At 40.5% G+C, this 144179-nt stretch overlaps 2 protein-coding genes and 1 long non-coding RNA gene across 4 annotated transcripts; 2 read left to right on the top strand and 1 right to left on the bottom strand.

The window, feature by feature from the left end:
- The first annotated feature begins 10489 nt into the window (after positions 1–10489).
- Positions 10490–23430, top strand: LOC113894738. The gene is made up of 5 exons (XR_003511649.1): positions 10490–10604; positions 10783–10953; positions 11831–11880; positions 18757–18882; positions 22871–23430. It is a non-coding gene; the product is annotated as an uncharacterized LOC113894738 (long non-coding RNA).
- Positions 23431–35059: 11629 nt separating this feature from the next.
- SPARCL1 (SPARC like 1) lies at positions 35060–88061 on the top strand. Its single transcript, XM_027544986.1, has 11 exons — positions 35060–35751; positions 65576–65639; positions 69405–69572; positions 70079–71044; positions 72509–72581; positions 73880–73998; positions 74723–74843; positions 76950–77086; positions 79430–79578; positions 80695–80843; positions 87625–88061. Exons 2-11 carry the CDS (start codon positions 65586–65588, stop codon positions 87651–87653), a joined length of 1965 nt encoding a protein of 654 aa, XP_027400787.1. The 5' UTR covers positions 35060–35751; positions 65576–65585; the 3' UTR covers positions 87654–88061.
- Positions 88062–100913: 12852 nt separating this feature from the next.
- On the bottom strand, positions 100914–138280 carry NUDT9 (nudix hydrolase 9). 2 transcript variants are annotated; one of them, XM_027544985.1, is made up of 9 exons: positions 137904–138273; positions 130836–130950; positions 129000–129239; positions 119460–119555; positions 115876–115962; positions 112319–112430; positions 110461–110607; positions 108872–108956; positions 100914–103813 (listed from the first exon to the last, which is right to left on the bottom strand). In XM_027544985.1, exons 3-9 carry the CDS (start codon positions 129194–129196, stop codon positions 103638–103640), a joined length of 900 nt encoding a protein of 299 aa, XP_027400786.1. In that variant the 5' UTR covers positions 129197–129239; positions 130836–130950; positions 137904–138273; the 3' UTR covers positions 100914–103637. The 2 variants fall into 2 exon arrangements, with proteins under 2 accessions (XP_027400786.1, XP_027400785.1); XM_027544984.1 differs by lacking the exon at positions 130836–130950 and having other exon boundaries at positions 137904–138280.
- Positions 138281–144179: the final 5899 nt, after the last annotated feature.

Genomic DNA, 144179 nt, shown 5'->3' with positions numbered 1-144179 from the left:
TTAGCATCATTTCTTCCAAAGAAATCCCAGGGCTGATCTCCTTCAGAATCGACTGGTTGAATCTCCTTGCAGTCCAAGGGACTCTCAAGAGTCTTCTCCAAAGTTTAAAAGCTTCAATTCTTCAGCCTCAGCCTTCTTCACAATCCAACTCTCACATCCATACATGACCACAGGAAAAACCATAGCCTTGACTAGATGAATCTTTGTTGGCAAAGTAATGTCTCTGCTTTTGAATATGCTATTTAGGTTGGTCATAACTTTCCTTCCAAGGAGTAAGCATCTTTTAATTTCATGGCTGTGATCACCATCTGTAGTGATTTTGGAGCCCAGAAAAATAAAGTCTGACACTGTTTCCACTGTTTCCCCATCTATTTGCCATGAAGTGATGGGACCAGATGCCATGATCTTCGTTTTCTGAATGTTGAGCTTTAAGCCAACTTTTTTACTCTCCTCTTTCACTTTCATCAAGAGGCTTTTGAGTTCCTCTTCACTTTCTGCCATAAGGGTGGTGTCATCTGCATATCTGAGGTTATTGATATTTCTCCCAGCAATCTTGATTCCAGCTTGTGTTTCTTCCAGTCCAGCATTTCTCATGATGTACTCTGCATAGAAGTTAAATAAACAGGGTGACAATATACAGCCTTGACGAACTCCTTTTCCTATTTGGAACCAGTCTATTGTTCCATGTCCAATTCTAACTGTTGCTTCCTGACCTGCATACAAATTTCTCAAGAGGCAGACCAGGTGGTCTGGTATTCCCATCTCTTTCAGAATTTTCCACAGTTTATTGTGATCCACACAGTCAAAGGCTTTGGCATAGTCAATAAAGCAGAAATAGATGCGTTTCTGGAACTCTCTTCCTTTTTCTATGATCCAGCGGATGTTGGCAATTTGATCTCTGGTTCCTCTGCCTTTTCTAAAACCAGCTTGAACATCAGGAAGTTTATGGTTCACATATTGCTGAAGCCTGGCTTGGAGAATTTTGAGCATGACTTTACTAGCGTGTGAGATGAGTGCAATTGTGCGGTAGTTTGAGCATTCTTTGGCATTGCCTTTCTTTGGGATTGGAATGAAGACTGACCTTTTCCAGTCCTGTGGCCACTGCTGAGTTTTCCAAATTTGCTGGCATATTGAGTGCAGCACTTTCACAGCATCATCTTTCAGGATTTGGAATAGCTCAACTGGAATTCCATCACCTTCACTAGCTTTGTTCGTAGTGATGCTTTCTAAGGCCCACTTGACTTCACATTCCAGGATGTCTGGCTCTAGGTCAGTGATCACACCATCGTGATTATCTGGGTCATGAAGATCTTTTTTGTACAGTTCTTCTGTGTATTCTTGCCATCTCTTTGATTAGATTAACTGTAAAATCTTTTTCAGATCATACCAAAAACAACAATTAAGAAAAAGTGATAAATTTCAAATAGAAGTAGCTAGTAGGTGTTTAGATTACTTGAAAAATCTAAATAATAAAGAAAGGTGAATTATTGAAGAATGTTTTAGATTTTGTTTTTGCTGATTTGACATCTACAAAGATATACAGTAAATATAATGAGGAGGTGGACATCAAACTTATTCATGTGTCACCAATTCAGAGTATTTACAATCAATCACTGCATAGGCACATTTTTGATGAACTGAAATCTTTATGGTCATAAATGAAAGAAACATGAGAGATGTTTTCCTAGATTCGACAGTATTTTAGGTTGAAATGTGTCCTTTTAAAATTCATATAAGACTTTCCTGGTGACTCAGTGATAAAGAATCCACTTGCAACACAGGAGACATGGAGATGTGGGTTCAATCCCTGAGTCAGGAAGATCCCCTGGAGAAGGAAACGGAAACCCACTCCAGTATTCTTACCTGGAAAATCCCTTGGACAGAGAAGCCTGATAGGCTATAGTCCATGGGGTCGCAAAAGAGTCGACATGAATGAAAGACTTAATCACCACCAAAATTTACATTGGAAGGTTGTTGCTGAGCCATGAAAGACACCAGGATTCTTGGCCTCTGGTGGAGAGAAATTCAATCTGGGGCCAGTGACAAGGCTTCATCTCTCAGAGCTTTTGTGTAATAAAGTTTTATTAAAGTATAAAAGAGAGTAAGTTTCTGACATGGACATTAGAAGTGGGCAGAAAGAGTGCCCTCCTGCTAGTCTTTAGCCAGATGTTTTGTCTGTTAGAAAGTTATTAATCAGATAAGAGAGATACCTCAAGGCTGACAGAGTTTCACCAGGCCCCTCTGCCACAATATGCATTTTTGAGATAGGATGGCATGAGGTGTATCATCCCGCAGCCATAAAACATTTGATATGAATACTGATTTATTAAGCTATTATCCGCCCAAGGTTTGAGAAAATAAAAAATGTTAGTCTCAGGTGGAACGATTTTGAAGAAAGGCCAAGTCCAAGGCAAATACACAGTTTCATTAACATAGCTTAAGAAAAACAATTCCAGAAGAAAAATTGCAGTGGTTAGCTCAAGGTTTGAAAGGAGTTAAGTTCAAGTGGAAACAGGTGTCATCATGGCAACACAGACTTTCAAGAGAAATCTCCTTTTAATTTTGTATAGAGAAGGAAAAAAAAAAAAAAACCTGACACTTGGAATTTGTTTCCTCCTGCCACTTCAGGAGAGAGAAAAAATGTCTGACCCTTGCAGCCTGTTTCCTCCGTTTGGAGACCCCTGGCCTTCCTGCCTGTTACCCTCTCAATATGTTGAAATCCTAACACCCACTACTGCAGAATATGACTACATTTGGAGGTAGAGCCTTTAAAGAGGTGATTAAGTTAAAATAGGGTCACTGGGGAGAGCCCCAACTCAACCTGCCTGGTGTCCTAATAAGAAGAGGCGATTAGGACACAGACGACAAAGACCAAGGGGCCACCTTGGGAAGACGCAGCAGGAAGGCAGCCGTCTACAGGCCAAGAGGAAATGCCTCAGGAGAAGCCAAGCCTGCCAACACCTTAATCTTGGACTTACAGCCTGCAGAAATATGAGAAAATAAATTTCTGTTGTTTAAGCTACCCCATCTGTGATGTTTTGTTATGGCAGCCCTGGAAAACTAACACAGACAGCAATTTAAAAGTTTCATTTCAGTTTCAGACAGCCACACTAGGGAATTAATAAACATATTTTATGGCATTTTTCATGTTTGTGAGATTGTCAACTTTTAAAAATTTGTTATGCTTTTCTGATTCTGTGGAGAAAAACTTCTTACCTAATTTTGTATTATTTTTCTTAAAAAGAAGTCTAAAATTTTACAAGCTTCAGGCTCCACACCACCTGGCCTTCACTGGAGGCTCAGTGGTAAAGAATCTGCCTGCAATGCAGGACACGCAGAAGGCATGGGTTCAACCCCTGGGTTGGGAAGATCCCCTGGAGAAAGAAATGGTAACTAGCGCCAGTGTTCTTGCCTTGAGAATCCCATGGACAGAGGAGCCTGGAGAGCTACAGTCCCTGGGGTCACAAGAGTCGGACATGACTGAGCAACTAAACAACAACAAGAGGTAACTCAGCCCAGGTTGAGAGTTGCCGTCCTGTGAGGCTAGGGGTGTCATGCTTTGGGCGCTTTACAAAGGGTGGGTCATCGCTGATTATGGGCTATGGTATCAGTTTAGTGAATCCCAATCAGCACTGGCTTTTTTTTCCTCAACATTTTTTAACAGCTTTATTTCAGCATGATTGATTAGGTCAATTTAGAGTGCTTATTCAGAATATTCTCAACAGATGGAAACTGGCTGATTATCAACATTATACTGTTTTGCTTGCTTTATTGAAGTATAGTTGATTTACAATGTTGTGTTAATTTCTTCTGTATGCCTAAGTGATTCAGTTATGCATATATGTACATCCTTTTTTATATGCTTTTCCATATGGCTTATCACAGAATATTAAATATAGCTCCCTGTGCTATACAGTAGACCTTATTGTTTATCCACTTTATTTATAATAGTATGCATCTGCTCACCCCAAACTCCCGTTCTATTCCTTTCCCACCCCCTTGGCAACCACAGGTCCCAATCAGCATTGTTTTAATAGGATGGAATGTGTGAGCCTGCACCACCAGGTTAATGGTTTCAGTTACTTCTATTTCGTTTCGTAGTTACAGGATCTACACTGCCCCCACAGGACCCATTTCTTATGTGTTTAACTATTTATAAATAGCCTACCTTACTTATATCTTAGGGATAACTTTATTATTGGACCTGTGGGGGAAAATTCAAGATATAGAAATTATGAGCTCCCCAAATTTTTTTTCCCAAGGGATGGTGATTGTGGGGTGTGTGTGTGTGTGTGTGTGTGTGTATGTGTGTTTTCAAATCCTGGAAATACTAAAATAGCTGTAGAAAGAGGAAAGGAAACTTGAGACTAAAAAAAAATTATTGTTTTACTATGCAAAGTGGTAAGGAAAGGAAATAGGAGTTTGGAAAGGTTTCCTTCCATGTAAGCAACAGTTTCCATCTGTGTGCTTGAGAAGGAAGTAATAACCGCAGACGAAAGAACGTGGTAGGAAAGGGAACGGTGTGACATTTGTAAGGCACAAAGACCGAGTTCTTTCTACTCAAAATAAAATGCTTAAGTGATGCTGTCTGGCAAAGCCCACTGATGCTTATAATGTGCTTATACCTGGATGTCTTTGTTTCCTGGAGGCTCTAAAAATAAAAGGACATATTCTACGCGGCATTTAGACTTAGTCATCAACTCACCCGGACTGTTTTCACTAAGAACCTGCTGCCCTTTAGTTTGGACAGCAGTGAATCATCTTTTCTTCCAGCATTCGTGAGCTGATTATCATGAGCTTAGAAGACCTTCAAAATTTAATTCTGCATGCCTCAACAAAGATCCCATGTGTAGTAAATAAGACCTAATGCAGCCAATTTTTTAAAAAATCACCCCATAGCCAGCTCTCCTTCTTCTTCACTTCATTTATATCCTAGAATTTATCATCAGCTTAAAAATTATATACAGTGGCTTCATGAAGACAGAGACTTGGTTTGTTTGCTGCTATATCCCTATGCTATATGCCAGGCAGTAGGAACTCAATAAATGTGTGTGTAATGAATAAGTGAGTGAATGAGGACTTTTACTGTTGTTATGTATCATGTCTATATAGCAGATTTTATTGTGGACTTGAGCTAATGGAGGTTATCTACACCAGAGCTCAGAACAGGAAACCACTTAAAAGGGACCTCTTAACATCTCTATTTTCCAAGCTCCTGGGAAATCCCCCACAGGGGAATTTCTCACAAGACTTTCTCTTCAGACCATGTTTGTGACTTTCTTGGAACTTCTTTCCCCTTCTCTTTCAGACTCCATCTTGTTCCAGGTGCCAGGCTCTTGTTGCTCCCGAAACTGATCAACCAGGACTATTTCTGCACACTCAAAAGCCCAGTTGTTGTGTCTCCAACAGTAGGTGCATGACACTTGTTAAATCGTGATCCTTGATCCATGGCACAGGACATGACCTTGGACCAGGCATGGCCTTTTTTTTTTAACTTACTTACATGTTTGCTTGTCAAACAATAAATGCCTGTATACGTATTAATGGGCTTCCCTAGTAGCTCAGCTGGTGAAGAATCTGCCTGCAATGCAGGAGACCCAGATTCAATTCCTGGGTCGGGAAAATCCCCTGGAGAAGGGATAGGCTACTCATTCCAGTATTCCTGGGCTTCCCTGGTGGCTCAGATGGTAAAGAATCCACCTGTAATGTGGGAGATCTGTGTTTGATTCCAGGGTTGGGAAGATCCCCTGGAGGAGGGCATGGCAACCCACTCCAGTATTCTTGCCTGGAGAATCCCCATGGACAAAGGAGCCTGGCAGGCTATAGTCCATGGGGTCACAAAGAATCAGACACAACTGAGCAGCTAAGCACTAAGCACACATATGTATTAATACTACTAACATGAAAATGAGAGCATTCAGCATTTCTAACAGACACTTACGTTCTCTTTCCTTTCCTGTACCCTGCCTCTCTGCACTGCAGGTCACAATCTGGCAACTTCTATTATTCCCCTAGCCTTTTAGAAGGACAGTTTCACCACAACACAGATATTTCTTAAAATAACTTTGGGTAGTTCTAGTCATAACTTTAAAAAAAAATACCAGATATTGTGGTTATATCTAATCTTCAGTGGTTTACTTTTTACTCAAATTATATTCCTCGGATACATTTACATTCACTTTCTTTTGGAGTAAAATATTTCACTGTCTGAACATACCACTAATTATCAGTTCTATCGCTGGGTGTAGGGATTTTCCTTAGTTTTTGCTATTTCAAATAGAACGCTTCTGTGAACACTCTTGTGAGTGTGTCTCCTAATATATGTGCAAGAATTTCTTTGGGGTATATATCCTGGAGTAAAGTTATTCATCATTGGTTATATGAATCTCCAACTTTAAAAGATAATGCCAAAAATAAATAAATAAATAAAAGATAATGCCGAATTATTTTCTGAAGTAGTCGAACCAATTTACACTACTGACCAGCAAAGTATAAGCTAGGCTATTCAGGCACATTCTCTCCAATATTAAATGATATTAGATGTCTTCAATTTACAAATGAATTGGGTTTAAAATTGTATCTCATTGCAGTCTTCTTTTTAGGCTGTAGATGTCCCTTTCATATGCATGCATGCTCAGTCCTAAATTGTGTCCAACTCTTTGCTACCCCACGGACTGTAGCTCACCAGGCTCCTTTGTCTATGGGATTTTCCAGGCAAGAATGCTGGAGTAGATTACCATTTCCTCCTCCAGGAAATCTTCTCAACCCAGGGATCGAACCTGAGTCACCTTCACTGCAGGCAGATTCCTTACTGCTGAGCCACCAGGGAAGCCCTCCCTTATATATATTTACTATCAATTCTTTGCCAAGGTGTTGCAATTATTTTGTTTCTATTTTTCTTTTTCACTTTCTTAAAGATATCTTTCAATACACAAAAATTTTCAGTTTAATATGTGAAATTTATTTTATGAGAGAAATCTGCTCTTATAAATATTCAAGGGGTAGCCTTAAAAGATAATAATAAGGAAAATCTCCTTCAGACTGTAGACCTGAACATCCACTTTCGGTGAAGAAAGAAGCAGTGAAGGTTAGAATATACAGGACCCACGATCAGTGGCAGATGCTTGGCCCGCTGGTCAGGGACCATGTTAGTTTCCTGGAGCTGCCATACAAATTGCCACAAATTGGGTGGCTTTTTTTAGACATATTTCTTCATAGTTAAGGTGGCCAGAAGTCTGAAATCAAGGTATCATCAGGGTCGGTTCCTTTGGAGGCTCTGAAGAAGAAACCATCCCACGCCTCTCTCCTGGCTTCTGGTAACTGCCAGGAATCTCTGGCATTCTTTGGCTTCAGACTCATCACTCCAGTTTCTGCCTTTATTATGACATCACCTTCTCTCTGTACCTCTGAGTGTCCTCTCCTTAATAAGAGCACCAGTCATTGCCTTAGGGCCCACCCTGATGTCATCTCAAGATTTTTAACTAGTTACATCTACAAAGATACTATTTTCAAATCAGATCACATTCTAAGGTTCTAGGTAAACATGAATTTTTGAAGGAATCTGTTAAATCCACTACAAGGCCTCAGAAAGATTAGACTATCAGGGAAAAAGAAAGTCCAGGAAACAGATATATCGCTGGACATGAGAGAACAACCATGAAGTATGAAGAGCTTCATAACACCCACCCAGCAGCACCAATGTAGAAGAGGCTTCAAACAACCAAGCAGACAAAATGCTGAGCCATTTCCTGGCCAATCACAATGATTGTCATTCTCTGCCACCACACCTACTGCCAGCACTGTGGGCAAGTGAGTGGAGTGGCTTTATGTCAGGGAGAAAGGCTATGCATGTGCCCAGTGTAGAGTCCTATTCACTAAGACTGAAGTAGCCACTGCCCTTGCCAAATGTACAAACCGCAAGCAGGAGAAACCAACACTAAGGCTCCATTTAGCATCTTGCTTACAATGTAGGATACCTGGGTTCAGGCCCCGGGTTGGGAAGATGCCCTGCAGAAGGGTATGGCTACCCACTCCAGTTTTCTTGCCTGGAGAATTCCATGGACAGAGGAGCTTGGCAGGTTACAGTCCGTAGGGTCTCAAAGAGTTGAGCAACTAACACTTTCACTTATCTCACTCAATAAATTGTGTTGGGACTTCCCTGGTGGTCCAGTGGTTAAGACTTCACGTTCCAATGCAGGGAGTGCAGGTTGGATCCCCGTTTGGGGAGTTAAGAGCTTCCCAGGTGGCACTAGTGGTAAAGAACCCATCTGCCATTGCAAGAGATATAAGAGACACAGGTTCCATCCCTGGGTCTGGAAGATCCCCTGGAGAAGGGAATGGCTACCCATTCTAGTATTCTTGCCTGGAGAATCCCATGGACAGAGGAGCCTGGCGGGTTACGGTCCACAGGGTCACAAAGAGTTGGACTAGACCTGAAGCAATTTAGCATACACGTACATAGGGAACTAAGATCCCACATGTCTCCTGGTCAAGAAAAAACAAAACATAAGACAGAAACAGCATTGTAACAAATTCAATAAAGACTTTATAAATGGTTCACACAAAAATAAATAAATTGTGGAAATTGCTAGAAATCATTTGGATTCTATCTAATTTATTATTTTTAAGAGCCACACAGTACTCCAGGGTTCCAAGGCTGTTCCTACTATGGCCTCCCTTCACATGACAGCACTGTATTAAATTCCTCTTGTGGCAGGAGAGTGGACCAAGCAGCCAAGAGCAATAGCCAGTGAGGACACCTGAGAAGAGCTCCCCCCGCATCAAACAACATTCTTCCTCTTCTGCTCCAATTTCATGTTACCTATCTACATTTAATGGGCTTCCCTTGTGGCTCAGCTGTTAAAGAATCCACCTGCAATATGGGAGACCTGGGTTCGATCCCTGGGTTGGGAAGATCCCCTGGAGAAGAAAAAGACTACCTACTCCAGTAGCCTGGAGAATTCCATGGACTATATAGACCATGGGGTCACAAAGAGTCTACATTTAAGAGCTCGGAGCATTGAATTTCTTCAGCTGGTTAAGTTGAATTTTGGGAACTGACTTATGTATTTTAAAGCCATTTGGGGCCGCAAATCAATAAAGCTCCTGTTCTCCCAAATAAATGATGAAAACAGAGAAACTGAGAACCTTCCCAGGAGACTTGGCCCTAAGGCAACAGTGCTCAAAAAGTTAGCTGCACAAACATTCTCGGGGTCATTGTACATAGAGGAAGGTCAAAAGCAAGTATCCAAATTCTGGCGTGAAAGTTCACGTAGGTCCTTTTGGAAGATCACTATATATGCACAGTTTTCTTCCTGATAAGCCTCTGATGGACACACGCTCGGCTGACTTCCAGCTGTCCATGGAGAAGCAGCTGCTGCTGCAGGATGTCCTTACATGGCATGCGTTTCCTGTTGTCCCCAAGAGGAGTCTGCCGGGACACAGCCAGGCAAGTGGTACTTGCCATTTCCTGGAAGACAACCACAGGCCAACTCTGTAATTACTCAGAGGCCCCGTCTAAGCACCACAGCAGTAATCAGGCATCGGTCACCAGAAGCAAAGACGTATTGGGCTCTGGGTAGACATGTTGGTCGGGGAGGGTGAAGGGTCCAAACCGCACCTGGTCAGATCCTATCAGTAAAGTGATCCCCCCACAGATGCTGTAAGAAATATTTCTACACACAGCGGTTAACTACCACCTCAGACTGCCCTGCTATCCAGAACACGTGAGTGGGGGCAACATTTCATGGAAGTGTACGAAGACGTCTGGAATGTTTAGAGACTGCCGTTTGTATTGGCAACAAATCCTGTACTAGGTTAAGCTAAGTAGTTTTGCAGCTGCTTTGTCTTGCATAACTGGATCTCAGATTAAAAAATCACTGGTCTACCAGCTATCGGCTGGTTTTAAACAACTTCGAGGAAGACTCCACCAACAGTTTTATTTCCCTGCAATGCAACAAGCAGGATACTAGTTATGGTTGCCATCAGCATCTGTAATTTCATAACATACAAATTCTGATGCCATGTCTAAAATATGAGGCTATTTGTAACCACCTCCCTTGGAAGTTGTAACCATTTGTTACCATAAATAATAATTCAAACTGCCTTCTAAAGCACAGCTACTGGGAATTCCTTAGCGGTCTAGTGGTTAGGACTCTGAGCTTCCACTGCCGGGGTCATAGGTTCGATCCCTGGTCCAGGTGTCCAAAAAAGAAAAAAAATTTAAATAAAGCATACCTACTTATTTTATTAAAAACTAAATTATTGTACACGATTTGATTTTTAGTGTCTCAAGAAATTTCTGTAAACTTTCAGAAGTGGTTTTCAAACTTTATCCCAGAAACTCTCTATAAGAAATCTTCCCAGAGGTATAAACAGATAAAAGTGGAACTACTCTAATTAAAGCATTTCCTCCTCTCCTCGCTTTCTTGTTGTTCAGCCGCTGCGTCCCGTCCAGGCACATTCTTTACCGTCTCAGCCACCAAGGAAGCCCAAAGTGTGCAATAGCCATTTCTTGAAGGGGTATGACCTGGAACTGGCACACTATCACTTCTGCTGCCATTCCATTGTCAAGAACTTAGTCATAAGGGCACAGCTGGCTGCAGGTGAATTTCGGAAATAGAGTCTCCAGCTGAAAAGCAGAGTCTCCAGCTATGACTCAGGAGTTTTAATATTAAAGGAAAAGGGGCAGAATAGATATTTGTAGACAACTCATCATCTCTCTTGCAATGACTAGTGATTCCTCAATTATAACCAGCTCCCCATCCCTTTCATTATTTCCAGTATGTCACCAAGTCCAAGTCCAAAGGAAATGACCTGGAAAACAGGAACTTCTGCCCTCAAAGATGCTATTCAAATGACAACCCAAGGCATTTCAAGACTGCTTCTAGAGTCAAGAATATGAAGTGCATCCTCTTCCTCTAACGTCTTGCTAACATTCACTAATTTCTGTTGGTAAGTGATTGCTCTTCATTGATAAACAAAAAAATATATAAATGGATAGGAAAGAGCAAGAAAGTTTTTTAAAACTATAAGCAGAAGACTGTTAAAGAGTAAAGTTTATGGGTTTTTTCTTTTCTCCAAACTTGTCACATTGCCTAGTAATAAAACAAAGGTAGATGCAGTGGTTACAATAATAGTAATAGTAGTAATTGTAGTGTCAAATTAGAGAAGATGTCTTTTATGGCACACTTGTTATATGTCAGGTTTTCCCTAACTTATTTGTCTATGCCATTTTGTTGGATCCTTATAAAAGTCCTTTGCAGTAATTTGCCTCTTGAAAATGAAGCAGAAGCAAAGTAAGGTGAAGCATCTTGTCCCAAGTTGCCTAGCAAGTAAGTAACAAAGCCAGAATTTTAATTTTAATGGCTGCCTATAGTATACGTACCTAAGAGCTACCCTTTATTAAGGCACCATGATAGATACTTTGCATATTTATTAGCTCATTCTAGCCTCATATAACCTCTTGGTATTATTCACAGTGGCAAAACTGAGATTAAAAAGGTTAATAACTTTCCTAAGTCACACAGCTCTCAAATAATGGAGCCACAGGACTTCTTTGGTGGTCCAGTGGTTGTGACTCCGTGCTTCCAAAGCAGGGGCACCGGTTTGAACCCTGGTTGGAGAACTAAGATCCCACATGCCTCATGGCACTAATAATAATGGATCCAAGATTTAAGCCCTGGCAGTCTAATTCCTGTCCCCCAGACTAATCCAGAGCTCAGGCTCAGAGCTGTGCTCCCTAGGAGCACCCCTGTCCTGGGGAAGAACGCATAAACTAATATAACCTTGTTGTCTTCTAATCCTCTTTCCCTCCTGCCTTCTAATTCAGCCAGTGCACACTGGGATATGAAGTTCAAACAGCTTCCCAGGAGTGAACAGGTGGGTCTGTAACACTAGATTTGTTTTGTCTGATGAGTCATCTTTGTCTTGTGTCTGGTAAAGATGAAGTTGTTTTGTCTCATTGTGGGCCTGAGAGATATTTGAGATCATATCCAGGGATATCTTGAGTTTGTCATCTTTGTCTGATGATAAAAATAAAACCAGATGGCCTGCTGCAGGTATGAGCAAGGAGGTTGGGTGTAGAGATGTGGAAGGTATGAGAGATTCAGTGAGTGACAGGAAATTTTTCAGCCACACCATTGCAATTTCTTGCAAAAATATCCAAGCATTTTCCTGCATCTCAGATACCCATCAAAATCAACCCTCGGAAAATTCATGCAGTGCAATATATATCACCGCTCTGCTCCATCTCTGTCTTCCTTCTGTCCTTGTTTTCAGAGTGTCTTTGAGCTGCCCTCTTGACACTCAGAAGTTCCTCATTAAGCCCCTGCCCTAACTACAACTCTGTACCTAGCTATATTTTAACCAACTCACTCTTTTATTCATCAAATATGAAAGACATGGCTACTGTGAGCTGGGCACAGATCTAGGCTCTTGAGACCCACTAGTGAGCAGAACAAAAATCTAAGCCCTTGAGAAATTTACATTCCAGCAGAGGCAGACCGAAAATAAACACATTGCATCATAAATAAATAAATTACTGGACTTCCCTGGCTGTCCACTGGTTAAGATGCCACCGTACTTCCACTGCAGGGGGCATGGGTTCAATCGTGGTTGGGGAACTAAGATCCCACATGCCACGTGGTACAGCCAAAAAAAAAGAGTGATTATTTAGCTCGTTAAAAGTTTGTAACTGTTGTGTAAAAATGGACAGATGTTGAGCAGGAGAGGAGAGAAGGATCGAGACAGCTGAGGGGTGAAATTAAAGGTGTGGTTTTTGATATTAAATAAAGCATTCAGAAGAGGTCTCCTGGAGGAGAAACTGCAGCAAGGACTTGAGGTTGTCAGAGAATGAGCCAAGTGGATAAGCAAGAAAAGAACATTCCAGGCTTGAGAAAGAGCAAGTACAAAGGCCCTGGGTCAGAGTGTGTCTGAAGGGTTTAAAGAGCAGTGAGGAGGCCTGCATTCCAAAGCAGAGTGATCCTGTGAGGGGAGAGGAGCCCTAGATGAGGTCAACGAGACCATGGTCATCATAGCCTCTGGACCTTGCAGGCCAACACCAGAAATCTAGATGTGAAATGAATGCAAATAGAAAGTAAATCCCATTTCCTCTTGAATTTAATTGATCTAGACAGAAGATTTCTCCTTTTTCAAGTTTACTTCAGATCAGTCACTCAGTCACGTCCAGCTCTTTGCAACCCCATGGACTGCGGTGCACCAGGCTTCCCTGTCTATCACCAACTCCCTGTGAGTTCAAACCCATGTCCACTGAGTTGATGATGCTATCCAACCATCTCATCCTCTGTCATCCCTTTATCCTTCTGTCTTCAATCTTTGCCAGCATTGGGGTCTTTTCCAATGAGTCAGTTCTTCACATCAGGTGGCCAAAGTATTGGAGCTTCAGCTTCAGCATCAGTCCTTTCAATGAATATTCAGACTGATTTCCTTTAGGATGGACTGATTTGATCTCCTTGCTGTCCAAGGGACTCTCAAGAGTCTTCTCCAACACCACCGTTCAAAAGCATCAATTCTTTGACACTTAGCTTTCTTTACGGTTCAACTCTCATATCCATACATCCTTTTTCAAGGAAACATATAAAAACCTAAAAAATAACAGAGTGGGAGGGCCAATGACATTACCAATGCAATTTCCACATCCAAAGTGTTTCCAGTTTGCTAGGAAAGAGCCTTGTACTGGATGCTAGTCACTAATCTCCCTTAAAAACTTTTAGGCAACTTAACTAGAAAGGCACATAAGTGTAAGTGTTAGTCATTCAGTCGTGTCTGACTCTTTGTGACCCCATGGACTAAAGCCCGCCAGGCCCCTCAGTCCATGGAATTCTCTAGGCAAGAATACTGAAGTGGGTTGCCATTCCCTTCTCCAGGGGATCTTCCCAACCCAGGGATCAAACCTGGGTCTCCTGCCTTGCAGGCAGATTCTTTATCGTCTGAGCTACCAGGGAAGCCTGGTACATAAGGCACATAAGTCCATCTTAAAATATATTCTTTTAGTCTGCATAACTCTTTGAGAAGATGTTCTGTATGTTGAAGCTAGAAGGTTCCAACCCTTCAAGTTTGATCTCCATTCATGTAGAAGCCACTGTTACCATGCGTGTTCTATGTCCCAATGAACCTAAGACCTCTAGAAAATTAACAAACAAACAAGGACTTCCTTCTTGGTCCAATGATTAAGAATCCACCTTTCAATACAGGGGACACAGGTTCAAACCATGGTTGGTGAACTAAGATACTGCATGCTATGGATTGCCTGCATGCTACAACTAGAGAATCCTGTGCACTGCTGTGAAGGCCCAGCCAAAGCTTAAAAAAAAATTTTTTTTTAATTAAAAGAAAGAAAATAAAAAAGATTAACAAGCAAACATGATTTCTTCCAATAGAAACTTGACAATTTAGATTTAGTAGACATTAGAAAGTGAAAGTGTTAGTCACTCAGTGGTATCTGACTCTTTGCAACCCCATGGACTGTAGCCTGCCAGGCTCCTCTGTCCATGGGATTCTCCAGGCAAAAATACTGGAGTGGACAGCTACTCCCTTCTCCAGGGGATCTTCCTGACCCAGGGATTGAACCCAGGTCTCTTGCATTGCAGGCAGATTCTTTACTGTCTGAGCCATAAGGTTTAAAGCCACAAACTTCTCTTTTCAGCCCCAAGTTAATATTTAAGTGAAGAGATTCTTTTCTCTGGTTTTCATTTTTTGTGCAATTCGCTATTTACCCATCACTTGAATAGAAAGGATGAGATGGGATCAAACTAATATACATTCAAGGGAAAACATTTACATTAAGACAAAGAAGAGTTTCTTTATCTAAATTTGTCTTGTAAGGACACTATATTTGTTCAGGAAAAAGTGCCGGCAAGCTTCTTGAGTGAAGGCTGAGACCTCAAGGGAATGCTTGAGTAACAGAAGATAGTTGATGAAATAACCACTGAATTAAGGGAGAAGGGATGAGAGGTTGGAAGAAAGCTATCCTTCAGGGAAAGAAAGGGGCCAGGAATGAGGACAGAGAGGAAGGAAAACGCTGGGACAGAGCAGCCACGGAGAGTCCGAAAAACACAAGCACTCTAGCTGTGGGTTTCTTCCATGGATTTCTGCACTCTGTGTCCTGTGACCTTCTCTCTGTGACCCCACAAAGGGACAACAGACATAGAGATTTTAAGTGTCTCTAAATTATTTAAACTTTTTAAAGAAGTCCTGAAGCAATAGAGCCACAAAATCTGGAGACAAGTAATTCTCTCTCTTAACAAAGAGTAATAATTCTCATTGTTAGGGATTTTTAGTGTTTGAATGGTTTACAGCATTTTATGGTCATTACTTCCTCCCAGGGAAGGACGAGATGTGCAGCTGTTATTAACCTAAGTTGCATATGATGACATCACCAAGGCAACAAGAAAGCAAATGGCTTGGGAAGGAAAAAGGAAAACGCTAACCATGTTATAGGGCAGGGTTTTGCAACCTCAGTACAACAAACATTTTGGACAGGAAAATCCTTTGTTGGGATGTTGGGGGTAGAGGGATCCTATCTTTGGCATTGTAGAATGTTTAATAACATCCCTGGCTGATGCAAAGTTGCACTAAGATTTCTATTAGTGCCTTCCCAGTCATGAAAATGAAAAATGTCTCCAGACTTTGCTAAATGAAAAATCCCCTCCAGTGGAGACTAGTTGCTATTGTTATTGCTGTTCAGTCACTAAGTCATGTCCAACTCTTTGGGATTCTATGGACTGCAGCATGCCAGGCTCCTCTGTCCTTCACTATCTCCCAGAGTTTGCTCAATTTCATGTCCATTGAGCCAGTGATGCCATCCAACCATCTCATCCTCTGTTGCCGTCTTCTCCTTTTGCCTTCAATCTTTCCCAGCATCAGGGTCTTTTCCAATGAGTCAGCTCTTTACATCAAGTGGCCAAAGTATTGGAGCTTCAGTTTCAGCATCAGTCCTTCCAATAAATATTCAGGGTTGATTTCCTTTGGGATTGACTAGTTGTCAGAGAGTGACCCTATGGTACTATACATAATTCTTAGCTCATGCTCACCCTCAAAGAACAGTCAAAAACAAAAAGGAGTCTGATGATATGTATGTAATTTTGAAAACTATAACTGATTAAAAGGTCAACAGAAATAAAAAAGAAATTTCATAATTCTGCTTAGATGGGATCCAATTAATGCCTTTGCAGTGACCACGTGGATATTTTGCATAGAAAAGACACTATTTTATATAAATTGGTGTTTGCTGATGTGATCAAGAAATGTAATTCATGTAAAAAAAAAAAAAAAAGTATCAATTGCTGAAGGAACCGGAAGGCTGAATATTTTCTTTCCTTGGTCAAAAGGTGAACTTGTCCCTTTCCTTCTTCTTTTTAGTGAAATAAAGACATAGTTTGAAAACACACCTACCCATTTGGCTCAATGGTTAAGTCTTGTCTGGCTGTAGTGTAAAAATAGACATTCCTCTGTCTGAACATGAAAATAGTACTTCCCCAACAAAACCCAAACATCTTCGAGCTGCAAAAGATGTTTACTTTTATATAAAAGACTTTTCCTCTGGTGTTTATTTTGAGATCGTGTAGGTGTTCTAGCAGTGGTAAGCAGGTATATAAGGGTCAGAGGCAAACCTATAAGAGCATGCTTCCTGCAGCAGGTGAGAAAGTTGTGATAGTCACAACTTTCTACATGTTAGGTTGAGAATATATGCCGGTGTAATGGATATCCTCCCCTTATGAAAAGTTGTAGATGCATGAAAATAATAATGATAATTGTAACTAACTGTCTAATCTTTGTGGAACACTTTATACTCATTCATTCATTCAACAGCTATTGAAGACTTACTGTGCACTTTTCAGGCCACAGTGTTTCTCCCTCTGCCATTGTAGGGCAAAATCAGCCATAGTCAAGACATTAAAAAATGAATCCGATTGTGTTCTAAGAAAACTTTATTTACAAAAACAGGGGGTCATAGTTTGTTGACTTCTGAAATAGGGTGAAAGGAACAAGGAGTTCAAGAGGGCCATCAATTTAAAATGAGATGATCAAGGTGAGGCTCAATGAGAAGGTAACATTCTATCAAACACTAGAAGGATTACTCAGCCATAAAAAGGAATGAATTTGAGTCAGTTCTAGTGAGATGGATGAATCTAGAGCCTGTTATACAGAGTGAAGTAAGTCAGAAAGAGAAAAACAAATATCGTATTAATATATTAACACATATAAATGGAATCTAAGGGCTTCCCTGATAGCTCAGCTGGTAAAGAATCCGCCTGCAAGGCAGGAGGTCCCAGTTTGTTTCCTGATCTGGAAGATCCCCTGAAGGGATAGGCTACCCACTACAGTATTCTTGGGCTTCCCTGGTGATTCAGATGGTAAAGAATCCACCTGTAATGTGGGATCCCTGGGTTGGGAAGATCCCCTGGAGGAGGGCATGGCAACCCACTCCAGTGTTCTTGCCTGGAGCATCCCCATGGACAGAGAAGCCTGGTGGGCTACAGTCCATGGGGTTGCAGAGTCGGACAGTACTGAGCGACTAAGCACAGTGCAGTATGGAATCTAAAAAATGGTAGTGATGAATCTATTTGCAGGGCAGGAATAGAGATGAGGATGTAGAGAACAGACTTGCGGACACAGTGGGGGAAGGAGAAGGTGTGACAATTGAGAGAATAGCATTGGCATATATACAGTACCATGCATAAAATAGGTAACTAGTGGGAAGCTGCTATATGGCACAGGGAGCTCAGCTCGGTGCTCCGTGATGACCTAGAGGGGTGGGGTGGGTGGGGAGGAGCCTCAAGAGGGAGGGGATGCATAGATACTTCTGGCTGCTGATACAAGTTGTACAGCAGAAATCAATACCACAGTGCAAAGCAATTATCCTCCAATTAAAAATAAAAGCAAATAGAAGGAGGTGAACAAGTCAGACACTTGGTCATAGACAGGAAGAGCATTCCAGGCAGAGGCAGCAGCAAGTGCCAAAGTCCTGTGGCATCACTGTGTCAGGTGTGTTTAGAAGCTCAGGAAGGAGACTGGTCTCATTAAAACAGAATGAGGGAGTTACTCCATTTCTAACCACTCTCAACTGGTCTCTCCAATTCCTTTTCCTCTTTTCTCCTTTGTTTCCCCCTCGCTTAAATGAAGGGTGTTTTAGAACAGTAAGTGAGGGCTCAGAAAGGGCTTCCCAGGTAGCTCTTATGGTAAAGAACCCACCTGCCAATGCAGGAGACATAAGAGACAGTGATTCAATTTCTGGGTCAGGAAGAGACCCTCGAGGAGAGCAAGGCAACCTGCTCCAGTATTCTTGCCTGGAGAATCCCGTGGACAGAGGAGCCTGGTGGACTACAGTCCATAGGGTTGCACAGAGTTGGACAGGACTGAAGCAACTTAACACACACATGCACGCACACACACACACACACACACAAGTGTTCAGAAAGGTAGCAACACTGACACATGTTTTGTTTTGTTCCCATGAAAGTCTTGTTTCAACTCAATGCCGAGAACTGGAGTGACCAATTCAAGAACACCAGCCACAGGGGTTTCCTCTAAGACTCTTTCACCAACGCTTTTCTAATCCTCAGCCCAGCTGGCAGAGTGAAGGCTTATAATCAAAAAGCAACTATAGAATACCGCCTTCTTATTCACTCGGCCTGTTTGTTCCTGTGTGTTTTTAAGAGGCTGAGGACGGTAACACTTAACAAAACCAGAAGGCAGGGGTATTATTTCTAAATTGTATATAAACCTGTCTTCTAGGAAGAACTCTCTAATTCTTGATCCTGATGTGCTGCAAAGGAGGAATCACTCGGGATGCCATCAGAGCAAAGCCAATCTGTTCTCAAGCCCACGGGTTCACTCAGAGGGACCTGAACACCTGTGTCTGTGAGTGAAACCCCATGTACACGAGTGAGCCTTGATGGAGTCGTGATACGTGTGTGAGATTGTTTTTCATGTAACGTCTGATGGAGGCAGTTGGTAATGCAATGCAAGTACGAGAATAATGACGTTTAATTTATCCCCCATCTTGTTCCACAAAAACCAAAATGTTTTTGTTGTGAAAAGATGACACACACACAAGATAGAGGGTGAAACAGAAGCCTGGGTGAGCCCAGGGTGGAGTCTACCTGCAGTACAGGAGATGCAGGAGACACTGGTTCCGTCCCAGTGTGGTCAGGAAGATTTCCCTGGAGGAGGGCATGGCAACCCTCTCCGGTATTCTTGCCTGGAGAATCCCATGGACAGAAGAGCCCGGAGGGCTGCAGTCCAGAGGGTCACAGAGTCGGACACGACTAAAGCGACTGGTCACACATGAAAGACCACCCAAACCTCGGTGTCCTCTCAAGCCCGGCCTCATCCCTTCCCCACCTGTATCTACACTTCAGCCCTCCTGGAACTTACCTTCCAGTTGCCAGGATGCACGATGCTGCTCCCTTCGGTCAGGAATGCCAGTGCCCCACCCCTCCAACCCCACCCCTCACCTCAGGCCATTCCTACTCATCCGCAGGTCCAAAGGGCACGTCTGCAAATTAAGTCCAGTCCCCCTTACAAACGTCATGCTATAAAGCTTCCTTTCCTTCATCGCCCTTTTCAGTTTACACACTGACCTGTATGATTAATGAATATCTGTCCCCTCCACTAAGCTGCAGGCTTCACGAGGACAGAAATCCCCTACTTGCACTCCCCATCACAGCTGGCACAGAAGGGGTGCTTCATAGATACCTGTTGGATAAAAGAAGGCTCCTGGCACAGGGAAAGAGAGAAAGATGATACATTAAAGCATTTACAAAGTCATTGAGGAAAAGCAAACAAGTTTTTCAGGCAAAACACAGCTTTTCCTATGTTCTGAGTTTTGAATAAATTTTCTCCCATAGGCCCTCAAAAACAGAGCATTGTGTGAATTTTCAGGCAATATCTTTATGTTGATATAATAATACATTTTAAACAGCTGTCTCTTAAAGTATCCCTAAATATAAGCCTATGCATGCATGCAAAGTTGCTTCAGTCATGTCCAACTCTTTGTGACCCTGTGGACTACAGTCTGCCAGGCTCCTCTGTCCACGGGATTCTCCAGGCAGGAATACTGGAGTGTGTTTCCATGCCTCCTGCCGACCTGGGGATCAAACTCACATCTGCCTGCATCTCCTGCATTGCAGGTAGATTCTCTACCCACTGAGCCACCTGGGAAGCCCCATACATATAGAATATATACCCCCTCTTTTTTTTTAATTTTCTTCCCATTTAGGTCACCACAGAGCATTGAGTAGAGTTCCCTGTGCTATACAGTAAGCTCTTATTAATTACCTATTTTATACATTTTGCTTGCAGTGTATATATGTTAATCCCAATCTCCCAGTTCATCCCACCCCACCCCATCCCCTCTTTCATGTCCATATATTTGTCAATATAAACAATTCTTAAGGGGAGCAGAACAAGGTGATCTATGAGTGCAGGTTTCTCAGGGTTCTGGCTTAATGCAAAGGTAACATAACGTCAGCAAAACTGAGAGAGAGGGTTGCTTGTCCTTCAGGTCCTCTTCCCACAAATATTTCTTGCAGTCAGGATTAAAGTGTAAATAGACAGCGGAGAGCTGAAGGTTATATTCTCTGCGAACATAGAAAGGGCAAAGCCACACTCATCCTCTGACCATCAGCTGAAAGGAGCATGATTGTTCAGTTGACTGTTGCTCTGAAGGAAGCATGCGTTCAGCTGGAGAATTCTTCAGTTCCTCTCATTTGTTTGTGAAAGATGACAGTGGTTCATACTCCCCTCTTGTGGCCACTTTCAAGTTTACTGGCTTTCAGGTACACTACAGGAGCATAGTAAGGCAAATGAGAAATCATATTCCTTTTCTCAAGTCAGGTAATCTTAGAATCACCCCATCAGTCATTCTAGAACATCAGACCAATTTTTTTTTAAGTGGCAGGATGTTTAACAGTTTCTTAAAACAACATTTGAGTTAAAACTGGCAGAAGATTTGATGAAAATACATGAGAGGTCTGATCATTCCTTGTGTATTACCCTTCCTTAATTACATTTGGCTTATCTCAATTTGGGCTTCCTGGATGGAGGAATCTGGAGGGTTACAGTCAGACACAACTGAGCGAATTTGCTTTCACTTTCAGGGGAGATAGGGACTTATATACATATAACTGTATCACCTGATGAAAAGTGATAGATTCCAAAGAAAAAAAATAATACTCTCTTCCCCTCTGACACAGGACAATACCAGAGATGGGAAGCGTTAGGGGCACAGTAATATGCTACGTCTCCTGAACCAACACATTCTAGTGCAGGACAAATACGGACAAAGCACTTCCTCTGCATCAGATAATCTAAGCATCTTATCAAAACTAGTATGCTATTCACTCCACACCCATTAGGATGGCTGCTATCCAAAAAGAAAATAACAGAGACTTCCCTGGTGGTTCAGTGGTTAAGACCCTGCAGTCCCAGTGCAGGGGCCCAGGTTCGACCCTTGGTCAAGGAATATCTCACATGCATTGTTGCACAGCCAAAAATAAACTAGTAAATAAATTTTAAATTTTATTTAAATTTTAAATTTTGCAATTCTCTTTTTAAAAAAGAAAGGAAGTGTTTGCAAGGATGTAGGTAAATTGGAATCCTTGTGCACTATTGTTGGGAATGTAAAATGGTATACCTACTGTGGAAAACAGTATGGCCATTCCAGTCCTCAAAAATAAATAAATAAAATTGAATTACCATATCATCCAGCAGTTCTACTTCTGACTACATTACCAAAAAATTCAAAGCAGGGATCAAAGAGATATTTGTATATCCATGTTTATAGCTGTAAAAATAAACAATAATAAAAACGTGGAAATAACCCAAGTGTCCATTGATAGATGCACAGATAAACAAAAATGTGATACAGATGCACAACAGAATATTATCCAGCCATAAAAAGGAAGGGTATTCTGACATCCGTGCTGATGTGGATGAACCTTGAGGACATTGTGCTTAGTGAAATAAGTCAGTCACAAAAAAACAGTTACCACTGTGCAATTCCATTCATATGAGTTACTTAGAGTAGTCAGAATTGTACAGACAGAAAGTAGAATAGTAGTTCCAGGACTCTGAGGGATGAGAAGGGATAGGGGGCTATTGTTTAATGGGTAGAGAGTTTCAGTTTTACATGATGGAGAGTTATGGAGATGGATGGCCTAAAAAGTATTGAAAGTGTTAGTCGCTAAGTTGTGTCTGACTCCTTGCGACCCCATGGACTGTAGCCCGCCAGGCTCCTCTGTCCGTGGGATTTCCCAGGCAAAAATAGTGGAGTGAGTTGCCATTCCCTTCTCCAAGGGATCTTCCCAACCCAGGGATCGAACCCAGTTCTCCTGCACTGCAGGTGAATTCCTTACTGTCTGAAAGTGAAAGTCACTCAATCCTATCCAACTCTTTGCAACCTCATGGAATTCTCCAGGCCAGAATACTGGAGTGGGTAGCCATTCCCTTTGGTCAGTATTTGATGAGCATATAAAGTTTCAGATTTCTGACTTCTCTTTAAAATAGTAAAATGATCTGGCAACACTGAACATTTATTCCCCCATAGGAATAAGAATGCAATAGTAGAACAATAGCTGACCCCTTTTAGATCAGGGGTCCCCAACCTCCAAAATCTAATGTCTGATGATCTGAGGTGGAGCTGATGTAGTCAGAATGTAAATAAGGTGCACAATAATATAATGTGCTTGAATCATCCCCAGACCATCCCCCCACCCTGGTCCATGGAAAAATCGTCTTGCATGAAGCTGGTCCCTGGTGCCAAAAAACGTTAGGGACTGCTGCTTTAGATGGATCATACTTTACAGTTCCCAAGTCCCAAGCACTTCCTCTTGTCTTCCTGACACAGGGCCCAATGTCAGCTGCCAGACGTCATCGTCCCGAGAGTGTTGCTTTCTTGCCTCTGACCTTCTCTATTCATTCTGTGTCCTTCCTGGCCCTTGTGGGCAATTACACCTGTGAATGTGAGTCCAGAGGGAGAGAAGAGTTGGCTGTGAGGTGACCAGTCCTTCCCATCAGGAAGGTGACCACAGGAATGAAGAAGAAGGTCATGTGCTAAAAATACTTTTCCTGCTGTTTTTTGCTGAATCTCAAACTATTAACATATAACCCAAGAAAAGCTGACAAAATGGAACAAAACACTTATGAAAAATTTGACTACATTTCTTCAGAAAAGCAACTATAATCTTTTCAAAAAGTTTTCTGATCTTGTTCCTTTATATACGTTTTAGAGTAATGAATGCTGTTAGATATTGGAAAAGGTGTATGATTCATTACATATTCTAATGTATTGTCTATAGATTATAAGATAAAATCAAGCATGTACCTGCTGATACTTTTTAAGTTGACCTGTCTTTATACTTAGAAATGTCTCTTAATAGTAGGCTTCCCTGGTGGCTCAGATGGTAAAGAATCTGCCTGCAATGCAGGGAACCTGTGTTCAATCCCTGGGTTGGGAAGATCCCTGAAGGAAATGGCAACCCACTCCAGTATTCTTGCCTGGAGAATTCCATGGATAGAGGAGCCTGGCAGGCTACAGTCCATGGGGTCACAAAGAGATGGACATGACTGACTATCACTCATATATATTAAAAAGAGTTCAACAGGAAAACATAAATGACTCAGTCTCTCCAACCATGAATTATTATAGTCAACTGAGTGTGTGTGTGTGTGTGTGTGCACGTGCTAAGTCGTGTCTGACTCTTTGCAGCCTCGTGTACTGTATTGTAACCTGCCAGTTTCCTCTGTTCATGGAATTTTCCAGGCAAGAATACTGGAGTGGGTTGCCATTTCATACTCTAGGGGATCTTCCTGACTCAGGGATGGAACCCACATCTCCTGTTTGGCAGGTGGATTCTTTACCACTGTGCCACTTGGGAAAGTGATGAAAGTGAAAGTTGCTCAGTCATGTCCAACTCTTTGCGGCCCCATGGACTATAGAATCCATGGAATTCTCCAGGCCAGAATACTGGAGTGGACAGCTGTTCCCTTCTCCAGGGGATCTTCCCAACCCAGGGATAGAACCCAGGTCTCTCACATTGCAGGCAGATTCTCTACCAGCTGAGCCATCAGAGAAGCCCAAGAATAGTGGAGTGGGTACCCTATCCCTTCTCCAGTGGATCTTCCCAACCCAGGAATCAAACCCAGGTCTCCTGCATTGCGGGCAGATTCTTTACCAACTGAGCCACCTGGGCAGCTTCAGTCAATTGATTACACTACAATAAATTGTATGTTTTTAAGCATGAGATGTGCTTTAGTCAATTGTTAAGGCTCTTTAGTCAAGGGCGCAAAACTGATTCTTGGGAGAGGTAAAAAATCCTATTCTTTTTTGTATATAAAACACAAGTATGGATAGAGTACATAAATGCATGTCCAGTGTAGCTATGGTATTACAGTTTCGTGAAGTGAGAAGAGCAGAGGCACTCAGGAAAACAGTTTCAAAGGGCCTTTGGGAGAGTGACAGTAAAGAAGCAACTTCGAGAACTACTAGACTAGAAAGAACAGGCATTGTTCAAATCACCCATTGTGTCTCCACTTGAGGTGCCAGCCAGTTAATGCCAGTGCAGACTCTGCGCTGTTTGTGCTTAGTTGCCCAGTTGTGTCCGATTCTTTGAGACCCCACGGACTGTAGCCAGCTAGGCTCCTCTGTCCATGAGATTCTCCAGGCAAGAACACTGGAGTAGGTTGTCATGCCCTCCTCCAGGGGGTCTTCCCAACCCAGGGATCGAACACAGGTCCCCTGCATTGCAGGTGGATTCTTTACCATCTGAGCGACCAGGAAGGCCTTCTGATCAGTCCTGATCAGGCTTTCTCATCATTTGCTAGAGATGGAGCCTCAGTTGTAGCACTGCCAACACTCACGTGTACAACCAAGGCACGTGACACCTCTCTAACCACCCCAGTGCTCTTCCAAGACTGAATTGTTGACAAAAACACAAATGCATTTGCTCAAAACCAAGAAGAAAACACAAGCAGTGGAGCACATTTCCAGAACAGGATTGAATTATTACACAAACATGACTTCTTAGTCGAAAACATCTTGCTCTGGGAACTTGACAGTACAGCCAAAAACACATCAGACAGATTTAGAGGAGGGCGGTCTTTGGCTAAGAACAGCAAAATGACCTCACCCCTGAGATGGCCTGAGTATAAACTTCAGTCCTGGTGAACAAGACACATCCTGTGAGTCAAATGCACAGAAATATGAAGTCCAGCTGCACCTCACTTGGACAAGAGATCCAAACACCAAATGTTTGATAGATTGCGTTGTGTGTCTAGCCCAAAGTGGGATCAGGATGAGAGCAGCTCCATGGCTCACACTGCTAGTACAGGGCCACCCAGATTCCCCCAAACTCAATGAGGGCTCTGTCTGAGAAAAGACAACAATCCAGGCCTCCACAGATGGATGTGAGCAGCTGCTGTGTTTGTAGAGCTTAACTGAAAGGATGTGTTTTATCCCTCTGCCTGAAAGCCATTATCCTTCAGAGGGTTTATTAGCAGTTTTTGTGAAAAGAGAGGGCGTTCTAATCTCTATTGCAGAAGGCTCCATGACACTTCCAGCAGCATCCAGCTTCCTTATTGGTGGCTTCACCATTCATTTATTCCCTAAATAAATCCACCACGGTTTATTATTATTATTATTATTAATGTATTGCTCCTATTCCAGTCATGCATTAGACAAAGCATTATGCAGACATCATCTCTTCCTCAAAGTTACCCTATGAGGTAGGTATTGGGTTGGCCAAAAAGTTCTTTGGGGTTTTTCTGCACCATCTTATGGAAAAACTTGAGCTACCTTTCGGGGAAACCCATTATTATTAACATCTTCATTTGACAGATGGGGACCTGAAGACACAGAGAGGTTAAGTAACTCCCTCAAGGTCACACAGCTAGCAAGGAGCTAGGACTTGAAGTCAAGTCTGTCAGACTCATCAATTCTCTACTGTACTTCATCCTGGGAGAAGGGTTTCCAATACATGCTCCATCACCTGAGAGCCGGATTGGTATAAATCATATTGAGAGGTAGTAGAACTTGTTTTTGGTGATATTCAATCACATCAGTGATTAGAAATATCCTGTACCTTTTTAATGTCCTTTGATAATCTGGCATCTGATAGGGAAGTCAGCACAAAAGATTGAAGGTAGAAGAAAATGACAGGCATTGAATTTCAACTTTTAATGTCCTTCAATTTAGAATTTACCAATTCTGAGTCAAATCACTGGATTTATGTATCTACGGATAACTTTTTAGACTGGGACTCAGACATGGGTCTTGCATCTTAGTAACAAATTTAACAATTATGTTCATAGTCAAATACTATCAGACTGGGTCCTTTAGGAATCTTTCAGTGGTGATTAAAACTTCTCAGGGGACAAAAAAGGAGAGAAAAGATTTCTTGCTATTGTGATGAAGGACTTCAAGAACACAAAAATGGAGACAGACGCTTAACTACTAAATGAAAACCATCTGCTCATATGCAGGTGCAAAAATATCATCATGAACTGGGCAGCATAAAAAACAGCTGTGGATTTTGATTAAGCTGAGAATAAACTTAGGCAATTACAGAAGACAAAAATATGTATGAAATTCTCCTGTTTCCTTCATCAGGCCATTTCAGCTTCAGTTTTTTAAATTTCAACTTTATTTTTTAAACTCAGCTGTCTAGAACAGAGACACAGACATAGAGAATGGACATGTGGTCACAAGGTGAGGAAGGGGAGGGTGGGAGGAACTGGGAGATGAAGACTGACATATGCACACTACCATATGTAAAATAGACAGCTAGTGGGAACCTGCTATTAAGCCCAGGGAGCTCAGCTCGATGCTATGTGATGAGCTAGAGGCATGGGATGGAGCAGAGGAGGGGCAGTCCAAGAGGGAGGGGATATATGTATACATACAGCTTGATCTCCTGAAGGAGATCAACCCTGAATATTCATTGCAAGGACTGACAGGAAAGCTGAAGATACTTTGGACATCTGATGCAAAGAGCTGACTCATTGGAAAAGACCCTGATGCTGGGAAAGATTGAAGGCAGGAGGAGAAGAGGGCAGCAGAAGACGAGATGGTTGGATGGCATCATTGACTTAAAGGACATGAGCGTGAGCAAACCCCAGGACATGGTGGAGGACAGGAAGTCCTGGTGTCCTGCCTGGGGTCCCAAAGAGTCAGACACAACTTAGCAGTTGAACAACAACAACACAGCTGATTCACTTTGCTGCAGAGCAGAAACAATACAACACTGTAAAGCAGTTATACTCCAATAGTAAAACAAGAAAAGAAAAACTGAGCCCTCCACCTGAAAGTTACACACAATCATTATTTTCCTTATGTCTTCAAAGACTTCTCACATGTTCCCAGATTGTCAGTAATCACATCTCCAACTCTGTAGTCTCTTGCATGGCTCATCCGGGGTCATCCACTGTCTGGGAAGCTACTTGAGGTGGGTCCTGCTCTGAGACCCATGACTGGGTCACCAGCCATTGCCCCCTCCTATTTAGTTCCTATTTAGTGCCCTTCTTGGGCACCACTGTTAGTGCCTAAGCCACCAACCTCACCAGGCCCTCTGCCTCTGCCCAGTACTGTTGCTGCTGGTCGACATCACTATTGCCATCACCCCAAGGGCCTATACTGTACACTGCTGCTGGAGCCATTGAGGTGCTCCAAGTAGCTCCATGTGCTCTGGAGTCATCCATACACCAGAGCCTGCCATGCCTTGCATGACACTGAGTCACGTGGTATGCAAGGAGGACTGCTTATCAAATCAAGAGACTTAATTAAATAGCTTGTTCCATTTAAACCTAGTGTCCCGCTCTTCCCAGAGTGCACTTGAGTCCACTGAAGACTGGCTTAGGGTCAAATATAAGAGAAATAAACTGTTGCACCACTCCAAAGGCTAGATTATGGAGCTAATCTTATCTCCCTGGCTTCCTGTTCCCTTAGAATGAGTCTTTCCCATGAAGTTCTTAGTTCTTCCCAGAGGATCCATCCCACTCATCCTGCAGGCATGCCCAAATTTTTCAGTTGTGCATACAACTAGGGGCCAACTGAACCAGAGAATAGATATCAAAATTTAATTGCAAATAAGAATTACATTTTTTTTGGAGTTTTGCTAATATCAAAACTGAAGGATAAAAACCAAACTATCACAGATTGTTACTGTCTCACAAAATCTTTTATTTAACTAGACTTTAACATTTTTCCATTACCTATCCACCTTAAGGATGTTTTAGGAAACAGTGTGATATTGTAAAGAAGTGTGATATTGTAAGCATGCTCTAAGGGTGCCATTTGCTGCTCTATATAGTGCTTTATATGTTTTTTTGAAATTTGTTTACCCTATGAGTTTTACCATTCATCATAGTTTCCACATTCCTTCAATTAAACCGGAAGCTTATGGTTAAATTGCAACCCACCTTGTAGTGGGTCAAGTTGTGACCCTCAAAAAGATATATTCAGGATCTTCCTGGTGGTTCAGTGGTTGGGAGTCTGCTTTGCAATGCAGGGAATGCAGGTTCCATCCCTGGTCAAGAAATTAAGACTCCACATGCCATGGGAAACTAAGCCTGTGCCCTGCAACAAAGCCTGGGCCAGTGCAGCCAACATTTTTTTTTTAAAGATATATTCAAGCCTCAATATATTCAAGCCTTTGGTCAATGAAATGTGGACAAAAGTGATGTGTGTCACACCCTGGCAGAAACTTTAAGAACTAAGCAGAGTTTCATCATTGATCCTATGTATAAAATAGGTAACTACTGAGAACCTGCTGCTACTCAGTGGTGACCAAGTGGGAAGAAAAAAGAGGGGAATATATGTATACATATAGCTGATCCACTTTGTTGTACAGCACAACTGCTGCTGCTCCTCTTTCTGTGTTGGTCAACCCGAATCCTGGAGTAAAAACAATGCAGAGAAGAATTTCCATAGAGCACGATACACTTCACGGCAAATAGATGGGGAAACAGTGGAACCAGCGGCGGACTTTATTTTGGGGGCTCCAAAATCACTGCAGATGGTGACTTCAGCCATGAAAGTAAACGATGCTTGCCACTTGGAAGAAAAGTTATGACCAACCTAGACAGCATATTAAAAAGCAGAGGCATTACTTTGCCAACAAAAGCCTGTCTAGTCAAAGCTATGATTTTTCCAGTATTCATGTATGGATGTGAGAGTTGGACTATTAAGAAAGCTGAGGGCTGAAGAATTGATGCTTTTGAACTATGGTGTTGGAGACTCTTGAGAGTCCCTTGGACTGCGAGGAGACCCAACCAATCCATCCTAAAGGAAATCAGTCCTGAATATTCCATTGGAAGGACTGATGCTGAAGCTGAAACTCCAGTACTTTGGCCACCTGATGCAAAGAACTGACTCATTGGAAAAGACCCTGATGCTGCGAAAGATTGAGGGCAGGAGGAGAAGGGAATGACAGAGGATGAGATGGTTGGATGGCATTACCAACTCAGTGGACATGAGTTTGAGTAAACTCCGGGAGTTGGTGATGGACAGGGCGGCCTGGTGTGCTGCAGTACATGAGGTCTCAAAGAGTCGGACACAAATGAACAACTGAACTGAATTGAACAGTAAACATCGAGCAGGGATGAAAACAAAACTTTTGTTGTGGGCCCCTGATTTTCTGGAATTCTTTTGTTATTTCAGCATAACCTGTCTTGACAGATGTATTTTATGTTTTTGCCTTCCTACTCTTTCTAATCTTCCAGAGCTCCTTTTTACCCAATGATAAAAAAAGCCAAATTGCTTAGCCTCACATACAAAATTCACCCAACCCTAACCAATATTCCTCTTTAGATTTTTTTTTTATTTGAGTTATAAGGAGAAAAATGGCAATTAATCACATTCAGCACATGATATTTAGCAAAATACTTTGCATATCTGCAGCTGTCTTACTTTTTAATTACTTCTGTCAGTCAAGCCTCTGCTTAAGACCTAGTAGAGGGTATGACTAAGCCCATAGGTGTGCTGGGCCAGGGGAGGATGGCTACAGCAACTTCTGCAAGTATCCATAGTCAGAAATTGACCCCACATCTGACACATTAGAAAAACCAATTCAACCTCTTTCAGCACAGTCATCTCATTTCTAAAACAGGCATTTAATATCTACTGGGCTATTATGAAGATAAAATGTAAAACAGAATGTTTAGTGTTAGTCACTAATCATATCTGATTCTTTGTGACCCCATAGGCTGTAGCCCATCAGGCTCCTCTGTCTATGGAATTCTCGAGGCAAGAATACTGGAGTGAGTAGCCAGTCTCTTCTCCAGGGGAATCTTCCCAACCCAGGGTTCGTACCTGGATCTTCTGCACTGCAGGTGGGTTCTTTATCGTCTGAGCCACCAGGGATCCCATAGGAAAATAGAAAATAGTGATGGAATAAGTAAAGAAAAACTATATTCTCTAACTCAATAAAAAAGTATAAAGGTGAAAAAGAAAATTTAACTGAATGAGTTGATAACCAAGACAGAACTGAGAGATCTGAAGTGGTTTGGTGTCAGGATATGATGGTAGTGCAGAGGAATGAAGGAAATTCCATAGAAAGAGGCCAGAGACTAAGCCAGAATTGAGAAATGAGTGTGGTTCTCAGAAGTAAGGCCCATAAAGAAATAAATTAAAAAGCCTGAAAAATACATGGGATGCTATGGACTGAATTATGTCCCCACAAATTCATATGTGGAAGCCCTAAACCCCAATGTGACTGGATTTGGAGAAAGAACCTTAACAGGTTATTTCAACTAAGGTGAAATGAAGTCAAAGGGTGGGACCCTAATCCAACAGGTCCAGCACCCTCATAAGACACGGAAGGGACACCAGGGGGGTTTGAGAGCAGAAAAAAGAAGATAAAGTGAGGACACAATGAGAAGACAGCCATCTACAAGGTCAGGAGAAAAGCCTCAGGAGAAACCAGCCAGGCAGCACCTTGGTCTTGGACTTCCAGCCTCCAGAACATAAAGAAGGCTGAGCACCAAGGAATTGATGCTTTCGAATTGTGGTGCTGGGAAAGACTCATGAGAGTCCCTTGGACAGCAAGGAGATCAAACCAGTCAATCCTAAAGGAAACCAACCATGAACATTCATTGGAAGGACTGTTGTTGAAGCTCCAATACTTTGGCCACCTGATGTGAAGTGCCAACTCATTGGAAAAGACCCTGATGCTGGGAAAGATTGAAGGTAAAAGGAAAAGGGGGTGACAGAAGATGAGATGGTTAGATAGCATCACCAAGTCAATGGACAAGAATTTGAGCAAACCCCAAGAGATAGTGGAGGCAGAGGAGCCTGACAAGCTACGGTCCATGGGATCACAGAGTCAGACACAGCTTAGCAACTGAACAACGACAAAGCTTCCCAGTGTGTGTACTTTGACCCCAGAGAACTAACACAGGGCATCAGCAAGGAGAAGGTCCTGCAGACTAGGTCTTGGCCAATAGAATCATGGACACTCTGTTGTCACTACGTCTCCCCTTCATCCAGACTCACTTCCTACCTGGGACTTTCCACTCTGGGAAATAAAATTCCTATTTTATGGGACGACAAGAAAAATTTAAACATAAACAATTCTCCGCCCTTTGTTCTCCCCTCTCCCTCCCTGTGCATTGTGTATCTGTATTATACACAGACCAGCCCTCCCCCATCAGCAGGATTACCTGCCCAACCATAAAGAGCGATGTTCTCTTAGCATCAACACAACAACTTCTTTAAACAATTGCATTCCTTCTTGATCTTGTACAGGGTCGCGTGAACAACCATGAAGACACTCAGATCTGGAGTAGGTAAACTGTCAGGAATAATGTTGTCTGATCATTCTATAAGTCTGTGAGTGCTTATATTTAAAATGGATAACCAACAAGGACCTATTGTATCACACAGGGGACTCTGCTCAGTATTCTGTAATAACCTAAATGGGAAAAGAATTTGAAAAAGAGTAGATACATGTGTAAACATAAGTAAATCACTTTGCTGTACACCTGAATATAACACAGCATTGTAAATCAGCTATATTCCAATATAAAATAAATTTCAAAAAATATTATGTCATTTGATGTACAGCCCTCTGTCTCAAAAAAACTTATATAACTGTGCCTTGACTTCTAATGGGTGGAACAAGTCTCAGAGCTTGCTGAGATGTTCTTCCTGGGCTATAATCCTCAAATCTGGCTCTATTAAAATTTTCCTTTTTTTTCTTAGGTCAGCTGATTAATTGTTCATCAACAACTTGTCCAAGGGAACCATGCCCTCTTCTGACAATGAGTGTACTCTTGTCTCTTAGGTTCCTATGATGCAGAAACTATGACATTTCTCTACTATCACCCAGAGATTTGTGCTGTGTATAACAAAGGACTTATCTGATGCTTGAGGACTGATGAATGTGTTCCCTGGCCCTTAACCTGAATCAAAGGTTCTTAACTTCATGGAATCCCTTGGGGGAGGGGAGGTTCATGGATGGACTTTAGGAGCTTGGCCACAGCTTTCACTAGGGTAAAAGGGAGTCCTAGCAATAAAAGCTTGAAAAACCACCAACTTTGAAAAAACACTTCTAGGGCCTGACTTTTGTTGGATCCTTCTGACAGAAGCTGATTTTATGTGGGTCAGTTCATATGCAGGAATGTAATAAGCTCCTTTTTATCAAAGTTCTCCCATCACATTGAGATACTGGATAAGTGTCTAAATCCATTCCACAGCTCCATCTGTTAGTGCGGTATTGGAGTAGGCTTATTGTCCTCAACTTCATGAGCTGTAGACTATTTTAGAAACAACAATTTTAGAAACAATTAGTTTGGATATCTGCCCATAAGCATTCCCAAAATAAAGTCATACTTAGATATTGTGGATTCAAGGTCCTTTTTAAAAAAATACACACACTCTCTCTTTTCTCTGTTATCTAATTGTAAGAAATACAATGGGTCTTTTTAATCATTTAGATTAATAAGACCTAGAGCAAAATCCTGTATAACTGAGAGTCAAAATTCTCAAGCTTTGCCACCTACAAATTCCTTAGGTACATATTTACATTTGAGAGATAAATCCAGTTTACTCTAACCAAGTTATTTGTTATGTTAACAGATTTCTGTAAGAAATTTTATTAGGATCATTTTGTAAAAACATAAAATATCAATTTTAGTATTAAAAAAAATACTTTCCTCAGTCAAATCTTTTCCCCACAGCCCTCCAGCTGAAACTTTCCCTACCTTCTCATTGAATTGATGTAATTACCTGAAACCAATCTCATGAAGCCATGTCAAACAAACAAGGAATGTTGTTACAAGAAGTTAACATTTAGGTCCCAGAGAAAATCTCCTTTAGCCTTTCCAGGTAAAATCTTCAGTAACGCTTGTCCTTCAGTAACGCTTGTCCTGTGTACCCTGTAGGGCTTCCCAGGTGGCACTAGTGGTAAAGAACCTGCCTGCCAGTGAAGGAGACTTAAGAGACATGGTACCTTCCCTGGGTTGGAAAGATCCCCTGGAGGAGGGAATGGCCACCCACTCTGGTATCCTTGCCTGGAGAGATATCCCATGGACAGAGGAAGGAGCCTGGAGGGCTACAGTCCATGGGGTCGCAAGAGTTGGACACGACTGAAGTAACTTAGCTCGCACACACGTCCCCTGGAAAAGTCCCACCACACCTGAGGTCCTCGGAGCCTTTGAAGAAATGGTGCCCATATCTCCCACACTTCTCAGACCCAGAGATGTGTGCAGAGGCAAAGCAGAACCAGAGTTTAACACAGCCCACCCCTTTGATCCTTCTCTGAGGAGACTGCTCACACCCCGGACCTTGGCTAAGGAAAAACATCCCATTGTCTGAGGCAAAAGGACATCACGTCATTTCATCCTGTGCCTCGCAAGGCAGTTTGGAACAAGCGATCCTGATTGCAGAGACATTGAGACAGTTCCCAGCTGCACCGTGACTTGTTTGCAGTTCCTAGGCAACTTGCCCAGTTTCCTCTGCTCCCAAATTTTCCCAACTGCAAAACTGAGATAATTCTTATTACCTTTCTCTTGCAGTGATCTGAAAAATAAATAGGGCCAACGTGACTAAAGACAATTGTCTGAGGGCGTATTTGCCTACAATTACAGGTGGGGTTTTTCTTTCTTTTTGATAATGTTGTTTGGCTTTTGTACTGATTTTGGCATAAACGTAGTAAAATTTAAAGCTACTTTAAACTCTGACCTACCTAATGTCAATGGAACGTTCACATTATGCCAAGCACTTCGCTAGGCACATGGAGAAAACAGAGGAACGTTTCCACCCTCAGGGACCTCGCAGCTTACGGAGAAGGAAGTGTTAGAGCCTAGATATTGTGTAGTGTCAGTCAGCAAGGTAGCTGGGTTAGAATCCTGCTCCACATTCTACGAGCTAGAGACCCTGGAAAAGTCACTCAGCTTCACCAAGCTCCCGTCTCCTTATGTAAAGCATAATCACTAACATTTGAGGGTCTACTGGGTGGCAGGAGGTATTTACCTACTTAGGATGCAGAACAGCTGCCTGAGATGGACACTATTATCATCTCCTTATCTGTATCCACATCTTATAGATAAGGATTCTGAATCATAGAGACGTTATGTGACTCATCCCAGGTCATACACAGTTAGGAACCAATGTGCAAACCCACGCGGCGTGACCTCAAACGTGCAAACTTTCCCACCAAACCACACTATCATCGAATGGACGTGATGGTCACTTCATGTAGACTGGGCAGGATCAACTGAGACGGGTGCGTAAAAAACTGTTAACCAATGTCTGACACATAACAAATGTTCAATAAATGTAGAAGTTGCAGTGGAAGAGATGAGACACATATAGAAGTAAGGAAAATGCTAAGTCTATTTCATGGGAAAGCTCCCTCTTACAGATCAATCATTATACAGGGGGTTATGGTAGGGAGTTCTGTTGCGGAAAGAATGGTTTATGAATTGCAACATTTCTGGATCAACATACGATGAAGGAATAGTGCTTCATATATATGTAAATTTCTGAAGGTCATCTTTTGAAAAGGTTAAAGTACCTGCAATATCCTGCTGTTAATAAATTCAGACGCATTCGTGAGAACAGTTTTTGCACAGGGGACATAGAAAATGCATCTGCTACGATTATTCTTTCCCCTTCTTTAACCCCCATCCCCCCTCCAATTTCCTTTAGGAAGAAACCACAGCATGGAGTCTCTTTTCAGTCTCTTTTAAAATTTAAAAACCCCCAAAAAGAGATCCTGCTTGTAAAACCTTTCAGAGTTGTTTGAAAAAGAGAAGGGGGAAAAAAAAAAGGCATAAGGAGCCAAGTGCTTATATTCTGGCCAAGTTATGAGCCTTTGAGAACAACAGCTTGAGGGGAGGACAGTTAACCCCATTCTCTTGGGCAGAGTGAGCTCCTTCCCACGGGTCTGCACTGCCTGTGACGCTCAGCCCACCCTCGCCCTCCTCGGGAGAGGCTGGACCGCCGGAGAACTGCGGGAATCTGCAACAAAAAAAAACGATGACAGTCTGAAATACCTCCCAGTGCCAACCTCCGAATTCGTCCGTCACCTCAGACCCTGACGAGTTGACAGAGCAGCAGAATTTCAACTCCAATAGACCTGAATGTGTTTCTGGGCAAAGAAGCAGAGCTAAACAAGGACAGAGATTTAAAGAATATTGGGCATTTGTCAAACTTATTTCCAGGCTGTGTGCGAAGACAGGATTCAGCTGCAATTTTCTGCCAAGGGTCTGGGTCCAGCCACCTACCTGAAGGTAAATTTTAAGAAGTTTACTGTATTGACTTAATTGTATTTGTTAACCTAGTTTGCATGATCAGACAGAGAGGTCTAATATTTTTGCCTAATACAAAGCCACTTGTTAACAACAACAATGAAAACAAAAATCCTTTTGCATGATTTACAGAAAAACTACTTACTAGGGAATTTTAACACTAGAATTCATGTTTCCTTTTCTTCCCCATGGTTAAAGAGCAAATACTAATAAATGATGCTTAGAAATGGAAAAATATTGTTGGCCAGACTAGCATTCAGATCTTGGTGAAGTCTGAAATCCTGAAATGTGTTTTGCAGAAATACTTGACTAACTGTATTAAATAAATCAAAAGGAAAGTGGTTGTTAAAAATGAACTTTCAAATCAAAGTAATTTGGGTGTTTTCCCTGTTTAAATTATCTAAAGTTATTCAATCATCACCACTGTCCCAGTCTTTTACCTAATAGCAATGTAGAAATGGAACATTTTGCTTTTCCAAAAGATAAGAAAATTTCTATAGTATTATATTCATCTTTGATCATTTCTTTAGTTATTGTGACTATTTTTTTCCCGATTTCCTTTTAGAGTTTTCTGACTCAGTGTCTCTTGTCTCCTTCCATTATTTTTTTAGGATGCATACTCACATACACAAAATTCCTAATTCCTAATAATGTCTTATTTAGGAAGAGATAAAGGGGGAAGGGAATCAAAGAGCTAAAAAATTATCATAACTCCTATATTGTAAGGTATCTTCATTTCTGACTCTGTCTTCTAAAATAAAACAATAATGCAAGCCATGCTCCCTCATTCCTCCTGGGAATTAGAGGTCACCCTGGAGGAGAAAGCTGTGCTTTCAACTGCAGATCAACACTGTTGATCTATAACCAAGAGGTCTTGCGGAGAGTGTATCCCTTTTGAACTGCCATTAATCTGCAAAGAGGTTAAATATGTCACCTTGGCATTATATCCGAGCTCCCCTCTGGCCCAGGGCCTAAGTACACTGAATAGAAATGTCCACTTGGTCCAACTCAGCAGAAATCCTTTTTTTTTTATTCTCCCCTTTCTCGTGGATATCAGTCTTTTTCAGTTCACAGCTTATTCAGCTCAACCCTGATGGTTATGACTATCATTCACTATGACTATTTAAAAAAAAAAAAAGGACACCCCTTTCAGGAAATATTTAAGTTTGTATTTCCGTCCATCCAGTAAGATCCAGCAAAGCACAGCAGTGTGTTCCATCTGCTGACCACCCAGTGCTGCTTTCCACATTTTGGAAAACAATATATACGTGTTATTAGTGAATCTTGTTTATTTTCTTTCAGGGAATTTTTGTACAGCCATTTAGCAATTCAATTCCTGGGCTTTCCTTTCCAGATCCTTTGGTGTTTAATCCCCAATAGGCACTCAGGCACAGTTTCACTTATCAACTAAGTAAAAATAATAAATAGTGATGACAGAAATGAAATGAATAATGATGTGTCTGGACAGTTTCAAACATTTTTCATTTCATTTCCTCTCAACTGCTTGTTATTTTTATTCAGTTGATCTGTAATGTAAAACATTGCTATTTTATTTAAGAAGGTCCAGAATGTGTTGGGAATCTTTTTCCCCCAAGAATATAAATGATTATTTTTCAAACTCCACATATGATTTTGGAACAACCTCCAGTGAAGGAGAAGGAAGCCCCCAACATTCAGAGGAACTTCCCCTGTAGGCCTGGATGCCCAAGGGATGTCCAATTAGGCTAGGAACTGGTTCACACAAGGCCCACAGAGCATCTTCTCCCAAGGGCTGTGCTTGCAATGGTGGTACCACCTGAGGCTAGCCTGATTTTTATCTTGGGCATTAAAAGATGGTCAGAAGTCTGGGGAATAGAGTGTGTGGTATGGTCTTGACTGATTGTAGGGAGATGGTGTAACAAAATGAGTAAGATCGTGGGCTCTTTAAACATACAGATCTGGTTTACATCTGGGCTTTACCAGGGTCTGTGACTTTGTGAAAATGACTCTTTGATCCTCAGTGCCCTCATTTGCGGAAATTGGGGTCTTAAAATTAGTTACTGCCTTAGCAATCTGTTGTGAGAATTGAGAGGAAATTAGCTATGCCTGATACATTTGAATCAATCTATCGATCATAACTAATATGAATGGAACTCTGTAGAAAGGGAATTTATTCTAGGTTTTCCCTCAGGATTTCTTCCTTGTAGTTACACACACTGTAAAATAAAATGACAATGCCAGGTCTATGCCTAGAAAAGTAGGTAGAGCATGGGTTTCAGTGTCTTACACACCTGAGTTTAAATCCTGACTTCTGCCTCTTACAGGCTATGTGAGCTTGCGGGGTCACATCACACCTTCTGGACTGAATTTACCCATCTGTTAAGCAAATAGTGATAATAATGCCTCCACTAGGGTTGTTGTAGGATTTAAATAAGGTGTTTTTTTAATGTCAGGTGCAGCACTTGGCAGAATACTAGACACACAGTGAAGAAGTTTTTGTTTTTGTTTTAATTCATTTGTATTGAAACATAGTTGCTTTGCAATGTTGTGTTAGCTTCTCCTGCATAGCAAAAGCAATCAACCGTATGTATACATATATCCCCTCCTTTTAGATTTTCCTTCTATTTAGGTCACCGCAGTGCAGCTAAGTAGAGTTCCTTGTGCTATGTAGTATGTCCCCATCAACTGTCTGTTTTATACAAAGTATCAATATTGTATACAGGTCAACCCCAATCTAGTGAGGAAGTGTTTGATTACACACTTGGAATAATTTTTCTTGCAATTAAATTGGGGGTCAAGAAAGAAATATTCTTTGAATTTTCTTTTGATCCAAAGAAATGGAAAAATAAATAAATCTGACCCTAGTGAGTTCCCTTGTGTGTGTGTGTGTTGGCGGGGAGCAGTGGGGGGAGAAGCTCAACATAAAGTATTACTGCTTTATCAATTAGTTGCTTCATAATGGTCAAGTCAAGTGAAACCAAAGTGAGCTTTCTGTTTCAGATTGCTGTTAAGAGGGGTGAGACGAAATAGGGCTTTGTGCTCAAATCTGTTTTATTGGCTACTTGGACAGGAGAGAAGGCCCCAACATTTCTCCTTTCTTATCTTTTCTAAAGGCAAGAATAGGGGTTTTGACTTGCTCTTAGGGGTTTGGTTTTTTTTTTTCTTTCTTTCTTTCTCTAACTGAAATTCACACGCCAGGGTTTGGGTTTTGTTTTTTGTTTTTGTAAACCTCTCCCCTATGTTCCTAGGACCAAAATGTCAGCTGCTTTTTCTGGCTACATGCAGCAGGAGCCTCCTGTCGTCATAGCAATGAAAGCGTATAGAGAGACTCGAGTTTCACAACCCTCTCTGTGAAATCATTCTGAGTCGGCTTTGAAAAGCCTTCTTTGGAAATGGAGCCTCCCGTCCTGGCTTCTTTCCTTCCTATTATGCAACCAACTTATGTACAGCAGCGGCAGTAGCCAAACATTTCCTTTAAAAAGTCAGTGAATGGATGTAAAGACAATGAACAAGAAAGTCACTAAATGGTGACCATTGTACTGTGGAGTGCAGGGAGCAACCACCAGGAAGGCCAAGGAGGAAAAAAAAGCAAGGACCTCACTTTCTAGCACAGGCTGCACATCCCACAACAGAGCCATTTTCCGAGTTCCCACTACCGCCTCCCAGCTTCACCCATGAGCTCACGCAAGTGTTTACCAATCAAGGGGATACATGGGCAGGTTTCCTGGAATCCTGGCACTCAGACTCTCTAGATTTTTATTGTCTCCACTCTTCACCTCATCCTCCCATATATAAAAGAATAGTGGTCATAAATTTGTCATGGGAATTGCATGAGCTACTGTGTGTAAGACTCTTATTAAAGATTCTGACCAGTGGTAAAGGTTGGCTGTGAAGCCCCCCAAGCCTCAGTTTCCCCTGTGTCTTAAGTGGGAATAACAGCTAACTCATAGATTGTTCTAGGGTTCACTGAAACAATGGATGGAAGTGCTCAAGAAGTCGTAGCTCTTTTAATACTCTTCTCATTAGGTCCAACCCTGATAAGAATGACCTTTTTGAACCTTGAATTTCCCAGTAAGTAAACTGTAATGAAAACAGGCCTCAGAATTGTCACTGTATAAACACGAACCCTTGAGTGTCTTAAGAGAATAAAAGGGAATAATTGAGGATTTTTACCTTTATAAAGAGTAAAAAAAAGTCTTCTCATCTTAATTAATGCTAGGGCAAAAGATATCAAAGCACCTTATCTTTCATTAACATGCTTTTTTTTTTTTTTAGTTTCTGGCAGATCAGTGGTTAAACTCTGTGCTTCCACCATAGAGGGCACTGGTTTGATCCCTGGTCAGGGAACTAAGATTCTGTTGCCACATGGTGCAGCCAAAAAAAAAAAAAATCCATTTTAGTTTCCTCAGTGTTGAAATATTACTTATTTCTTCAGGTCATGAAACAAATAATATTTTTATCTTATGTCTCAAATGACTAATATGATGGCATCACCAAATCAATGAGCGTGAGTTTGAGCAAACTCCAGGAGATAGTGAAGGACAGGGAAGCCTGGTATACTGCAGTCCACGGGGTCACAAAGAGTTGGACACAGCTGAGCGAATGAACAACAATTCTGTGTGAAATGCCTGGAATACTACAGGTGCAAACAGAGAAAGATTATGTTCTTGTAGCACTTACTCTGTAGTTAGGGAGACAGGTATTAATCAAATCATTGCAGTAATAAAAAGTGGAAAAATATATATTTTTGTTAGGAACATATATATGTGTGTGTGTGTATAATTGAATCACTTTGCTGTACAGCAGAACTTAACACAAAATTGTAAATCAACTAGATTTTGATAATTTTTTTAAAAAAAGTATCTTTGCCCAAACATAAAGTGCTGCTAAGTCACTTCAGTCGTGTCCAACTCTGCGCAACCCCACAGACGCCAGCCCACCAGGCTCCCCCGTCCCTGGGATTCTCCAGGCAAGAACACTGGAGTGGGTTGCCATTTCCTTCTCCAATGCATGAAAGTGAAAAGAGAAAGTGAAGTCGCTCAGTCGTGTCCGACTCTGTGCGACCCCATGGACTGCAGCCCACCAGGCTCCTCCGTCCATGGGACTCTCCAGGCAAGAGTGCTGGAGTGGGGTGCCATTGCCTTCTCCGAACTAAAGTGACCTCAAACAAAAAGTCACCTTCATTTTTCTAATGAGAAGATCCTCAGCCAAAGTCTTTGGCCAGCCTAAGTGCACAGATGGATAATATATTGTAATGTATACCTAGGACACTTACTCTATTGTTACAAATACGTTATTTTAAATCTCATATCATTTTAAATATTTTATGCTTCTAAAAATAATTTTTTCCATTCTCCTATTTCATGAAACGACATTGTTAAAACTCTCTCTGTGCATCTTTAGCATCGTTGTGTTCACTGGATCGACTCTGTAATTATCTAAAGAGAAACGTGCATCAGCCATCTTCTGCACGTCACTTCTCAGAAATCTGCTGAGTCTGCAGATTTGAGCCCCAGGCATAAATTCTCATCCTCTGGTTATGATCTCTACATTTAATGACCTTCTATATAACTTTTTTCCAGTGCTCTTTAAAGGGCTTATTTAAAACCACCTGAGTCTATAAAGTGTGGTTTTCTAAAACTGTGTGATTCCAACATTTGCAAAAATGAAGTCATGCCTCAGGAATAATTACCAAATCTGCCTTAAATATCTTCATCTCCTTTTTTCTTGCCCAGGTGACCTTCTTAAGATCAAAAATAAGCCTTGCTTGAGATCGTTTCAGGCTGTTTGCCTGAAATGGTGCTTTGTTGTTGAAAATGAAATAACTGAGATCATGACCTTTCATGTAGGAGACATCAGAAGTACTAGAATCCCTCTTTTCTGCAAATCCCTCTTTTCTGTGGCTTGATTTGGGGCAGGGGGAGTTTGTATTATATGGAGCATGAATTGTGTATAATTATATGCTGATTACTAAGTGTTAAGAAGGCAAAGCACCTTTGTTCTAAGAAAGTATATAAGGAACCTGACCTCCACTCAAGGTCAGTGATGGCTTCCCTTGATCCAAAGGCTAAACAAAGATTAACTCTATGAGAACTGTGTGTGCTGGGCAGTGGTGGTTGGGGCAAGTGGTGCTGGCAAGAGAATTCTGAGTGTGTCAATACTTCGTGCAAAGACCCTGTAGCAGGAGGGATCATGGGATATTTGAGGAACAGAGAGAAGGCCAGCTCCTCTGTGGGGAAGGGGCAAGGCAGTGGGAGACATGAAGCCTAAGCAGGTCCCCATAACACCCTTTCCCTAAGCACTTAAAGTATTTATCCTCTGCTTGAGTCATGATTAATATTCAATTCTGGTTAGGATTGAAGATCCAATGGGTATGAATCTGTCCCTGCCTAGAATCCCATAGGTGTTGTTTTTGTTCAGTTGCTCGGTCATGTCCAACTCTTTGTGACCCATGGACTGCACAATGCCATGCTTCCCTGTCCTTCACCGTCTCCCAGAGCTTGCTCAAACTCACGTTCTCTGAGTTGATGAGTCGATGATATCCAATCATCTCATCCTCTGTCGCCCTTTTCTCCTCCTGTCCTCAATCTTTCCCAGCATCAGGGTCTTTTCCAAAGAGTCTACTCTTCGCATCAGGTGGCCAAAATATTGGAGCTTCAGCTTCAGCACCAGTCCTTCCAATGAATATTCAGGGTTGATTACCTTTAGGATTGACTGGTTTGATCTCCTTGCAGTCCAAGGGATTCTCAAGAGTCTTCTCCAGCACTACATTTTGAAAGCATCAATTCTTCAGTGCTCAGCTTTCTTTAAGGTCCAATTCTTACATCTGTATATGACTACTGGAAAAACCATAGATTTAAATATATGGACCTTTGTCGGCAAAGTGATGTAGGTTCAATTAGTCAAGATGACAGGCAGGTGAAGGTCAGAGCCTTAGAAATGTCTGCATCTGTGAGTCTGAGTGTATCATACACTGGAAGGTCTGAAACACTTTGATATCAAATGATGATTCAGCAGAGATCTCGAAATAGAAAGCCATCTTTCTTAATCCTTCAGATTACTGTAACACCCAGATACAGAGCTCTCCCAAGAGATTCACTAATACTTTAAAAGCCCTGAAGCAACAGAATTAACTCTGGATCAGGTAACAACATGTATACCTTAGCCAAAATGTGACTAAGGGATTTGCTCTCTGATAACTTGGCTATGTGTAAAGGCAGGATGGAGGAGAATGTTCTGTTTGAGTCTGATTATGAAATATCTATAATAATCATTTTGTTCACTCCATTTCCTTGAAGGGAAATTTTTCCATAGCTGTAATAATTACTAAAAATAGCAGCCTACAGTCTTCCCGATATAAACAAACTTCACCAAAGATACCTGGCCTTATTTGGAAGTGTGGACATACATATGCCGGGAAACAAGATTCTAACAGTAAGAAGAAAAGTAAAGTAACAGGGCAAACGCTCAGTGCAAACCTCTCCTTTTTCTAGGGCATATGTTATGTCGTGTTCAGTTCTTCTTACTTCCGATGAGGCAAGATGATCAGATCAAGTAGTCATCATCTGCCTTGAAAACCGAAAATGGTAAAGGAAGTTTCCTAGGTCTCAAAGAGAAGGAGTAGGACTTATAAGTTTGGCGGAGGCGGCCAATGAAGGAACCAACAATGGTAGAGTATATACTGGCTGCCTGAGGATCTCGAGTCAACATGAGAATTCAATTACAAAATCTCGAAAGGATAACAGAACTAAGATTTCCAAGGAGTCGGCATAGCCAACACAAGAGATGGAAAAGAGTAGACTCCAAGCCCGTTCCTAACTTTAAAGGCACGGAAGGCCATGTTTTCATTCCAGTTCAGTGGTCAGACAGCTTGTCAACACTTAGGAGAAAAAGAAAGAGCAGGGAGATAAGAAGAGAGAAGAGATACAGAAAGATTTGGAGTACCCCATGGAGATAGATGGTTGGAGTTAGTAGATTTATATGGCAAGGCAACAAGCAGGACTTTAAAAATAAAATGTGACATTTAAAATGTAAATTTAAACTCATGTTCTTTTTTAAAAAAAAATCTATAGGAACTGAAAATAAATCAAATACAATACCTACTCTGACCCAATCCTATTCCAATTTAAATTTCTAGAAAATATTATGGAAACTGAAATGGAACCAATACAAATAAGAACTCAAAATGAACCACAGAGCCCAAAATGTTTTCTGGCTGTTTGTGTAAATTCTGTCTAAATCTAGATGGAGAATGCCAAATTCTAGAATATGCCAAACTTTAGGTGCCCTTGCCTTCTCTAAGAAGTAGAAATTTTAGGAAACCCAGAGACAGAGAGACCAAGAGTCAGAGGGCTTCACTCGGAGGAACGTCCTATGTTTCCTACCAAATGCCAAGCAATATTTAGCTATCACTTGCACTGCTTTCTACCCTCAACCTGAAGGACCGCACACTTAGTCTTGGAGACCAGAGCTGAGATTACTCTGTCAGAGGTCAAGGGTGGCTGACACTCACATGGCCCATTCTACCCGTTCCTTTCAGACCAGTCTCTGCAGGCTTGGCTGGACTACCCTTCTAGCTAGAGGGAAGATTATTCAGACCCTTTGCTGTTTTTTCCAGTGACAGAACTCATAGACCTGCTGAGAAATCTAATTACAATCTCCTTTCATGGTGAAATCCAATTACAACCTCTCCCACCGTGAAAGCTAATCCTTTAGATACAAAAGGAAACTCAACAAAGCTGTTTCAGACTTGAGGATGTGTCTATGTCCAGTCTTTTCTCTTAAGCAACTATGCAGAAAGGTTGCAGTGACCTTGACCTGCCTTGTTTAAGAACAATGGTCATTCTATTACTACTCCCATTCCCATAAGAAGGAAAACTATGTTCTTATTTGATCCCAGGAGTTTCTAAACTCCTGTCTCAAGGATCCATTACTTGAGCAAAGCAAATCCTCCACGTGCACATTCTTGATTCTGCAAAACGACTTCTCTTTTTGAATGTGGAATGTCATGTCAAACAAGAAAAAAAAATGGTGAGTTTATAGTCAATATCTTTCTATAATGTTTTCCTGACATCTTTTTTTAACATTTATTTATTTTCATTTCTTTATTTGGCTGCTCTAGGTCTTAGTTGCCGCATTTGGGATCTAGTTCCCTGACGAGAGATAGAACCCGGACTCCCCGCATTGGGAGTTCAGAGTCTTAACCAATGGATGGATCACTAGAGAAGTCCTTTTCCTAACATCTTTAATGCCCAGTGCCACCCTTTCAGCCAAATCATTCCCTTGAGGATAATGAGAAACCGCCATGCTGCTTGAAGAAGGGTCACCCCAAAATCCTAAAACTTAATTGAGATAAATAAGACATTTCTCAAGATAGTCATTTATGGAAATACATATTTTACAAATACCTGGCAAAAGTCTGTAATTGTTGAAACAATGAAACTACCAACCACATTCCAATCACATCATTATTGCTACCACATAATCACTCTAGTCCACCGAATAAGTGTAAGACCCAGATTTGCAGCCTAGCCCCCAAAATGGGCAATATTTTTAGAAGGAGCATCCAATCAACTTGCAAGTTTTTTTTTCAGTTCAGTTCAGTTCAGTTCAGTCACTAAGTCATGTCCAACTCTTTGCAACCCCATGAATCGCAGCACACCAGGCCTCCCTGTCTATCACCAACTCCCAGAGTTCACTCAGACTCACGTCCATCGAGTCAGTGATGCCATCCAGCCATCTCATCCTCTGTCGACCCTTCTCCTCCTGCCCCCAATCCCTCCCAGCATCAGAGTCTTTTCCAATGAGTCAACTCTTCGCATGAGGTGGTCAAAGTACTGGAGTTTCAGCTTTAGCATCATTCCTTCCAAAGAAATCCCAGGGCTGATCTCCTTCAGAATCGACTGGTTGGATCTCCTTGCAGTCCAAGGAACTCTCAAGAGTCTTCTCCAATACCACAGTTCAAAAGCATCAATTCTTCGGTGCTCAGCCTTCTTCACAGTCCAACTCTCACATCCATACATGACCACAGGAAAAACCATAACCTTGACTAGATGGACCTTGTTGGCAAAGCAATGTCTCTGCTTTTGAATATGCTATCTAGGTTGGTCATAACTTTCCTTCCAAGGAGTAAGCGTCTTTTAATTTCATGGCTGCAGTCACCATCTGCAGTGATTTTGGAGCCCAAAAATATAAAGTCTGACACTGTTTCCCCATCCCTATTTCCCATGAAGTGATGGGACCAGATGCCATGATCTTCATTTTCTGAATGTTGAGCTTTAAGCCAACTTTTTCACTCTCCTCTTTCACTTTCATCAAGAGGCTTTTTAGTTCGTCTTCACTTTCTGCCATAAGGGTGGTGTCATCTGCATATCTGAGCTTATTGATATTTCTCCTGGCAATCTTGATTCCAGCTTGTGTTTCTTCCAGTCCAGCGTTTCTCATGATGTACTCTGCATATAAGTTAAATAAGCAGGGTGACAACATACAGCCTTGACATACTCCTTTTCCTATTTGGAACCAGTCTGTTGTTCCATGTCCAGTTCTAACTGTTGCTTCCTGACCTGCATACAGATTTCTCAAGAGGCAGGTCAGGTGATCTGATATTCCCATCTCTTTCAAATTTTCCACAGTTTATTGTGATGCACACAGTCAAACGCTTTTGCATAGTCAAGAAAGCAGAAATAGATGTTTTTCTGGAACTCTCTTGCTTTTTCCATGATCCAGCGGATGTTGGCAATTTGATCTCAGGTTCCTCTGCCTTTTCTAAAACCAGCTTGAACATCAGGAAGTTTTTTCAAGGGGTCACTTATTTATTTATTTACTTTGGCTCTGACAGGTCTTTGTTGCAGTGTGTGGGCTTCCCATTGCGGTGGGTTCTCTTGTTGCAGGGCACAGGCTCTAGGGTGTGTGGGCTTCAGTAGTTGCGGCTCCCGGGCTCTAGAGCACAGGCTCAATAGTTGTAGCTCATGGGCTTAGTTGCTTCAAGGGATGAGGGGTCTTCCCAGACCAAGGATTGAATTCATGTATCCTGCTCTGGCAGGTGGATTCTTTACCACTGAGCCACCAGGGAAGCTCAACTCATAAGTTTTTAATTGCATATGAGCAGAACAAGAACACATAAATGCTTTTGTTTTGTTCTGTTCTGTTATATAATAGGGTAAAGTTTACCATGGGCTTCCTGGGTAGCTCAGCTGGTAAAGAATCCACCTGCAGGTTCGATTCCTGGGTAGGGAAGCTTCCCTAGAAAAGGGATAGGCTACCCACTCCAGTATTCTTGGACTTCCCTGGTGACTCAGACAGTAAATAAACCATCTGTGAGAGGCCTGGGTTTAATCCCTGGGTTGGGAAGATCCCCTGGAGCAGGGCATGCAACACATTCCATTATTCTTGCCTGGAGAATCTCCAAGGACAGAGGAACCTGGCGGGCTACCATCCATGGGATCACAAAGAATCAGACACAATTGAAAGACCAAGCACAGCACAAAGTTTACCATAGTTTCATAACACTGCTATGACCAAAGAGCTAATAAAAGTAAATAAACAAGGATAAGAATCCAATATCCAGAGTGACCCTCAATAGCCCCCAAAGTAATGTATTTTTACTTGATTCAAATTGAGTTACCTAATTATTTATATAAAATGATAGAGACACAGAGGGAAGATGACCTAAAATCTACAGAAGTCAGAACTGATCTTGATCATGGATCAAAGAAAACCTGTAGCTGGTTTCAAGGCGTCATGATTGGTCAAGTCTTCATACTGCCTCTATTGCTGTTGCTGTTTATTCACTAAGTTGTGTCCGACTCTTTGTGACGCCATGGACTATAACCCTCCAGGATGCTCTGTCCGTGGGGTTTCCCAGATAAGAATACTGGAGTGGGTTGCCATTTCCTTCTCCAGGGGATTTTCCTGACCCTGGGATCAAACCTATGTCTCCCGCATTGGCAGGTGGATACTTGACCAGGAAAGTCCCTCATGCTGCCTTACCACAGTGGAATCATTTTTAACTCTCAAACCATTTGTTCAGTAGACTTTGCAGCCTTTTATTGGGGACCAAACAACTTTGAGCTAACTCTAAATCGACAAAGCATTCTGTTGGAATTCACAAGGGACAAAATACAGATGCCGAACCCCGAGTGTCTTCTTTCCTTCTCTTTTTCTTCCCTGCTTCCTGGTTCCAGCACACATAACAGCAGGCTTTTAAGGGGATATAGATTGAGCTCTTTCTAGGACAACATTTCAATGATTTCTAAAATATAGGCAGAGAAAACTACGGGAAGCTTTTGTTTTAAACCAAGAGCTTAGAGCTTTTGGCATAGACCTTGGCATTCCCAGTGGTCTTGCATCAGTATCTTTTTAGATAAGTACAGGGGGACAGAGAGGTAGAAAGTACCAGCATCATCTCACCTATAAAAACAGATGATTGATGTCTTCCTGTGATAGGAAAACAATGCAAAGTGATTGATTTCAAAAATAAATGTTTTCTTATAATTTGAAAAATAACCTGGGTAAAAAGTTGGAGATTACCACGGCCTGAGATCTGGATATGATTAAATTCTTTTCTTTCTCAAAAGGTGACACACAAAATTCCAGCCCATGCTGCCTCTAAATTTGATTTTTGTTGTTTTATCTTTCCCAAATCCTGTGTTTAGATGGTGGCCACAGTAAGGTCTGACGTTGTGGTCATGGCTGGAGGTGGCCAACTCACCTCACGCTTCCCAGCATCTTGTTAGAGGGGTTAATATCTCTAGAGATCCATAGCCAGTTATTGAATGCGGTGTGTACATATCAGTGCCATGAAACCCAAAATAGCCATTGTCCAAAAACAATTAACAACAGATTCCCTTGTGCAGTATTTTTCATCCAAGATACAATTTTGTTTTAATTTGGCTAAGTAGATTACTCTTGATTGGGCAAATTTCTACCCATTCTGGGACTAATCATCTAAAACCAGTGTTTTTTAGAAATGTTCAGTCAGCCTAAGCTAATGAGTTGTGTTTCCTTTGGTGTGGGAAAGGAAAAGAACAAAGAGACTCATTTACTTCCCAAGTCTCCAGATTAATCCTGGTGTCAGGACATTCTAGAGACTGCATGAAAAGGGAAATGGAAGAGTAAAGTGAAAAATGCCACGTTCCAACTCAAAACACTCCCAGAGCTAATTGCCCATATTTCTTTCTAAAATTCTTCTATTCTATAACACCTTCAAATCCTGTGTGAAATCATTTTAACTGAGTGCTAATCACATGTAATATCTTGTAATTTTTTTATTGTCTCCAAAGATAAGGACTGATATGTTCCATTTAAAAAGAAATATGTGCACTTGCTAAGATATGTAAGGGAGAAAAAATTTTTCCTCACCCTCTTATGTTAAGTAATTGCGGTCTGCAAATTAAACTGACCAAATACAGATTAATAGGAGAAAAGGGTTATTCCCACATATAGAAAAGCCAACAAAGGTTCAGTTCAGTTCAGTTCAGTCACTCAGTCGAGTACAACTGTTTGCAACCCCATGGACTGCAGCACACCAGCCTTCCCTGTCCATCACCAACTCCCAGAATTTACTCAGACTCATGTCCATTGAGTCAGTGATGACATCCAACCATCTCATCCTCTGTCGTCCCCTTCTCCTCCTGCCTTCAATCTTTCCCAGCATCAGGGTCTTTTCCAATGAGTCAGTTCTTTGCATCAGGTGGCCAAAGTATTGGAGTTTCAGTTTCAGCATCAGTCCTTCCAATGAACACTCAGGACTGATCACCTTTAGGATGGACTGGCTGGATCTCCTTGCAGTCCAAGGGACTCCCAAGAGTCTTCTCCAGCACCACAGTTCAAAAGCATCAATTCTTGGGCATTCAGCCTTCTTTATAGTCCAACTCTCACATCCATACATGACTACTAGAAAAACCATAGCTTTGACAGACCTTTGTTGGTAAAGTAATGTCTCTGCTTTTTCCTTAAGCTGTTAAAGGCTTGCCTACCTAACACAGTGGGAGAAAGAAAAGGGAGAGAAACAGCTTCCATTGGAAAAGCAAAAAGGTTTCTTTAGGAAAGACAAATAGTTTTTAGAACAAATGAGATAAGAGTTTGTGATACTTGTCTATAAAGATACAAGTGGTTTTTTGGTCTCCCTCAAAGTCATAGAACTCCCTTGAAGGGGAGTAGATCTTATGGTAGATTCACTCGGTCTCTCTTCTGGGAGTAGAAGCCACACTGAAGAGGGAATTTATATGACAGTTCTCACTTCTCAAATTTTCTGTTTGTAGTTAAGCAAGGGAAGCTCTGAGAAGGTTTCTTTTTGCTTCTATTGAATTTCAAATGTCTTCATCCTAATAATCTGTATACCAACTCCAGGATTCTGAGTGTGTCCTTATAGCTACTATAGGAAGACTTGAAACAGGGCAGGACAGGGGAGCAGGAGGAAGTTTTGTTGGCAGTGGATCTGAATTATATTTAAACCCACGAATCCTAAATTTGAATCAAAGACTGTGTGGTTTAAAGTCCCAGCAAGGAAATGATGGATCCAGGAAGGACAACTGAATTTGTGGACTTGAGTGTGTTTCAGTCGTGTCTGACTCTCTGCGACCCCGTGGACTGTAGCCCTTCAGGTTCCTCTGCCCATGAGATTTTTCAGCAGGTCCAGGGAATTTGAGAAGAGTGAAATTAAGGGGTGATTTACAAAGGAGTGAGCAGAGCAGAGCGAAGTCACAGGGGTTGTAGGAATAGACTAGTAAGAGCTAAACTTGTATGAAGCAGGGAGAGGAAGACTTTTTGAACTCAGAAAATGCTGTGTGGAGAGGGACACTGATCTTCAGGTGAGGGACATAGTCACCAAGAGGATGCTGAGAATATATATTCCCTGATTTACTCTCCTCCTTCCCTCCAATCTCTCCTGACAATGCACCCCATTGGCTGAACCCAACAGAAACCATCATGCAAGAAAACCTGCTGATGCAGTTCACACAGGCCCTGGGGCAGCTCAGGACGAAGAACACTGGAGAGTGGGTGTGGAATGAATCTAAGATGTGTGGATGTTCAGAAGAACAAAATCTCTTCCCAATGTGGGAAAAGCAGAATGCACAGCTGTAGACCAGCTGTGTCTTCTCCTTGCTTGAAAGAATTTTCTGGAACATCCCCTCTGACAGCATAAATAAGCCTAGGGTTTTCACCCTATTTTCAAAGAACTCCCCAAACCCCAGCCACGAAATCCACTAGGGTTTATTGTATCTGCGGCTTTCACAGAAGGCAGATAAGGAGTAACGGAGCACCACGGGGTGGGCAGTTGTTCTCTGATTCAGCATGTTGGCCACGTGACAAGCCACTGCGACCATGAACTGAATTCTGAAGGGACTTCTGCTTGGAGTGAGTGCTTTCATTAGCAGTTCTCAAAACTACTCCTCAAAGCCCATCATTGTTCCCCAACACCATGAGAATGAGGTTACTTGGAACTGTTCTTAGGTATGACTTGCTGTTTTTCTTAATCCTGGAAAAGAACAACCCCAGTGAATGAGTCTTGGTACATTCACGGAGCCGAAAGCACTTGAAATTCTTTTCCCAACTAGCTGAACTCAACAACCGACTTACTCTGTTAACAAAAGAGTAGAGACAATTTCCATTGAATCCAAAGAGGTTTTATGTGCTGGTAGAGTTTAACTAATAAGGAAAATTCAAATAAGAGCAGTCAAAGGAGAAAGCTAAGAACCTGGCGTTGAGAGAAAAGACATTCCAAGGAGGTTGAGAACAAATTAATTAGGGGGTTGAGAGAGGAACTAAAGGCAGGCAAAGAATAGGACTAATGTAACTGATCACTTCAGGGGCTAGGTCGGCTTTGAAAGGTGACTCGTCATGCTACTAGCCCTAGGAAGCAAATCACTTAGATATTAATTCTGTAATTGACAAGTGCCACAGGCCTTCAGGTGAGCCATACTCAGGAGTGGATTCAGAACTTGTGAACCAGAAGTTGACACAACGTGTGGGCCCTTCTTTTTTAAAAATAGAAAAATTGAAAGTAGGCATAGGGTTTTGTAAGAAGCCTGCACAAGTAGGGAGCCCTAGAATTTGAGCTTCTTGGCTTTGTGGCACATCCACCTCTGACCATACTCAGAAGTCTGTGCTTCAAAGGATATGCAAGAAAAGGGAGAGGAATGAATAAATGTAATGTATGAGAAACCCCCACATTCACAGAGAAAGAGGAAATTGACAAATATCAGAATATGATTTGAGGAAAGAAAAATAAATATGGCCCAAGTCATTTCTTCCCTACATCCCAGGGCAGGGAGGGGTGGCAATTTTCCAGAGGACTGTCAAATGCCTCAGGAGGAAAACAGAGCACTGCCTCCAAGGGTCCATCCCATACGAAGCTATGAAATGAGACCGAGGTTGCTCCATGTTTAAAGAATCCACCTGCCAATGCAGGAGATGCAGGTTCAATCCTTGGGTTGGGACATCCCCTGGAGGAAGAAGTGACAATCCACTCCAGTATTCTTGCCTGGAAAATCCCATGGAAAGAGGAGCCTAGCAGGCTACAGTCCATGAGGTCGCAGAGTCAGACATAACTTAGTGGCTGAGCAGGCACACACGAGATTAGTGAGTGGTGGATGGCACAGTAAGATAAGGAACTCTGAAAGGAATGATGAAGAGATGTCAAAACAGGGTTATTGCACAGTCTTGCCTAAGATAAGCCTGTGGGGATCCTCTAAATATAGTTGAAATAATCCCTCAATTATGCATTACAGGATGGAAAGAATGTACTAATTTCTCCTGAGCTAGAAAGAGAGAGATTCTTGAGAATGTCAAAGCCGCCCCTTTGGAAATTCTTGCATCCTTTGGCTTTCATGCTCCTCAGTCACAACTGGGCACAGTGGTCAGACAGATGTGCAGGAAGCTCTCCTTGAATGGATGGGTGAATGGATGGAAACTGAAGCAGAAGTGAGGTGACAAGTGAGAATACATGAATGATGCATGGGTGAAATATTTACAATAGCACCTGGCACATAGTAAAATCTCAAAAAAGATAAGCCATTGCATCAGTTACTATATTAACCAGCCAAGAATGAGAACCTATTTTTTTCAATAAAATAATACATTGTTGAATATGTGATTCTACTTCTAAAGAATATTTCACTCAAGATATTTAATGCCCATGCCAATTCTTCATTGCTGCTTACAAATGTGACTTTCAAATAACACTTATTGCACAATTTCTCAAGATTTTGTGGGTCAGGAGTCTGGGCACGTCACTCAGGGATACTGAGTTGGCAGGTGAGCTGCTCTGCAGGGTCCACAGTGGCTTCACTCAGACACACTGTGCCTTTGCAAACTTTGAAAGCTGGGGTCAGCAGGAATCATTGAACAGTGTCTACAGTAGGGTGACAGTCTCTCACAAAATGGTTTGGAACTCCCAAAGCAAAACGTTCTGAGAGATTCAGGTCAAAATTCCAAGGCTTCTTATGAGCTAACCTCCAAAGTCCCAGGACATCACTTCCACTTCAATCATTTGATCAAGTAAGTCACTAAAGCCAGTCCAGATTCAAGGAGAGGAGAATTTGACTTCACTTCTCAATGGAAGATGCAGCAAAAAAATTTACAGTCATCATTACTATACTATATGTTTATACATATTAAATGAAAAATGTTAGAAATTGTCTCAAGACAACTACTCACATGAATTAGAATAGAGTTGACATTAGTGGGTATTTAGTTTTTAATGGAAGACCTGTTTCTGCCATATCAATGTTTCATATGTATATTTGTTTTGGTGGTCTATGAGCCAGCCAGTAGAAGACCTCCAGGCATTTGAAATTTCAAATCCTGGGCTTCTGCAAAAAGCCTATAAAACAGTCTAGTAGTCTAGTAGTCATCTTGTAAAACCCCAGATGAGTTCTCTTACAAATTTGGTAACAAGACACTTTGTTTCTAAGAGATGAAAAAGGCTCTCCTTGAATTTCCCTACCATCTCTCATCTTTAACCTCTGTTTTCCCACGGTGGGAAAAAATGGGACAAAGGGAAGAAAATAATAACTTAAGGGAATTCCCTGGTGGTGCAGTGATTAGGACTCCATGCTTTCACTGCAAAGAGCCTAAGTTCAATCCTTGGTTGGAAAGCTAAGGTCCTGCAAGTCAGATGGCACAGCCAAGAAAAAATAATGATAATAATTTAAGAACTCCAAGTAAAAGGATGAATTAAAGTTTCTGTGAATTATTACTTATTACAGTTATTAAGCCATCTTTATCCATATGAATATTTCAATGAAATGATATCTTTTTTCATTTTTATAGTTAGTAAAATTGTCAAATGCCTGTTTGATCACATTTGAGTCTCAAAACAACCCTAAGAGATAAATAGGAAAACTACTATCGTTTTTCCTGGTTTGTAGATGAAGAAGACAGTGACTTGACCAAAGTCTCTTGCCTAGTAAAAAGTACATAGTTCAGGTCAGGGGACTTACCTAGTGGTCCAGTGGCTAAGACACTGCTCTCCCAATGCTGGGGTCCCAGGTTCAATCCCTGGTCAGGGAACTAGATCCCACATGTCGCAACTAAGACCCAGCACAGCCAAAAAAATAAATAAAATTTTTTTGTTTGTTTGTTTGTTTGTTTTAAATAAATGTTTTTAAAAATTTATATAGTTCAGGTCTAGACTTAGATCTTCCAATTCCATACTATGCTTAAATTCCAGGGCTCCTTACTTTCAGCTATGCTGCTGCCTTTGAATAATTTCATACATTTGGGCAAAATAACATTTATCTAACTTCATATAAACACTGATTATTTAAGTCTTCAAGAATAATAACTCTATATTCAAAATTTTTTCTCACTTCTGCATTTTTTATACAGAGTTTTATTTGCTCTTTCTGCAAAAATAACAATTTGTATTCTGTAGAGTGCACACCAAATTTGAATGTCTCAAAATATATGACTTTTTCCTTACCCAGGAATAAATGGTATTCATCATACTTAGCAAGATCATCATGGGTTTCATTTTCAAAGTATTTTGCAAGCATCAGCTAATTAAACCTTCTGTAGTCTCCAGCCTTACAGTTGTTTTAAAAAATTTCTCATTTCCCAGAAAAGTTCTCCACTCTGTCTTATTTACACAAATCAGTACATTTGTTCAGTTCTTAAAATAAGAAGCAAAAGGCTGTGAAATTATTTTTGATCAGTATGTCGCAAATACAATTAGCTCAGTGAGACAAAAATGCCCCGTGACTAGTCTGAAGGACAAAGAAGAACACAGCAGGGGAACTCGAGGCCTTTTGCCTTCTAGATACTGGTGAAGTGAAGTGAAGTTGCTTAGTCGTGTCCGACTCTTTGCAACCCCATGGACCATAGCCTACCAGGCTTCATCCATGGGACTTTCCAAGCAAGAGTACTGGAGTGGGTTGCCATTTCCTTCTCCAGAGGATCTCCCCAACCCAGGGATCAAACCCAGGTCTCCCACATTGTAGGCAGACACTTTACCATCTGAGCCACTAGGGAAGTCCTTTCTAGATACTGGGCTATTCCACAAAGCTCTGTCTTTAAAAATACAACACAGGCATCTGCTTTACAATTAAAACTTAAGGTGCTTTCCTGCTTGGATCATTCTAAATGACATAACCATAGTCTTCCTTTAAATTTTGTTTTTAATTTCATGTGGAAATAAACAGAGACCCCTAAAAAATAGTTCCATCCTGGGACACAGTAAAGAATCAGGAACCATGCAAGAAAGGTTGGGGTTGACTCCCCAAAAGCCTGCACAGCTGACCACTGAAGCTCATACAACAAACTCATCCTGTCTTCAAATGTCTTCTCCACAGCTATGCCAAGATTCTCAGCATTCTATAGTTCATTTGAGATAAGGCAAATGTGAAAATAGCTCTTAACTAAGACTAGAAAGACACTGACTTGCAAATTTTATCTCCTACCTATGGATTAGATGTATGTGCAAAACTAGAATTTAAATGTGTGGAATATAAGGCAAGTGATCTGGTTTTACTAAGAGAACTAAATGTGAACATATTCTGGAATTAGGACTCCTGGGCAGCTTGAAATCCACAAGGGGAAGAAGACTTGAAAAGAGGGAGGAGAAAAAGTAAGGAACACTGAAGGCTGATTTCTCTTACACCACACTAAATATAGGTTGCCATTCCCTGATAGCTCAGCTGGTAAAGAATCCACCTGCAATGCAGGAGACCCTAGTTCGATTCTTGGGTCGGGAAGATCCGCTGGAGAAGGGATAGGCTACCCACTCCAGTATTCTTGGGCTTCCTTTGTGGCTCAACTGGTAAAGAATCCGCCCACAATGTGGGAGACCTGGGTTTGATCCCTGGGTTGGGAAGATCCCCTGGAGAAGGGAATAGCTACCCACTTCAGTATTCTGGCCTGGAGAATTCCATGGACTGTTTAGTCCATGGGATCTCAAAGAGTCAGATACTACTTGAGCGACTTTCACTTTCATTCTAAATATAAGACATAATGGCTATAATGATACTATTATTATGGGATTTTTTTTTCTCTCTTGCTGGACCTTTATTGCAGTGCACGAACTCCATAGCTGTGGCTCTGGGACTTAGTTGAGACATATGAGATCTTAGTTCCCCGACCATGGATTAAACCAGGCCCTCTGTATTGGGAGCATGGACTCAGCCCATGGACGTCAGGGAAGTGGTCCCTATAATTATAATCTTGATGACAAGCACCAGACAGAGCAGTAGAAATAATACTCATTTACACATGTATGTTTCGAGTTCACAAAGAGCTTCCCCGCCTCAATGGTGCCCTTTGACACTGGATTTGTAATTCCCATTCTGTAGATGAAATTTGGTGAGTTTCAATAATTTGCTCAAAGTAGTATTTAGTACTTGGCAGAGCCAGGGCCCAAAGCCAGACTTTGGATTTCTATTCTGCAGCCTGTTCTGTGAAACCATGAGAGAACCCTGGACTTGGAGTCCAGAGTGCCATGTTCTAGTCCTTACTCACCACTTACGCCTTTACATGTGTGCTCAGTCACACAGTCATGTCTGATTCTTTGTGACCCACGGACTGCAGCCCACCAGGTTCCTCTGTCCTTGGGACTCTCCCGACAAGAATACTGGAGTGGGTTGCCATTCCTTTCTCCAGGGAATCTTGCTGACCCAGGGATTGAACCCGGGTCTCCAGAATTGCAGGCAGATTCTTTACCATTTGAGACACCAGGGATATATATATAGCCAAATAAGTTAGATAATTCAAGCTTCTGTTTCTTTTTTTTTTTTTTGGTCACACCATGCTGCATGTGGGATGTTCGTTTCCCAACCAATGATGGAAACCATGCCCCCTGCAGTGGAAGTGCAGAGTCCTAACCATTGGACCACCAGGGAATCCCCAAGCTTCTGTTTCTTTATAGTTAAATATTATCTCTTCTCCTTTCCTTATTGGATAAAATGAGACAGTATGCAAGAAAATATTTTACATGCTATGAAATGCTATATAAATGTGAGGAAGGTGTAAATACATCCAACTTAATGAACTGATATTTATAGGGGCCTCACCTCAACGGATCCCTACAATTAAGCTTTCCTCCCTTTTGTCTGGAAGAACAAAGACTCTTTCCTCTTCTAAGTAGTATCAAAGGCTTCAGTTCAGTTCAGTTGCTCAGTCGTGTCCAACTTTTTGTGACCCCATGGACTGAAGCACGCCAGGCCTCCTTGTCCATCACCAACTGCCGGAGTTCACCCAAATTCATGTCCATTGAGTCGGTGATGCCATCCAACCATCTCATCCTCTGTCGTTACCGAGCAAATATGTATCAAGGGCTTACTGACATTTTATCATCTTACTTAATCTCCATCATCACTTTACAGATAAAGAACTGAGGCTTCAAAAAAGCTCAATAATTTACCCAAGATTAAACAAATTAAGTACTAAAGCCCAGAAAGTCCCCTTTCAGAGCCTATGCTTTTAATCACTGAGCAATACTGCCTTCCCATTGACTGAGGCAGCTTCTCTGTTTTTCCCCCATTTTCATTATCTATTACTGCATAACAATCCACCGCAAAATCAAATGGCTTCAACCCAGTCCCCTTATTTGCACATGACTCCGCAATCCGTCCTGAGCTCACCTGGGTCGTTCCTCTGTTGACTTTGTCTGGAGTCACTCAGGAGGCTTCAGCCAGCTGGGAGCTCTGCTGGGGCTGAACCTCCCACAGGCTCTCATCCTCCAGGTTCTTTTTCATGAGGCCACTTACCGGTCAGCAGTCTGGACTGGCCTCCAGTCCAGGCTTTTTTACATCATGGCAGATGGCTTCCACAGGACGACAAATCCCACCATGTAAGTGCTTCCCAGGCCTCTGCTGTCATCATACTGGCTGATGTCTCATTGACCAAGGTAGTCACAAGGCCAGGGGCAAAATCGCAGTGTATGTAACCCAGGAGGTGCGGTTCACTGGAGGTCGTCGTGTTTACCACAGCTCCCGTCTTCCCATCTACCTTCTCATTCATTACTTATGCCTTCCCCTCCACAGAGAAAATGCTTGGATGACCACGTAGGTGTCTGACTCTTTGTGACCTATGGACTGTAGCCCCCCAATCTCCTCCATCCATGGGATTCTCCAGGCAAGAATACTGGAGTGGGTAGCCATGCCCTCCTCCAGGGGATCTTCCTGACCCAGGGATCAAACCTGTGACTCTTAAATCTCCTGCATTGGCAGGCAGGTTCTTTACCACTAGTGCCTCCTGAGATATGGATCAGCATATTAGAATACAAATAAACATTTCCTGTGATTGCACTTTCCCCTCTAGCTATCATCTTACTCTCCTTCCTTTCATAGCCAGCTATCTTTTTATTATTATGATGATTGATTGATTGATTTGGCTGCGCTGAGTCTTAGTTGTGATGTGTGGGATCTTCAGTCTTTTTTGTGGCACACAGGATCTTTAGTTGTGGCATGTGAACTCTTAGGTGAGGCATGTGGGATCTAGTTACCTGACCAGGGATCAAACCCCGGCCCCTGCATTGGGAGCAGAATCTTAGCCACTAGACCACCAGGAAAGTCCCTCCCAGCCAACCGTCTTGAGAGTGGTCTACACTCACTGTCTTCACTCCTCTGCTGTCTATTTACTCCCCAGTTACTGAAGACTGGCCTCCACTGACACTATCGCACCAAAACCACCTACTCTTCTTCAACTCTCCACTAACCTCTGCATTTCCAAAGGCAAGGATAATCCTTAGCCGTGTTTACTCTGACCTCTCACTAACACTCAACATTTTCTTTTCCTTACGTGACTCTCCTGTCTCTCATCGTTTGTATCTTTCATCTTCCCATCCTCCAACAGCACCTAATGATCTACACTAACCAGGGTGCTGGCTCCTGCCCTCTGTTCTATTCAATTGTATGAAAAGTAAGCTTTTCATGCTTACTTCCAGACCCGTTTATCTAAGTATGTGGAAGTCTCAGTTGCTCAATCGTGTCTGACTCTTTGCAACCCCATAGACTGTAGCCCACCAGGCTCCTCTGTCCATGGAGTTCTCCAGGCAAGAATACTGGAGTGGGTAGCCATTCCCTTCTCCAGGGCCTGGAACCCAGGTCTCCCACATTGTGGCAGGCAATCCCTTTACCATCTGAGCCACCAGGGAAGCTGCTTATCTAAGTATATCTCTACTCAAATTCAACAAGTTCAAAACTAATTCATCATCTTTCTTCTAAAACTCTTATAATCCCTTATCTTAGTATTAACACTACTGTGTACCCAGTGGCCCAAATTAGAAATATAATAGCCCAACCCTCTTCCTTCTCTTCTTTCCACAGTATACAATTTGTCATTAAGTCCTACCTGTTCTGCCTTTTGGAGAAGGCAATGGCACCCCACTCCAGTACTCTTGCCTGGAAAATCCATGGACGGAGGAGCCTGGTAGGCTGCAGTCCATGGGGTCGCTAAAAGTCGGACACGACTGAGCAACTTCACTTTCACTTTTCACTTTCATGCATTGGAGAAGGAAATGGCAACCCACTCCAGTGTTCTTGCCTGGAGTATACCAGGGACGGTGGAGCCTGGTGGGCTGCCGTCTATGGGGTTGCATGGAGTCGGACACGACTGAAGCGACTTAGCAGTTCTGCCTTTAAATATTTCTCAGAACTATCCACCGGTATACCAGCAAATGTTTAACAACCAGCTTTTGCAGGGAGATGGTGGAATTAGGTAGCATTTGAAGATTTCCACGGTGTAATCCTCCCGCCCTGGTTGATTTCAGGCTATTAATGTGACATCACTGAACAGACTTGGGAAGAGAAGTGCATTACCACACATTATATAGTATTTCCACCTACAGATACAACAGGCATAAATACCTTAAGAGAATATGTGGTAAGGTAGTAAAAATAAGTATAAAGGGGTGACTTTTGAGTATTTCTTTTGTTTTAACATAATTAAATTATAAGTGTATATAATTTAATTTTCAATGATGGCTTTGTTTAATAGCCAGCTCACAAAATTCCTGGAAAGTTAGCAACTGGCTTTCATGAACCACAACAAGCTGGATCTGTCTCTTTGTTTTCCATTCTTAAGACCAAAGGCAAAATTTAAGGCTCTGACCATCTCTCATCTTGATATTGCAATTTCCTCCTGGTAAGTCTTTCTACTCATCTGTCCCACACATCATTGTACCAAGGATCCTTTCTAACATTCAGATGTGATTATATCACTCCCCCACTTACAATCAGTCATTGAGGCCCCATAGTTTTTCAGCTGGAATTTAAAATTCCTAGTTTAACACACAAAGACTTGCCTTGTTTGGAGCCTTATCTCCCTCTGCTTCACCCACTAACACCCTAGGAACACAAACCTACACTGTCTTACGACTCTCGACCATCACCCACGCTGTTTGCATCCTCAGATTGCCCTTCTGTCTTTCATACAGCTAACGAGTACTGACTGGTTTTTCAAATCTCAGGTCAAAAACTTCCTCTTCTAAAAGCCTTTTCTATACAGGAGCAGTAGAGTGTAATGGTTAAGAACACAGACACAAAAGCAAATTCCTAGGTCTCAAACATTGGTTCTGCCACTTAGCTGAGTAACCTTGAACATGTTACTTACCCTTAATTTCCTTACTAATAAAATGATGAAAATCAAGTGTTAGCTGGTAGAATCATTTAAAAGATTCAAAGAGTTAGTATGTGCAAAACCCTTAGAACGGTACCTAAAATTTAAGCCCTTAAGACTCAGTAAATGTTAGCAGTGTATGTGTGTGTGTGTGTGTGCTAAGTCACTTTAGTCTTGTCTGACTCTGTATAGCCTGCCAGGCTCCTCTGTCCATGGGATTCTCCAGGCAAGAATACTGGAGTCGGGTGCCATTTCCTTCTCTGGGGGATCTTCCCAACCCAGGGATCAAACCCATGTCTCTTATGTCTCTTGCATTGGCAGGTGGGGTCTTTACCACTTAGCGACACCTGGGAAATCAATGTTAGCATTATAACTACCTAATTGTAAATGCTTCTTATCTGTATTTCCACTGCATTATGTATACACTCATCACATTATACTAAATCATTGATTTACTTGATACCCTCCTTTGTAACTCTTCAGACAGGAACAAGGTGGCCCTGTGCTTAGGCAGAGTCTAGTAAGTGCTCAATAAATGGATAAAAGAGTGATTGAGTAATGCAGGCTCTGGCCAAATGGACACATATTTCTTTTTTACTCATTTGGTTTCATTCGATTTGAGAAAGTGAAGGGAATTTGTAAGATCCTGTGATCAAATCAAAGGGAAATGTGTTCTCAAATGTAATTACCTATACATAGTGCTATTAAATGGCAACTCACTCCAGTGTTCTTGCCTGGAGAATCCCAGGGACAGAGGAGCCTGGTGGGCTGCTGTCTATGGGGTCGCACAGAGTCAGACACGACTGAAGCGACTTAGCAGCAGTGCTATTAAAACTAAAATCAGATGGAAATTAGCCTTAAAACCCACAATATTCTTGCTGATTGATTCTGCTTTTGTGTTGCTACCATTTTAAAGAAGAGTGGTTAACAGTCTCTTAGCCCAATTCCATCGTTACTTGTGATGAATGTAGGAAAGACTCCTGGAGTTAAAGGGAGCTTTGGTCAATGTGTGGGCAAAAGGACTTTATATGTTCTACTGGAAAATTCTTCTGACCTCATGGCAAAACTTAGATTATATTATTTTCTGAGGCTCTACACTGTTGTCCAAGAATTGCTATTTGACTTTTACGGAAGATGAAAAAAGCAAAAAGATGAATCGAGCACTTCTTAGGCATCAGGCATTTTTACAAATACTATTTCTTCTGCTTTTCTTTCTTTTTAATTGAAGGATAATCACAATACTGTGTTGGTTTCTGACATACGTCAACATGAATCAGCCATAGGTATACACAGTCCCCTCCCCATTGAGCCTCCCTCCCACCTCCTACCAATAATCTTCACAGAACTGAATTAGATGTTGTACTAGGGTTCTCCAGGGTTGGTGGGGCGGATATATATGTTTATGTGTACAGACAGAGAGAATGATTGAGTGTAAGAAATTGGCTTATTCAATTATAGACACTGGTAAAGTTCTGTGATTTGCCTTCGCAAGCTGGAGACCCAGTAAGCATGGTGATTCCGGTTAACTCAGCAGCTCTGGTCTGAAGGCCTGAGCACCAGGGGCCCTGATGAGTATATGTTCCATCCAGAGAGCATCCATCCAGACCAGTGTTCCCGCTCAAACGGTGAGGCTGAGGGAGCAAATTCTCACTTATTCCATCGTTTTGTTCTATGCAGGTCCTCACCAGATTGGATGAAGTCCACCCACACTAAAAGGCAATCAGCTTTATGCAGATGACTGAGTCAAATGCTAATCTCTTCAGAAACACATTCACAGATGCACCTAGAAATAATGTTTAACCAGACACCTGGGCATCCCACAGGCCAGTCAAGTTGTCACATAAAATTAACCATCACATAGCCAACAAAGACCTACTGTATAGCACCGGGAACTCTGCTCAGTGTTATGTGGCAGTGTGGATGGAAGAGAGTTTGGGGAAGAATGGATACATGTATGTATATGGCTGAGTCCCTTTGCTGTCCACCTGAATTTGTCACAACATTGTTAATTGGATATATAACAATACAAAATAAAAAATTTTTTAAATAAAATAAAATTAACCATCACAGGTGTTATCCCCATTTTCAGATGAGGAATCTGAGGCTCAGAGGGTTAAGTAATTTGCCAAAGATTCCATGGATGGCAAGTGTGGGTTCACGTTCAACCATGTGTGTTTCTAATCCCAAAGCACCATGTTCCTTCTACTAAGCCAGTAGTTCCAAATCAGGTGAGTTTGCCCTCCAGGGTGACTTGGCAATGTCTAGAAATATTGTTGATTGCCATAACGTGTGGGGATTAGGGGACCTGCTACTGACATGTAGTGGGTAGAAGAAGTCAGCAAGGCTGCAAACATCCTACAACACACAGGACAGCCTCCACCACTAAGAATCATCCCGCCCCAAATGGTAATTGTGCCAAGATAGAGACACCCTGTGCTAAACTATACTATTTTATATTTTAACAGTTTTCTAAAACAGTAGAAAAATAATATGCTGATCTAAAACATAAATGATTCAGTTCAGTTCAGTCGCTCAGTTGTGTCTGACTCTCTGCGACCCCATGAATCACAGCATGCCAGGCCTCCCTGTCCATCACCAACTCCCAGAGTCCACCCAAACTCATGTCCATCGAGTCAGTGATGCCATCCAGCCATCTCATCCTCTGTCGTCCCCTTCTCCTCCTGCCCCCAATCTCTCCCAGCATCAGGGTCTTTTCTAATGAGTCAACTCTTCGCATGAGGTGGCCAAAGTACTGGAGTTTCAGCTTCAGCATCAGTCCTTCCAATGAACACCCAGGACTAATCTCCTTCAGAATGGACTGGCTGGATCTCCTTGCAGTCCAAGGGACTCTCAAGAGTCTTCTCCAACACCACAGTTCAAAAGCATCAATTCTTCAACGCTCAGCTTTCCTCACATACATGACCACTGGAAAAACCATAGCCTTGACTAGACAGAACTTTGTTGGCAAAGTGATGTCTCTGCTTTTGAATATGCTATCTAGGTTGGTCATAACTTTCCTCCCATGGAGTAAGCGTCTTTTAATTTCATGGCTGCAATCACCGTCTGCAGTGATTTTGGAGCCCAAAAATATAAAGTCTGACACTGTTTCCACTGTTTCCCCATCTATTTCCCATGAAGTGATGGGACCGGAAGCCATGATCTTCATTTTCTGAATATTGAGCTTTAAGCCAACTTTTTCTCTCTCCTCTTTCACTTTCATCAAGAGGCTTTTTAGTTCTTCTTCACTTTCTGCCATAAGGGTGGTGTCATCTGCATATCTGAGGTTATTGATATTTCTCCCGGCAATCTTGATTCCACCTTGTGCTTCTTCTAGCCCAGCGTTTCTCATGATGTACTCTGCATATAAGTTAAATAAGCAGGGTGACAACATACAGCCTTGACATACTCCTTTTCCTATTTGGAACCAGTCTGTTGTTCCATGTCCAGTTCTAACTGTTGCTTCCTGACCTGCATATAGGTTTCTCAAGAGGCAGGTCAGGTGGTCTGGTATTCCCATCTCTTTCAGAATTTTCCACAGTTTATTGTGATGCACACAGTCAAAGGCTTTGGCATACTCAATAAGGCAGAAATAGATGTTTTTCTGGAACTCTCTTGCTTTTTCGATGATCCAGCAGATGTTGGCAATTTGATCTCTGGTTCCTCTGCCTTTTCTAAAACGAGCTTGAATATCTGGAAGTTCATGGTTCATGTACTGCTGAAGCCTGGCTTGGAGAATTTCGAGCATTATTCTACTAGCGTGTGAGATGACTAGAGTTCCATAAATTTAATAAATACTGATGGAATGAGTGTGTGAATATTAAACTCTAGATTAAGATTTTAATAGCTTCACCTGCCTTTGAAAATTTGGGAAGAGTAAGTGATGGGTACCTGAGAAATTATTTTTAAAAAGGAGTCAGTTTCTAGATCCGGACAAAAGCAAAATATTGTTCAAGAAAATAAATTTTAAAATGATTCAACACAAGAAATTACTATTTGGCTCAGTTGTGAAGAATATTTACATTGTCATAATGTTAAATAATGATTTAAACAGGAATTGTGATACAGTTACTTTAGGAAGAGGGGGAAAAAGGAGAAGAATATTGTGTATATGTGTCCATGTATGTTGTGTGCATGCGTGTGTGTGTGAAGTGATAGCTGATATAGTATTAAATCAGTTGGATAATGTTTAATATTAATACATTTTTAAATACTCACTTAAGCATTTATTTTAAAATATGAGTAACTAACAGAAGAAACTGCTCCCTTTCCTTAAAACAGCAAAGTATTATTTAAGCTCTAGGGATGCATTTATATATAAAACTATGATTGTAAGAAAAATCATCTAAGACAGTCATCTCCCATTTCTAAAACTCTGCACTGAATGCGTGAGTTTCTCCAATACCAAGAAGCAGTTTGTTGAATCCAAACCTAACACACTGTATTACTTCACTTTGTGGCTTTTACATTCATTGTGAACACTTACAAACCTTCCGACCAAGATCTGCATACACCTCCAATTAAGGAAGCACAGTCAACAACAGAGACAAGTTCTGCCAAACACAGCTGGGCCAAAAAATCCAGGAGCAGTCTCACTGGGACACGACTGGGTAAAAACTGCCATGAATCTGTCTTTTCAGACACGTTAATCCACAAAGACAAGTGCCTTTAAACACAAAGGACAGTATCAAGCTCAGTATTTGTTAAGAAGAGTATCTTTTAACTTCTTACAAAGAAACTTTTACCCATGACTGTTAATTATCTTCTTGATTTACAGGTCTAGAACAATGAAGACTGTGGTTTTTTTCCTATGCATTTTGGGAACTGCAGGTGCTATTCCGGTAACTGTCCTTTCCTCTGTTGTTACTTAATTCTCTCCCTCCTGACATTCAGTTTAGGAATCCTCCATTAAAAAAAAAAAATGTTCTTGAGCTTGTGCTATTTACTTAGTAATGTGTTAATCATATCACTTGATTTTATAAAGCCCTAAACTGGTAAGAAATAAACAGATCAAGGACTGCTGCTGCTGCTGCTGCTAAGTCGCTTCAGTCGTGTCCGACTCTGTGCGACCCCATAGACGGCAGCCCACCAGGCTCCCCCATCCCTGGGATTCTCCAGGCAAGAACACTGGAGTGGGTTGCCATTTCTTTCTCCAGTGCATAAAAGTGTGAAGTGAAAGTCAAGTTGCTCAGTCATGTCTAACTCTTAGCAACCCCATGGACTGCGGCCCACCATGTTCCTCCGTCCATGGGATTTTCCAGGCAAAAGTACTGGAGTGGGGTGCCATTGCCTTCTCCAGATCAAGGACAGCCCCAACCAAAAAATAAATAAGTAAATAAAAGTGTTCTTATATAATAGTTTAAAATTCTTTTTTAATTTTAATCATTTTATTTTTCCCATGCAGGGAATGAATGACTAGTAAAAATGAAATAAGGGGACTTCCCTGGTGGTCCAGTGGCTAAGACTCTGAGCTCCCAGTGCAGGGGGCCCAGGTTCGATCCCTGGTCAGGGAGCTAGATCCCACATAGTACAACTAAGACCCAGAGCAGCCAAATAAATAAATAACATTTAAAAAAAAAATGAAATAAGGCACTTTTTCAAAATAAATTTCTTCAAGAACTATCAGTCTCTACAAATATAAATATAAGTGAAACTGTTTGGCTAACAGTCTATTAGCCCAATACCAAAGAGAAAAGGAAGAAATAAATTCTCCTGTGGAAGCTCACCACACTCATACGAGAAATCTAATAAATCAGTTTGAGAAATCTTGGCGCAAATACCCACACTCTTCAGTAGTAGTTTCTGCAAGATCAATACATCCTGACTGAAAAATTCTGAGTCTATAATAAAAAGAGGAACCAAGAGGTTAGGCACAGGAAAATGATATAAATTAATCAGATCCTCATTTATCCTTGGAGATATGTCCAAGCAAGCATGCTGAAAGCAGACAGGACTAAAACATTCTTTTCTTCACACCCAGATATACTGGCCCCAGCATTCACCCTGTAATAAATCAGCCACACAGAAAGCAGATTGTTTGAGACTGTGTCAGCAGCCTCAAAATATCTGAAAGCTGTCTTTGTTTCTTCGTTTGATTACAGCTTGGCTGATCATTTGGCTATCTCCCAAGAGATCTATATCATCCTTAGTCAAACTAAGGGATTTGTGCCTTTTTCCCTTTTCACCAAATGAAGGAATCAACCTTCTTAAAACAGACGAAGCACTTTATCTCTTGTCCCTTCCCTCCCTCTCTATTGCATCCAAGATTCTGTCCTTGCTTTTTGGATAGCTTCTGGTTGCCATCTGTGTCGGCAGGGATAAACATCATGCCACCCGGACCAATAGTTCTTAGAAAACTGAGTTTGTGACCACCCCTGAGAACCGTGCTTAAGTATCAAGGAGCTACTCCAGCTGGAATTATACATTGTCCTCTGAAATTACAGAAGTGGAATCACTGTTTTCAGCATAGAGGGAAGTTCCCACAGAACCATTGTTTTATTGCCCTTGCAGCTGTCATCACAAATGTAAACAGGCATCAGAAGTGTCTTTGAACCAAATGTTTGAATGGCACGCCTGTCTACAGACATATTCCAGATGTTTCCCTATTAGGAAAACGTGTTTTAATGCAGATTCGGTCCATTGGCAAAAAGCTAAGTATCTTTTCAAATGATGTACCTATGAAAACTTTTGTATCATTTTTCCCACCTGCCTGAATTCTCCAGAAATCAGTGGGTTCTGTATGGTTAGGAGATTCCACATGGATTTCCAGAGGGTATGTTGTTACAAATGTATACATGGACAGAATGATGAAACAGAATTTTGCCTTTGAAAATTCCTGAAAGATAAACTGTCGTGTTCTTCATGCATTTCTTCCAACTTGCTGAGGGGGCGTGGGGGAGGCAGGACACAGACCAGGGGAGCAACTCTCCACAAAGTCAAGATCCTCAGCCATTACTGCCATCCATCAGGCCAAACTTGCCACCGTTCTTTCTCCACATTCCTCTGAGGGCTTTTCTGGAGGGGTCTTCCCTGGTGGCTCAATCAGTAAAGAATCCGCCTGCAATGCAGGAGACCTGGGTTTGATCCCATGGTCTGGAAGATCCCCTGGAAAAGGGAATAGCAACCACTCCAGTATTCTTGCTGAGAAAATCCCATGGACAGAGGGGCCTGGTGGGCTACAGTCCATGGGGTCTCAAGAGTTGGACATGACTTTGCAACTAAATCACCAGACCACGCGTTTAAGACTTTGCCTTCCACTGCAGCGGGTACAGGCTCAATTCCTGGTCAGGGTGCTAAGAACTCACATGCCTTGCGGCCAAAAAACCAAAACACAAAACAGAAGCAACATTGTAACAAATTTAATAGAGACTTTAAAAACTGGTCCACATAAAAGATCTTCTTAAAAAAGTTTCTCTGGATACTTTATTTAGATCATTCCTTTTAGTTGAAAAGATAATAAGCAAGAGAGGAAGCCACATCTTAGAAAACCTCATACACTATATATTTCTTTATATTATACAATCAACAATACAGGACTTGCTAATGGAGTAGATGAGTCAATCCAAATAAAATCTGAGTTTTGGACCTGCCTGACATCTGAGTGTCCACAATATCTCTCTAATAAAGATCTGTGATAAATACCTGCCTAAGATACCAGACAGTTCATATTATTACCACTGTAGGATATTACTACTGGCTATAGTAATTTTTCACTTGGATTATCCCTTTAAAATACAGAAAATGTGTTATATACTTAGCCTTATCTTGATATTTCTTCTCCTTGCACCTTTAGAGATGAGAAAGTAGAGACGAACAATTTGTCAAACCACCGACAGATAGTAAATAGCACAGTCGAAACTTGAAGCAAGGTCGCTTGGCTCTACGTCCAGTTGTTTGACTTTCCCATCAAGCCTCACTGCCCACCTCTTCATCTATGCCTCCAATCTTGCTAGAAATAGAACCATTCCTCTAGAGGAACCAATATTCAATAGCTATTCAACCCTACTAGACCTGGTGTCCTGTTTCATATAGTTTATTAATTGTTCAAGATTCAATTATTTTTTACTATTATACATGATTTCTCAATGGATACAAGACTGATAGTGTTAGGAAATATATATAAATACAATATAAAAGACATAACTTTTTCTGCTAATTATCAGTGAGCACTTGTAAATTAACTTAAGAAAATGTTCAATGCAATGATAACCTATGATTAATCTGACTTCAATCTGACTTTATGCTAAAGAGTTTTCAAAATCATGAAGTTTAAATGCTTTGTAAAAGTTTGAAATAATTCCAAAAATGATTTTGGAAATAATTTGAAAATAATTCCAAAAGTTGCTATTCTTAAGATCATTGTGCCCTGTTTTCCCCTAGTCTCTGCAATATAACTTCTTTAATCATGACTGGGATTTTGTTATCACTTAAGATTATATTCTGACTATTTGCTTATATCTTTAAAAATTCTAGAGAGTATCTTTTTGCTGATGTTACAAATGAAATATATTACCACTAACAATGATGACAAGAAAAAATAACTAGAAATTGTAAGCATTAACATCTAGGCATGAATAACACAAGTCAGTTTTTAATTTTTTTTTCAGACACAAGCAAGGTTCCTATCTGATCATTCCAATCCAACTGCTGACTCCTTGAGTTTCTTCCAAGAGGCTGAAACATCTGAGCACACTGCAATCCCTCTTGTAGAGGTTGAAGATGCAGAAAATGAAAAGGAAACTGCAACATCCATAGAAGACCATTCCCATCATAAGGTAAAAGGAATACAGATGTACTAGGACAATTTTTTAAGTCTCCAAAGGCCTCAATTTTAAAGCATGGTTAAACAGGCTACCTTATTCACTCTAAGTTTAATTTTTTTAAGGTGATGATCATAGAAATACATGTGTATGTATGACTGACTCCCTTTGCTGTCCACCTGAAACTATCCCAACATTGTTCATTGGCTGTACGCCAATATAAAATGAAAAGTTTTTTTTAAAAAGATAATGATCATATCAACTGCTTCCAATCTCTAAAAGAATTGTGAGGATTAATGAGTTTTACTTCTTGGGCTGAAGTGGTACATAATTCTTATATTTCACAAAATTCAAATTCAGGTTAAACTCATAGTTGTTGAATGTGAAAAACATCATAAATAAGTTTATAAGACATTGTTTGAAGAAAAAGAATAATGACTATTCAGTGTTGCTTATGAATTGCAAATATGATGTAGATTAACATTATCATTTGTTTCAAGAATAAACTTTTTTCTTTTCAGCCTGAAAAATCTTCATTGCTAAAGTCAGAGGAGGAAAACCATGATCAGTCAGCAGATCAGGAAGAGAGTTATAACCAAAATCTGGGATTACAGGACCAAGAGAAAACTGAAAGTGACTTAACTGAGAATTTGGAGTATTCACCAACTGAAGGCACATTGGAGCTAAAAGAAGACATGAGTGAACCTCAAAAGGAGAAACTTCCAGAGAGCTTCCTTGCTCATGATGTTAGTTCCATTGTAGATTCTAACCAACAAGAAAGCATCACAAAGACAGAGGAAAACCAAAAACAACCTGTAGATGACTCCCATCCTCAGTTGAACAGTCAAGACCTACGTGATCAAGGAAACCAAGATCAGGACACAAATGGAGAAGAGGAAGGAGAGAAAGAGCCAGGTGAAGTGGGTACCCACAATGATGAAGAAGAACGGGAGACAGAGCTTCCCAAGGAGCCTTCTAACAACAAGCAGGAAGAAGACAGTACCCAATCAGATGCTGTTTTGGAAGAGTCCTATCAACCAACTCAAGAAAGCAAGATGCAGAAAGAGGAACTTGAACACGGTAGCCGAGAACAAGAAGAGGAAAACACCAATGCAGAAATGGAGGAAGAAACTGCATCAAAAATCGACAAGCCCAGTCAAGATACTGAATGGCAGAGCCAAGAAGGAAAGCCTGGCCCTGAAGTTATCAGCAACCATGAGGAGATGGATAAAAAGACCCTTTCTGAACCTCTATTGGTGGAGCCTACTGATGATGTTAACGAGGTGGCCATAAATCATGGGGCTAAGGATGACAGTGATGATGGCCCCGGATACAATGAAAGTGAGGACGACTTCACCCCAAGTGAGGAGTTCCTGAGTAATGAAAGAGCTCAGTCCATGTACTATCACTTGGAATATGAGGAGCAAATAGAAAATGCACTGAAGAATGAGAACGTAGATTCCAGTGAAACTGTAGAAAACCAACAGGTGAGATTATTTTCAATGATGCTTGTCTGATAAAGCGGTTAGCTTTATCAACAACAACAAAAAAATAGCCATGACCTTTCTCTGTGTTCTTGCAATCTCTTGTGTTTATCTCTCAGTACCTTAGTAAAATATTTGATAATTATGTATTTTTCTCTGCATCTCCATCGTTAGCCTGAAAATACCTGTTTTATTTGGGTTCCCCTAGAAGCGGACCCTGGATTTTAGTGCAGTGTGTTTGAGAGGTACAGGGACAAAGAGGAGTGGAGAAGGGATTCAGGAAAGAAAAGGAAGGTAATCAGTGATACATCAGTAAAACCATGTAAAGCAGGTTTCTCTGAATTATCGAATTTGGAGAGTGAAGGAGCTATGGCTTTTACATAAGCTGAGAGCTACTAGGAGAGGTGTCAATTTCCAAGTATTTCCCATCTATCCTTGAGAAGGCCTTCTAGAGTATCATGGTTTTCCAGGCACCGAGGCGCAGATACTGGCAGCAGAAAGTTCCTGGTGCTAACTAGAAAGGTAAATTCTAACAGATATGAGGATGGGAGATGTGACAACAGCTGCTCTCATGCCTTGAGAGCAGACACCAGCTTAGTCAGGCTGAATCACCAATATCTTGCAAAATGCCTCTAACATAATAGATCCAGCAATGTTTGTTGACTTGGCTTATAGGCAACGAACAAAGACTTCAGCCACAACTTTATTCAGCAGACATGCACCAAAATGATAATCAGGGAACAGCAACAGGATGGGGGAAAGGAAGAAACACATTGTTATTTGGTTGTTTAATCATTTGGAGCTTTCAAGCAAAACCCTGGCAGGAACCTACCAGAAGAACCTGATATAGCTTTTTGGTAGCAAGGTGGACAGTCATTTTGATTCCTGAGAACTCTGCTGCCATTCTAAGGTAGGAGTTTTCTTACATTTGAGAAACCTGCTAAAAAACTTTTCCCAACAGCTTCATAGAGATTACTGACGTAATCGTGTCTTAAGAGGATCGCATGGTAATACCACATTTCTACTGTCTTCCCAAACCAAACGGGGAGATTCCAACTTTGCTTCTGGTGTTGGTTCCAACTTTTACTGGGCAAACCCAGACATACACCACTGAGCCCAGTTAATAAAGATAACAAATCCTGTTTTCAAAGGGCTACTGTCTCTTTCCACCACTGTGGCTCATGTCTCCCTCTGAGATCTAAAATGATTGGGATAGGGACTTCCCTGGTGTCCAGTGGTTAACACTGTGCTGCCAATGCAAGGGGCATGGGTTCAATTCCTGGTCAGAGAAGTAAGATCTCATATGCCATGCAGTGTGGCCAAGAAAAAAATTTTTTAATAATAATTGAAGTAAAATAAAATGATTGAGGTATGAAAAGATCTGTGAAGGGATGCACAGTGAAACTATAAATAATGGCACAGCTTTCCTCTAAACATAATTCCACTTCTGCTTTTGTTATTATACAGGCCAAGAAAGCAGAGAGCTCACTGAAAGAAGATGAGCATTCGACTGAAGGCAACACGAGGGTGCACAGTGTCGGTGAGAATGGGCTAAGCCCACTGTCTGTGACTGTATCAGGGGAGAGATGGAATGGGCCATGCTGGGCTATCCCCACCTCTTCATCAGAATTTTTCCTCTCCCAATTCCTCCCCTGGGAAATACTCCCATAAATTGCTAACATTCTCCTGTGCACATCTGATAGACAACTATGGTTAACTGTGTTTACAGACTGGAAGTCCAGTTGCAATATTACTGGTAGAATTCTTTTTCTCAAAATCATTTTGCTTTGAAAAAGCATTAATTCTGCCTTATTTACACTCAAACCCATAACTTAAGAATTTAGATTCCATATTTAATTAAGACCTAATATCAATCTTCGGAGAAGGCAATGGCACCCCACTCCAGTACTCCTGCCTGGAAAATCCCATGGACAGAGGAGCCTGGTGGGCTGCAGTCCATGGGGTTGCTAAGAGTCGGACACGACTGAGCGACTTCACTTTCACTTTTCACTTTCATGCATTGGAGAAGGAAATGGCAACCCACTCCAGTGTTCTTGCCTGGAGAATCCCAGGGATGGGGGAGCCTGGTGGTCTGCCGTCTATGGGGTCACACAGAGTCGGACACGACTGAAGTGACTTAGCAGCAATATCAATCTTTGAGTTTCCCTGGTGGCTCAGATGGTAAAGAATCAGCCTGCAATGTAGAAGACCTGGGTTTGATCTCTGGGTCAGGAAGATCCCCTGGAGAAGAGAATAGCTACCCACTCCAGTATTCCTGCTGGAGAATTCCATAGACAGAGGAGTCCAGTGAAGTACAGTTCACAGGGTCACAAAGAATCGTACACAACTGAGTGACTAACACTTTCAATCTCAGTCTCACACCCCAATCACAAAATTTTAAATTTCAACCAATAAAATTCTCGTGGCTTATTTACCTTTTGACCAATTTGCACAGCCTGGCACTATAGGTATCAGACTATGAGCATTACAGGGTGGCCAAGAATAACTGTTTGTTCTTTTTAAATCCCCAATCCAAACTGTACAGAAATCTAGCGTATTGTGTAAAATAGCCTCATACCAGAGAGTCCCACTTGAAAACCAACACATTCATTACGAGGGAGGGGATATATGTAGCATACAGCTGATTCACTTTGTTGTACAGCAGAAACTAACACAACATTGTAAAATCATTATACTCCTCTAATTAAAAAATTTTTTTAATTTCTAATGTTTCCCCAAATTTTCTCTTACTCATGAAAATGGAACTATCTGGGTGAATCTGAGTTTATGTACTCAATTTAGCTTTGTCCATGTTTCCTGCCCAAATTTTTCTGTTAGATTCTTGCCTGAGCTTCCAGTGCAAAAGAGGACACATCTGCAAGGCTGATCAACATGGAAAACCCTACTGCGTCTGCCAAGATCCAGCATCTTGTCCTCCTACAAAACTCCTTGACCAAGTAAGTTTTTTACAAAATGGTCTTTAAGGGACATCAAACAGTTGGGTGATTTGATTTGAATGGAAGTAATTTGCAATTGAAATTTTTGTTTCAAAAAAAAAATGTAGGGACTTCCCTGGTAGTCCAGTGGTTAAGAATTCACCTGGCAATGCAGGGGACACAGGTTCAATCCCTGAACGGGGAAGATCCCTCATGCCCATGCCATAGAGCAACTAAACGCATCAACAACAGAAGCCACCATGGTGAGAAGCCCTTCCACTGCAGCTAGAGAGTAGCCTCCGCTGCGCAACGAGAGGAAGCCCATATGCAGCAATGAAGACTCAGCACAGTCAAAAATGTAAAAATTAAGCTTAAAAAGAAGTAAATGTCCCGGTTATCATCTGATATTTAAATAATAGCCAAGAGAAACAAATACCAACAAAATCAAAGAATTTCAACTGTGCCTTCAAATAATAATGGCATTTATGTAGAATTCATTTTAAAACTCATTCTATCCTTGGAATCATCTGCAATTTTTATTCTGTGTTTATCAGCTAGATTATCATCACCATGGGTATAAGTTAGTTGATTTTGGGCGTCAGATGGGATAGTTAGGGTTTTAATAGCATCCCCTAACTGACCACATTTTTGGCTCAGCAGTTGGTTAAACAGCCTTTAAAGAGCACAGTATTTTCCCAATGAACATTCGTCAACTTGAGGTTTTTCTTATGCTTATCTTTCCTAGGTTTGTGGCACTGACAATCAGACCTATGCCAGCTCCTGTCATCTCTTTGCTACTAAGTGCAGAATGGAGAGGACGAAAAAGGGGCACCAGCTGCACCTGGATTACTTTGGAGCCTGCAAAAGTAAGAGAACATCACTACTGGCATCTGCCGTTGCAAAAAAGTTGGGGTGAACCTGAATAAAATATATAATACATATGTATTCATATATATATATATATAGGTTCCCTAGTAGCTCAGCTGATAAAGACTCCACCTGCAATGCAGGAGACCCCAGTTCAATCCCTGGGTTGCGAAGATCCCCTTGAGGAGGCATAGCTACCCACTTCTTGCCTGGAGAATCTCATGGACACAGGAGCCTGGTGGGCTACAGTCCATGGGGTCTCAAAAAGTTGGGTATGATTGAGCAACTAAGCACAGCACAGCACTCATATATATGCAGACAACATGAACAACAAAATCTAATGTAGTTCTGAATTCAGGCTGTACATTAGGATAACTGGGAAGGCTTTTTTTTTTTTTTAATTAGAAGAATGGGGACTTCCCTGGTGGCCCAGTGGTTGGGACGCCACGCTTCCAATGCCAGGGACGCAGGCTCCAACCACGGTTGGGGAACTAAGATTCCATGTGCCTTGCACTGCAGCCAAAATAAATGACATAAAATAAATTTTTAAAATAAAAATTAGAAGAATAACTCCTAGGCTTTAACCATAAGTGATTCTGATTTAATTGGACTGAGTTGGAACCTTGGCATTGTTCTTTCATTCGTTTTCAAAGTAACCTAGACAATTCTAATGTGCAGCCAGGGTTCCGAACCACTATGATAATGTTATCCACTTAATAACTGAGATGAATCATTGGAATTTTGTTAAATTAGTTGTCCTCTTCCCAAGTTAAAGTCTGCCAAGAAGTTTAATGACAACTTATTCTTCCAGACTTTTTGAAAAATTGTCTTCCTTCCCCAGGATACTCTCAATTGTGTTTGCATCTGCTGGTCGCTAAATGATTCTCCACACGAGCAGTGTTCACTAACCTCTCCTGTCCTTCCGGACACATGAAAGGAGCCTGTTTCTCAGTCCCCTTGATGTTAGACGCAGCCACACGAGTTGCTTTGTCCAGTGAAATCTGGGCAAAAATCATCCCTGTGAGTTCTGGGCAGAGCATTCAAGAGCTGGTGTATGGGGACTTCCCTGGTGGTTCAGTGGTTCAGACTTCACCTTCCAAAGCAGGGGGTGAGGGTTCAGTCCCTTATTGGGAAGTTAAGACCCTACATGCTTCTTGATCAAAAAACCAAAGCATAAAACAGAAGCAATATTGTAACAAATTCAGTAAAGACTAAAAATGGACCACATCCCAAAACATTCTAAAAAAAAAAAAAAAAAAAGATCTGATCTGACTTTAAAAAAATAAATAAGTGAGCTGGTGTATGGCTCTCCATGCTCCCTTCACCTCGTGTTGAGATGGTGGTGTCTCCCCTACCCTGAACCCCAGAGAGACTGAGATGAGCAGAGCTCAGTTGCCAACTTGTATGGGACATGTAGCAGGATTGAGAAATAAATGTTTGATGTGATACACAACATAACGGTCAGCACTGCTGTCTGATATATTTGAAAGTTGCCAAGAGAGTAGATTCTGAAAGTTCTCATCAGAAGGAAATAAAAAATGGAGGTCACTATACAAGGTTATTAATGTTAACCAAACTTGCTGTGCTATCCATTACACAATATATATGTATGTAAAGTCATTATGCTATACGCCTTAAACTTACCGGGTGGTATGTCAATTATATCTGAAAAAAAAAAATGTTCCTTTAAGTCGAGATTTAATATTATTATCACAGTATTAGCTGACTTCTGCCTTTTTCTCTTTTCTCCTAATAAATAACTCTTGTGACCTCCACCTCTGAATTCCGACTCTCTGATTCTAGTGCAGTGGTTCTCAGTCCTGGCTGCACATCACAGTTACTTACAGAGCTTTTAAAGCATCCTGATTCCTAGGCTCCATGCCAGATCAATCAAATCTTTGAAAGGCCGCTGGCATCTGGTATGGCTTTACAATGCTTCTGGCGATTGTGTTTCGGCAGCAGGATAAAGGACCACTGTTGTGACGGAGGACCAGTGAGGCTGCTGTCAGTCACCAGAAGGTGTGAAGCATCCTGTTATGAAGACTTTTCCTGGGACAGGAGTAAAACTTCAAAATTAAAATCTGTGTACTTTCTGTTTGGAACAGCTATTCCTGCTTGTACGGACTTCGAAGTGACCCAGTTTCCTCTAAGGATGAGAGACTGGCTCAAGAATATCCTTGTGCAGCTTTATGAACCTAACCCTGAGCACTCTGGATATCTGAACGAGAAGCAGAGAAATAAAGTAAGTCATCCACGGTCAGCTACCCAGTCTGTCTACCAGGAAAAAAGGTATGGGGCGGGAGGGAGGTATGGTGAAGGCTTGCCTTCCTCTGTAAAACCACACCTGGTTGATACATATGGAAGAACACAATAGTAGAGGTCATTGTTCATGCCCCAAAGTTTGGGACATGACACGACCAACCCCGCCCCACCCCCATTTCTACACACAGGGCCAGGGGCCTTAGCAAGGGCTCTGGAACTCATACCCAGAGCAAGCTCTACTGACCTCAATTCAGTGTTCATATCTTCAGGCCCAGACATATTCTTTAAATCTAAACCTCTTTCTTGCCCTCATAGGCCAGACACAGATTTATGATATAAGATCAGTTCAGTTCAGTCACTCAGTCGTGTCCGACTCTTTGTGACCCCATGGACTGCAGCACACCAGGCCTCCCTGTCCATCACTAACTCCCAGAGTTTACTCAGACTCATGTCCATTGAGTTGGTGATGCCATCCAACCATCTCATCCTCTGATAAATCCATTATTAACAATGTCAGTAATATATTAAGAAGAAAAAGGGCAGAATATTGGTTCTAGAAGTTCCCAGGGGAAAACTAGCATCTGATAGTTATTGAGTGTATACCAGGTACCTGGAATTGATTTACATGCTGGAAATACAGCAATGAGGAACCCCCCGGAGGCTCAGAGGGAAAGAAAAAGCCTGCAATGCAGGAGGCGCAGGAGACCCGAGTTTGACCCCTGGATAGGGAAGACCCCCCTGGAGGAGGGCATGGCAACCCACTCCAGTATTCTTGCCATGGATAGAGGAGCCTGGCGAGCTACAGTCCATGGGCTCACAAAGAGTCGTAAACTACTGAAGCGACTTAGCATGCGCAATACAGCAGTGAAGCAAACAAAAAAAAATCTCTGGCGTCATGAACTTATATTCTGAGCAAAGAGACAATATATAGTTATAAACATGCATGCTAAATCACTTCAGTCGTGTCCAGCTCTTTGTGACGCCACGGACCACACAATAGCCTGCCAGGCTCCTCTGTCCATGGGATTCTCCAGGCAAGAATACTGGAGTGGGTTTCCATGCCTTCCTCTAGGGGATCCTCCTGACCCAGGGATCGAACCCTTGTCTCTAGCATTTCCTACATAGGCAAGTGGGTTCTTTACCACTAGTGCCAGCTGGGAAGCCCATGTCAAGTCAAGTCAAGTCAAGTTGCTCGCTCAGTCGTGTCTGACTCTTTGCAACCCCATGGACGGTAGCCCACCAGGCTCCTCCATCCATGGGATTCTCCAGGCAAGAATACTGGAGTGGGTTGCCATTTCCTTCTCCAGGCGATCTTCCCGACCCAGGGATCAAACCCAGGTCTCCCGCATTGCAGGCAGACGCTTTAACCTCTGAGCCACCAGGGAAGCCTTGGGAAGCCCATGTATGTGTACATAATTATGGGGCTTCCCAAGTGGTGCTTGTGGTAAAGAACATTAGATAGAAAACAGGGACATTTCAGTGAAAATATCACGTGGCATCAAACCAAGACTAACCTGAGATGCAACAGGCACTGGATGGAAATACTTAGACCAGGGTCCCCAACCTCCGGGATCTAATACCTGATGATCTGAGGTGGAGCTGATGTAAAGGCACTAGAAATAAAGTGTGCAATAAATGTAATGTGCTCAAAAGTGAAGTGAAGTTTCTCAATCGTGTACAACTCTTTGTGACCCCATGGACTGTAGCCCACCAGGCTCCTCCATCTATGGGATTTCCCAGGCAATAATACTAGAGTGGGTTGCCATTTCTTTCTCCAGGGAATCTTCCTGACCCAGGGATCAAACCCAGGTCTCCTGCATTGCAGACAGACTCTTTACCCTCTGAGCCACCAATCATTCCAAAACCTTTCCCTCCTCTGGGTCTATGGAAAAACTGTCTTCCATGAAACCAGTCCCTGGTGCCATAAAGTCTGGGGACCACTGACTTAGAGGATTGAAAATGGAGCATGCCAATGGGGAAGAGCAGGACTTTTTGCCAACTAAGTGCCTAGATCAGTTCAGCCCTTTTCATTCAAACCTTCTCATTGTTTTAAGAAACATGATGGACATTATTTGGTTAAAAGATCAAAAAAAGATTTAAATTTATTCAAAAACCACAGGATTTTTTACTGTTAGCTATTATTCTATGGAGAAAGGCTATAGTGTTGATTAGTTAGAAGGCATGTAATTTATTCTCAAATAACATTCTGGTTTTGTTTTCCTCTGTTATGTTACAATGACTCTTCAAGTAAAGTTTATAAGTTTATTAAATGATAATTCCATTACACTTGTCTGATTCTCTGATGATCCTCTCCCTTTCGAAGGTCAAGAAAATTTACCTGGATGAAAAGAGACTCTTGGCTGGAGACCATTCCATCGACCTTCTCTTAAGAGACTTTAAGAAAAACTACCATATGTACGTGTATCCTGTGCACTGGCAGTTCAGCGAGCTGGACCAGCATCCTCGGGACAGGTAAAAGCTGTCCACCTTCCCATCACTAGGTCATGCCCCTGATATAATGGTGAGTTGCTTATACCAAGAGAATTCTAAACAGATTTAGGAAACTTCCCGCTATCCACTGGAGAACACAGAAATGCCAAACAAATATGGCTAGGAGTCTACACACAAAGCTGCTTTGAAACTAACAGAATATGGCCATGCCTCTGCTCCCTAGTTCACTTGTTAGGGTCCAGCCCCCCCCCCCTCTAGAGACTCTTTCAACTCTTTCTCATTTTGAAAAAAAAATATTTCTTTATTTGGCTGCGCTGTCTTAGTTGCAGCATGTGGGATCTAGTTCCCTGACCAGGGATAGAACCTGGGCCCCCTGCACTGCAAACTCGAAGTCTTAGCCACTGTACCACCAGGGAAGTCCCAACTTGTTCTCATTCTTTTTTTAAAAAAATTATTTATGTATTCATATTTTTGGCTGTGCTGGGTCTTGTTGCTGTACGGGCTTTTCTCTAGTTGCGGCAAGTGGGGGTTACTCACCAGTTGTGGTACACAGGCTCCTCATTGCAGTGGCTTCTCTAGTTGCAAACCACGGGTTCTAGGACTTGTGGGCTCAGTAGTGGCAGGTCCCAGGCTCTAGAGCACAGGCTCAATAGTTGTGGTGCACGGTCTTAGCTACTTTCCGGCATGCGGGATCCTCCCAGATCAGGGATCGAACACGTGTCTTCTGCACTAACAGTCCGACTCCTTACCACTGACACAACAGGGAAGCCCTCTTTCTCATTCTTGATCCTAAATTTCCAAGATACTCTGATGGACCCCACTTGAGTCAGATGCCTACAATCGGGTAGGCCAGTGGTAAGAGCTAGGTTGCATAAACATGATTCTTGGGGTGCATCCCGATAAATTTAGGGTGGAGGGAGGACAGTTCCTAGTGAAGAAGGAAACCTTATGCATTGACACTCAAAAAGCTGCATCTTACCGATAAACAGTTTATTTCTTTTGTAGCTTTTCATGAACGTACTATGTGTTTGCCATCCTCGGTAACCTTGTGAAAGAAAAAAGCCCTTGGTGATCTGAAGAGTCCACTTTTCATACATCAATTACTCAGTTAACTGGCTGCCATTTGTCTCGTCGCAGGGTCCTGACCCACTCTGAGCTCGCACCTTTGCGAGCATCTCTCGTGCCCATGGAACACTGCATAACGCGCTTCTTTGAAGAGTGTGACCCCAACAAGGATAAGCACATCACCCTGCAGGAGTGGGGCCACTGCTTTGAAATTAAAGAAGGTAAATTGATCATCAGCCCAGGGAGAGGGGTGCTCTCTTCCCCCAGACAAGCCCTAAGCCCTGCAGTTCCCAGAGAGGTCCTGCTTGCTGTGTGTTAGACTGCAACCCAGAAGCCACAGGCTGGCAGTGTCCCCAGTAGAACCGCTGCCACTGCAAGGTCGTTTCTTAATCTGTTCCAAAGGCTGTGCCAGTGTGCTCAGTCACTCAGTCACGTCTGACTCTTTGTGAACCCCTGGACTGTAGCCTGCCAGGCTCCTCCATCCATGGGATTTTCTAGGCAAGAGTACTGGAGTGGGTTGCCATTCCCTTCCCCAGGAGATCTTTCGGACCCAAGGATTGAACCCAGGTCTCCTGCATCTCCTGCACTGGCAGGTGGATTTTTTTAACCACTGAGCCACCTGTTCTAAAGGGTAGCATGGGTGAATATTTAAGAGATAAAGGCACTGAGGTCTCAGAAATTGGTTAAACCTAAGAAAGTGATGTGAACTCCAACAGCTGAGTCAAATCTCAGAAGGCTACCCTTCTGAGCAAGGAAGGAAGGATTTTATATCCTTCCTTAATTTGAATATTGGGCCTAACTTTAAAAATTGTATGTGAAACTGAAACTCCAATACTTTGGGCACCTGATGTGAAGAGCTAACTCATTGGAAAATACCTTGATGCTGAGAAAGATTGAGGGTGAAGGGGGTGACAGAGGATGAGATAGTTGGATGGCATCACCAACTCAATGGATATGAGTTTGAGCAAACTCCAGGAGATAGTGAAGGACAGGAAAGCCTGGTGTGCGGCAGTTCATGGGGTCACAGAGGTGGACACAACTTGGTGACCGAACAAAAACAGTGTGATTGTTGAACAACAACACTGAACAACAACAGTGTGTTGTCAATCAAACAGCAAGCTTGATTCTGAAAAATCAGAGATGCCAGAAGAATCTTAGAATTTATTACCAACACAAAAGATGTTCACCAGTTGTGCCCAGATATAACTCCTTTAATTCAAAAGGTGTTCCCCCTGCAGTGGAGGTATTTAAATTTAGACATTTATTTTGCTAGGCTATGTCTTAATCTACTTCCTTTTCTTTTCCTAAGTTACAGTCAATTTTTTTTTGAGCAACCATGCTTTTAATAATCAAGGTATGAAAAACAGTCAAAAATGAGCAATCAAATCTAGTTGCAGAATATAAATCAACAGTGAACATCAAATCTCTAGAGCGGAGGTTTGACCCATATGTTCACAACACACATACATGTAGGATGAATATACAACCAAAAAGTAAAAGAAAAGTAAGTTCATCAAAGGTCAGAGTTTCCCCAAAAGAGGGAATCTGTGGGGCCTTCACTTTAAAAGTATTCTTCATGCACATGTGTGATGCCTTGACATGGGAAAGAAAGAGTTGGAATATGAGGATTTAGTCATTTATGGATAAACATCCATTTATCCATAAACATAAACATTTATGGATAAACTAAGCATCTCTCTACAATGTTATTCTATGAAATAAACAGAACTGTAGTGAGCCAAGAATGAATAAGCACTTGAAAGTGAAAGCTTAGTCGCTCAGTCACGTCTGACTCTTTGAGAACAGATGGACTGTAGCCCGCCAGGCTCCTGTGTCCATGGGGTTTTCCAGGCAGGAATGCTGGAGTGGGTTGCCATGCCCTTCTCCAGGGGATCTTCCCGATGCAGGGATTGAACCCGGGACTCTTGCCTTGCAGGCAGATTCTTTACTGTCTGAGCCACCGGAGAAGCCTGATAACATAAGCACAATTGTAATGAGCAAACAATGAAGAAGCACCTCACCCTGTGTATTAGTTGTGTGTTTCTGCACAACAAATTGCCCTAAAGGTTAGAAGTTTAAAACCTCTCTCAGTTTCTGAGGATCAGGAATCCCTGGTAGTTTACCTGGATGGGTCTGCTTTGGAGTCCACGCTGAGGATCCATGCTTTAGGATCCGCTCTAAGCTCATTTACATGGCTGTTGGCAGGAGCCTTCAGTTCCTCACCATGTGGTCCTTTCCATGGTGCTGCTCTTAACATGGTATCTGGTTTCCTCCAGAGCAAGTGATCAAAGAGAGACGGAAGGAGAGAGAGAGTCCAAGACAGAAGCCGCAATGTCTTTTAGGACTAATCTCAGAAGTGACATTTTTCTGCCATATTCTGTTTGTCACACAGTCGAACCCTGCCACAGTGTGGGAGGAGATCACAGGAGATGGGACTCACTGGGGGCCTTCATGGAGACTGGCGACCACATACTGTTTGCACCTTATTAGCATCAATAGGCGGAGAAGGCAATGGGAACCCACTCCAGTGCTCTTGCCTGGAAAATCCCATGGATGGAGGAGCCTGGTAGGCTGCAGTCCATGGGGTCTCTAAGAGTCGGGCACAACTGAGCGACTTCACTTTCACTTTTCACTTTCATGCATTGGAGAAGGAAATGGCTACCCACTCCAGTGTTCTTGCCTGGGAATCCCAGGGATGGGGAATCCCAGCAGCAGCATCAATAGGAAGTTAATGGGAAGTTAAAAACCAGACTCAAGCAAATAATGCCAGTTTCCTTTCTAATATCTCTTCTATTAACACAGAATATGTGTTATCTATGTGGCTTAGAAGGTAAAGCGTCTGCCTGCAATGAGGGAGACCTGGGTTCGATCCCTGGGTAGAGAAGATCCCCTGGAGAAGGAAATGGCAACCCACTCCAGTATTCTTGCCTGGAAAATTTCATGGACAGAGGAGTCTGGTAGGTTACAGTCCATGGGGTCTCTAACGATGGGACACAACTGAGTGACTTCACTTTCACTTTCATAGATATCTAACATCTATCTTACACACTCACATACATCCCTAAAAAGGGTTAACACAGTTTTTTCCAAATACCATGTTAAAAAGACAAAATATACCCAAGCTTCCCCACCCGCTCCTCTCTACCAAAATCAAGAGAAAAATTTAGCTGAGACAGGACATATTTATGCACACCCTCTTAACACGGCATGTGATTTTAAGGGCGCGATCCAAAGGCAAATTTAAACAGAGGCCATTTCAGGAACCTAGTTGCCCTTCACTGTTCGTTTTGAAACTTCTGGCAGCTCTTCAGCATGTGGGCCCACTCAGGCCTTGTGCTGGCTGGTTGTCTGGGAGAAGTAGAAAGAGCTTCAAGTTCAGCCACTCGCAAAGCCCCTAATGATCTTGTTTGTTCACTGTGGTTTGGCCATGATTATGTTATTTAGAAGAAAGGAAAGATTTATCACAGAGTAAGCCAATAAAGCAGATATTAAATATTCAGTCGGAACAAGTACTGATTTGGGATGCAGCTAGGGGGGGAAAAAAGGCGATTTGAAGGCATACCCTTTACTCCCTTAGGACTGAGAAATCCACAGGGCAAAATATATGTTAGCCAGTGTTGTCCTGAATTTTAACTCCCTTTGCTCTGAACTAGATATGCTCAAATATTCCAGCTCTGTCATTAACGAGCTCTGCGGATTAGGGCATGCCACTTAACCTCAGCAAGTCTCATCTTCCTTGTGTGTAAAATGGGATTCAATGCAGAGATGAGGAGTCTTATTTATTGAATACCTATGACATACCATGGACTGACACATATCCATGTGAATCTTTAGGAAAACCTTCCAAGTAAGACTAACGGGAGAAACAAGTCACATCATGCAGGTCCTACTAAGCCAGTTAAAGACGTTATCCTCAGAGTACTGGAGGATCACCAAAGTGCTTTAAACAGGGCAGTGATTTCACTGGATTTGTATTTAAGAAAGATTCTTCTGGTTACATTGTGGAAAAGCCAGAGAACCCTTGTGGTAAATCCAGGCAAAAAACTGATGAGAACTTGAATTAGGGCAGTTGTAGTGGGGGTCGCACAGAGTCGGACATGACTGAAGCAACTTAGCAGCAGCAGCAGCAGTGGGGAGGGGGGGAAGACAAGTAAACATATTTCAACTATATTTATTTTATTTTTTATTTATTTGTATATTTTCTTGGCCTGGCCACGCAGCATGTGGGATCTTAGTTCCCCTACCAGGGATTGAACCCATGGCCCCTGTGTTGGAAGCAGAGTCTTAACCGCTGGACTGCCAGAGAAGTCCCCTCAAATATATTTTTAAATATCAACATATTCAAGATATAGTTGAGAATACAAACATATTCAATATGTATAGTGTGTAGAAATAATAAGACAATGTTTGATAAGAAATACGTGGAGGTGGGAAGCGGGCAGTTGAGAGCCTGAGAGGAAGAGGGGTACAGTGCCCAGGTTCCTGGCTCAGGCCGGGCAGACCAAGGAGAGGTACTTTCCACTGAAACAGTAAGCACAAGAACAGAAGCTGGCTTGGGGAAAATGTTAAATCCCATTTGGGACACATTGAGTTTTCAAGTCCTGACAGCATACAGTTGATAGTTGAATATATGGGTCTGCTTTTCAAGACAGAGTTGGGGAGTTGAAATATGTATTTGGGGATTGCCAGCATACAGATAATAACTGATACCAGGAAAAGAAATCAATTCCCTAAGGACAAGGTGCCGAGTTACATGGGAAAGGGTCTTGCATTGAGTACCAAGGAGCAACATCCAGACAATGGACAGAGGAGGATGGAGTTCGTGAAGGAGAATGAAGAGGCTCCTGCAAGGAAAAAGAAAAGAGGAGAGGGCCACATCTCTGGAGGTGTTTCAAAGAGGAGGAGGAGACCACAGTGCTACATGCTGCTGAGAAGTCAAGTAAAGTTAAAAAGAATTTCCAATGGATGTAGAAATAAGGATACCCTCAGTAGCCTTGGAAGAGCTGTTTTTGTGAAACTGTCAAGATGAAAGCCAGACACAGTAAGAAAGAAGAGGTGACGAGAAAGGCTAAAGGGAGGAGGTTTGAAGGCAGGAATGAGCTAGAGAGGGATACAGAGTTGAGAGAAGAATTTCTGAGAATAAAAGAGGCTTGAGCTCTCACTCATTCATTCCTTCCTTCAACAAATCTTTACTGGTAGTCTGCACAGTGCCAGGCACTGCTCTCAAGGCTGGATATGCAGCATAGTTAAACATTAATGGGAAGGACCTGGTTAAAAAAAGAAGGAAAAGGAAAGACTGTGGATATAAGAAAAAAAGAGGAAAATGGGGGTGAAGAGACCCTGAACACAGGCAGAGGATTCGCTTCCAAGTCAACAGGAGGGCTGAGTGCGGAAGAATTGATGCTTTCAAACTAGAGAAGCATCGTGCTAGAGAAGACTCTTGAGAGTCCCTTGGACAGCAAGGAGATCAAACCAGTCAATCCTAAAGGAAATCAACTCTGAATATTCATTGGAAGGACAGGTGCTGAAGCTCCAATACTTTGGCCACCTGATGACTCATTGGAAAAGACCCTGACGCTGGGAAGGATTGAAGGCAAAAGGAGAAGGGGGCAGCAGAGGATGAGATGGTTAGAGAGCATCACCAATTCAATGGACATGAATTTCATCAAGTTCTGGGAGTTGGTAATGGACAGGGAAGCCTGGTGCGCTGCAGTCTATGGGGTTGCAAAGAGTCAGACACGACTGAGCGACTAAACAATAGGAGGAACATCTCTCATCCAAACAACAGAAAGAAGACAAAAAGTATAAGTGCAAATATAAGTAAATTTATGAGTAAGCAGACTATTATCCCTACTTTACAAATGAAGCCAGTGCTCAAGAGAAATACACCAGAAGTCTGTACTCTTCCCCTCTCTGGGGCAAGATGAAGACTGACATCAGGCAGGGAAACTGTCTGGTGTTCCAGACAGGTTTCAGTTCAGTTCAGTCACTCAGTCATGTCCAACTCTTTGCAACCCCATGAATTGCAGCATGCCAGGCCTCCCTGTCCATCACCAACTCCCAGAGCTTGTCCAAACTCATGTATTCTTCTATTTATTTGGGTTATATCTCAGCAACCCTTATAGATTAGTCCAGTAAGTCCCCTACATACAAATGAGTTCCGTTCCCAGAGCACGTTCAATTGGTTCGTTAAGTCCAACAACATGTGCCTAGGTATCCGTCTAATACAATCAGCTACATACAACTGCTCTTACGCTTGCTTCTGGACATCCTGGGTTTGAAATAAAGGTACTGTACAGTGCTGCACAGTAAAGTACACAAAACCATAGCTAATTGTAGAGGATGCACGCATGTGACAATGTACACCAGATACGAACGCACTTACGTGACTGGACTTAAGAATGCATGTTCACATCTTTGAAAGTTCTCAACTTGAAGCTTCATATGTAGGAGACTTACTATTTGGCAGTTCTTGGCTGGGTTTCCCCTCAGCCTCCTCTATCAGCGGTTCTGACCCTACATCAGAACTACCTGTGTGCTCAGTTGCACAGTCATGTCCAGTTCTTTGCAACCCCATGCACTGTAGCCCACCAGGCTCCTCTGTCCGTGGGATTTCCCAGGCAAGAATGCTAGAGTGGGTTGCCGTTTCCTTCTCCAGAGGATCCTCCTGCCCCAGGGATGGAACACATGTGCCTGTGTCTCCTACATTACAGGTAGATTCTTTACTGCTGAACCACCGAGGAGCTCACAACCAGCTGCAGAGCTTTCCTAAATGTATGCATGTCATTGGTCCACCCTAGGGATGCTGATTCAGGAGGCCAGGAGCTAGGCCCGAGGATATGTATTTTTTTATTTCATGGGTGATGTTAACACCCTTCCAGGACTGAGAACCACTGTCGTACTGCCTTATTCATGGCTTCTCTGATGCCCTAGTTCTAACATGGTTTATGTTACTGCTCTGACTACTTTCTAAAAGCATGTTTTATGTTTGTTTTTTTACAGAAGACATAGATGAAAATCTCCTGTTTTGAATGAACTCAAAATACCCAGCCTCCTCCTTTGTTCTGACCACTTCTGAAGTATATCCAATGTGATACTTGTAGATTTATATTTAGCAAAATTCTTGCATGTCTGAGAAGATAATGAGAGTAACTGCTTGATAACAGTATAGGCACCGGGCATTTACCATTAGCTTTAGAAATAAAACTTTAAACTTAAAGAGTCAATATATGTAAAATATTGTACACTGTGAACAGGAGTTTAACTCATTACTCTCTGCATCCATTTTTAATATACTTAGAGATTATAAAGCTAAAAAAATACATTCATTTTTTCCATAGTATCATCTGCACTTCAAAAAAGTGAAATAAGTTTCTTTGTTACTGGTGTGTGTTATTGTCAATATCTTAATATCCTAATAAAAATCCATATACATCCAACGCTTATTCAAGTTTATTTACAGTCATTTAGTTAAATAATTATACGTGAATGACCAAGCCAGGGCTCATAGTTCATATCAAATCACACTTTCTAAAACCTACTACTTAAAAAAAAAGTGAGAATAAGTTCACCCAGTACCACTTTTCTAGATTTCTAGTTTGTTTTCTCTTTCTGATTTACTTCACTCTGTGTAATAGGCTCTAGGTTCATCCACCTCATTAGAAGTGACTCTAATGGCAATGGAGACGCAAACATAAGAGAACAGACTTGTAAACACACTGCGGGGAGGAGAGGGTGGGACAAATTGAGAGAGCAGCATTGAGACATATACATCGCCATGCGTAAAATCAGACAGCCAGTGGGAATTTGCTGTGTAACACAGGGAACTCAGAGCTGGTGCTCTGAGACAACCTCTAGGGGTGGGAAGGGGTGGGAAGTGGGAGGGAGGTTCACGAGAGAGGGGACACATGTATAACTCTGGCTGATTCACGTTGATGTATGGTAGAAACCAACACAATATCATAAAGCAATTCCCCTCCAATTAAAAATAAATAAATTAAAAATTAAAGTGTGAGTGTGGTTGAGGGGGATGTTTCCTATGGCAAACAAATATTCAGTTGTTAAATGGTAGCTGCTCATCAATGTTTTTTGTCATAATGTAAGTTTAAACAGAAAAAAACTAAAGCCAAGCACTCTTCACCAAAGTCAGTTTAAAATAAGGATGATTATACACTGCTTGATACAACTAATTTTAGCATCTGTGCGGGTGTGCGTGTGTGTCTGATAAAAGGGAGGCCCGGCAAAATCTCTCCACATTTCATGTCCTCAAAATAAAGAGACTGTAAAGATAACAGACAGTGAAGGGCCCTGAGGAGTCTTGATGTCGTGTAGTCAGAGATGAACACCACTAGTCATTTGATAGCAAGACAATGTGTCCTAAGAGAAAGCTGGTATCTTTATTTGAGCTCTTCTTTGGGAACTATTAATACAGTAAAAGCCGGATTGTACAAAGAAGATACCAAAATAAAGTTTAACAAGGGCTGGAACAAGGCAATAAAAAAACTGTCACCCAGTTAAATATCTACTTACCATATATTTTTTTAAATATAAAATATCTTTTACATATTATCCTTTTTTTTTTCCTGGCCATGCAACTTGACATTTGGGATCTCAGTTCCCTGAACAGGAATTGAACTCCTGTGCTCTGGAGCAGAAGTACAGAGTCCTAACCACTAGACCACGGGGAATTTTCCACATTTCCCATCTGAAATGGAATATGTCAACACAATTGTCTTTTTCAAATAATCAAAACTGTGTTGTTATTTAGAGGCTTTTTGTAATAGTCACTGAAAGAATATTCCCGTGGGTGTTTTATCTGAAGGATACTTGTAGAAGAGTTTTGTTTTTTTTTAATCAAAATTGTATTTATTATCTCTTTTCTTAGTTCAATGACTAACTTGTTCTTAATCAGACCACATCACACCAGGTCATGTCTAAATAATTAAGTTCACTGTGACTAATCAAAATCTAATTAAGCTAGCCAGTGGGAATTTGCTATATGACTCAGGGAACTCAAACTGGGGCTCTGAGACAACCTAGACAGGTGGGATGGGGTGGGAGGTGGGAGGGAGGTTCAAGAAGGAGGGGATATATATGTATACCTATGGCTGATTCATGTTGATGTATGGCAGAAGCCAACATAATATTATAAAGTAATTATTCTTCAATTAAGAATACATTAAAAACTCTAATTAAGCATTGTTTATAATTTCTTTCAACTACAGAAATAAATTTAGAAATTATCCCCAAATTCAAAATGTTATTTATGCGTGCCTACACAGAAATATCACGGAAGGTCCTAATTAATTAGAAACCAAGTTTCTAATTGCACGTTTGCTCAGAACAGTAAAATTAAAAGACCTGATTTACTATTTTTAATGTTTTAAGTATTTTAAATGTTTTTAAATAATGAAAGTGATTTTAATGCTAAGGATACTACCTAAATATTCACTAAAAATGTTTTATTTGAAAATAACTTTCATTTTGAAATAAAAATATTATTTAATAATAGAAAGTTTTAGAATTTTAAAACATGTTATTAGTTAAGGCTCCCACAGGTAAAACTGCCTTGGATGATATATTGTAAAAGCATTTTAATATCCTTAATAATCACAATTTTTTTATTGTGAATTGTTTGCGATAAAGACATTAATCCCAGCCAAGGAGATTAAGTTATTTCTCAGTAATCAGTCTTTAAGCCTATCTCTGTGTAATTTAAATTCTTTAGACATTGGTGTTCCTAGTGTAGAACCAATTATTCAATTTAGCTTCAAATTCTGTGACTCATATTACCCATGACCACAAAGGCATTAGCAATATGGCTTAAATATGAGATGGGCATAGAGATTCTAGATCACACAGCTCTTTGAATTTGTTGCCCAAGGACCATTTGAAGCGAAGGTAATTGAAAAGACACAGTATACTTTGGACTGATTCTATTGCACTTGGTAAAAGTTACTGTGTTGGATAATTTAATGAATAGGTCCACTTTTCAAAGGAAGAAAAAAAGCCGAGGGTTTGAATGCAGAAGGAAGAAAAATACAAAGAAGAAACGTGAAGAGGGGAAAGGGAGATGGGCTGTCTAAACTCAGGCAAAGTGAAATGGCACAAAGATAAATCTGAGTTGTTTCAAGTACATATGTGGTAAAATAGTTGAAGGGTGACTTGCGTATCAAGAGATACAACTTGCTTCAGATGCTGGGGACAAGTCTTAATAGGAATATGATGAAATTGATTTTTCTTCCAAAATTCAATTTCAGAGTACAGTGATTTGGTTTGAAACTCCTAAGGTAAGTTAATCTGAATTAAATGTGAATTAAGATCATAAAAAGTTTACTTTCAGAAACTGCTGGCCAGTAAAGACCACATTGACTTGCTTTATTGACTTTATTCATAATGTGCATTTTCTCTACCAATCCAAAATGCCTTTCAAGACTTTTCCCGTATCATTTTCTTCTTGAGAAATTATAATTGTCAGTAATAGCATCCATACCATGTGAAGACCTGGTAAATCTCATGGGGGTAGAAGCTCAAGATGGATTTATTTGTATACTTTATTTGTATATGTAAGAAATTTCACTTGAGCCAGTGGTACTGTATCTCAAATAATAAGCATGCTATGACACTGATGTTTGATTTGTGGGTAGAGACCACAAATTTGAATAACTTCAGGGACCAAGCAGTACAGGTTGAACCGTGAGATTACAACAAAGAGTGGTAAGAGTAACATTGTGAACCAGGAAATGCATGTCTTGTCTAAACACCATTTTAAAAGCACTGACATAGGCTTACAAAACCTGGATCTAGGGGCAGAATTTAGTCTCATCACTATTTCAACACCTCTGACTAAACAGTCTATTAATAATAGAAATAGGACTTGGAAAAAAACTAAAAAAATGATCTCCTAACCCTTCAATTCCAGACTCCTTCTTCAGAATGAAATGTCTTCTTCTGGCTGGCCTTTTGATTATGGCCACTGCTTTGCCCATCCCTGTGAGTACTGCCCTCAATTTTCCATTCCATTTCTGTCCTAGAGACAGGACCTAGAAAGCACTTCCTGTATCTTTTCATTTCATGGAAGAGGAAAGTGGACCCCAGGAAAATTGTAGAACCAGGAATTACCACTCTTCTTCAGTCCAAAGGTCTTCCCCATACAAATCCCAGCTCTGCGTGCCATTTGCAAGCTGCATGACCTTTTTAAAATATATATGTATGTATATATATACATATATATATTTGGTTGAGTTGGTCTTAGTTGTGGCACACAGGATCTTTGATTTCATTGTGGCATGTGGAATATTTTATTTGTAGCATGCAAACTCTTAGTTCCAACATGGGATCTAGTTCCCAGACCAGGGATCGAACCTGGGTCCCCCACATTAGGGGCACAAAGTCTTAGCCACCAGATCACCAGGGAAGTCCTGCAAGCTGTATGACCTTGAGCAAGGAAATAACCCATGGCTTCCTAGCCTGTATCATGAGTTATAAGAACTACCTCAGAGCTGTGCAAGGATGATAAAAATCCATCAATGCAGTTAAGAGTCCTAATTGGAATATAGGAAGCTCTCAAACAAACTTTGCAATATAGAGCAAGTATTCCACACTGACCTAAGTCTTAATTAGGCAGTTTAAATTGTTTCATTTACAGTATCCTCACCCCAACTTGTCTCATGTTGACTATAGACGTGCTTCCTCATCTACACAAATGAGATCTATGAGTTTAAGCTGTGTTTATTATGATCTGAATATGTGGGGCACCTAGGAAGCAGGAGGATTTCCCAGGTGGCACTAGTGGTAAAGAACCTGCCTGCCAATGCAGGAGACACAAGAGACGTGGGCTCGAGCCCTGGGTTGGGAAGATCACCTGGAATAGGAAATGGCAACCCACTCCAGTATTTTTGCCTGGAGAAGCTCAGGCACAGAGAAGCCCAGTGGGTCACAGTCTATGGGGCCCACAAAGAGTCAGACAGGACTGAGCTGACTGAGCATAGCTATTAATAGTAGGCAGGAACACCTGCTCCCTGCACATTTTCTAACAAAGGAGCTCTCAGAGAAGTGAGGCAGCTTTCAAATTTTTATTTGGGGATACCAAATTTAAGTTTACATTTCCATACTCTCTCTACTTTGAACTTCTAAGTGCTGAGAATTAAATTGAGAACACTGTTGATTTGCAGATAAAGAGATATGCAATATGTACCTATGTATGAAATATGTATGAAATGTACAGAAGAATATTCTTTGGAAATAAGTTCAAAGGTAAAAAGTACAATGTCTAAATTACTGGACAAAATTCATTCAATCTTTCTCTATTAGACTCAACTGCTTTTTTTTCTTTTGACTTTTTATTTTATATTGGAGTATAGATAATTAACAATGTTATGATAGTTTCAGGTAGACAGCAAAGCGATTTAGTTATATATATATATACATATATCCATTCTACCCAAACTCCCCTCCCATCCAGGCGGCCACATGACACTGAGCACAGTCCCCTGACCCGTGGTGGTTATCCATTTTAAATATAACAGTTTATACATTAGACTCAACTGCTTTTTATTCCAGAGAGAAAGGTACATCGCTGATGAGTATAATGCTTGATAGTGGCTTGAAGCCCGTTCTCATTTAGAATCAAATCTCTTTGTAATGAATAACGCATTGCCTCATGTTGTTTTACCTTGTTGCTGTTTTTTTTACAAGCTTGAACAATCTGGAGAAAGTTCCAGTGCTCAGGTAACCTTCTGGTTGTATTTTCAAATGATGCGTTCATCATTTTAAGTTTTTAAATGTTTGAAATGACTGACATCATGTCTCTTGTTACAGAGATTTAACACTTACCCACCCCAAGGAGCAACATTTTCCCCTCAGATCCCACTTGCCCCACCTGTACAACTGCCCCTGGTAAGCATGGGTTTGGGGAAATCTCAAGTTACGAAAAGTCGTTATTAGTCGGATGACAGTTATAACACTTTGCAGATTTGGACACAGACATAAAAGGCATTAAGAAACCATCAGGCAGCAGCTATTCAGACTTCCCTCCCTGCACAGCTTGCAGAGTGCGACCAGGGGAGCAAGTACCCCTCCAGGGCTTCAGTGACTTCTTCCAATTTCTCCCTACACTTGTGATCAAAGAGGTGGTTATACTGAATTACCTCGACTATGATGAGCTTAGTTACGCTTCAGTCGTGTCCAACTCTGTGCGACCCCATAGACAGCAGACCACCAGGCTCCCTCGTCCCTGGAATTCTCCAGGCAAGAACACTGGAGTGGGTTGCCATTTCCTTCTCCAATGCATGAAAGTGAAAAGTGAAAGTGAAGTCGCTCAGTCATGTCCAACCCTTAGGGACCCCATGGACTGCAGCCTACCAGGCTCCTCCGTCCATGGGATTTTCCAGGCAAGAGTACTGGAGTGGGGTGCCATTGCCTTCTCCATACTTTCAGGAAGGGAATGCTAACCTTTGTCTATATTACCTGTTCTTTTTCTCCTTTTAAATCACCTTGTTGCCTTCTCTAAGAAGTTTTTCCCCCCACCCCTAACGTTTTCTCACAGGTCAAACAATACAATTATTTTGCTCTTCTTGTACCCTCTTCAGTCTCTAATATCTGAATTCTTACAACATCTTGTTTAATAAAGGCCAGAACAACACTAACTACATAACAGAAACACCTTTATTGGGACAGACAGGATTCATTTGGCTAATATTTACTGTCTGCCAGATAAAGTGGTCTATAGTGATCGCTAGAAAAACAAAAAATATGAGTAAGCTTGCAATCTGATAAAGAAAAGAGATTCATAAATGAAAAAAAAAAAAATGCACTGGGCTGGCCAAAAAATTTTGCTCAGGTTTTTCTGTAACATCTTAATGGAAAAACTCCAATGAAGTTTTTGGCCAACCCAATAATTTGCTAAGTGCTTCTAGACGGAAATCCAAATCCAACTGACTTAGGCTGTGCGTCAGAGTTCATTCACAGAGGAGAGACAGCCAAGCCAGGTTATGAGGAGTGAGGCACTCCAGGTACAGGAACAGTCAGTGCTGAGGACGTGGCAGCTCAGGGAACAACCAGCGCAATGAAGCTACAACACAGGCTGGGACACATAACATAAACAATAGCTAGGCAATGTTGTTTGGAAAAGTTTATACACATTTTAAAATAGCATCTTGTTTAACTGCTTGTCTATTGTCTAAATACTTTTAAAGTAGAAACACAACTTTGCATAATTTTTTTCATATTTAAATGTAACAAAATAACTTCCCTTTGCTTATATTTAATTTCAAACTGTTTCTCCGCTTTAAGTAGGCTTTTGTAAGCTGTTACTAAAGTGACTGTCCTCAGTGGAACATTCTTTCCCTTTAATGTTTTCCCATGACATAACGGACTCTGAGGCTTCCCAAGTGGCACTCATGGTAAAGAACCTGCCTGCCAATGCAGGAGACCTAAGAGACACAGGTTCAATCCCTGGGTCAGGAAGATCCCCTGGAGGATGGCAACCCACTGCCGTATTCTTGGCTGGAGAATTCCATGGACAAAGGAGCCTGGCAGGCTACAGTCCATAGGGTCGTAAAGTGTCAGACACAACCGAAGCATAAGGACTTAGCCTGCATGCAATGGACTCTTAAGACACTAAATTTCTCAGTTTTTGCGTTTATAACTAACTGCTATTTGTTTCCAGTCAGGTACACTGGTTCTTTTCTCTTTTTTTGGCTGAAATCCAGTAAGATTTGTTTTAAATTGATGCAAAACCTTGGAGTCTTGGTTTATAATTTGAATTTATTAATTGCTACTAAAATCATATGCCTAAAATTATGTAAATCTATGTGTAATTCTTGCCCAGAGAACTCCATGCATAGAGGGAGCCTGGTGGGCTACAGTATATAGGATCGTAAAGAGCTGGACACCACAAAAGAGACTTAGCACACACATGTGGCGATAAAAAGAATTACTAGTATTTGAAACAGATGCTCTTCCTTCCACCAGATGGCAGAACAGTATTAAAAATCAGGCAAAGATGGCCTACCAAAACTATCAACGCATAAGGCAGGTTTCTGGGCTTTAGGTTTGACTACTTAAGCAAAATAAACATACTTTTTACAAGAAAAATATGACTTGAAGTTCAATCTAGAGTCTAATTTCCACCAACTAGAAGGTGGGCTCCATGAGAGCATATAATTGCTCCATAAATACTTGGGTGGGTGGATGGACTGACGAGTAATCAATGAACACATGAGGAAAAAAAGCTAAAACAAAATGTTCCACTTTGTTTTATTCACAACTCACTTCCCCTCCCCCGCCCCCCCCCTTTTTTTTTTTTTTTTGTAGATTCCAATTCCTCTTCCTTTCCCATTTCCTAATAATCCAAATCAGGTAATTATACTTAAAGTTTTCCTTCAAGAAAGTATTTAAATGGGTACAAAAACCTTGAAAACTCTTGAGATTCATTTGGAAAGGAAGTTGATACCAAAAATAATGGTTCTCATTATCCTTTGGGGACCATTAGTGGGAACCATTAGTGAAGCCTTTGAACTAGATTTAAGGTTATGGTTATGGTATAAAAGGATTATGTAAATTTTACTTTTGACAAGACTTTACTGGATGAGGAAAAATTACACAGAATGACAAAGTCACAAACCAAAAAATAGTGTATAACACAGCATATTAATTCCAAATTTTTAACAATACTTCTATTATAATTATAGGAAATTATATTATTAAAGTTGTGAAGTTATTGGGAATTTCCTGGTCTCCGGTGGTTAGGACTTGGCACTTTCACTGATGGGCCAAGGTTCCATTCCTGGTCAAGGAGCTAAGATTCTGCAAGCTGTGAGTCTTGCCCAAAAAAAACAAAAAAAAAAGATTCCCAAATATAGTCTTTTTTCCAACATCGTAAGCGTAAGTTTCATCATCTTTCCAAGAAATCCCAGCTACATTTGCAGTCAACAACAACAACAGAATAAAAAATTTGGACTATATGTTTCCAGAGATAGCAGGTGTGAAGGCTGGGTGGGTACCATGGTGTGGGAGGGGGAGTGGAAGCCTTAAAATATCAGTGAATCTCAATCTTACTAATGTCCTTTTATATAAGCTAAGAATTCCAAAAAGCTGTTTTCATTAATCAAGTTATTATAAAATATATAACATACAAAAGATAAAATGCTGAATTATAACTTCTTGATTATTTGATTGTGTCCTCTTTATTCTAGGTCCTGACACTTAATGATCTCATAGCGGTAAATACTGCCCTGTTAATCTATAAAGTTTATAAAGACACTACATTCAACACCTACAACAACACATTACACTTAAGATGAGCCAGTTCATCATACAAATTACTGTCTTTATTAATCCAGTTCATTTGGAAATGAAATAAAGCACAGTTGTTAAGTTCAAAGCCAGAAAACTATCTCAATGCATGCAAGCAGCTCTACATTCACTTATTCATCTTCTCCAAACTATAAACTGACAAAACAACCTGTTCTATCATCGATGAGGATGAAGGTGAAGAGTCAAAAGATTTAAGAGTTATAGAAGAAACTACTTTAGGAGAGATGAAATAGACTTGACTATTTCTTCACTAATGAAGCATTTGCATAAATGCATATTATAATCAAACTTAAATCCCAATAGATAATTTTTTACTGAACTGCACAAAGTTCAACTTTTTAATGAGGCCCTATATTGATATAGTTTTTTTGAGTTTCAGTTTATGAAAACACAGGTAAAACACTTGGGAGTTAAAAAAGAGAAAACTAAAAAATTTCATTTCCCACATACTTTGCACACAAACATTTTCTGAAATCTAGATACCTCTCACAGCGGATGTATTTAACCTGGGATATCTTTTTCTTTAAGATGCATCATTAACTAAATGGTATACTTTATAGCTGATGGCATCTTAGAATTAGAGACCTGCAGTATTTCATAAAAATGGCAGAAAGTCAGGCCTAAATTATTGTTTGCCTGCGGTAAAACTTTTCAGGATTCGTCTATACAGATTATTTAAAGGCAATCATCCTGAGGAATATTTAAGTGTTCCAAAAACTTTAAGGTCAAACTAAATAAGAGCACAAGCCAAGTTTTAATTAGTGCTCTTTCTACAATCCACTCTAAGCATTATGATAGTCCATTTCCAAATGTAAATCATAGAAGTTCTAGCATACTCCTAATCATGTTAGAATTTATATATATACATATATATATATGAATACATATTCTGAAAATGTCTGGGGAAACTACTGTCAACAATTAATTATTGATGATTCCAAAATCGGCAAGTTCATCTTCACATCAAAACATGGCTAAAACAGCACTGGCCTGTGGTGGGTAAGTCCAGATTCTAAGCTCATCTTTAAATTAGCTGTGTGACCTTGGGTAGATGTATTGATTTACCGCCAAAGTCTCTTCCAGTGAAAATACTGACTCCTCACACATACGACTTATTCGAAAGTTACCAAATCTGATTTCATAATACTATACTTTATTTTTCTGAATTTTATTTAAGGGTATTGTTCTTGCCTAAGAATAAGCAGACCAGTGTTTAGCTTACACATTCTTGCACATATGTTGGGATGGACAGCACTATAAACAGAGGCATTTGCCTTTTTGACACAGGGGTCGATTCCTCAAGCAAGCTGCCGGTCTCTTAGAACAGGGCCCCATGAAAGCTACGAAGCAATACTAACAAGTGGAACTGCCTGTGTAAGCAAACCCTAGAAGCAAAATCGTAGCTGTCCTAAAATTCTGGTCCAAGTATCGTTCTCACAGGGAATTCACACACAATTTAAGAAAGATGGCACTTGTATATAAGTGTATACAGCCAGTTTCTCAACCATTCACATCAATTTTCTGTATTTCAGATATAGTAAATACCATTACAAAGCAGTTACAAAAAAACAGTTCTATGAATTAAGGGAGTTCAAATCTAAATCTTGCATATTCATTTTAAAATCTTACATCACCTAAATAAAACATAAGTAGCAAAATGGAATTAATTTCTCAGCAAAAACAAAGATTTTCATATAGAAAATAGTTTAGCTTATATACATACTAAGTTAAAAATAAGCTAAAGCTAAACCCATTGTTTTCACTGATCCTTGATATTTTTTTCTTTCACAGTTAATCATTTCTATCTTGAACCAACTTGGGGTAAGTATTCATTTTTAAGCTACTATAAACTACAAATCTACTTAATGGGCTGAAGCTATCCCAATAATTTTTTTTTAGGGCTTCTTTGGGTAAGACTTTTTTGCTATGGTTATACTGATAAAATCAAGTGATATTTAATCTCAGAAAAGGTAAGAATAATTCTTCTGAACCATAAAAATCTATGGCCGAATGGAACCCAAGTAATCAACCTAAGGTAAAACTCATGAGTTATAAACTCATTTTCCTCCAAGATCATTAGATCAGAATTTCAGCAGATCTAAAAAGGTATTCTTTTGATAATGCCCATAGCATTTGACAAAATTTCAGCTTACATAAATTAGGTTAAGAAATTTCAAACAGTAAATTTTACCTCAAGCTTATTTTTGTCTTATGGACAATTCATAGTTAACAGTGAGAAAAATCCACTCTGAAACTACCAAATCTAGAAACGCTCTCATCTCCAGGCAAGGCAACAAATCTCCTTAACACAAAAGCATCAGCACTCTCGATGGAAACTCTACAAACTTTGAGACTTCTACTCTGATTCTCACCCAAGTTTGCTTTCATTTAAAATATATATAAAACAGAGAAAGAGACCAAAAAGGTATATTCCTTTTAAATATCTGAATTCATGTCAAATAAAATTAAAATTGATGCTTTTGAACGGTGGTGTTGGAGAAGACTCTTCAGAGTCTCTTGGACAGCAAGGAGATCCAACCAATCTATGCTAAAGGAGATCAATCCTGAATATTCATTGAAAGGACCAATGCTGAAGCTGAAACTCCAATACTTTGGCCACCTGATGCGAAGAACTGACTCACTGGAAAAGACCCTGGTGCTGGGAAAGACTGAAGGCGGGAGGACAGGGGGCGACAGAGGATGAGATGGTTGCGTGGCATCACCAACTCAATGGACACGAGTTTGAGTAAACTTCGGGAGCTGGTGATGGACAGGGAGGCCTGGCGTGCTGCAGTCCATGGGGTCGCAAAGAGTCGGACACAACTGAGCAACTGAACTAACTGAAGATTATATACAGTATGTATTTATTTTAACTTATCTCAAGAGAAACTGATGAATCAAAATATTCTCAATTTGAATTTTGAGAAAGAAACTGGATTTCACCCAAGTTTTCCTTCTGACAAAGTTTCATTGCCCCAGAGTACTTATTCTGTGTTTCTTACCACTTCAAATGATCTTATCAGGCCACCAAGGGTGAAGTGAGAGGAATTAAGCTCTGTGTTGCAGAAAAGACACTTAATGGTTCAATTTATTAGCATTTAGGTATAAAAGAACCACGTTACTTTCCTTCTCCCAACACACATGACTGTACCAATACTAATCCATCAATGTTAAATAAATATAATATGGGAGACATGGGAGGAGGCAAGAAAAAAATGATGGCAAAAATACCTAGTTAACTATAATCTGTATTGTATATTTTGGCAGAAATAATTCTCTTACTACTATGTCAGAAGTTACACGGTGAGTAAAATCTCCAAATAACTTTTTTTTTTAATTTATTTATTTGGCTGCATCAGGGCTTAGTTGTGGCACTTGGAAACTTTAATCTTCGCTGTGGCTTGCAGGGTGCTTTTTTAGTTGCAGCATGTGAACTCTTACTCGCAGCATGAGGAACCTAGTTTCCTGACCAGGGATCAAACCCAGGCCCGCTGTGCTGTGAGCATGGAGTTTTAGCCACTGGACCACCAAGGAAGTCCCTCCAAGTATCTTTTAAGCATTACTAGACATTTTAAATCAGAGAAGGCAATGGCACCCCACTCCAGTACTCTTGCCTGGAAAATCCCATGGACGGAGGAGCCTGGTAGGCTGCAGTCCATAGGGTCACTAAGAGTCAGACATGACTGAGCGACTTCACTTTCACTTTTCACTTTCATGCATTGGAGAAGGAAATGGCAACCCACTCCAGTGTTCTTGCCTGGAGAATCCCAGGGACGGGGGAGCCTGTTGGGCTGCCGTCCATGGGGTCACACAGAGTCGGACACACTGAAGTGATGTAGCAGCAGCAGCAGCATACATTTTAAATACTTTTATCCTAAGAGTTGAATAGCCTCAGATTGTGCCCATACTGATGTTAATAATATGATTAAAATAGATGTAAACAAGACCAAAAAAATTACACGTGCTTCTTCAGATGATGTACTTTAAAATCAATATATTTATTAAAACTTCACAAATATTTCAGAAAATAACAGCAACCACCGTAAGTCCTTATACTGTAAGACAGAGTAGCATTTAGCTTCTGAAAGTGGTTAGAAATTTTAGGCGCCCTCTTTGGCAGGTTTAGTATCTTGCTTCTATTTGCATTTGAAATGCTTTAAAGTCTTAAGAACAACCTGCTACCAAGACAAACACTGGGCGTAACCACTCATCCGTAGGTTAAGATATGATCAATAAGTCGTCTCTGGGCCATGATTACGCCAACAAGCTCAGTAACATGAGCCAAATCAGATGTGGCTCTTAAATTTCAAGTAACAAGCCATAAATGTGCTATGGATAACATGAGTATTGCTTAAGTAATAAAGAATCTACCAAACTACAAACTTAAAGTAAGAAATAATAAAAGCTTCACAACCTTAGTAAGGAACACAAAAGACAGAGAATTGTTTCTGGGACCTCGCAAATCCAGTTCTGTTGCTTACTGAATAAACCTTGGGGCAACCTTTCTAAATTTCATTTTCATCTGTGAAGTGGGAATAATACCACCTAACTTCACAGGATTCTTGTGAGGATTGAGAGCTATAACATAGATAGTCAAGAAATGGTATCCACACTATTTATTTGACTAAATGTCTCTAAAAAACAAAAATGTTCCTTATATCTAAAATATAAGAAAGGCAAATGTGAAAGCAATATCACCTATTATAGGAGTAGATATTCCTCCAGAAATGTCTTAAACTAAAATTTTAATCAGTTTTTTCTCTATTATAGATGGTGCTGGATACTTACAGTGAGATTACCTACTTCTACCCTGTCCACAGTGTACAGTAGTTTTATCGTTTTACATACTTTGTAAACGTTCCAATGAAAACTCTAAAATGCAACATGTGGATCATGTGCTTTAGTTATTCTTTAAAGACAATTTTTAATACAACCTAAAATCTTCACTAATGTCAGTTTAGATGCATCAAAACTATTAAAACATAAATAAATGTCATTCTTCAGGCAAGTACTCAAGCTTTCTCGAGAGATTTTGTTAGCAGCTTGTTTTAGAAAATCCTTTTCAGTGTCAGTAAGAAGCAATTTCTTCCTGTCAAACAGTGAAAGAAGAATCAAATTCTTCCACGCTGGGTCAAGGTCGTCCTACCCTTCACTCAGGGAAGCACATCCTTGTCAAGCACAAGTCCCATATACACACCCAAGGACCAGGATTTTGTGGATTTTAGAAAACAAATACTGAACATAAACCCTATAACTCTTTCCGAGGGGTTTGAGGCAACAACCTGAAATCAAACATTCTAATGTTTCTCAGCAAAACAGAGGGGGAGTAAAGCCTCCTGTCAGTTCAATTAAAGTTTACCACCAAGAGCTTTGACATTAAATAAGGGGGGAAAAAAACAAAACCTTTTTTTGTTAATTTATCTTAGCCCTCATTTTGTTCTCTAGCCTAATACCTTTATCAAATATCTGAAGAAAACAACCATGCCTCTATTCCCTAAACCACCTTTTCTTCAAATGACCCACCTATAGTCCAACCGGAATGAGGATGGAATTATGACAGTCCCTCCCTCAGGTGGATAGGTGTTAGTACTATGGGACTTTCCCAACGGATATATAGGCCAGAAAGTGATAGGTCCACTGAGACAAGGCAGTGTTATCTTCCTTCCTCTTCCCTGCTTCCAAGAACACCTGGAACACCAACTCTTTCCTTTCCTCAAAGAAGGACAATGTTAACAGTGAGTCTCAAAAACTTAAGTCAGTCCTTAACAACCCCTTCCTAACAAAGGACACTTTTAACTCCCAAAGACCTCCTCTGTCTCATTTCACTTATTTTCTGAACATCATTTTTAATTCATTTATGGTACATACAGTTACAGTAGTGAAAGTGAAAGTGGCTTAGTCATGTCCAACTCTTCTGCAACCCTACAGACTATACAGTCCATGGAATTCTCTAGGCCAGAATACTACAGTGGGTAGCCTTTCCCCACAGTTACAGTAGAGTGGAATGCATATTAAATTTAAATTACTAGTTGTCTGGACACATTTTTGTAATTCAGAATTTTTGGAAATGAGAACATGATCTTTTGTTCATCGGTCTTGATCTTTTTTGACTAAAAGGGTGACTGAAATTTCCTCATATAACTTACAACTCTAAAGTCAAGAATACAAAAGTTTTCCGTTTTTGAAACCAGCTTCAACAAGATCATATAAAGCAAAGTGTGAACCAAATAATTTAAAGATAAATCAGATTAGGCGATAGTGATCGGCACTCCTCTGAGAGACGCTTGATTCGATAGGAATAGCCTTCATACCTCAAAAGTCAATGGAGAAAAACAAAACTGACACACAAGAATTACATAGAAAGCAGAAATTATGGCTGAACAGAAATTCATCTAAATTTATCTTTGTTCGAATTCTGATTCTTCAAAGAGCATCAGTTGTTTCAATTTGGTTTAATACATGCTTAAATATATACAAAATGATTGTTTACAGCGCTTTTGACAGAAGAGCAGAAAATTATGTGTTGTTTCACCATACCTGCTAATTTTATTCTGATGCAAAACCTAACTGCCTGTCATTTAATGAATAATTTCCAAGTGACCTGCCCTGCCCTTTTTACATATGAGTTCTGTGATACTGTCTTCTCCTCCGTACATGCTCCTTTCCTGGCTTTTGGCTTACATGGAGACTGTGAGCTGTTACCCAGGGCAGCCAGTCTCAGAGTCCTTACTCCAGTGTGCATCTCGTTTCTCTGCCACACTTTTGATGAACTGAGCGTGACTAGCATAAAGCTTGAGTTTATCGCTGATATCCATCCATTTCACCTTTCCAGCATCATCTCCAGCTTCTAAAGTAAGGTTATCCATTATTTCACCTGGTACCAAAGAAAAAAACATCATCAAGAAAATGTAATGTATTTAGTCACTTCTGTTTCTGCATAATCCTGTACCTTCAAGTATTCTTATTCAAAATAATTTTAAATCATCATATTAACTGGCAGACTGAATTAAAAATGAGAATATTCCAAATTTCCCAAATGCCCAAATTTTAACCAAGTTTCTAAATTTCAAGTAAAGGTACCAATAAGCTAGCTTTTCTCAGACTTGCCTAGAGGTTCAGTGGTGAAGAATCTGCACTTCCAATGCAGAGGGTGTGCACTCAGTCCCCTGGTCAGGCAGCTAGGATCCCACATGCCACAGGGTGCAGAAAAAAAAAAAAAAGAAGCTTTTCCCTCTCTTGCTCCTTCTCAGTTCAACTCAATCACTCAGTCGTGTTCAACTCTTTACAACCCCATGGACTGCAGCATGCCAGGCTTCCCTGTCCTTCACCATCTCCCAGAGCTTGCTCAAACTCATGTCCATTGAATCAGCGACCCCATCCAACCATCTCATCCTCTGTCGTCGCCTTCTCCTCCTGCCTTCAATCTTTCCCAGCATCAGGGTCTTTTCCAATGAGTCAGCTCTTTGCATCAAGTGGCCAAAGCATTGGAGCTTCAGCTTCAGCATCAGTCCTTTCAGTGAATATTCAGGATTGATTTCCTTTAGGATTGACTTGTTGAATCTCCTTGCTGTCCAAGGGCTTCTCAAGAGTCCTCTCCAATACCACTCTATTTATTTATGTATTTACGGCTGCAGTCCATGGTGTCGCAAGGAGTCAGACACAACTGAGCAGCTGAACAATTTATGGCTGCATATGGGTCTTCGTTGCTCTGCGCTGGCTTTCTCTAGTTGCGACAAGCAGGGGCTACTCTTCGTCGCTGAGCGTGGGCTTCTCATTGCGGTGGCTGCTGTTGTTGCAGCATGTGGGCTTAGCTGCTCCACTGCGTGTGGGATCTTCCCAGACCAGGGACTGAACCCATGTCCCCTGCATTGACAGGCACATTCTTAACCATGGACCACTGGGGAAGTCCAGCTTTTCTCTTTAAAAAGTAAAAATATTACTCTTAAAAAAAGAAGTTTAACATTAAATAAACATGAAACCTCACATCAAAATTCCAGAGGGATTAGATTTAAACATTAAAAAAATGAAAGAAAACAATTATAAATGATTCACTTTAGAGTCATAAGGTAAGTACACTTTTCCAAGTATTACACCAAATCAGAAACCATATACTTATAAATTTTTATTAAAATATCTATAATTATCAAAAATTTAAAATAAATGTTTTCAATCACAGTTCGCAATCTAAATGGGATATTTCTGTAGGATAGTTTGGCAGTATTTATCAAGAGCTTTTAAAAAGCAAGTGCTCTTTGATAAGCATTCATGCAACAAATATCAGATTGCCTCTTATGCACCAGACTCTGTAAGAGGCACTAGGGAGACCATAAGCAACCAAATAATTTCACTTCAAAGGATTTACCCTAAGGAAATAAAAAGAAAAGCTTATTGAAGTATTCAAGACAACACTATTTATAAACAAAGAGGAAAACGAGGACATAACCAAACTTTCCATTGAGAGGGCACAGATTAAATAAATGATAAGAGTCCACTGGATTCCCATATAATCATTAAAAGTGAAGAAGCTCTCCACATACTGACATGGAAATATGTCCGTTATGTATTAATATATTAAGTGAAATTGTAAGTAACAAAATAAAATGTAGAGTGTTAGCCCATTTTTATTTTAAAAACAGCTATACAAATGTGGAAGAAAATAAAATGTTAACAGTCATTATCTTTGGGAAATGAAATAACTGCTGCTTTAAAATTCTTTCCACTTTATGTCACCTATTTCCTAAATAACTCATTCTAAACACATGTATCCTTTATAATGATTACATTTGAAATAATAAAATAATAATGCTGCTTCTTAAAAGAATCAATCGAATAGTTTAGCACATGAAAGAGAAAGTGTTAGTCACTCAGTCGTGTCCAACTCTGTGACCGCAAGGACTACAGGCCCGCCAGGCTCCTCTGTCCATGGGATTTCCCAGGCAAGAATACTGGAGTGGATTGCCATTCCCTTCTCCAAGGGATTTTCTCAACCCAGGGATCAAATCCAGGTTTCCTGCATTGCAGGAGAATTCTTTACCGTCTAAGCCACCAGGGAAGCCCATTTCAGCACAAAGGTTTCTAAATCCCAGTGCTAAAGTGACAGCTCTTGGTGTACCTTCATGGCAAATACAATAAACGATAACCAATGGAGAACCAGAATTAAGAAGTAAACCTGAGTCTAAAAGTTAAAATATGATTATCTAAATAACAATGTTCTCCAACAGGCTCTTTATCAGATCCAATAACATCTGAAAAGTATACTGCCCTCTGGTCAACTAATAAACTACACAAAGCGAAATTTTAAAAAGTTAGTAAAGTTTATATGTCTGACATTTAAAGAGCCTGCAGGTCATCACTCCCATCTTCACACCAAAAAAATACAAACTGAAAATCAACAACTCTTCTTGAATATGCACAGGAGCCTGCTACGTCCCCCTTTGCCTGGCAAAGCAATAAAGCTATGCTTTTCATGTAAGAAGCTATGCAACTTCACCCAAAACTCTGTCTCCGAGATTCGATCTGGCACTAGCTCAGAGAAGCTGAACTTTTAGTGTCGCTTCCAACTTAACACCCACAGCAATAGAGATTCCATAAAATAACAAGGGAGCATTAACTTAAAGAACTGCATGGCTCAGATCTTATTTAAGTAGTCTCTAGGGAAATCAAAAGATGAAAGGAGGTGAAAAAAAAAAACCACTGGGAGGAAATTTTGGTCTCTGACACCTACAATTATAGCAAATAATAAGTATAGCCTAACTCCTAGCTATGTTTAGACAAACATAAAACCTCACACTAGAGGTCTATTTGCCTCAGTCCCTTTTACTAGATACATCATGTTCACCTTCCAAAAACACTAGAAGGCATGCTAAAAGGCAAAGACCACAGTCTGAGGAGACAAAGGATCAGAATCAAACTCAGATATGGCAGAGATGTGAAATTATCAGACTGCAAAATTTTTTTACGTTTAGAGAAAGAATGAAACAGTGAAACCAATGATTTGAACAACTCAGACACTATATAATCAACCACTAGAGGATCAGTCATTGTTTTCTAACTTCAAAAATAAATAGCTAACAAATTTATCAGTACTTAAGTTGCAGAGACCTGCTTCTAAATCACATATGCATTATTTTTCCTTCTGAAATATTTAAGTTCTTAATACCAAAATGAATTGTTCTAATACTTAGCTTACAGTTGTTGTATAGAAGTAATGAAACTTGTGCTGGGAGTTTCCCCAAGTTCAGCAAGAATGTAAAAGTGACAAATCTAGTTGCAGACAATTTTATAAGGAAAAAACTGAGTCCAAGAGAACATGTGATTTGCACAAGGTTATATTGAGACAGGAAGGGGCAAGGCATAACCTTTAATGATACAGCCACTGAGGACACAATATAAACTGGTTAAACCCAACTAGGTCCAAGATGGCATACTAGATCTTGATATGTTCATTATAATACATCAGCATATGCTAAATAACACACCCACAGGAGTCGGGACAGTTCTGAGGCTAACCATAAAAGGTCAAAAAGTGAGTGTGATCCAATCCCTGGAAATCCCCTCCCCCTTTTCCAAAACAGCCAGAATAATTCTCCCACTCATTAGCCTATGAAATTACCCAGCCCATAAAAACCAAACACCCCATATTTCAGAGTCTCTTGCTTTCTGAGACAGCCTATACTCTGTCTATGGAGTGTGTGCTGCTGCTGCTGCTAAGTCGCTTCAGTCGTGTCCGACTCTGTGCGACCCCATAGACGACGGCAGCCCACCAGGCTCTGCCGTCCCTGGGATTCTCCAGGCAAGAACACTGGAGTGCGTTGCCATTTCCTTCTCCAATGCGTGAAAGTGAAAAGTGAAAGTGAAGTCGCTCAGTCATGTCCGACTCCTGGTGACCCCATGGACTGCAGCCCACCAGGCTCCTCCGTCCATGGGATTTTCCAGGCAAGAGTACTGGAGTGGGGTGCCACTGCCTTCTCCATATGTAGTGTGTACCTCCCTGAATAAATCTGTGCTCACTCTACTTCAGCTCGATCTTGAATTCCTTCCTGCATGAAGCCAAGGACTCTCACTTGGCAGTCCATCCCAGGGACTTGCCTGAAACCTCAGACATGATCAGTCTCTCTCCCCCCATGTTTCCAGCAACAGTTGGAATGCAACATGAAGGCAACATTCAGCAACCATGAATACAACAATTAGTTCCCTGATATGGTACCACTTCATTTTGCTACAGATGAAAACAAAGTATCTAAAAGGTCATCCAATTTAGCAATAAAATGTTTCAAGAGAAGCCACTCAACAAATATTAAAATTGCAATTAATTTTCTAAATAGCAGATTCCCCCTTGCTTTTTACAATAACAGATTTCCACCCACCTGCTAAATCTTTAAATCCACTGACCAGAAAAAAATCATCCATTTGAAGTTTGTTCAACAGTTGCAATTTTTTCGGTATTATTTTGCATTTTAAGAATACATGCTTACTATAAAATTATTTCAAACATTAAGACAGACGTAAATCCCATTTCCTTTATTATACTCGTACTTCCTACCCAAATCTTCTGCTTTTGCTTTTGCTTTTGTTTCATACAAATGGACTCAAACAATTTGACAACTTTAAGGCACATAATCAGTTTATAATTTTAACCTTAATTTTATATGCTGCTGCTGCTAAGTCACTTCAGTCGTGTCTGACTCACCAATGGATTAAAGGAGATTCGTTACTGGTAACACTTTTAAAGCTTTCTTCTACATATTCTTTCATTTTTTAAAATATATTATCTTAATATCAACAATCTGATTTCATACAAATATACTTCTATAATCACTAGATGATTGACTTAAAATACTGAAATAGTCCAGATTTAATTGTGTCCTAGTAGGCTGCTTGACTTAAATTGATCCACTAATTCAGTTAGTTTAATGAACATTAGTAAAATTACCTGTTTCATCATGGTAATTCACAGCTTCTGTCTCCATCCATGCATTATCAGTGTTTCGAGGATCATCAACATAACCTTTATATATCTGTTTTTTTAAAAGGAGACAGATGAGAAAAAAAGCATAGAGTGAAAAGGAATGGGTAGAGCAGAACATGCTGCCTTCTTCAGAATCAGAAATATCTGTTGCAAAACAATGCACATTTAATTAACATTAATTAATTGTACACTTAAAAAATGGTTAAGTGGGCATATTATATGCTATGTGCTTTTTATCACACACACACACACAAAAGAAATATAAATATTACAGAACCTTTAATGTAACATTCCATATGCTTGTTCTAAATGTCCCAGGGAGGGAATCCCCTGGTGGTCCAGTGGTTAGGACTTGGTGCCTTTACCAGGGGAAACTAAGATTCCTCAAAAAGAAAAAGTGGCCAAAAAAAGTCAATGTGAAAATGAAATTAACAAAGTAAAGTGATTCCATTTATAATAGCATCAAATGAACAAAATATTTTTTTAAATACATAAATTTCCCAGGAAACAATAGTCTCAAGAACATTCTGAGGTAGCGCTATCTAACATTCACAAAACCCTCAACACCTCAGATTCTAATTTCAGAATGTAAGAATAATCATATTTGGGCCATATGCTTTTTTTTAAGACTCTTCATGTAAATATTTTTCTGTTTTAATAATTTCTGCAGGGGGTGTGAGAGGGAGACTCAGGATATATGTGTACACACAGCTGACTCGTGCCACTTACAGCAGGAAAATTTTAATAATTTCTGCAGGGGGTGTGAGTGGGAGACTCAGGATATATGTGTACACACAGCTGACTCGTGCCACTTACAGTAAGCAATCATACGCCAATTTAAACAATTTCCATGGTTACAGTTTTGGACATACAAAGACAGACTCTTCTAGTTAAACAAAGATCTATAAACAAGGTTAGTAAAGACTAATATTTAAGCTCTTAATACATGAAAAGACTTGGATCCAGCCATCTAACACAAATGTGACCCAAAACCCAGACAATATAAACAACTAAGAAATCCTAATTCTAGGAAGAAAATAAAGCACGTCAAACAAAAGCCAACAGCAACAAAAAAGAAAATCCATTCTTCTCCTTATTGCTAGTGCACATATGCCTCATAGTGATTTCTTAAACCACAAAGGACACATAAGCAAAACAGACATCGGACTTAAACTGTTATGAACGAGAAGCGCTCTGAACGACCTAAGGTAAAATCTATGTCCTTTCAAAAAAGCTGAATTCTTGCAAATATTTTAAAAACAGGAAAGATTTACTGTTAGATGAGTGAACTCAGTATCACATTAGCTCACACTGAGTCTAAAGAAAAACTATGAGGAAAAAACGTATTATAATAAATGATGTGAAGTTGGGCTATAAAAATTTAAGTAGGAATTTAGTCACAGAGAAGAGCTACAATTTGTTTTATGAACATGTATTTCAAATATACAGGTATTTCACTTTATTCAGAGAATAATCTACCAGATTTTCAGGTGAATTTTAAGTAATTTTCATTAATTCCCAGGACTAAATCCTTCTTAGAAATCATTTCTTACCACTAGATGTTCCTGGTTGAAGAGCTTCTGCAACTTTTCCTGTAATTCTCTCTTTTCAGCGCTGGACTTCTGTAAGGAGTTCAGAGCTTCCTCACCAAATTCTCTTTTCAGTGTGGCACTAATCTTCTCTCCTGGATCCACCATCCCCTGAGAGTCACATTTTTGTTTAAAAAGAAAAAGGAAAAGCTTTAATTCAGTCCATAAATATTTACTGACTGATACAGCGGACATATATTGCTTTGTGGTGGGTGTTGGTTTAGGCGCTCAGTCGTGTCTGACTCTTGCAACCCCATGTTTTGTAGCCCACCAGGCTCCTCTGTCCATGGGATTTCCCAGGCAAGAATACCAGAGTAGGTTGCCATTTCCTTCTCCAGGGATATGTTGCTCTATCTGTCCATAATCTTCTGTAATATGCTCTTCTCTAAATCATTTGTTTCTAGTAGAAGTAGCTTAGCAGGGTATCAACCATATATATACTCAACCACAGTAAATGTCCAAGGTTAGCCTATGATAACTGAGCCTGTCAGACCCTTTCCTGGTATTTTCCAAAGTCAAGCTACAGAAGGAAGGGCTGGAGGCAAGAATATAACAAACTGATACTTTCCCCACCAGTCATTCCAGTGACCTCCTCAATGTTCCCAGGATGTGCCAGACATATCCCAACCTTAAGGCCTTTGCAACTGCTACTGCTTCTACCTAAAGGCGCTTTCCCCAGATATCTACATGGGCCACTTGTCCACCTCCTCCAGATCTTCACTTAGATGTCACCTTCTCTCAGGAGACCTTCTATAACCACCCTCTATCTATAATTGCAAGCTCTCCCAACACTTCCTAGTCCCCTTCTTTGCTTTAGTTTTCTTAATACTTATCACCTAACATACAAGAACTTATTCATCTTGTATGGTCTCCCTCATTGGAGTGCAGGCACCAAGAAGACAGGGATGCTTGCTCATGTAGCTCTGCCATATCCTCGGATGCTCAAAATACACTGAGGTGAACGACTCTCAAAAATATATTTAACAACAATAGTTCCCTGACTGATCAGAATTTCAAATGACAATAAAAACAGAAAATCCTATGATGATGATATCATTGTATTTTGCATTCAGCATGTGTGAAGTTTATTTGGCTCGTACAGCTACAATCTTCATTTTCATTCCATTTCACCCTACAAAGAAAGAAACCATTCTTGCAGATAGCAGAATGTGTATAGGACGAGTCATCCTCTTATCAAACTATCTCCGTTTAACAATACGGCATAAAATATAAAACCCGCTCTTGAACACATACACATTTTTTTAAAGCCACTTGAAATACCACTGACGTGAACTCAATAAAAGTATACTCTTCCTGATGATATTATAGAAACTTTAAAAACTGTAAGTAATGGTAAGTAATGTGTTATCTTTTTTTAAAGTACTGAAAATGTTACTTTGGTCTTAGAGTAGGGGATGGGTTCTAAGACAAGACTCAGCATTAGTGAGTATCTACAATACCAGGTGCTTTAAATGCTCTCTCTAATAATCCTGTGAAATAAATATGATTATTTTTAGAACAAAGGTCTGAACTCCACAGCACTCAGCTCCAAGTGGAAAGGCTAAAACACAAGCCCAGGTCTAACATCAAAGTCCATGTTCTTCCTCAAGGGTTGTAGAATTAAGACTCAGATTTTAACAGCTTTGTTGTATTATTCTACATTTGTCATTAACAATGATACTTCACTGCAAAGGAATTACTAACTGAAGTAGGGAGGAAAGAGACTTAAGGGAGTAGAAAAGATCCATATGCAATAACCTTGCGTTATATAAGTAAAGCAACTAAAAAGAACTGAAAACATTGATTTGACTTTAATGCTTACCCCTGGGATTGCCCATTCTCCACAGTCTTTCCTTTTTATTGCAACAAACTGCAAGATGTTTTTCCCAGAAATGGGATGGGTGATTTTATTTCCACTTCTATCCCTTTTCCACCTATAAACAGTAATGTAAGATCATAAGTGATTCAGAACAAAGATCAAGGTCCTAAACCAAGCTTAAGACAAAAATATAAAGATGTATTTTTCTTTATAATAGTGTATATACATTTACCTCAAATCAGCTAGTTTTATAAAGAAATATTGTTTTGCATTAAAAAAATACTCTTTATTTAGCACTGTTACAAACCAAATGTCTACTTTCAATAAAGGATATTATAGTCTCCATAATAAAAATTCAAGATATACTTTTTACTAAAGTAAAATTTATCAAAAAGATTTTAAAGCAGAACAAAATTTAAAGGAAGATCATTAAGAGTTTCTTTTCTTTTTTATCCAAGGAACCTTTTTAAGAATTATTAATATAAGTAGTAAAAAAGATCTGTAATAATTGCTTTTAACAGTTCACCCTGTTTTCAGAAAAGAAGATTATGTAATACAGGTTCAGTTCAGTTCAGTTCAGTTGCTCAGTCATGTCTGACTCTTTGCGACCCCATGAACCGCAGCACGCCAGGCCTCCCTGTCCATCACCAACTCCCGGAGTTCACTCAAACTCACGTCCATTGAGTCAGTGATGCCATCCAGCCATCTCATCCTCTGTTGTCCCCTTCTCCTCCTGCCCCCAATCCCTCCCAGCATCAGTCTTTCCCAACGAGTCAACTCTTCACATGAGGTGGCCAAAGTTCTGGAGTTTCAGCTTTAGCATCATTCCTTCCAAAGAACACCCAGGAATGATCTTTATAATGGACTGGTTGGATCTCCTTGCAGTCCAAGGGACTCTCAAGAGTCTTCTCCAACACCACACTTCAAAAGCATCAATTCTTCAGCACTCAGCTTTCTTCACAGTCCAACTCTCACATCCATACATGACCACAGGAAAAACCAGAGCCTTGACTAGACGAACCTTTGTTGGCAAAGTAATGTCTCTGCTTTTCAATATGCTATCTAGGTTGGTCATAACTTTCCTTCCAAGGAGTAAGAGTCTTTTAATTTCATGGCTGCAATCACCATCTGCAGTGATTTTGGAGCCCAGAAAAATAAAGTCTGACACTGTTTCCACTGTTTGCCCATCTATTTCCCATGAAGTGACGGGACCAGATGCCATGATCTTCGTTTTCTGAATGTTGAGCTTTAAGCCAACTTTTTCACTCTCCACTTTCACTTTCATCAAGAGGCTCCTTAGTTCTTCTTTGCTTTCTGCCATAAGGGTGGTGTCATCTGCATATCTGAGGTTATTGATATTTCTCCCAGCAAACTTGATTCCAGCTTGTGCTTCTTCCAGTCCAGCGTTTCTCATGATGTACTCTGCATATAAGTTAAATAAGCAGGGTGACACTATACAGCCTTGACGTACTCCTTTTCCTATTTGGAACCAGTCTGTTGTTCCATGTCCAGTTGGTCTCAAAAAAAAAAAAAAAATGCTTCTCAATCTTTATCCCCTTTTTTGATAAAAGAAATCTCACTCTATCCTTTAATTTTATATTTCAAATTTAATTGAATATTCTTAAAGCATCAAGGCAATGTTAATTTCAAAATGTGCTTTTTGTAATCAGAGCCTCCTTCCCAAAGATGTTGATAAATCTCCCTGTCCCCTTCCCTACACCACATCTACCTCCCCCTGCCAAATGTTAAGAATAGTTCTAATAGCCCCTTAGGCAAAGACAAAGATTTTGAACTTGCAGTACAAAACCAAAACAGAAAGCCTACAATCTAATTCTCATTCTGCATGAGATTAAAATACACCAGCTTAGATATGAGTGTCCACGTCTTTATAATGTGGCTGAACACTACATCTAACCCATGAAAGTGAAAGTTGCTCAGTCATGTCCTACTCTTTGGGGCCCCATGGACTATACACTCCATGGAATTCCCCAGGCCAGAATACTGGAGTGGGTAGTGTATCCCTTTTCCAGCAGATCTTCCAGACCCAGGAATCGAACCCAGGTCTCTCGCATTGCAGGCAGATTCTTTACCAGCTAAGCCACAAGGGAAGCCCAAGAATACTGGAGTGGGTAGCCTAGCCCTTCTCCAGCGGATCTTCCAGACCCAGGAATGGAACTGGGTTCTCCTGCATTGCAGGTGGCTTCTTCACCAACTGAGCTATGAGGGAAGCCCCATCTGTAATTCCTCCTAAAGGAGTTCACAGCCTAGCAGTGGAGCTAGACATGTAGGTGAATAAACTGTAAGACTGACAGCTTGATGAGTACAGATAGCTAGAAATGAAAGAACAATTAGTACAAGACAAATCTGATTTTAAGGATGCAGAGGGAGGAAACAAAGTTATAAAAACGAAATAATGTATTCAAGAAACTGAAAGTGTACATGGCAGTATGAACATCAGTGAGGGAAAGATGGATGATGAGGTTGAAGTAGGCCAAGAATTCATCAAATTCATCTGCTTAGAGAGCCAGAGAACGTTTTTAAGCAGGTTAAAAGCTGTTAGCAATTTGTATTTCAGAAAACCCACTTATTGTTGACAAAAGTTTGGAAGTTGGTTTGGAGGTGATCAAGACCAAAAGCAAGAAAAGACAGCTCAATTCAGTTCAGTCGCTCAGTCGTGTCCGACTCTTTGCGACCCCATGAACCCCAGCACGCCAGGCCTCCCTGTTCATCACCAACTCCTGGAGTCCACCCAAACCCATGTCCATTAAGTCGGTGATGCCATCCAACCACCTCATCCTCTGTCGTCCCCTTCTCCTCCTGCCCCCAATCCCTCCCAGCATCAGGTTCTTTTCAAATGAGTCAGCTCTTCACATGAGGTGGCCAAAGTATTGGAGTTTCAGCTTCAGCATCGGTCCTTCCAATGAACACCCGGGACTGATGTCCTTTAGGATGGACTGGTTGGATCTCCTTGCAGTCCAAGGGACTCTCAAGAGTCTTCTCCAACACCACAGTTCAAAAGCATCAATTCTTCTGCGCTCAGCTTTCTTCACAGTCCAACTCTCACATCCATAGATGGCTACTGGAAAAACCATAGCTTTGACTAAACGGGCCTTTGTTGACAAAGTAATATCTTTGCTTTTTAATATGCTGTCCAGGTTTTTCATAGCTTTTCTTCCAAGGAGCAAGCGCCTTTTAATTTCAAGGTTGCATACATACATATATATATATATGCCTGTGTATATACCGACACACACACACACACATGCAGTCGGCTCTCTGTATCCACAAATGTGGAACCCACGGATAAGACAGGTCAACCATACTATTCCATTTTATGTAAGCGACCTGTATATCCATAGATTTTGCTACCTGCTTGAGGCACAGGGGCCTCTTCGAGAGCCAATCCCCTAAAATATCAAGGGATAACTATATATATAAACACATACATATACATACATACATTTGCATATGTATATGATGGACATGTAAAAACATGGTTAGTGTCTGTATTTTTCCAATTACTTGTCTCTTTGTTACTGAAATGTGTTTTCAGCTCTTACCTGGTTATGATGGGATCTGCAGCATGATTGGGGCCCCACCGCCCCAAAAGCCCCCGGCCAACCAGTCCAGTCCGTCCTGCAGGATTTCTGGAAAAACAAAAAACCATAAAACCAACTGAAGGTACTCATCTTTTTGAACCAAACTTGATATGGCCCAAAACAAGGTGCTAAGAGGGAAATCAGATCCCCACACAAATCCATTAGCACTATTACATATTTGACATTCAAAGCACGTATTTCTTTACAGTGTTATTTAACTTTTCTTTCATGCCTGGGCCTGTTCCAGGAGGAGGATCTCATTTCCAGAGTTGTTTTAAATCTGGAAGGCTGAAATGCTCTGCACTAATCCCAGTCTAACTCTGCAACAGCAATGCTTTATCCAGTATATCCACACTTCTCTTCCCTTTCTCATCATCCTCTTTTCATACTTCACTCTGTTACAACCTGTCTCACTCATATAGTTTTGATTACATTTTAAAGTCCATTTATTTCATAGTGGGTTCTAGATTTTTATTATCAGTAATAGATATTGTGTAGCATATAATGAGGGCTTCCCAGGAGGTGCTAGTGGTAAAGAACCTGCCTGCCAGTGAAGGCAGGCATAAGAGACACAGGTTCCATCCCTGGGTCGGAAGATCCCCTGGAGAAGGGCATGGCAACCCACTCTAGTATTCTTGCCTGGAGAATCCCACGGACAGAGGAGCCTGGAGGGCTACAGTCCATAAAGGCTGCACAGAGTTGGACATGACTAAAGCGACTTAGCCCACAGCACACAGCATATAATGAAGTAGAAATACTTAATATTTCAAGATTTCAAATATACCAAATTCAATTTTTAAAAACAATTTTATAAAAATGCCAACAACTATTTAACCTAATGCCACAACCCAATGTTTAAAAGTCTATCAGATAAACAGGGCACACTCACGCCTGAGTAATTTTCTTCCAGTCAATATTCCTTAAATGTTTAACTTTCATTATGTAAAATGAAATGCCCTAATCTGCAATCTTATCTATTTAATATCTTTGGTCCTCCCAGTATGTGAAAGTAAATAAACAACTCATCAAATTTTCCCTTTCAGCTATCTTTTTAACTATTTTTTTATTTATGGTTGCACTGGGTCTTTGTTGCTGCAGGGGCTTTCTCCTCTGCAGTGCTCAGGCTTCTCATTTCAGTGGCTTCTCTTGTGGCGGAGCATGGGCTGTAGGTACAGGAGCTCCAGTGGCTGCAGCACGTGGGCTCAGAAGTTGTGGGTCACAGGCCTAGTTGCTCCACAGCATTTGGGATCTTCCTGGACCAGGGATCAAACTCATGCTCCCTGTACTGGCAGATGGATTCTCAACCACTACGCCCCCAGGGAAGTCCCAGCCACTCTTTTTTATTTTGCTCTTCTTTGCGACTGTTATTAAAATTGAGTCAATTTTTATATTGTTTTATACTGGACTCAGAAATATTTCAGCAAGACTTGCAAATAAAAACAGAAAGGCAAGACACTTGGCCAGGTTACAATTACTCTACTTTGCAAATTCAGGAAGAGGAGCAGGGTGGTCAGTAACTATGTTTTATTCCATGTAACCATACACCCTTGAATACAAATGATCAAAGCCAATATTAAGAGAAAGGCCAAGCCTGTAACTGATAAACTAGAAGCTGTAGCAAAGATATATAGATTACCCTACTGCCTGAGCAACGGAGAAAGCTATTTGCAGAAAAAGCAAAACAAAGATAACATATAAAGGAAAGCAGACATAAGGCAGAGACAGTTCTAATGGATTTCCAAACTCTACCCTTTCCTAAAGTTAGCTGCATTTCTGCTTTGGATTCCTGAGATGATTCTGTAGTCCTAGAGTAAAGTTCACTTTTTTACTCAGGCAAGCTAGAGTTGGTTTCCATTAGTCAAGAGAGTCTTGACTAAAACAGGCTATCTTTCCTTTGCCTTTTCTGTCCTTTTATATGTGTAAATATCTTCTAACATATTTTGCCCAGAAGAGAACTTAAGGAGTAAGTCAAATGCAAGGCAAGTTTGACTTGAAAAGACTCAGTAACACAGAAAAGTGAGTAAGCTATGAACAAAGAAAGAATTTAGCAAAACTGAAAGACCAGGTTGGCATGAGAGGAGCACTACTATTTCCTTGCTTTAGAAGCACTAAAAATATTTTTAGCTTTTGCAAAATTTCTACAAGGTGATACGTATGATTACCAAATCTGTGATTTTTCTATTTTTTTTTATTGGAGGCATGCTAATTTTTACATTTCTTCCTTTTATGATGACTTAAGAAAAACTGAAAATTTTCGAGTTGTGTAGAAAAATCACTTTTAAAAGTACAAAAAGAGGGATTTCCTGGTGGTCCAGTGGTGAAGACTCCACGCTTTCACTGGGCACAGGTTTGATCCCTAGTTGGTGAACTAAGATTCCCACATCCCACCCACTTGCCACACGACATGGCCAAAAGAAAAAAACGATGTTAAACTGTTAGGTTGTTCTTATTTTTACTCTTACATATTTGGATAAATTCTTAAAAGTATTATCTCATTTTATAAATAATCACTGAAATACAATTCTTAATCCTTTCCTTCTGTTAATTTATTCAATTACAGTTGACCCTTGAACAATGCTTCCATATAAACTTATAGTCTACCATCTATACACACAGTTCCCCTCTATCTGTGGTTCCACATTCAGGTATTCAACCAAACTCAGATGGAGCAGTGCTGTAATATTTACTACTGAAAAAGAATCCATGTATAAGTGGGCCTGTGTAGTTTAAGCCCCATTTTGTTCAAGAGTCAACTGCTATTATTTCTATTTCAAGGTAAAGTTATAAGAAGATGCATTCAATTCCTTCCAGCACTTACTCACCATATGCAAACTACTTGCATTTTCTCTACTTATCTGTAAATGGAACTAAAAATATCCATCCACAGGGTTATTATTATGATTTAATTAAATCACATATATAAATTATTTCAGACAAGGTCTGACATATGCAAGCCCTTAATAAATGTTAATTACATTGATAAAATAAAATGTGTATTTTAAGGCAGGACAAAAAAATTTAGACCAAAAATTTTGTGTGTCCATCTGGGCCTCTCCTAGCATCCCTAACGTGCAGTGTATCTGTACATTAACCAGACCTCCTCAAAGATGAGAGTGCTTTCATGACCATAAAGATTATTATTTTCCCTTTCTTCTGACACTAGCAATGTAACTTCTTAAAAGAACATGACTACACCTTCTAACAGGGCTTCCCTGGTGGCTCAGTGGTAAAGAAGCCACCTGCTAATAATGCAGGAGATGTGGGTTCAATACCTGGGTCAGGAGGATCCCCTTTCTTGCCTGGGAAATCCCTAATGGGATCACAAAAGAGTTCACCAAGACTTAGTGACCAAACAACAGTATCTTCTAACAGGTGGGACACTTCGCAGAGCTTCCTGAGAGTCTGTCTTCCAAGTTGTAACTCTTAGTTTGGTTTACATAAAATTTGCTTTTTTCTTACCTTGATTGTTAAGTGAATTTTCATTGACAATTATTTTCTACCTTTTAAAGACCCATTATTGTAAGATGCCCCACCACAGTACTTACCTAGGTCTTCCATTTTTAACCTCATACAGGCCATTCTGGCTCTTTCTCTCAACCTGCCCATCCTTTTCATTAAACTTGGGAGAGAAGTTGCTTTCACTGTAATGAGAATACCAATGCAAAATAAGAAATAATGATCCAATATTACCAACAGCTTAATAATGCCAGCCAGTTATTTATAACAACCAGTATCCTTGAAACTAAATTTTTAGTACAAATTTAGTTTTCATTTACAAACTCATCAATTCCTTCAAAACACTTTCCGGCAAAAATTTTTTGTTTAATCAAAAGACTTTATAAGACAAGAAGGTACGTTGTAACCCCTGTGGGGAAGGACTAATGGCAGGCAAACTGGAACTGCTCCTACATCCTACAGAGAAGAATATATTACTATATACTACATCCTACAGAGAAGAATACATTACTATATACTACATCCTACAGAGAAGAATACATTACTATATACTACATCCTACAGGGAAGAATACGTTACTATATACTACATCCTACAGAGAAGAATACATTACCATATACTACATCCTACAGAGAAGAATACATTACTATATACTACATCCTACAGAGAAGAATACATTACTATATACTACATCCTACAGAGAAGAATACATTACTATCAGTAAAGCGGATTTGTCTGTGGACACAATACGGCAGTTACTGGTTCCTATTAATAAACACTTCTAAAAGTAAGATTCCTTCTGACATTTTGCTGTTTCTACTGTCTCAAAGTAATTTTAATGTCTTCTAATGTACACTGATTAATATCTGTATCAAAGTAAAACCCAAAAAACATGAAAACACCCCACAAACTTCATAATAACCATGATACAGATTAAAATAATAAGCTGGAAATAATAACCATGATGTAGATTAAAACAGATATAAGCTAGAACTACTCCAGATCTTGATCTGGACACGGATCTGGATTAGAGAGTTAGATAAATATAAAATCTAACTGAGCTACACCTGCACACCTAAGAAATGTATAGTTCATTGCATTTATGTCACACTCAATAAAAATATTTTTAAAGCTATAAATAAACTACTTTCTTCACCATTATGAAGCTGCTGACATAACTGCACTGAGTGAATAAAGAGTTATATAGCACTGGACAGTTCACAGGCAGTTCTGACACAAGTTTCACTTCCTTTCTTGCTTTAAAAGTAAGCAAGAGCATAGAGATATTTGCGCTCTGTTTTGGAAATAGTTTCCAACTTGAATGATGCAGTCATTTTCCCAAAACTTCTAACATACCTATAAAATTAAATGGTAAAAATCATGAAATTATAAAACCAGAGTTATAATGTTCTTGGGACTCTACAATTTCACCATTAAATGTGGAATCTTAAAAAAAAAAATAGTACAAATGAACTTACTTACAAAACAGAAAGAGAGTCACAGATGTAGAAAATAAACTTATGGGTATCAGGGTGGGGGAGGGGGGTAAACTGGGAGATTGGGATTGACATATACACACTACTATGTATAAAACAGGTAACTAGTAAGAACTCGCTAATACAGCACAGGGAACTTTATTCAGTGCTCTGTAATGGCCTACATGGGAACAGAATCTAAAAAAGAGAGAATAAGTCGGACACGACTGAGCGGCTTCACTTTCACTTTTCACTTGCATGCACTGGAGAAGGAAATGGCAACCCACTCCAGTGCTCTCGCCTGGAGAATCCCAGGGATGGGGGAGCCTGGTGGGCTGCCGTCTATGGGGTCGCACAGAGTCGGACACGACTGAAGCGACTTAGCAGCAGTAGCAGCAGCATATGTGTATATATATGTGTATATGTGTATATATATATATATACACATATGATTCAAACCAGTCAATCCTAAAGGAAATCAGTCCTGAATATTCATTGGAAGGACTGACGCTGAAGCTGAAGCTCCAGCTCCAATACTCCGGCCACCTGATGAGAAGAACCGACTCATTGGAAAAGACCCCAGTGCTGGGAAAGATTGAGGGCAGGAGGAGAAGGGGACGACAGAGGATGAGATAGTTGGATGGCATCACCAACTCGATGAACATGAGTTTGAGCAAGTTCTGGGAGTTGGTGATGGACATGGAGGCCTAGTGTGCTGCAGTCCATGGGGTCACAAAGAGTTGGACACAACTGAGCAACTGAACTGAACTGATAATGAACACAATACTGTAAATCAACAATACTCCATTAAAATTTTTTTAAATAAAAGAAACTAAATAAATATTGAATGCCAGTTAATGAAATACTTGTTGAAGTATACAGGCAGTGATGTACCAATACATCAAAAATCAAGATGGATGAAGGAGGGATTGATGGATATATATGTGATGAAATAAGTATAATAAAATGGTAATAAGAAAATCAAAGTGGTGAGTTATGAGTGTCCCCTGTAAAGTTCTTTCAAATTTCTTCTATGTTGGAAATGTTTCAGAATAAAATTTTAGATAAAGAGAGCCATTTTCTGGCGGGGGAAAGCATGAATCTAGTTATAATTTAAATATTAACATTAGTAAGGCTTTAGACATTGATAGAAATTTAACTTATAAAAAATAAATTGAATGAAACAGGAAGACTCATTCAGTCTTCCTCCATTTACACTGTATAGCGCCCCTTGTAATGTCACTAATTCTAATTGTGCATGTGTATGTATAATGTACATGTAAATATATATCAATACAGCCTCTAAAATGAGGGAAATGGAACTCATTTACAGGTAATAATTTCTTCACAAGTTGGCTTCATGATTAATTAACAACTCAAATACTACCACAAACACATCTTTGGATTAAATAAGGAAACTGTGGGTCAAAATCAAGTCACAGCAATGTGTGACTGGTAAAGTTTAACAACCTAATGAACTAATACTAGATCAACCCAACTAGCAAAAATGTTTATTTAACTGACTAAATAATGCCTTGAGAGGACTGTCATTTACAATAAATTTACCAATTAAATCAAACTTATAAAATATTCCAAAACTAGAGTGGCCATTTAGCAGAGTAGTTAAGGGCATAAATTCTAAAGTCATACTGAGTTAAAGGCCAACCTATCCCATTTACTAGCTCCATGACCATATGTAAAGGACAAACTTTCTGTGCTTCCATTTTTTGTGTGGTTTTTTTTTCCCTATAAAGGAGAAATAACAACCCTGTCTGCCTTCCAGAATAGTTATAAGAATAAAACACTGCTTATAAAACATTTAGTACAGTGCCTAGCTTGTAGTCAGTACATTTTACAACTCTATCACTGTATTTATCTAAAGAAACAAATATAAAATGTAAATCAACACAGCACTTCTATGAATTTAGTTAAAGTATTTATTTTAATTGGGGTATACCTGCTTTACAATGTTGTACAACAAAATAAATCAGCCATATGTATACATATGTAAATGTACCTGTATACACATATACACTCCCTCTTGGGCCTCTCTCCCACTCGCTCCCGTCCCACCCCTCTACGTCACCACAGAGCTCTGAGCTGAGCTCCCTGTGCTACAAGCAGCTTCCCGCTAGCTCTCTATTTCACACACGGCAGTGTACACAGGTCAATCCCAAACTCTCAATTCACTCCACTCCCCCTTCTCCACCAGTCCATGTGCACATGTCCCTTCTCTACATCTGTGTCTCTATTTCTGCTTTGTAAAATAAAACCACCTATACCATTTTTCTATATTTCACATACATGCATTAATATACAATACTTTTTTCTTTCTGACTTACTTCACTCTATGACAGACTCTAGGTCCATCCACATCTCCACAAATGTTACCCAATTTTGTCATTTTTACGGCTGAGTAATATTCCCCTGCATATATGTGCCACCTCTTCCTTATCCATTCATCTGCAGTTGCACATCTAAGTTGCTTTCATGTCCTGGCTAACGTAAACAGTGCTGCAATGAACACTGGGGTGCATGTGTCTTTTTGAATTATGGTCATATGGTAGTCCTTTCTTGGTTGCTTTCATTTGCAAATATTTTCTCCCATTCTAAGGTTGTTTTTTCATCTCATTTATAGTTTTCTTTTCTGTACAAAAGCTCTTAAGTTTAATTAGGTCCCATTTGTTTATTTTGTTTTTATTTTCCTTATTCTAGGAAGTGGGTCAAAAAAGATATTGCTATGGTTTATGTCAAAGAATGTTCTTATATTTTCCTCTAAGAGTTGTATAGGTGTCTGGTCTTACACTTAGATCTTTATTCCATGTTGAGTTTTATTTTTATATATGGTGTTAACAGAGTGTTCTCATTTCATTCTTTTACATGTAGCTGTCCAGTTTTCCCAGTACCACTTGTTGAAAAGACTGTCTTTTCTCCATTGAACATTCTTGCCTTCTTTGTCACTTAGGTGACCGTAAGTATGTGCATTTACCTTTGGGCTTTCAATCCTGTCCCACTGATCTATACTTCTGTTTTTGTGCCAGTACCATACTGTCCTGATGACTGTAGTTTTGTAGTACAGTCTGAAGTCAGGGAGCCTGATTACTCCAGTTCCATTTTTTCTTTCTCAAGATTGCTTTGGTATCTTTCTCAAGATGGCTTTTGGTATCTCGGGGTCTTATATGGATCCACAAAAACTAAAAATTTTTTGTTCTAATTCTGTGAAAAAGTCCACTGGTAATTTGATAGGCAGTGTACTGAATCCATAGACTTATCTTAGGGAAATTAAAATGGAAGAAGTCTTGTGCAGACATCAAAAGTAGGAGAGCAGGCCTCTAATCTCCCTGGATACTGCAAAGATTCTGTGCCTGCCTGCAAGGAAAGCAAGTCAGGTGGCACTTTAGATAAGACAGGGAGTAGGTCTTAGATTCTCTTAAGCCCCTGAGGGTCTGGCCAATTCCCCCAACCCCACTTCCCACCTCCAGGATCTAAGAAGTTGACTCCTCTGTCCATGGAATCTCCAAGCAAGAATACTGAGTGGGTAGCCATTCCCTTCTCCAGAGGATCTCCCCACCCAGGGATTGAACCCAGGTCTCCTGCATTGCAGGTGGATTATTTACTGCCTGAGACACTTTTCCTACCCCTCATGACTCACAAGGTGAAACAAACAGCAAAAAGTTAAAGTAAAACCAGAGCTGCATTTTTGTGGACAAATTGATGATGATATCAGTTTGCTGCTTGGAACTGTTAAGTGGAAGCCCCAAAACTACAATCTGAAGTCTCACCCACAGGGTAGACACACCACCTGGGACTTTTTCCCAATTAGGACTCCAGATTGCTGTTATTGAGGGACTTAACAGCACTGTCTAGATCTGGAGGTTTGTTGGTCCAAATTTGGTGATATACATGCTGTTACTTTTCTCTTTGTTTTTATTTCTCTTTTAATGATTGTACACTGAAATTAAGTCAAATAACCTTCTATTAAATACTGAAATTGTTTGTGTGATGTGTGGTTTCTTTGGTTAATAAATCCTTCAAAACTAAAATGAAAGTAAAACTTTCATCAAAACTACTGCTTTAAGTAGTATAGTCATTTTCATGATATTGATTCTTCTAACCCAGGAACATGGTATATCTCTCCATCTGTTTGTGTCATCTTTGATTTCTTTCAAAAATGTCTTATAGTTTTCTGAATACAGGACTTTTTCAAGTACCTCCTTGAAAGTAAAAGTGTTAGTCACTCAGTCATGTCCAACTCTTTGTGACCCCATGGACTATAGTCTGCCAGGCTCCTCTGTCCACAGAATTCTCCAGGCAAGAATACTGGAGTGGGTTGCCATTCCCTTCTCCAGGGGGATCTTCCCCACTCAGGAATCAAACCCAGGTCTCCTGCATTACAGGCAGATTCTTTTACCGTCTGAGCCACCAGGGAAGCCTTTTACCTTCTCATGTACGTTCATTCCTAGGTATTTTATTCTTTCTGTTGCAATAGTAATTGGGATTATTTATCTTTCTGATCTTTCATTGTTAGTATATAGGAATGCAAGAGATTTCTGTGCATTAATTTTGTATCCTGTAATTTTACCAAATTCATTGATTAGCTCGAATCAGAGGTGGCATATTCAGGATTTTCTATATATAGTCATATCATCCACAAACAGTGACAGTTTTACTTCTTCTTTTCAATTTGTATTCCTTTTATTTCTTTTTCCTTTCTGACTGCCACAGTTAGGACTTCCAAAACTATACTGAATAATAATGGCAAGAGCGGACATCCTTGTCTTGTTCCTGATCTTAAAGGAAATGCTTTCAGTTCTTCATCACTGATGTTTCCTGTGGGTTTGTCATATATGGCCTTTATCATGGTGAGGTGGGTTTCCTCTATGCCCACTTTCTGGAGAGTTTTTATCATAAATGGGTGTTGAATTTTGTCAAAAGCTTTTCTGCATTTCTTGAGATGATTCTATGTGTGTGTGTGTTTTTTTAATTTAACTTGTTAACATGGTGTATCACAATGATTGACTTATATATATTGAAGAACCCTTGCATCCCTCGGAAAAATTTCACTTGATCAGGGTGTATGATTCTTTTAACGTGTTGCTAGTATTTTGTTGGAAGATTCTGGTAACTATGTTTATCAGTGATATTGGTCTGTAATTTTCTTTTTTCGTGATATCTTTGGTTTTGGTATTAGGCAGATGATAGCCTCACAGAATGAGCTTGGAGTATTCTATAATTTTTTGGAAGAGTCTGAGAGATGGGAATACCAGACCACCTGACCTGCCTCTTGAGAAACCTATATGCAGGTCAGGAAGCAACAGCTAGAACCAGACATGGAACAACAGACTGGTTCCAAAGAGGAAAAGGAGTACATCAAGGCTGTATATTGTCACCCTGCTTATTTAACTTATATGCAGAGTACATCATGAGAAACGCTGGACTGGAAGAAGCACAAGCTGGAATTAAGATTGCCTGGAGAAATATCAATAACCTCAGATATGCAGACGACACCACCCTTATGGCAGAAAGTGAAGACGAACTAAAAAGCCTCTTGATGAAAGTCGAAGAGGAGAGTGAAAATGTTGGCTTAAAGCTCAACATTCAGAAAACTAAGATCATGGCATCTGGTCCCATCACCTCATGTGAAATAGATGGGGAAACAGTAGAAACTGTCAGACTTTATTTTGGGGGGCTCCAAAATCACTGCAGATGGTGACTGCAGCCATGAAATTAAAAGATGCTTACTCCTTGGAAGGAAAGTTATGACCAACCTAGATAGCATATTCAAAAGCAGAGACATTACTTTGCCAAAAAAGGTTCATCTAGTCAAGGCTATGGTTTTTCCTGTGGTCATGTACAGATGTGAGAGTTGGACTATAAAGAAAGCTGAGCGCCAAAGAACTGATGCTTTTGAACTGTGGTGTTGGAGAAGACTCTTGAGAGTCCCTTGGACTGCAAGGAGATCCAACCAGTCCCTCCTAAAGGAGATCAGTCCTGGGTGTTCACTGGAAGGACTGATGCTAAAGCTGAAACTCCAATACTTTGGCTACCTCACGTGAAAAGCTGACTCAATGGAAAAGACTCTGATGCTGGGAGGGATTGGGGGCAGGAGGAGAAGGGGACGACAGAGGATGAGATGGCTGGATGGCATCACTGACTCGATGGACATGAGTTTGAGTGAACTCCAGGAGTTGGTGATGGACAGGGAGGCTTGGGGTGCTGCGATTCATGGGGTTGCAAAGAGTCGGACACAACTGAGCGACTGAACTGAACTGAGAAGGATAGATGTTAGCTCTTCTTTAAATGCTTGATACATTTCACCTATGAAGCCATCTTATCCTGGACTTTTTGTTTGTTGGACAATTTTAACTGCAGTTTCAATTTCATTACTTGTGATTGGTCTGTCTATATTTTCTATTTCTTCCTGCTTCAGTCTTGGGAGACTGTACCTTTCTAAGAATTTGTCCATTTCTTCCAGGTTGTGCATTTTATTGGCATAGAGTTGCTTATAGTAGTCTTCTAATGATTCTTTGTATTTCTGGGGTGTCAGTTGTAATTTCTCTTTTTTCATTTGTAATTTTATTGATCTGAATCCCTTTTTTTTTTTTAATGAGTCTGGCTTAAAGTCTATTGATTTTGTTTATCTTCTCAAAGAACCAGCTTTTAGTTTCATTGATTTTTGCTATTGTTTTCTTCATTTCTATTTCATTTATTTCTGCTCTGCCTATGATTTATTTCCTTCTACTAACTCTGGGTTTTGTTTGTTCTTCTTGGTCTAGCTGCTTTAGTATAATGTTAGGTTGTTTACTGGAGATTTTTCTCATTTCTTGAGGAAGAACTGAATTGCTATTAACTTCCCTCTTAGGATTGCTTTTACTGCATCCCATGGTTTTGAGTCATCCTGATTTCACTGTCATTTGTTTCTATGTATTTTTTTATTTCCTCTTTGATTTCTTCACTGATCTCTTTGTTATTCAGTAGTCTATTATTTAGCCTCCATGTGTTCATGTTTTTACAGTTTCTTTTTTTCCTGTAATTGATTTCTAATCTCAAAGTGTTGTAGTCAGAAAACATGCTTGATACAGTTTCAATTTTCTTAAATTTACCAAGGCTTGATTTGTGACCCAAGATATGATCTATCCTGGAGAATATTCCATGTGCACTTGAGATGAAAGTATATTCTGCTGCTTTCAGATGGAATGTCCTATAAGTATCAATTAATTCTATCTGATCTATTGTGTCATTAAAGCTTGTGTTTTCTTATTTATTTTCTGTCTGGATAATCTGTTCACTGGGGAAGTGGGGTATTAAAGTCTCCCACTATTATTGAGTTGCTGCCATTTTCCCCTTTTAGGGTTGCTAGCATTTGCCTTATGTATGGAGGTGCTCCTGTACTGGGGGCAAAAATATTTATAATTGTTGTATCGCCTTCTTGGATTGATCCCTTGGTTATTATGTAGCATTCTTGTTTCTTATAACAGTCTTTATCTTAAAGTCTTGTTTATCTGATATGAATACTGCTACTCCAGCTTTTTTTTTTTACTTCCATTTGCATGGAATATCTTTTTGCAACCTTTCATTTTCAGTCTGTGTCTCTGGGTCTGAAGTGGGTCTCCTGTTGATAGCCTATATACAGGTCTTATTTTTGTATTCATTCAGCCATTCTACTTCTAATCAAAACATTTCTGCCTGAGTTTTTTGTTTTCCTCTTTCCTCTCTCCTTTATCTATCCCTTTTCTATCTTCTCACAATGGTCAAATTTTATCATCACCTTGTTGTCAGTAATCCAGAAAAAGTTTCTGAAAAACATTTTCACTATTCAAACACAAGTAGCTATGTTGGAAAATAACCACAAAAGATGTTATTGATAACCCAAGCAGAAGAAATGAAAACAGAAACTACCACTTGTCATTTCATAAAATAAAAAACTCTACGATTAAATAGATTTACCTATTTGGAAAGATCATCATAAAACCCCCAAAAGAATAAATAAACATGAATTGAATAGCTTTGGCAAAAATTCAAGTACATGTGGAAACAGTTTAAGTCAAGCACTAGATAAAAATTATTTTTCTGCTATCAAATGACAATTTACAAACACAACCATTACCTTCTCCAAAAGTCTCCTACCCAGCTAACACCAGCTAATTTACTCACGTGATCTGAGGATCTGCCCACTGAGGTCCAGCCAAGACAGAAACTGCAGTGTATTCCACAGGATTATAGTCATGCCACTCAACAAGCCAGTCCACTTTATCATTAGGAACCTGGCTGCGCTGAACTTTTGAACCTGGATAAGGAGATGTCCGAGCCTTGTTGTGGGAATTCTCTTTGGTACCATTAAAACCAGACATTATGTTGGAATTAACATGAAATCTGCAGGATGAAAGTGAGTTTCTGAAAGGGAAAAAAAAAAAAACGTTTTATGTAAGTACAAAATACTTAAATTAACTTAAAAACCTAATTCACAGTCTTCAAAATACAACTTTTCAAAGACTTAAAAATCAGAAAATCCTAATTTGATGCATACTGGAATAAAGGTCCAATATCTGTGAAACTATTTACAAACATAAAAATATTGCTAAATCTTACTAATTGAAACTTACTCACAGAGTTTATTTTAGCTGAGAAAAAGGGACAGAAGTTTACTTTTGTTAGCACAAATGTTGGAGAAGATAATTTTATAATAAAAATTCAACCATAAAAACAAATGTAAAGAAAGACTATTAAAGCCTACATGAAGGAATCCATTAAAAAAAAAAATAATAAGCTAATGGTCTAACACAGCAGTCCCCAAGCTTTTTGGCACAAGGAACTGGTTTCGTGGAAGACAATTTTTACACTGATCAGGGTAAGGGGGCAGGGATGGATAATTCAGGCCTGGTGGTAATGGGAGTGACTGAGGTGGGGAACAGTTCAGGTGGTAATACAAGCAATGGGGAACGGCAGGTGAAGCTTCACTTGCTTGCGCACTGCTCACCTGCTGTGTGACCCAGTTTCCAATAGGGCCTGGGGATTGGGGATCTCTGGTCTAACATACATATGTAAAAAATGGATGACAGAAATAGCACAAAAGAAGAAAAGGAAATGGAGATATACTGTTGTTAGGTTCCTACACTGTACTCAAATTAATGTAGTATTACTTGAAGCCAGACTCTGACAGAGGTACATATTATAAACTTTAGAGTAGGAGTTCCTGATGATTCCAGTAGTTAAGAAACCACCTGTCAGTGCAGGGGACACGGGTTCAATCCCTGGTCCAGGAAGATTCCATATGCCATGGAGCAACTAAGCCCATGCTCTACAACTACTGAAGCACACACACTCACAAGCCACAGCTACTGAGCCCACGTGCTACAACTAGTGAAGCCCACGCACTCCAGAGCCGTGCTCTGCAACAAGAAAAGCCACCATAATGAGAAGCCCAGGTACCAGAACTAGACAGGACCCCTGCTTGCTGCAACTAGAGAAAACCTGCGTGCAGCAACAAAGACCCAGTACAGCCAAAAATAAAAGTAAATATTTTTTTTTCAAAACACTTTAGAGTAAAATAAGTGTAGAGCTAAAATAATTAGATAGTATATATACAAAAAGGAAAACAAAAAACTGAAACTTAACCTTTACACCATACCATACACAAAAATCTTTCACTTCTCCTCCTGACTAAAAATGTAAATGCCTTCTCATTATTCTTAAAGATCAAAATTCCTAATGGCCCTAAATTAGGGTCTCTAATATGACAGAGGGGATTCTGAGAACAGTTCCCTTCTCCTGCTCTCACAATAATGATTAGCCCTACTTGAGATAAATGACCAATGGGAAAAACACTAACGTGATGGGGTGTTGAAATAAGTCAAATCCATGTGCCTTTTGATATCATACATACAGTGAGAAGTACACAGCAATCATTTCTGAGGATTCCTTATAAGAATATACGATCAGAGTCTAGATATAAGGAAATACAGGACACACTCACATTAAGGGATATCTTACATAATAAAGGTCCATACGTTTTAAATCGCTATGGTCATGAAAGATAAAAGTTGAAGGAACTCATCCAGATAGAGAGCATGAAAACGAAGTGCAATCAACGTTCCTGGGTTATCTCCTGAATCATGTAAAAAAAAAAAAAAAGGACAAGTATTGAAATGTGAATGGGGTAGGACAAATAATTTTTTAAAAAATTTATTTACTCCCGACAAGGAATCAATGGCTTCACCGATAAATTTTACTAAACATCTGAGGAAGAATTAACACTAACACTCCTCAAATGCTTCCCAAAAAACTGAAGAGGAGTGAATACTTCCAAATTCTATGAGATCAGTATTACCCTGATACCAAAGCTAAACAAAGATACTACCAGAAACTACAGACCAATATCCCTGAAAAATATCAATGAAAAAATCCTCTACGAGACAGCAGTGAACGTGACTTCCCTGGTGGTACAGTGGGTAAGAATCCACTTGCCAATGCAGGGGACACAGGTCTGATCCCTGGTCCAGGAAGATTTTGCATGCCAAGGAGCAACTAAAGCCCACGAGCCACAACTGCTGAACCCACAGGCTACAATCACTGAAGCCCATGCACCCAACAAAGGGTGCCCCCCACTCACTACAACTAGAGAAAGCCCATGCACAGCAACAAACACCTGGCACAACCAAAAATTAGTGAATAAATAGTTTTCTTTAAAAAGATAGTAGTGAACGGACTTCAGCAACACATTAAAAGGATTATACAGCATCATCAAGTGGGATTTATTCCTGAAATTCAAGAACAGTTCAACATACAAACATAAACCAAAGTAACATATCACATTAAAAGAATGAAGGAAAAAAGCATGTGATACTCTCAACTGATGCCCAAAAACGTCTCTGTCAGACAAATGCTGTATGATATAACTTATATGTGGAATCCAAAACATGGCACAAATAAACATATCTACTAAACAGAAACAGACTCAGACTTGAACAGACTTGTGGTTGCCAACAGGGAGAGGGATGGGGAGAGGGAAGGAAGAGGAGTTTGGGATTAGCAGATGCAAACTGGTATATATAACATGGATAGACAACCAGGTCCTACTGCATAGCACTGGGAACTATACTCAATATCCTGTGATAAACCCTAATGGAAAAGGAATATGAAAAAGATACATACGTCTGTGTGTGTGTATACAGGCCGATAGGATACAATAGAGAGTCCAGACATAAACCCTTACATACATAGTCAGATGATTTTCAAAAAAGGGTGTCAACTCTCAAACGGGAAAGGACAGCCCTTCCAACAAATGGTGCTGGGAAGGTTAGATACCCACATGCAAACAGATGAAGATGGACCCATAGCTTACATATACACAAACATTAACTTGAAATGGATCAAAGACCCAAACATTAAGACCTAAAACTAAAAAACTCTTAAAAGAAAACATAGAGGGAGATTTCATGATGTTGAATTTGGCAATGATTTGTCAGATATGACTGAAAGCACGAGCGACAGAAGAAAATCAGTAAATCAGACTGTATCAACACGAAAACATCTGTGTATCAAAGGACACAATCAACGGAGTGAAAAAAGCAAATCACAAACTATAATGTAGATGACATTCAAAGGGCTAGTAACTATAATATATTGAGTTCGTATAAACTGACAAAGGCTGAACTGGAATACGAAACTGGGCAGATTATGACCAATCAAAAAGAGCAGATCCAACTGGCTAATAAACATTAAAAGACAGTTATAATCACTAGCAATTAAAGAAATGAAAATTAAGTAACCTTAAATTCTTTTTTCCATCTAGACTAACAAACCTTTAAAAAGGTAACACCATCTCCCATACATTGCTGGTAGAGATGTGAACTGCTACAGCATTTCTGTAAAGTAATTTGGCAATAAAGATGAATATACTTACACCCTGCAACTCAAGTAATTTCATTCCACTAATCTATCCCATAAAAATGAAATAACCAATTATACATACAAAAAGTGTTTATTTCAGCAATGTTTAATGGGAATTAAAGGAAATGCCCAATAATGTAAGGATGGCTCAGTAAATATTAGAACAGCTACACCACGGGATGACTATTAAGTAGCTATTAGAAATAATGACATCAAGTGACAGTATTTTCATACGATATTGTTGAAAATGAAAAGGAAGATGCAAGAAAGTGTGTATAGTATGATCCCATCTTACACAGAAATGGTAGAAAAAATAAAGAAGATATATTTAAGAGTATGTACACAATGTATTCATTTTTTCACTGCTGCCATAACAAATTTCCCCAAATTCAGCAGCTTAAAACTATACAAATTTATTATCTTATTATCTTTATCTCCAGGTCAGAAGTCAGATAGAAGTCTTACTGGGCTAAAACCAACATGTAGACAGGGCTGCAAGACTTTGATGTAGCCAGCAAGGCTTTCATTCAGATTTCATAGAGAGATCAGAAGCTGATCTAACAGAGTTCAGCACCACCAATCCTGATATAAATTTACTTTTTACTTCTGTTTTATTATTTCCTAGCAGTTTATTTTCTAAACAATTTTATTTTCAATCAACTTCAGAACAATTAAGGGACCTACAGTTCTAAGAAGTAAAGTAAAAGTTAGTCATGAGAAACAAGGTTTCTTGTTTCTCATAAGAAAAATCTCAACCAACCAACCAACCCTTACACCCAAAGGAACTAGAAAATGAAGAACAAACAAAACCCAAAGCTAGTAGAAGCAAAGAAATCATAAAGACCAGAACAGAAATAAAAGAAACAGAGACTAAAAAACAACAGATAAATGGAACAGAAAAGAAAGCCCAGAAATGAACCCACACTTATATGGGCAATTAATCTACAACAGAGGAGGCAAGAATACACAATAGGGAAAGGTAGCCTTTTCAACCAGAGAAGGCGATGGCACCCTACTCCAGTACTCTTGCCTAGAAAATCCCATGGACGGAGGAGCCTGGTGGACTGCAGTCCATGGGGTCGCGAAGAGTCGGACACGACTGAGCGACTTCACTTTCACTTTTCACTTTCATGCATTGGAGAAGGAAATGGCAACCCACTCCAGCGTTCTTGCCTGGAGAATCTCAGGGACAGGGGACAGAGAATCTCTGGTGGACTGCCGTCTATGGGGTCGCACAGAGTCGAACACGACTGAAGCGACTTAGCAGCAGCCTTTTCAACAGATGCAAAAGAAACAAACCAGATTACTCTCTCACACCATGCACAAAAATAATTTCAAAATGAATTAAAGACTTAAATGCAAGATCTGAAACCATAAAACCTCTAGAAGAAAACATAATCAGTACATTCTTTGACATTGGTCTTAGCAAGATTTTTGGGGGTATGACTCCTCTGGCAAGGGAAACAAAAGCAAAAATAAACAAATGGGACATTAAACTAAAAAGCTTTTGTGCAGCAAAGGAAACTACCAACAAAACAAAAAGGCTGCCTACTGAATGGGAGAATATACTTGCAAACAATATATCTGATAATTGGTTAATATCTAAAACATACAAAGAACTTACATAATACAACACTAGAAAAAACAAACAACCCAACTTAAGAAATGGGTGGAAGCTCCAAATACATATTTTTTTCAAAGAGGACATAGAGATGACCAATAGGAACATTAAAATACGCTCAACATCACTTTTCACTTTCATGCACTGGAGAAGGAAATGGCAACCCACTCCAGTGTCCTTGCCTGGAGAAGCCCAGGGACAGGGGAGTCTGGGGGGCTGCCGTCTATGGGGTGGCACAGAGTTGGACATGACTGAAGAGACTTAGCAGCAGCAGCAACATCACTAATCATCACAGAAATGCAAATCAAAACCCACCTCATACCTGTCAGAATGGCTATTATCAAAAAAACAACAAATAAGTGTTGGTGGGGTTGTGGGGAAAAGGGAACCCTTGTGCACTACTAATGGGAATGTAAATTGATGCAGCTACTGTAGAAAACAGTAGAGATTCCTTTAAAAAATTAAAAATATTACTACTATATGATCCACCAATTCTACTCCTGAATATTTATCTAAAGAACATAAAAAGACTAATTAGAAAAGATGCATGCACCCCCACATTCACAGCAGCATTATTTACAACAGCCAAGATACGGAAGTAGCCTAACTGCCCATCAATAGGTGAATGGATAAAGATATCATGCACACACAACACATAATGGAATATTACTCAGCTATTTAAAAAAAAAAGGAAATATTTTCATTTGTGATGACATGGTTAGACCTAGAGGGTATTATGCTAAGTGAAATGTCAGAAAAAAGAGAAAGACAACTACTGTATGACTCTAATATGCGGAATCTAAAAACAAAACAAATAAACCTAACAAAACAGAAACACAGTCATAGATACACAGAACAAACAGGTAGTCACCAAAAGAGAGGACAGCAGGGGGTGGAAAGAAGTAGAAAGGGATAAGATGAAGAGGTACAAACTTCTAGGTACAAAATAAATGAATTATGTGTATGAAATGTAAGGTGTGGAGAGTAACTGTTATCCCTGTATGGTGACATATGGTAACTAAACTCACCCTGGAGATCATGTTAAGATGTATGGAAATATCAAATCACTATGTTGTATAACAGGAACTAACATAGTGTTATATAGGTCAATTATACTTCAAAAAACAAACTCATAAAGATTGTGGAGGGCAGCGGGGAACTGGGTAAAGGTGGTCAAAAGGTCCCTACGACTTTCCAGTTATAAGATAAGTAAGTACTAGGGATATAATGTCCAACATGATGTATACAACTAATACTGCTCTATATTATATATAAAGTAATCCTAAGAGTTCTCATCACAACGAAAATTTTTTATTCTAATTCTTTAATGTTGTGTCTATAGGAGATGATGGATGTTCACTAAACTTATTGTGACAATCATTTCATGTTTGTGTTGCAAATCATTATGATATACACATTACTCTTATACAGTGCTATACATCAATTTGATCTCAATAAAACTGGAGGGAAAATAAATTTCATATTACACATACATAGGTTAAAACCAAATCTATATACTAAGTCTTCAAACAAAGAATTCATCAATGTTTGTTTTTATTCCATTTGTTACATTTTATACATAACTGCATTATACACAAACTTTACTTTTAGACCTTCATAGACAAGGAGAAGACTCTTGAGAGTCTCTTGGACTGCAAGGAGATCCAACCAGTCCATCCTAAAGGAGATTAATCCTGGGTATTCATTGGTAGGACTGATGTTGAAGCTGAAACTCCAATACTTTGGCCAACTGACGCAAAGAGCTGATTCATTTGAAAAGACCCTGATGCTGGGAAAGATTGAGGGCAGGAGGAGAAGGGGACAACAGAGGATGAGATGGTTGGATGGCATAACCGACTCAATGGACATGGGTTTGGGTGGACTCCAGGAGTTGGTGATGGACAGGGAGGCCTGGCATGCTGCGGTTCATGGGGTTGCAAAGAGTCAGACACGACGGAGCAACTGAATTGAACTGAAGTCAAAGCAGAGTGAAATCAATTCTAGTAAAAGTATTAGAAGGCTTCATCAAAATGTCCCCAGGATCTCCTTCACTCCTTTGATACGAAAACCATTCTTGCTTGAAACACTATGCTTTCATTGGTTTTGTCAACTCTTTTTTTTTTTTTAAACAAGAGCATTATGTCTTTTATTTTCCACATACCAGTCCCTCTGTGCTTTGAGGAAAGTAACAAAGGATTCTACCTGCTTTTTTAACACTTTTGTATTTTTAAACAGTTTCAGCTTCAGGGCAAAATTGTGCAGAAAATAAAAGAGCTCCCATGTAAACCCAGCTTCCTCACCACAAACACAAAAAACCCCAACACCACCACCACCATGTCCCACCAGAGTTACATTTGAAATAAAGTGAAGTTGCTCAGTTGTGTCTGACTTTGCGACCCCATGGACCGTAGTCTACCAGGCTCCTCCATCCATAGGATTTTTCAGGAAGAGTACTGGAGTGGGTTGCCATTTCCTTCTCCAGGGATGTTCCCAACCCAGGGATCAAACCCAGGTTTGCAAGCAAACACTTTACTGTCTGAGCCACCAGGGAAGTTAATACCTTTCAAATAAGGGGGCCGAAACATCCTACATGAGCAGTGGGACAGTAACCACAGAAATCAGCCCTCTCTCCCTCCTCATCCTACAAACAAAAAGTCTGTAGTACTTGTTGATCCCCAGGACAAAACCAAAATGTAAAGAAAAGGGCTGGAACCTCTATGGTCAATTAGGTATTAAAGAACACAGCAGAAACTTCGGCTTAATATCTGTACAGTTCACACTGAGGAAATAAAGTTGAGGCAGCTACAGTCAGCAGGGAAATTTGCTCCTCAAGTGTAAAGTCTGGACCAGAAGAGGAAGGGGACGATTCCAGCCTGTCCACCTGTTGCTACTTGCTCACACACCCTCAACCGAAACCTTCCAGTCCAGAGGGCTATCACTGGAGTTGCGGGGGTTGGGGGGTGGATAGAAGAAAAAAAATGGAAGAAATAGAAGGAAATTTCCTTGTGTCTAATGAGGTGACAAAAATAATTAAAAACACACACACTCCTAGAGGCAGCCTCACAACACTTGTTTATTACTCAATGCCTAGCATGGGCATGGTACCTAGGACATGTGTTCAGAAACCACGAGAAAAGAATAAGAGGAGGAGACAGTATGAGATACCACAAATCCCTAAATTTATCCAAGGCAATTTTTTTAAAAAGAGGTAAATAATAAATATATTATCTACATTGAAATGGAGAAGTAGAGGAATAACGACTTACACTTTTACACCGTTTAAACGGTTCGCTATTTAAACTCCCTGGGGACAAACAATGTTAGTGACTCACGGAAGAGGACAAATTTCAAGTACCGTGAGAAAGCGTGCCACCACTTGCTTTTCTCAAAAGGCAGGTGAAATATTTAAGTCTTTTTTTAAAAACGTGCGTATGGCTGTAAAAAGCTGGGACCCAAGCGGAGCCTCCTGAAACCACCCGACCAGAAGCTGGTTCCCAGCCGCAACAGAAAGACTCGGGAGAAGGAGTCAGCGCTAGAAGCGGGAATACCTGCACGCCGCGACGCTGCAACTGCCCAAGGACTTAACAGTCACAGAGGCCAGGGCGACAGAGAGGGACACGGCGGCTAAAGTCTTCCCCAGGAAGCCTCCGGCCATCAGCGGCCCGCGGAAGATTCGCGGAGAGAGGTAGCTCTTAGCTTGGTCCGCAGCCTCCGCCCTCCCCACAGCCCCGAGCCCCGAGTGTCCAGCGGGTACTGGGACCGGGCAAGCCCTCCGGTTCCGTAGAGGAAGTAGCTACGTCAGTCTCATTAACACACAGTGACTAGTTGGCCTCCCAAAATAACAGCCCACTTCGAACCCCCAAGTGACGTGCAAGGTACAGCTCCAGTTGCCGGGAAAACAGTCGGCCCGGCCGTAACGCCCCGCTGCGTGACGGCACTTTACGACAGCGCCGCAAAGCGAGGAGGTGCGGGCTTCGTAGCGCCTGCCTTCTTCGGCTTTTCATTCGTGCGGGTCCGGTGATTGTGAGGGGGGTTGGATAGGGGTCTCGGGGTACCATCGAGAAAGCGGTAGGGAAACGGGAGGATGAAAGAAACCGAGAAGTTGGAAAGGAGAAGAAAAAGGAAGGGGATTCAGAAAAGTGTGCCCTCCTTTTTTTTTTTTTCCACCCCAGGGAGGAAGAGGTTACGATCCTAGTCATATCTGATTTCAAGTGGTTACAGGGAAAAGAAATAGGCGAGAGACTTGGAATTCCCGTATTCTTTTTTTACCAAGATGTTCATGTCATGGGTAAATTTCACGAGGCTTTGACGTGTGTGGCCTTAGCAAACCTGCGGAGGAGTAAAACCAGCTGTGAAATAAGTACACAGCGTGGAGGAAGGACAAGGGCAACATCTGATATATAACTCCAGAGGCAGCGATTAGCCGAACCGGAAATTGTAAACCAACATTGTTCAGAACAGTTTGTAATGCGATTTTTGTTTGACACTTGGTTTGTCATTATCTTTTTTTAGGTCTGAAATTATAAGACACAGTAGCTATACCCATTTAAAATATATTTTTAATATTCTTTTTCAGTATAGTTTATCACAGGGTATTGACTATAGTTCCCTATGCTATACATTAAGCCCTTGTTTTTTCTTTATTCTAAATGTGATAATTTCTATCTGCTAACCTCAAACTTCCAGGAGCAAGTCTCTTCTTCCTCTCCTACCCCTTGGTCACCACAGATCTGTTGTCTATGGCTCTGCTTCTGTTTCATAGATTCCTATTGTCATTTTTTTTAGATTCCACATAGGGGTGATATCCTATGATCAGTATCTTTCTCTTTCTGACTTACTTCACTTAGTATGATGATCTCTAGTTACACAGCCCTAGGTTCTCATTAGTCATCTATTTTATACACGATAGTGTATCTATGTCAACCCCATTCTCCCAGTTCATTCCACTCCCCACCCTTTCCCCCTTGGTATCCATACTTTTTTATCCTCTACATTTGTGCCTCTATTTTTGCTTTGCAAATAAGATCGTCTTTACCGCTTTCCTAGATTCCACATATATGTGTTAATATACTATATTTGTTTTTCTGACTTACTCTGTATGACAGCCATCCACATCTCTGCAAATAACACAGTTTCATTCCTTTTCATCACAAAGAAATATTCCATTGTATATATGTACCACATTTTTATCTGTTCTTCAGCTGATAGACATTTAGGTTGCTTCCATGTCCTGGCTGTTGTAAACAGTGCTTCTGTGAACATTGGGGTGCATGTATCTCATTATCTTATTAAAGTGTGTGGATATTTACCTTTTAAGTATGTAATCCACTGTTTCAGTGGTGGGGTATGGACACTGACATAAAACTTCTCACCATCTCAAAAAGCCATATTTATCAAACCTCTGTAAAAGGTCGGTTTTCATTCCAATCCCAAAGAAAGGCAATGCCAAAGAATGCTCAAACTACCACACAGTTGCACTCATCTCACATGCTAGTAAAGTAATGCTCAAAATTCTCCAAGCCAGGCTTCAACAACATGTGAACCGTGAAATTCCAGATGTTCAAGCTGGTTTTAGAAAAGGCAGAGGAACCAGAGATCAAATTGCCAACATGCACTGGATCATCGAAAAAGCAAGAGAGTTCCAGAAAAACATCTCTTTCTGCTTTATTGACTACGCTAAAACCTTTGACTGTGTGGATCACAATAAACTGTGGATAATTCTGAAAGAGATGGGAATACCAGACCACTTGACCTGCCTCTTGAGAAATCTGTATGCAGGTCAGGAAGCAACAGTTAGAACTGGACATGGAACAACAGACTGGTTCCAAATAGGAAAAGGAGTATGTCAAGACTGTATATTGTCACCCTGCTTATTTAACTTCTATGCAGATTACATCATGAGAAACACTGGGCTGGAAGAAGCACAAGCTGGAATCAAGATTGCCGGGAGAAATATCAATAACCTCAGATATGCAGATGACACTACCCTTATGGCAGAAAGTGAAGAACTAAGGAGCCTCTTGATGAAAGTGAAAGTGGATAGTGAAAAAGTTGGCTTAAAGCTCAACATTCAGAAAACTAAGACAATGACATCCAGTCCCATCACTTCATGGCAAATAGATAGGGAAACAGTGGAAACAGTGAGTGACTTTATTTTTCTGGGCTCCAAAATCACTGCAGATGGTAATTGCAGCCATGAAATTAAAAGATGCTTACTCCTTGGAAGGAAAGTTATGACCAACCTAGGTAGCATATTAAAAAGCAAAGATATTACTTTGCCAACAAAGGTCCATCTAGTCAAGGCTATGGCTTTTCCAGTGGTCACGTATGGATGTGAGAGTTGTATTATAAAGAAAGCTGAGCGCCCAAGAATTGATGCTTTTGAACTGTGATGTTGGAGAAGACTCTTTAGAGTCCCTTGGACTGCAAGGAGATCCAACCAGTCCATGCTAAAGGAGATCAGCCCTGGGTGGTTCATTGGAAGGACTGATGTGAAGCTGAAACTCCAATACTTTGGCCACCTGATGTGAAGAGCTGACTCTTTTGAAAAGACCCTGATGCTGGGAAAGATTGAGGGCAGGAGGAGGAGACGACAGAGGATGAGATAGTCAGGTGGCATCACCGACTCGATGGACATGGGTTTGGGTGGACTCCAGAAGCTGGTGATGGACAGGGAGGCCTGGCGTGCTGTGGTTCATGGGGTCACAAAGAGTCGGACACGATTGAGCAACTGAACTGATACTCCAGGTAAGCACATGCCAAGACAGCCTAAAGTTACTTTGACCCCATATCACGCTAGGAAAGAACATTCTTCTTTTAGGAAGTTATATCACTAGGGTCAGAATAAAGGGGAAAAATTGATCTTTATGATTGAGGACTTTGTAAATTCTCAAACTGATCTCTGAGAAGTTCTGGTTAATGTGTAATACACACTGCACGTGAGGAAGGGAGGAGCCCCAATTCTCAGAGAATTTTGTTTAATTTTTTCTTGTCCTGCCTTAAAATATAAAGTGTATTTCATTACTCTATTATGGCTTCTGGCACCTAAGGTCTTGTCCATAGAGTGATCCCAGCATCAACCCCCACCCCCACCCTCCGCTTCAAACCCTTTTGTTCCAGGCAAAACCTGGATAGGCAGTCAGACTCCAGACCCCTCTCTTGGGGCAGTTTAGAAAGCTTGCAATTAGAAATCTTTTCTCTGCCCTGGTGGTATAAATCTACCACCCAGAACTTTCCTTTAGCACTACTGCTTGTCCTCTGACAAATACCTGTTAAACCCAGATGGCCTAGTCACATGGATCAGGATCACCCACCCACCTCTGTACCACCGCTTAGCACACTCCAGCCTTTGAATAGTCTCCAGCCTTCTGTTTCAGGGAAGTAGAGTTCAGTTCATACTGCAGTACTGAAACAAAGCAAGACCCTATGGTCCTTGTGCCCCACATCCTCTGCCTGCCTTTTGTCTGTGGAAGAACTTTAGCCAAAGAATACGCTTGATCAGAGAAGTGAGAACATGCAGAAACAAAGGAAAATAGTCAAAGGGACCAAAGAATAATAGTTTAACAATTAAGTACAGTCAAGGATCTTTAGTTCCTTCTCAAGGGCTATAGATGGTATTCTGAGCCATATCCTGTGAGCTGTCTTTTAGATACTGAAAGCTCCACAAGTTGGAGAGGTTAACACATGATGACCATACAGTAAGCGTGACAGAAGCTGCCACAATTCTGAGAACTGGCCTCAAGAAGTGGAAAAGAACCAACCCTAGAACTGAAAATTAACTGTACTTAAAACAGTCAAGATGATGTTAGTCAAATCACCAATAACCAGTTTCCAGATGACTGTCAGAATTGACTGTGCTGCTGCCAGGAGCGCCTCCCTCAGCCTAGAAAAGCTCTAGCCCCCCGATTGTCCAGGGGTGCTGCACGAGGCAGCCTTTGGACAGGCATTGGCCACACCCACCGCGCACCCACCCCCATCCCCTTGCCGGCATCCAAAGAAAAGCACAATTGCCTTTCCACCAACCTGGCCTCCTTATTGGCTTTTGCGTGGCACACCCCAGACCCCACTTTTGGTTACAGTGTTACTAAACAAAATATGTCCTTACCACTTTAGTGTCCAGATTTGATGATCTTTAACAATCTATCCAGGTAGCAAAGTACTGTTATTAAAATATACTTAAACCTTTTAAAAAATAATTATCTGGACTTGGCTTCCTGAAGTCAGATACTTTGTTGTCAAAGTTGTTGACAGCCATTAACCTCTGCTTAAACTTAAAAAACAAAATTCAACTGAGTGAACTTGAAGATCTAATTGGCTTTGTTGAATGATTCATGAATCAGGCATTATCCCATCTAACAAACAGAAAGGAGCTCTAAGGAGCTGTACAAATGGAAGGTTTTTAAAAGCAGGAAAGAGGAATTCCCTGGTGGGCCAGTGGTCAGAACACTCTGCTTCTGCTGCAGAGGGTCTGGATTCAGTACCTTAGTCAGGGAACTAAGATCCCCCATGCCTCACAGTGCAGCCAAAAATCTTTAAAAATCAGGAAGGAGAGGGACAAGGAAGTCAAAATGAAAAAAAAAAAAAAAGCATTATTACTTCAGGCAAGATCACCCTTCTTTGGGGGAAGGGTTGGGGTTTATGATGGGTATCACCTCACCTCAATTTCCTGTTGGTCAGGAAATTCCAGGCTGATTGGTTTTAAAAAATTACATTTCAAAGAGGCTGAAACCACAATTGGGTATGAAGTTTTAGTTTGCTTCTGTGGGGCTTAGCATGAAGTGAACAAAGAGTTAGTTGCTCAGCAGTGTCCAACTCTTTGTGACCCCTTGGATTATCGCCTGCCAAGGTCATCTGTCCATGGGATTCTCCAGGCAAGAATACTGGGGACTAATGGCACCCCACTCCAGTACTCTTGCCTGGAAAATCCCATGGACAGAGGAGCCTGGCAGGCTTCAGTCCATGGGGTCGCGAAGAGTCGGACACTACTGAGCGACTTCACTTTTCACTTTCATGCATTGGAGGAAATGGCAACCCACTCCAGTGTTCTTGCCTGGAGAATCCCAAGGACAGCGGGGCCTGGTGGGCTGCTGTCTATGGGGTCGCACAGAGTCGGACACAACTGAAGCGACTTAGCAGCAGCAGCAGCAGCATAAGTGACTTCACTGTGGACCTGTTGTCCCTTTTTCAACACTGGAAAGGTACTAGGCAGGCTCTGTTAAAAAAGACTCCGCTTATCAACCAAATTATCAATAGTTCAGCTGACTTATTAGTCATTAGAGAGAAGAGGAATAAGGTAGTTTGAGTCACAAAACCTCCGACCAAAGAACAAGAAAAACAGGAAGGTGTTCTCACAGAAGTTTCTCAAGTCCTAGTCTCCAAACACTACATTCCTTGAGGGGAGGTTGGAGTGGACTCAGTTTAAGAAACTACACAACCACTCAGACAAAACCAACTCCCACGCAGACAAAACCAACTCCCTGGCACTGGACCTGCACCACAGTTGGCTCCAAAAGCCAGGTCTCCTTCAGGTCTCCATCTCCCTTCAGAGATGTCTACTCCCAGGTCTGCACACACTTAAGGGCATCTTATAATAGTTGGTGAAACAGACAAAAGACACTGAGAAATAAATACTTTGCGACCCCATGAACCACAGCGCACCAGGCCTCCCTGTCTATCACCAACTCCCGGAGTTTACCCAAACTCATGTCCATTGAGTTGGTGATGCCATCCAACCATCTCATCCTCTGTCGTCCCCTTCTCCTCCTGCCCTCAATCTTTCCCAGCATCAGGGTCTTTTCCAATGAGTCAGCTTTTCACATCAGGTG

Source organism: Bos indicus x Bos taurus, chromosome 6 (assembly GCF_003369695.1).
Source record: "Bos indicus x Bos taurus breed Angus x Brahman F1 hybrid chromosome 6, Bos_hybrid_MaternalHap_v2.0, whole genome shotgun sequence".
In the NCBI taxonomy this organism is placed as follows: Eukaryota; Metazoa; Chordata; class Mammalia; order Artiodactyla; family Bovidae; genus Bos; species Bos indicus x Bos taurus.
The sequence above is the reverse complement of the archived record's forward strand: the minus strand, read 5'-3'. Positions and strand labels throughout refer to the sequence as shown.

Excerpts from the sequence above, each read along its gene's own strand:
- SPARCL1 (XM_027544986.1), top strand. The coding sequence starts at position 65,586 with ATGAAGACTGTGGTTTTTTTCCTATGCATTTTGGGAACTGCAGGTGCT. Across the intron at positions 79,579-80,694 it reads GACCAGCATCCTCGGGACAG|GGTCCTGACCCACTCTGAGC; the intron begins GTAAAAGCTGTC and ends GTCTCGTCGCAG. Across the intron at positions 80,844-87,624 it reads CTGCTTTGAAATTAAAGAAG|AAGACATAGATGAAAATCTC; the intron begins GTAAATTGATCA and ends GTTTTTTTACAG.
- NUDT9 (XM_027544984.1), bottom strand. The coding sequence starts at position 138,010 with ATGGCCGGAGGCTTCCTGGGGAAGACTTTAGCCGCCGTGTCCCTCTCT. Across the intron at positions 129,240-137,903 it reads TGCAGCGTCGCGGCGTGCAG|AAACTCACTTTCATCCTGCA; the intron begins GTATTCCCGCTT and ends TTTCCCTTTCAG. Across the intron at positions 108,957-110,460 it reads TCAACCAGGAACATCTAGTG|ATATATAAAGGTTATGTTGA; the intron begins GTAAGAAATGAT and ends TTAAAAAAACAG.